The sequence below is a fragment of the Ranitomeya variabilis genome, chromosome 5 (assembly GCF_051348905.1).
Source record: "Ranitomeya variabilis isolate aRanVar5 chromosome 5, aRanVar5.hap1, whole genome shotgun sequence".
NCBI classification, from domain to species: Eukaryota; Metazoa; Chordata; class Amphibia; order Anura; family Dendrobatidae; genus Ranitomeya; species Ranitomeya variabilis.
This window is the reverse complement of record NC_135236.1, coordinates 602019745-602141640: the sequence shown is the minus strand read 5'-3', so window position 1 is coordinate 602141640 and position 121896 is coordinate 602019745. Positions and strand designations below refer to the sequence as shown.

The 121896-nt window shown below is 44.7% G+C and overlaps 1 protein-coding gene across 1 annotated transcript; it reads left to right on the top strand.

Moving 5' to 3' along the window:
* The first annotated feature begins 665 nt into the window (after positions 1–665).
* SEC24A (SEC24 homolog A, COPII component) lies at positions 666–94496 on the top strand. Its single transcript, XM_077266041.1, has 23 exons — positions 666–1035; positions 16366–16899; positions 28211–28357; positions 42760–42834; positions 45077–45240; positions 46980–47164; positions 50422–50524; positions 50897–51023; positions 51112–51221; positions 52701–52813; positions 61257–61375; positions 67281–67336; positions 70241–70447; positions 73356–73479; positions 73595–73753; positions 75030–75203; positions 77922–78032; positions 79010–79185; positions 79807–79944; positions 80357–80461; positions 81063–81155; positions 88500–88603; positions 91897–94496. The coding sequence occupies exons 1-23, from the start codon at positions 978–980 to the stop codon at positions 92009–92011; spliced, it is 3297 nt and encodes a 1098-aa protein (XP_077122156.1). The 5' UTR covers positions 666–977; the 3' UTR covers positions 92012–94496.
* Positions 94497–121896: the final 27400 nt, after the last annotated feature.

Here is a 121896-nt window from a genome sequence, read left to right as displayed (position 1 = left end):
TTCAAATGTGAGGTGGTCCCTAAAAAAAATGGTTTTGTAAATTTTGTTGTAAAAATGAGAAATCACTGGTCAAATTTTAACCCTTATAACTTCCTAGCAAAAAAAAAATTGTTTCCAAAATTGTGCTGATGTAAAGTAGACATGTGGGAAATGTTATTTATTAACTATTTTGTGTCACATAACTCTCTGGTTTAACAGAATAAAAATTCAAAATGTGAAAATTGCAACATTTTCAAAATTTTTGCCAAATTTCCGTTTTTTTCACAAATAAACTCAGAAATTATCGACCTAAAGTTACCACTAACATGAAGCCCAATATGTCACGAAAAAACAATCTGAGAACCGCTAGGATCCGTTGAAGCGTTCCTGAGTTATTACCTCATAAAGGGACACTGGTCAGAATTGCAAAAAACGGCAAGGTCATTAAGGCCAAAATAGGCTGGGTCATGAAGGGGTTAAAGTCAAAGGGTTAAAACTGAAACAATTGTTTCAATACACGGACAGCACATGGACGAGAAACACGGACAGCTCCGGGACCGTTTCTTCCGGTACCGGGACTATCTGGACGTGTGAGACGGGCCTAACACAGGCGCCATACATTTGGCCACACACGCCAGCTCAGCGCTCCGGCAGGCTGCTATAGGGCGCCCATATGTGGACACAGCGCCGCCTACGTCACTACACCGCTGGCACCGAACTGTCCTGTGCAGGCAAGAGCAACACGTACAGGAAGTGCCACGTGTACTAAGCGCGCATGCGCGGGGCCGCCCCGGGGCTGGGACTGTGCACTTCCTGCTACCTAATACCCAGTGCTAAATTCTTATATTATCGCCAATAATCCCGGGCCTGCTGCATCCGGACACCGGCACCGAGGGCCACCATGAGCGGATAAGTTGCTCCCGCTGTCACCTCAGCAGTATCTCGGAGCGGGTGAATCTTTGTAGCCCTCCCTCCCACCTACACAGGACTCCGCCACCATGTCCAACGCCGGGTACAACTCCCAAAATGGGGGATCAGGGCCGCCCTACTCCAATGGTAAGCACGGACGTGTCGTGTGTGTGGTCAGCAACCCTGCGTGTGGCCCCTGGAGGTCACAGGTGCGGGAGCCGCGGTGCCCGTGTAAGAGGTGACCCCTGGGATCCGATAGGGGAGACTGAGCGGAGGCTGCCAGCAGGGAAGGGGTTACTAGAGACGAGATATGTGTACGTATGGCAGGTACTGTGTATGTAATGTAGAGAGCTGGGCTGTCAGTGGTCAGGGAATAGGGAGCTGGGCTGTCAGGGAATAGGGAGCTGGGCTGTCAGTGGTCAGGGAATAGGGAGCTGGGCTGTCAGTGGTCAGGGAATAGGGAGCTGGGCTGTCAGTGGTCAGGGAATAGGGAGCTGGGCTGTCAGTGGCCAGGGAATAGGGAGCTGGGCTGTCAGTGGCCAGGGAATAGGGAGCTGGGCTGTCAGTGGTCAGGGAATAGGGAGCTGGGCTGTCAGTGGCCAGGGAATAGGGAGCTGGGCTGTCAGTGGTCAGGGAATAGGGAGCTGGGCTGTCAGGGAATAGGGAGCTGGGCTGTCAGTGGTCAGGGAATAGGGAGCCGGGCTGTCAGTGGTCAGGGAATAGGGAGCCGGGCTGTCAGTGGCCAGGGAATAGGGAGCCGGGCTGTCAGTGGCCAGGGAATAGGGAGCCGGGCTGTCAGTGGCCAGGGAATAGGGAGCCGGGCTGTCAGTGGCCAGGGAATAGGGAGCCGGGCTGTCAGTGGCCAGGGAATAGGGAGCCGGGCTGTCAGTGGCCAGGGAATAGGGAGCCGGGCTGTCAGTGGCCAGGGAATAGGGAGCCGGGCTGTCAGTGGCCAGGGAATAGGGAGCCGGGCTGTCAGTGGCCAGGGAATAGGGAGCCGGGCTGTCAGTGGCCAGGGAATAGGGAGCCGGGCTGTCAGTGGCCAGGGAATAGGGAGCCGGGCTGTCAGTGGCCAGGGAATAGGGAGCCGGGCTGTCAGTGGCCAGGGAATAGGGAGCCGGGCTGTCAGTGGCCAGGGAATAGGGAGCCGGGCTGTCAGTGGCCAGGGAATAGGGAGCCGGGCTGTCAGTGGCCAGGGAATAGGGAGCCGGGCTGTCAGTGGCCAGGGAATAGGGAGCCGGGCTGTCAGTGGCCAGGGAATAGGGAGCCGGGCTGTCAGTGGCCAGGGAATAGGGAGCCGGGCTGTCAGTGGCCAGGGAATAGGGAGCCGGGCTGTCAGTGGCCAGGGAATAGGGAGCTGGGCTGTCAGTGGCCACGGAATAGGGAGCTGGGCTGTCAGTGGCCACGTAATGTAGAGAGCCGGGCCGCCAGCGGTCAGGTGGTGTAACCAGTGCTGGCTCTTGTACACGGCCTGAGACCACTATACCCAGGTACTTGCACTCGCCATACACTGTGTCTGGGCTCCCGGCTTTAGGTTGCGCAGATCAGAGGTCGGTGGGTCCCGTGGAGCAGCTGTCACCTTTGAGCTCTGACTGCAGCTTCTCGCCCACCAGTGGACATGGAGCTGATGTGACCCCAGGTCTGGTGTGTGCCCGGGTCAGGCCACTTTATAGTACTTGCTAATAGTTGTGGACCCTTTTCTTTCTCAGGTTTATGTAGGTGTGAGGGGCTCTTATCTTTATGACTCGGTGTGTAGATTAGGATTGCTCCTGTCTTATGATGACACTTACACAGTGGGGGGGGTAATCTTGTGTGGAGCGGCTTCGTTTCTAGTTCTGAATCTAAATGCCTAACATCTGCCAGTAATCACACGATGGTGGACGGCCAGGATCTGCTGGAGTTGGCTGAGAGTTCTGGCGTTTACCAGTCGCCACATCAGACGTCGGTGGAGGTTTATTATGAAAGATCCTGTAACTATGGAACCTGCTTATGCCACCGAGGCTGCCAGACAGCGCACACTGTCCGTCACCCTGACACTAGCTCTGCTTAAGGCCCCGTCTCACTAAGCGATTTACCAACGATCACGACCAGCGATACGACCTGGCCGTGATCGTTGGTAAGTCGCTGTGTGGTCGCTGGGGAGCTGTCACACAGACAGCTCTCTCCAGCGACCAACAATCAGGGGAACGACTTCGGCATCGTTGAAACTGTCTTCAACGATGCCGAAGTCCCCCTGCAGCACCCGGGTAACCAGGGTAAACATCGGGTTACTAAGCGCAGGGCCGCGCTTAGTAACCCGATGTTTACCCTGGTTACCAAAAAAAACAAACAGTACATACTCGCCTTTCGGTGTCCAGGTCCCTTGCCGTCTGCTTCCTGCTCTGACTGAGATCCGGCCGTACAGTGAGAGCAGAGCGCAGCGGTGACGTCACTGCTGTGCTCTCACTTCTCACTGTACGGCCGGCAGTCAGTGAGAGCAGGAAGCAGACGGCAAGGGACCTGACGGACATCAGAAGGCGAGTATGTACTGTTTGTTTTTTTTTACATTTACGCTGGTAACCAGGGTAAACATCGGGTTACTAAGCGCGGCCCTGCGCTTAGTAACCCGATGTTTACCCTGGTTACCAGTGAAGACATCGCTGGATCGGTGTCACACACACCGATTCAGCGATGTCAGCGGGGCCTCAACGACCAAAAAAAGGTCCAGGCCATTCCGACACGACCAGCGATCTCACAGCAGGGGCCTGATCGCTGGTACGTGTCACACATAGCGAGATCGCTATGGAGGTCGCTGTTGCGTCACAAAACTTGTGACTCAGCAGCGATCTCGCTATGTGAGACGGGGCCTTTAGTCACTCACATTACTAACATTTTCAAGTGTCAGAGAAGTGATGTCGTTTTTTTTTTTTTTCTTCTTTTTTTTTTCCATGTTGTGAAGCTTGGTTGTGAGGGACTGTCATGTTATATTATTAAATGTGTGTAATATATATATATATTATAATATAATTTTTTATTTTTATGGGTAGCATCTTAACACCATTCTGACAATATCAGGCCCTTCATGTCATGTCTCTGGATTCATACACTATGACAACTCTTCTGTATATGTGCTATAGGTACAGACAGGAACCAGATCTTTGCCTTCTGCCACTTCCAGGCTGTGACTACACTGTGAATAAAAGCTATAGTACTGTAAATGTCTGAGTACAGGCGGACGTCACGGTTTCCATCTGGAAATGCCTCAGCAAAACCTGCAATGATAAATATGGAAAAAGGTGCACGTTTCTCTCTTAGCTTTGTCAGGGCGGAAATCTGTGGTTACATCTGTAGCATAAACTGTTGTCATGCTGTGGATTTCAGATCTGTAGCAGCTGTCAATTTACACGGGTGTTTTTCACAATGTGTTCATAAGGTTTCATAGGAAATCTCACACCCGCTGTAATATTCAACACTTTTTCCGGGATTAAAATCCAGAGGAAAAATCCTGTGTATGCTCACCTCATGCACATGCCCTCCAGGTCCCCTGACACAGAAGAAATATCCCCTGCCTATGCTCCCTTCATGCACATGGTCCCCTGACACAGAAGAAATATCCCCTGCCTATGCTCCCCTCCTGCACATGCCTCCCAGGTCCCCTGACACAGAAGAAATATCCCCTGCCTATGCTCCCCTCATGCACATGGCCCCCAGGTCCCCTGACACAGAAGATATATCCCCTGCCTATGCTCCCCTCCTGCACATGCCTCCCAGGTCCCCTGACACAGAAGAAATATCCCCTGCCTATGCTCCCCTCATGCCCATGGCCCCCAGGTCCCCTGACACAGAAGATATATCCCCTGCCTATGCTCCCCTCCTGCACATGCCTCCCAGGTCCCCTGACACAGAAAAAATATCCCCTGCCTATGCTCCCCTCATGCACATGGCCCCCAGGTCCCCTGACACAGAAGAAATATCCCCTGCCTATGCTCCCCTCATGCACATCCTCTCCTGATCCCCTGCCTATGTGACCCTCCTGCACATGCCCTCGAGGTCTCCTGACACAGAAGAAATATCCCCTGCCAATGTGACCCTCCTGCACATACTCTCCAGGTCCCCTGACACAGAAGAAATATCCCCTGCCTATGCTCCCCTCCTGCACATACTCTTCAGGTCCCCTGTCACAGAAGAAATATCCCCTGCCTATGCTCCCCTCATGCACATCCTCTCCTGGTCCCCTGACACAGAAGAAATATCCTCTGCCTATGTGACCCTCCTACACATGCCCTCCAGGTCTCCTGACACGGAATAAATATCCCCTGCCTATGTGACCCTCCTGCACATGCCCTCCAGGTCTCATGACACAGAAGAAATGACCCCTGCCTATGTGACCCTCCTGCACATGCCCTCGAGGTCTCCTGACACAGAAGAAATATCCCCTGCCTATGCTCCCCTCCTGCACATACTCTTCAGGTCCCGACACAGAAGAAATATCCCCTGCCTATGTGACCCTCCTGCACATGCCCTCCAGGTCTCCTGACACAGAAGAAATATCCCCTGCCTATGCTCCCCTCCTGCACATACTCTTCAGGTCCCCTGACACAGAAGAAATATTCCCTGCCTATGTGACCCTCCTGCACATGCCCTCCAGGTCTCCTGACACAGAAGAAATGTCCCCTGCCTATGTGACCCTCCTGCACATGCATCCCAAGTCCCCTGATAAACATTGTTGATTGGCACTAGTTTTCAGTTCTCATATGGTAGCAATGACTGATTTGTACATACTTGAAAGTGCCTTTTTTGTGTAGTTTGTATTTTTCAGCTGTAGTACCATTTTGGAAGGTTTCTTCTGTTATAACATGTTCATTGGATGACCTCTACAGTACCCCTCCGCCTCACCTGTACATCTCCCTTATTATTATTATTATTATTATTATTATTACCTTGCCCAAGTATATAAAAATGTCTTTTATAAACGAGACAGCGCTTGTGTTGGTAAAGTACCAGCAGGAAAGCGTATGGTTAGTGTTTTCCATATGTTTTGCATAGATCCTTTAACATAAAATCGCAGCGTTCTTCTGTACTTATTTTCTGGCTAAAACTGGCCGTACACATTAGAGAGCTGTCAGCTGAACTGTGGATTGTCCGACAACTCTTCCAACCCCTGCAGACATCGGAAGACTCAGTTGGGCTGGACGTTCCTGTTCTCTCTGAGCGAGCTGCTGCCCGTCCTCTGCAAGCAGCTAATCTTTCTACCAAACAAAAGGGAGGCGTCATTGAATTACCGGTACATTCTCCATATCCATATGTCCTCTGCCATAATACAGTGGATATGGAAACTATTCAGATCTCTTTAAATGTTTCACTCTTTATTTCATTGCAGCCACTTGGTAAATTCAAAAAAAGTTCATATTTTTTTCTCACTAATGTACACTCTGCACCACATGTTGACTGAAAAATAACAAATTTAGTAATTTTTGCAAATTTATTAAAAAAGAAAAACTGAAATATCTCATGGTCATAAGTATTCACACCCTTTGCTCAGTATTGAGTAGAAGCACCCTTTTGAACTAGTACAGCCATGAGTATTCTTGGGAATGATGCAAAAAGTTTCTCACACCTGGATTTGGGGATCCTCTGCCATTCTTCCTTGCAGATCCTCTCTAGTTCCGTAAGGCTGGATGGTGAACAGTGGTGGACGCCATTTTCAGGTCTCTCCAGAGATGCTCAATTGGGTTTAGGTCAGGGCTCTGGCTGGGCCAGTCAAAAATGGTCACAGAGTTGTTCTGAAGCCACTCCTTTGTTATTTTAGCTGTGTGCTTAGGGTCATTGTCTCGTTGGAAGGTGAACCTTCGGCTAAGTCTGAGGTCCAGAGCACTCTGGAAGAGGTTTTCATCCAGGATATCTCTGTACTTGGCCGCATTCATGTTTCCTGCCCCTGCAGCTGAAAAACACCCCCATAGCATGGTGCTGCCACCACCATGTTTCACTGTTGGGATTGTAGTGGGCAGGTGATGTGCAGTGCCAGGCTTTCTCCACACATACCGCTTAGAATTCTCATCAAAAAGGTCTATCTTCAGCTCATCAGATCAGAGAATCTTATTTCTCATAGTCTGGGAGTCCTTCATGTGTTTTTTTTTTTTTTTTTGTTTTTTTTTTGCAAACTCTATGCGGGCTTTCATATGTCTTGCACTGAGGAGACACTTCCGTCGGGTTACTCTGCCATAAAGGCCCGACTGGTGGGCAGCTGCAGTGGTTGTTGACTTTGTGGAACTTTCTCCCATCTTCCTTCATCTCTGGAGCTCAGCCACAGTGATCTTGGGGGTTGTTCTTTACCTCTCACACCAAGGCTCTTCTCCCATGATATCTCAGTTTGGCTGGACCGCCAGGTCTAGGAAGACTTCTGGTGGTCCCAAACTTTAAGGATTATGGAGGCCACTGTGCTCTTGGGTACTGCAGAAATTCTTTTGTAACCTTGGCCAGATGTGTGCCTTGCCACAATTCTGTCTCTGAGCTCCTGGGCCAGTTCATTTGACCTCATGATTCTCATTTGGTCTGACATGCACTTAAATAGACAGGTCTTATATAGACAGGTGTGTGCCTTTCTAAATCAAGTCCTATCAGTTTAATTAAACACAGCTGGACTCCAATGAAGGGGTAGAACCATCTCAAGTAGGATCACAAGGAAATGGACAGCATGTGACTTAAATATGAGTGTCTGAGCAAAGGGTCTGAATACTTATGTCTGTGTGATATTTCAGTTTTTCTTTATTAAATTTGCAAAAAATTTAACTTTTTTTTTTTTTCAGTGAAGATGGGGTGCAGTGTGTGCATTAATGAGAAAAAATGAACCTTATTTAATTTACCAAATGGCTGCAATGAAAGAGTGAAAAATTTAGAGGGGTCTGAATACTTTCCGTACCAACTGTATATTGAGGAACAAAGTCTCGAGATCCCCGTATATATTAGTTTGTGTGCCAATTATGCCCAAATCAGGGAATTAAGCAAGCTTTTATCTAATGTGTAAGGTGGCCTTTAGACCATGATTTCTGTTTATAGAAAACCGACAATTGCTATTGTCAATGGATGGCACCAGCGTCTCCAGGCGTTTGCCATTTTGAGAAAATATCTTTCTTGTAAAATACATCAGAATTTGCAACCAACGCTCTTACTTTAGTGGATACAATTTATTTTTAGCTAGTTGTAAGTCGGTCCATATTTCTCTACTTGCCAACATAAATTAGTTTTTTTTTTTTTTTTTTTGAAGGCTAAGTAGAGTTGGGTGCAAAGTCATGTTCATAGTCTGTGAGGACAACTAAAGGTACCTTCACACGAAACGAAGTTACAACGAGAACGACAACGATCCGTGACGTTGCAGCGTCCTCGCTAGCGATATCGTTTCGTTTGACACGCAGCAGCGATCAGGATCCTGCTGTGATGTCGCTGGTCGCTGAATAAAGTCCAGAACTTTATTTGGTCGTCAGACCGGTGTGTATCGTCAGGTTTGACACCAAAAGCAACGATACCAGCGATGTTTTACGCTGGTAACCAGGGTAAATATCGGGTTACTAAGCGCAGGGCCGCGCTTAGTAACCCGATGTTTACCCTGGTTACCAGCGTAAAAGTAAAAATAACAAACAGTACATGCTCACCTGCGCGTCCCCCGCTGTCCGCTTCCTGCTCTGACTGAGCGCCGGCCCTAAAGTGAAAGTAAAAGCACAGCGGTGACGTCACTGCTCTGCTGTTAGGGCCGGCGCTCACACAGTACAGGAAGGGGACGCGCAGGTGAGCATGTACTGTTTGTTATTTTTACTTTTACGCTGGTAACCAGGGTAAACATCGGGTTACTAAGCGCGGCCCTGCGCTTAGCAAACCGATGTTTACCCTAGTTACCCGGGGACTTCGGCATCGTTGGTCGCTGGAGAGCGGTCTGTGTGACAGCTCTCCAGCGACCAAACAGCGACGCTACAGCGATCGGCATCGTTGTCGCTATCACTGCAGCGTCGCTTCGTGTGAAGGTACCTTAAAGGGAGTCAGCGGTTTTCCCCCTTTCTACTTTCCCAGTCCCATCTTTCAGGCTTTCAGACAGAAGCTATTGACATTTGGCAAAGATGCAATTTGAACCTTGCCTAATGTGACTTTATAACACCTTCCCAACATGTGCCGTATGTGTACAGCGCTGCGGGAGCTGCGTTCCCACAAACCGACATACATATATTTTCATGATCGTGCAGGCTCACAATGAGCCTGCACAATCAGATGCAGGTGTAAGCAGTTTGTGAGAGCTGACAGTCTGTAGTTACTCCAACAGTCGGTGCTATCACTGATCGCAGGCGTTTGACTCCTCTGATACCGCTGCCAATAGTGACAGCAACATCAAGGGGCATCGCAGAGGGAGGAAGCTTCCTCTCTTCTCCAGTCGGCCCAATTCCTTTACAGTTGCTTTATACCGGTGGTCTCTATGGTGACCACAGAAAGATGGCCGCAGGGTTACTCGGGGACGGTGGCCTGTATGCTCCTGCTCAGAGCGCGAGTCTGCACGCCTCCTCCATGCCTGTTAGGCCATGTGCACACGCTGCGGATTCCATTGCAGAATTTTCCGCAGCGGTTTTGATAAATCTGCAGTGCAAAACCGCTGCGGTTTTTACTGCGGATTTATCACGGTTTTTATTGCGGTTTCCGCTGCGGGTTTTCACCTGCAGTTTCCTATTGGAGCAGGTGAAAAACCGCTGCGGATTCCGCACAAAGAATTGACATGCTGCGGAAAAAAAAAATGGTTGAAGATTGAAATAAAAAAAAAAATCACACAAATGAGAAAATATGAATCCAATAAATTTATGTAAAAACAAAAAAAGTACACATTTGTTAATGCCGTCCCCAGAATGACCCGATATATAAATGTCCCACTAGTTAACCCCTCCAGTGAACACCATAAAAAATAAATATAAAACAATGCTTTATCATACCGCCAAACAAAAGGTGGAATAAAAGGCAATAAAAAAGACAAAAGGGTATCTCTGAAAACATCATCTTGTCCTGCAAACAGCAAGCCGCCATACAGCTTGGTCAGTGGAAAAATAAGTTACAGCTCTCAAAATAGTGATGCAAAAATAATTTTTCTATAAAAGTTTTTACTGTATAAAAGTGCCAAAACATAACCGCAATGCCACACTTATATTTTTTTATCGTACTTTGGCAGTGCAAAAACTAGTTTTCGGATAAAAAGCGTTTTTTAATGTCTTACAAGTGTCAAACAGAAAACTGCTGTATCGAGTGTCGGCGTAAGAAATAAAACAAATTATTCACCTACTACTGAGTGTTTTTTTTTTTTTTTCTCCCTTCCGCTTCCCAAAAAGCGCATTAAGGCTCAGCTCACATCTGTCCTGCACTCTGCGCTGAGTGCCTACATCTGGGTTTCCGTGTACATCTCTGAAACGTGATTCACACGGAACCCCCAGCGAAAGATTTCCTATAATGAGTCAGATAGAGGCACTGTGGACATTTTCTGGCCTGTGATCCGGCAGTGTCCATCTTTTTAGGTGAACATAAAGCGTGGTTGGCCACAGTTTAATGCACTTCTGAAATGAAGGACAACAGTGAACAGAGGCCAGATGGAATCCAGAATAACTCTGCTACCTCATTACGTATAGTGAGTGGCAGCTCCCTTGGATTTCATCTGAATCGCGTCGCTTAGAGATTTAGATGAAAACCCTGATATAAGTGCTCAGCATAGAGCGCAGGATAAATATGATCCCAAATGTTTTGTAAAATGTTCACAACAAAAGCTTCATCTAAATCCACAAAAAAAGCCCCCACTGTGGTTCGTCATCTGTTAATGGAAATATAGTGTGCTTCAATGTTACTGGTAGTACAAAGGCTCTGGAAAAGCACTATAGCTCCCCCCCCCTTTCCTCCCAAAAGAAATTCAACAAATCCCGAGCTCCCAAAACCACATGCCTCCCTCCCTTCTGAGCCCCAGTGTGTCTAAGGCTACTTTCACACTAGCGTCGGGAACAACCCGTCGCTGTGCGTCGGGCCGCCGTTCCCGACGCTAGCGTGGTCTCCGCCGCACAACGGGGGCAGCGGATGCATTTTTCCCACGCATCCGCTGCCCCATTGTGAGGTGCGGGGAAGTGCGGGGAGGCGGGGGCGGAGTTCCGGCCGCGCATGCGCGGTCGGAAAAAGCGGACCGTCGGGAGCAAAAAACGTTACATGTAACGTTTTTTTTTCCCGACGGTCCGCTAACACACGCCCAAGCGTCGCAAAACGGACGCGACGTTTTGCAATGCGTCACAAATGCGTCGCTAATGCGTCGCTAATGCGTCGCTAATGTTAGTCTATGACGAAAAAAACGTATCCAGCAAGAACTTTTGCTGGATGCGTATTTTCGGCAAAACGACGCATTTGCGACGTATTGCAGTTAACGCTAGTGTGAAACTAGCCTTAACCATATGTAGCGTCCACATGTTTGACATTTCTGTAGTGATGAGAGCCCGCCGAATTTACTAGTGCGCGTCTCCAGAAGCTGGGCATAATGTACTGGTCACTACAGCGGCAGTTTGCAATTTTCACTCGGCAACATCCATTGTTGCTTGTTTCCGGAAAACGCCCATGGAGTCAAAATCGTCACTGCACCTGTATATAAATTCCCAAAGGGATAGGATTTCCAAAATGGGGTCACTTAAGGGGGATTCTGCTCTTCTAGCACTTAGAGGCTCTGTTTCTGGAGCCCTCGAACTGTCCTAGGAAAGTCTGCGCTCCAGGAGGTAAATGGAGCTTCATATCTACCGAATCTCGCCGTGTGGCAAAGCAGTACTGTCAGTCACATATTTGTTAAAAAAAAAAGTAAAATCTGGGGCTAAGGCTATGACGCATTTTTTGCCTTTTTTCAGCCGTTTTCCGCGGGGAAAAACGCTAAAAAATGCCTACATTAAGCATCCCATCATTTTAATGCATTCTGCAATTTTTGTGCACATGCTGTTTTTTTCCACGTAAAAAGCGCAGCATGTTCATTAATTGTGCGGATTTTTCGCGTTTTTTGCCGCTATATTATTGCATTGGGAAGCTCCAGAAAAAAACGCAAAAAATCCGCGAAAAAAAGCTCGAGTGGATTTCCTGCAGGGAAAAAGTCCCGGTTTTGTTCAGAAAAATTCTCCTAACATTCCTGATTGTGTGCACATAGCCTTAAACTACATTTTTGGTGGTTAAAAATGAAATTATTTTTTCTTCACTGCACAATATTATAAAACTCTGTGACACATCTATGGTGTCAGTATAATCACTGCACCCCTAGATGAATTCATTGAGAGGTGTAGTTTGTAAAATGGGGTCACTTATGGAGGGTTCTGCTGTTCTGGCACCTCAGGGGCTCTGCCAATATGACATGACACCCTCAAACCATTCCGGGAATATCTGAACTCCAATATGGTGCCTCTTCCCTTCTGAGCTTTGCACTGTGCCTCAAAAGTAGTATTCCCCTAACACATGGGGTATCGGTGAACTCCGGAGAAATTGCACAACAAATTTTGGGGTCCATATTCTCTTGTTAGCCTTGTGAAAAAAAATATTGGTTCTAAAGTAACATTTTTGTGTGTGTGTGTGGGGGGGGGTTAAATGTTCATTTAGTTTAGTTTTTTTTCCTTCCACATTGCTTCAGTTCCTGTGAAACACCTGAAGGGTTAATAAAGTTGTGACATAATTTTTATGCCCTTGTATCAGAGAGTTAAGTTTGAAAATTGCAAAATTTTCACCATATTTCTGATTCCCCCACAAATAAACGCAAGTTATATTGAACAAATGTTACCTCTATCATGAAGTATAGTAGGTCAGGAGAAAATGGTCCTAGAATATGTGGAATCCATTGAAGCGTTCCAGAGTTAGGGTATGTGCACACGTTGTGGATTCTCTGCGGATCCGCAGCGTTTTTTGCGGTGCAGATCCGCAAATGATTTACAGTACAATGTAAATCAATGAGAAAAAAAAAAGCTGTGCACACTTAGCGGAAAATCTGGTGCGGAAACACTGTGGATTAAAAGAAGTAGCATGTCGCTACTTTTTTGCGGATCTGCAGCGTTTTTGTACCCATTCCATTATAGAAAACTGCAGGGGTAAAAAACGCAGCAAAAACGCACAAAAAACGCTGCGGATCCACACAAAAGACGTGACAAATCCGCAGCTGCGTTTTCTGCCAGGAGAGGCAGAATCTGCACCAGAAATTCCTAAGGCTAATCTGCAACGTGTGCACATACCCTTATTACCATATAAAGTAACAGTGGTCAGAATTAAAATATCGCTGGGTCATGGGGCTGAAGGGGGTAAAAAAAACTGAAGGGAAATTTAGGATGCACAAGAACATTTGAGAATATTCTGCCACTCCATGAATGTTGGAGGCCGCTCTCGGCAGGGCAGCCTGTGACATTCCTTTACATTGCCTCCAGCATCCTCCTCATGTATCCTGTCCATTACAGGCCAGAAATGCTCAATGAGTGGCATTGTTATTAATGGTGCATGCACTGCAAACTGTGTTTAAACTACATTGCAGTTCTCGGGAGTTGCTAAGGCGTGTATCATAAGAGACTAATGTGCAAAAACTGTTATTAATCAGCATACTATTGTTGATGGGGAAAAGGATTCCCACTGGATTCAGCCATGTTCACACAAGCGTGTGTTTCATGCAGAAAAGTGGGGCACTTCTCATTTGTCATCCGTATACAATCCATTTTGAGGTTTTTTATGGTATATTGTTTTTTTTTTCTTCTTCCAGCAATTAATCTTCTACAAGACCATTTACAGTTTCCTAAATGTTACTTGATTTTCCTCATTTTAAAAGTTTTTTTTTTTTTTTAAATTTCATGTGTTTTATGTAGTTCTCTTTTCTCCATTAGGACTTTTGTGAAAATCCGATATCATTTTAGGTCAAACGTATACAGTAAAATTGAAAATTTTGAAGGGTTCACAAACTTTCAAGTATCACTGTATGTAGTAACATACTCTTGTGTTATAAAAACGCACCATCCATATTGCTTGGCTGAGATATGTGGGTCGTTGCCTTTCACAATTATATAACCTTGTTGGATGGACATCCTGTTCTGAACTCATAAACTTTAAAAGTTTGATAAAAGCTCCTCTTTACATGTTGAACTGGACACATAATGAAAGTGTGTGTAGAGCAAAGTAAAACATGTTTTGGGGTTTTTCCTAATTTTTCCCGTCTGTTTCTGAGATGTTAACACACGCCTAATGAGCTAAGTTTTTTAAAGCCCTAGTTATCAGAGTTTTCTCTGGGGGGACATGTATTTCTTCTGACTGTATAATATTAACCATTCATAAGTAGGCAGCAGCAATCAAGAGAAAAAAAAAATAAATTCCCCACAACAGCTTAGATCAGGTTTCCGGTATGTGAGATTTAATATTACAGCTAAGATCTCCTTTCTGACCGATTGCAAAGTGCTAGGAGTAGAGCATAGATGATGAACACCTTCCAGGTAAGGTTCCTGTGGGGAAGGGGCAGCACAGCGGAGTTAAGCTGTGTCACAGTACAAACCCTTCTGTCAGCTCTTCTCTCACAGCATTGTCACCTCTGTGGTACTGCCTCTCCCCCACACTTGCGGTCTAGAGATGTCAGTAATCACACTTATGTCTGCAGTGTTCAGGGCAACATCTAATATCTCTGCAGCGAGGGCAGGGCAGACTGTCATTTCATCTCACACCGATGTGGACTGCCTGTTCTGGACTACTTTTACTCACACACTGAGCCCCGCACCAAGCTATTGGGGAGGAGGGTGTTTCTTTCTCCAGTGTGTTTCTGGTTATGATTGGTCAGCATCAAACAGGTGAAGAAGTACACTCCCCCAGTGAAAAAACTGATCATTCATACTTGGACTTAAAAGTTAATTCATTAGGTGTCAAATACTTTGGCTAAAATCTCAGCAATGGAGAGGCAAAATAAAAAATAAAAACTTTATTCACCTCCTCCAACATGAAAAATTTGGTGACAGGTTCCTTTTTTAAAGGGAATCTGTCAATATAAGGTACTGTAAGTATTCAAAGCAAAAATTAGTGACTCTTGGTCGGCCAAAGAGTTCAGTGCATTTTTCCACTTGCCCTATTGTCATCTGTTTCTGCCTTTCTCTGACTCCTGTAATGCTGAGAATGTCAATCAAGGAAGAGGAGAGCGGAGGTAGATGGAAAACATGGTGGACACTGCACTAAACTATGTGCTCACTCCAAAGTTGCAGTAGTCATTTTGTGGCAGAAACATCCCTAATTCTTATGAATGATTTCCACAATATTATGGGGTGCAATGAATGGAGCAGAGATGAAGAATAACGCGGCCATTAGCCAGGACTCTGTAGTGCCCCATTGTCAGGATTACTTGGGGTCCTGTATCCTATGAAAACTTGCATTTGTGAGACTATAAATCCCCATGTAACTATGTCAGAGAAGCTGTGCTGACTAGTTACCTGTAACATCACACGATAAACTCATGAGAAATTCATGTGACCTGCCAGCAATGTGGGCACAGTCATCACTTTGGCTGGTGCGGATTCCTGTGACATGAATGTCTTCTATATGGTGATCCTGTGCTCCTCGGATTAAGGATGACCTCGGCTTATAAACCTGTTTATTTGGCCTCCTTGGGATATGTTCTCATGTGCCTATTATGTGCTGTACATTTGTCAGTGAGTTGCATGTTTTTCATGTGATTTTGTCGGAGTAGCCTGTACATTACAATTTGTGCTACAGATTTTTTAACTCATTCACAACTCTGCTTCTGTAATATGCAGCATATTATCCGCATGTAAGTCTGCAGTGGAGCATTACCGTAACTATGTCATTGCGTTGTGGGAGCATACTCCCAGGAGTATCAGTTGGGCATGCATGAAAAGGCAGAATGAAGTACGGCCCGTTCACATTGTGTGTCTCTCCCCATTCCTTACTCCTGAATCTCTGTAAAGCCGGCTGAACTGCTACAGTGCAGTAACGGAATCTACTGGTCCATGCAAAACCCAAAGTTGCATGTTTTGGCCTCTTTAACCTCAATACTTGGAAATAAATTCTATTTTTTATTTATTTATTTTTTTACATCTCGCTCCACGTTACCTCCTCTCTTCCTCTACCCATACTTGGATGTCAGCCGGCAGGGTGCCGCCATACATGTTAATACATTGGAAGATCCCGGTCAGGTTTGACCCCTTCATGTATCGCTAACTGAAATCCTATTGGACTTTTATTTTGGTTCTACTGAAATATATTCTCTTGAAGCCTTGTATGGTTGAGTAACAGCACTTTTCTAGGTGCTCCTAGGCTACGGTATGTGGTTGGTTCTCTTGTATATTGTTCAGCATGAACGTATGGTACAATGTGACTGGAGCTCATTAGAGGCAGCCATAGAGATGGAAAATTGCTGCATAATTCTGTTATTGGAAGTGTTCAGAACTATTACCTGCATCTATACATGTATATATGTCAATAAAATGATGTTTATCTGCTTTTCCTAAGGTCCCCTTCAAAACCCTATGATGTATTCACCACAGCAACCATTTGGACAAGGCTATGGTTCAGCACTTCCAGGCTCATACCCACAACAGATGCCAGCCAAAGCTCCTCCACAATCAGGACCTGGAGTTTATAACTATGGTGGATCTCAGCAAACTTTCCCCCAACCTGGAATTAATCAGGGATCCGGCCAGCCTTTCAATAGACCTCCTACAGGAACATCACCAGCGCCACTCATTACAAATACAAGGTCTTCTTCACCAAGGATGCCCCCTCCTCCTCAGAACTCAGTTGGACCACCAGCACCTGTAGGCAGCAGTCTTCCTCATGGGAGTCAGCCCACTCAGTCAAGCTGGCAGTATTTTCCAACGCCTTTAAGTCATGGACAGGTTCAACCTATGACCAATCATGTGTCGTCCACTGCAGGAGTCATCCCTGTCTCACCACCGACGCTTGGAAATTCACAGCCCCCCACTACTCAGCACTATGGACCTTCTTTTGGAGTTCATGCTCATCAAAACAGTTTTATGAGTCCAGGTAGTGTATGAAATCTAAGGGCTGTGCAGAAGTTAGATTTTCTTGTTCTTTCACATATGCAGATTTTGTGATGACAAACCACGAATGAGAGCCATATATTGTATATAAATGGTCTTATCAATGGGGGGTACTGCTCATCTCTTTGTAGGCTGAGGTCAGGCATGGTGGATATTCTCCATGCAGATAATGCTGTGAATTTCATGGTGTGCGGTGCAAAAGATGAAACTGGCTGATAATCTGCTGCATGTCCAGTGTACTGTGGCTGTCAGATACCTGCTGCGGATCCACATAACACATTTTCCACATACACATTTTCTGATGCTTGGAAAGTGGTTCTGAAAAATCCCTCTCATATGCATAGGAAGAGGTTTTAGGAAAATAGTTGTGTGAACATACCATAAATATTCTAATGTTTCTGTGCCCCCATGATGGGCAACACAACCATTTTCACGAGGCGCCAATGTGCAGATAAAAAGTATGAAGGATTTGATATATGGTACTAAACCAGATAACATGTATGAGGGGGCTGATATACTAAACCAGATAACAAGGCAGAGCATTGAGTTTGTAGGAGACTGTTTACATTCACACTTTGGTCTGCCATTGAGTTGCTCAGGCATTGTTCAATTTCACACCTTAGTTGGCCAATGTTTACTTTTGTACACCTCACTAAAGGTACCGTCACACTAGGCGATATCGCCAGCGATCCGTGACGTTGCAGCGTCCTGCATAGCGATATCGCTATGTTTGGCACGCAGCAGCGATCTGGATCCTGCTGGGATATCGCTGGTTGCAGGGAGAGTGGACGAACTTTCTTTCGTCGCAACTCTCCCGCTGACACCGCTGGATCGCCGTGTGTGACGCCGATCCAGCGATGTCTTCACTGGTATCCATGGTAAACATCGGGTTACTAAGCGCAGGGCCGCGCTTAGTAACCCGATATTTACCATGGATACCATGGTAAAAGTAAAAAAAAAACACTACATACTCACCGTCTGTTGTCCGTCACGTCCCCTGGAGCTTGCCGTACTGACTGTCTCAGCGCCGTCCGGCCGTAAAGCAGAGCCCAGCGGTGAACCTGCAGTAACAGCGGTTCACCGCTGGGCACCGCTGTTACGGCCGGCCGGCGCTGAGACACAGTCAGTACGGCAAGCGCCGAGGGACATGAAGGACGACAGAAGGTGCGTATGTAGTGTTTTTTTTTTTTTTTACATGGGGACTTCGGCATCGCTGAAGACAGTTTCAGCGATGCCGAAGTCGCTTGGTCGCTGGAGAGAGCTGTCTGTGTGACAGCTCCCCAGCGACCACACAGCAACTTACCAGCGATCACGTCGCTGGTCGCGATCGCTGGTAAGTTGCTTAGTGTAACGGTACCTTAAGGCTGGGTTCACATTGCGTTCAGTGACTCCGTTAAGCGGACTACGTTATAACGCAGTGGTTAACGCCGCCATTGAATGCAATGTCGGACGCATCACTAGCGCACGCCCACAATGGGCGTGCGCTAGCGATGTGCCATCATTGAGTGACGGACCCGAGACGCGGGCTGCAGCGTTTCCGGGTCCGTCACTGCTAGCGCAGATGGAGCTAGCAGATGCTCTATCTGTGCTAGCGCGATGGAACATCGGCACTTGCGTTAACAACAGCCCATTAGCGTATCTGCTGAACGGGCTGCTATTAACGCAATGTGAACCTAGCCTTATTTAAAGTGTACTAAGTCTCAACTGCCATCTCAGGTGACCAAGATGGAAAAACCTGGGAAAATCACAAAATAAATGGGTTTCACATACTGCTGTACTTGCTTTTTTTCACTAAAAACCCAGCAAAACCTACCTGCTTTTTTTTTTTTTTTTTTTTTAATTTCACTACCATAACTTTCAATAGGTGAAAAAACGCTGAGTGACATGCTGTATTGTGGGAAAAAAAACAAGCAAAGCACAGAATACTGAGGACAGCAAAAAGCGGTGTACACGAGATTTCTGAAATCTCAGACTTTTTGATTTTGCTGAAAATTAGCATAAATTCCTAGTGTGAACATAGCCTAAAACTGTCCTACTAGTTGACCCCTACAAGTGAACACCACAAAAAAAAGGTAAAAAACAAAGCTTTCTCATCATACCGCCAAACAAAGTGGAATAAAATACGATAAAGACGAATGTAAGTAAAAATAGTATCTCTGAAAACATCATCTTGTCCCACAAAAAACAAGCTGCCATACATCTCCTTCATCGGAAAAATAAGTTATAGCTCTCAGAATAAAGCGATGCAAAAAATTTGTTTTTTCTATAAAATTGTTTTTGTGTTAAAGCACCAAAACATGAAAATATATAAATGAGGAATTTATGTTGTCGTTCTGACAATAAGGGTGTGTCCACGGTCAGGTTTGCTTCAGGCTTTGGTCAGGATTTCATGCAGGTAAAATCCTGACCAAAACTGCACCTGAGGTCACTGGCAGGTCACTTGCTGTGTTCCTGCGTGTTTTGCTCATTGTAGCAACATGCTGCGTTCTTAAAAAACACAACGCATGTGCATTTTTGCGGGAAAAACGCGTGTGTTTTTTAATGCACAGTGGAGACGGGATTTCATTAAATCCCCTCCACTATGCTGTAACATCTGGACGCTGAGTTTTTGACGCTGCGGCTCAGCGCTGTGTCAAAAACGCAGCGTTTCCAGAACGTGGACACATACCCTAAAAATAAAGCTGCCTTATCAATTTTACCACACTGAAACCGCATTTAAAAAAAAAAAAAATTCCTGAATTGCTGTTTTTGTTCATTCTACCTCCCAAAAATAAGGCAATAAAAAAAATGTAATTTGCCCGAAAATAGGACCAACAAACAATGTCAACTCGTCCTGCAAAAAAAAGCCCCCACATGACTGTCAGCTGAAATAAGAAAATTATAGCTATCAAAATATGACTATGCGCAATGAAAAGTATCCTTTAGTGTGTCGCTGTAATCGCACCGACCCGAAGAATAAAGTTGCCTAATCACTTATACCGCACGAGGAACGGCGTAAAAATTAAATAAAAACTAATTTTTCACCTGTTTTTTGTTCATTCTGCGTCCCAAAGATCGCAGTAAGGCTTGGCTCACATTTATCCTGCACTCTGTGCAGAGGACTTAGGCTAAGTTCACACTAGCGTTGTGCGCCGCTGCGTCGGCGACGCAACGCACAACGCACGCAAAAACGCGGCAAAACGCACGCAAAAACGCTGCGTTTTGCGACGCATGCGTCGGTTTTTGCCGAAAATCGGACGCAAGAAAAATGCAACTTGCTGCGTTTTCTTGGTCCGACGCTTGCGGCAAAAAAGACGCAAGTGTCGCACAACGCAACACAAAAAAACGCATGCGTCCCCCATGTTAAGTATAGGGGCGCATGACGCATGCGTCGCCGCTGCGTCGCCGACGCAAACCCGACGCAAATTAGCTTAACGCTAATGTGAACGTAGCCTTACACCGGGGTTTCCATGTAAATCTTTGAAATGAGCGATTCAGACGGAACCTCCGGCGGAAGATTCCCTTTAAGAAGGCAGATGGAGGCACTGTGGACGCCATTAGACGTGTGATCTGGCAGTGTCCGTCTTTTTAGACGTGCATAAATGAGCCATCTGCTACTTTTTTGTGCACCTCTGAAAAGGACAACGCTGAACAGAGGCCAGAGTAACTCTGCTGCACAATAGTGAAGGGATCCCTTGGGGGTTTTATCTGAATCATGTCACTCGGAGATTTAAAATTTAAAGGGAATTCCTGATGTAAGTGCTCAGTGTAGAGCACCGGATAATTGTGATCAAAAATAGTAATGTAAAAAGTTCCCAACAAAAGCCTAAACTCCATCTTTGGGGGGTCCATTTTCCCCTGTTGTGAAAAAAAAAAAAAAGGACTAAACATTTTTGTGGGGAATTTTTTTTTGCTCCATTTTATAAACTTCCATGAATCACCTAGGGGTTCAAGGTGCCCACCACACATCTAGATAATTCCTTGAGGGGAGGGGAGGTCTTGTTTCCACTTTTTGGGCACATCAGGGGCTCTCCAAACAGGACACTGCACCCGCAGAACATTCCATCAGAATCTGCATTCCAAAATGTCACTCCGTCCTTTCTGAACTCTGCTCTGCGCCCAAATAGTAGTTTCCCCCCACATATGGAGTATCTGCGTACTTGGGAGACATTGCACAACAAATTTTGGTGTCCATTTTCTCCTGTTACCCTTGTGAAAATAAATTTGGGGCTAAAAAATATTTTTGTGAGGAAAATGTGATTTTCATCGCTCAACGTTCTAAACTTCTGTGAAGCACCTGATGGTTCAATGTACTCAACACAAATCTAAATAAGTTCCTTGAGGGGTCTAGTTTCTAAAATGGTGTCACTTGTGGGGGGTTTCTACTGTTTAGGCACATCATGGGCTCTCCAAACGCAACATGGCGTCTGCTAATTATTCCAGCAAATTTTACATTCAAAAAGTCAAATGGCGCTCCTTCCCTTCCGAGCCCTGCCGTGCGCCCAATCAGTGGTTTTCCTCCCCATATGGTGAATCGACGTACTCTAGTGAAATTGCACAACAAATTTTGGGGTCCATTTTTTTTTTTCTTTCCTGATATTCTTGCAAAAAAAAATTGGATCTTAAGTAAAATGTTTGTGAATAAGTTACCGTAAGGTTTTTTTTTTTTTTCCTGTTTCTCCTTCCACATTCCATTAATTCCTGTGAAGCGCCTGAAGCGTTTAAACAGCTTGAAGGGTGCAGTTTTTAGAATGGTGCCACTTTTTGGTATTTTCTGCCATATAAGCCCCTCAGTCACTTCCAATGTGATGTGAAGTCCCTAAAAAATCCTAGGTAAAAAAATTGAAATTGTACCTTTTTATTTTTTTTTTTTCTCCAATTTCCGCACACTTTGGAATTTTTTTTCCCTGTTTTGCAGTACACTGTGTGGTAGTATGAATGGTGTCATCCAAAACTATAAGGCTATGTGCACACGATGCAGATTTGCTGCGGATCCGCAGCGGCTTTTTCCAAGCAGAAACGCTGCAGATCCACACTGTGATGTACAGTACAATGTTGTTAAATGGGGAAAAAAAATAGCTGTGCGGAATTGCTGCGGATTTCAAAGAAGTGCATGTCACTTCTTTTGTGCGGATCTGCAGCATTTCTGCACTCCATGTTAAAAATCCGCAGTGGCAAAAACCACATCAATTCCGCATAAGAAACGCAAAAAATCCGCATAAAAACCGCGGCAAATCCACGGCTGCGGATTCTGCCTGGAGATGCGGATTTTGTGCAGAAAATTCTGCACCTCTTTTCTTACGTGTGCACATAGCCTAACTCGACATGCAAAAAAGCTCTCATACAGCTATGTAGATTGGGGGGGGGGGGGGTGGAGAAAAAAATTATGGCTCTTGGGAGAAGGGGAGGAAAAAAAAAACGGAAAATGGCCATGTCGTGAAGGAGCTGAGCTTGTAAATATGGCTGTAATTCCTAAATGAATCCTCCTATGTTTCAAAACACTCTTTTTCGGCGATTACATTGTATCTCCGTTCATACTGCACCCACACACAAATAATACACCATTTGAAAGGTAAACTTGCCCCATCAGCAAGAAAATAGCCAAACTAACCACACATCCACGATGTGATCATAAAATACAGTTTAAACATTAATTTTCTTAAAAGGAAAAATGATCTGCAGGTGGCACCACACTACCCCAAAGCACACTACCACAAAGCTGCATACAGACATCACAAACAAAGCCTAACATCTACCTTGGGGGCTTTCCAGCTTGCCGAACTCCTTGCCCAGCCGATTTCAGGCACATTGGAGGATTGCACACTTCACTGCATGCGAATCACATAAGCAAACACATTTGTAAACATGCACTGCTTTTTCACTGATTACTTCGCCCCCCACACACAAATAATACACCATTTGAAAGGTAAACTTGCCCCCTTCAGCAACAAAAGACACAAACAAACCACACATTCACGATTTGATCAATAAATAGTCACATTCATTTTCAGAAACCTGCAGAAAAAAAGCAATAACCTGCAGGTGGCACCACAACCTCAAGACATTTTTTTTTTTTTTTTTTTTTTTAGCCTCTACTTATCAAACCAATTTATTGTATTACCAATCTACATATATAAATACCTGATAAAAAATAAAAAAACAAACACATGAGTCATGCACACAGTGAACAAGCCTGTAGGCACATTGTTCACACCACCAAGAGACTGAAAACACACACAAAAAAAGCACAGTAAGGCTATGTGCACACGATGCGGAATTGCTGCGGATCCGCAGCGGATTTTTCCACGCAGAAACGCTGCAGATCCACACTGTGATGTACAGTACAATGTTATTCAATGGATTAAAAAAAAAAGCTGTGCAGATGGTGCCAAAAAATCAGTGCAGAATTGCTGCGGATTTCAAAGAAGTGCATGTCCCTTCTTTTATGCAGATCTGCAGCGTTTCTGCACCCCTCCCATGTTAAAAATCCGCAGTTGCAAAATCCGCACAAAATCCGCATAAAAACTGTGGCAAATCTGCGGCTGCGGATTTTGTGCAGAAAATTCTGCACCTCTTTTCCTACGTGTGCACATAGATTAAAACCAAAAGAATACTCTGTTGCAAAAAATATCCATAAACAGCAAGTGCTAATAAAAGGATGGAAATACACAGGGCATTTGGTTAATGCGTTTTTTTTTGCAAAAAAATTTATATTGAGCCACTCTACCAAACGTCAAGGTATACCCATATTAGAGCAGTCCTAACTAATGTATGTAATCCCTATCTGATGTATTTAAAAACCTGGTCATATGTATAGTACCTGTATGAGCAGGATTCAGAAAGGAAATGTCCAATGTGGACACGCTGCATAGAACAGCTCTAAGGCTATGTGCACACGCTGCGGAATGGTATGCGGATTTTTCCGCACTGATTTTGATAAATCCGCAGGGCAAAAACACTACGTTTTTTCCTGTGGATTTACCGCGGTTTTTGTGCGGATTCTACTGCGGTTTTCTATTATGGAGCAGGTGTAAAACCGCTGCGGAATCCGCACAAAGAATTGACATGCTGCAGAAAATAAACCGCTGCGTTTCCGCGCGTTTTTTTCCGCAGCATGTGCAGAGCCGTTTTTATTTTCCATAGGTTTACATGGTACTGTACACCGCATGGAAAACTGCTGCCGATCCGCAGCGTCAAAAACGCTGCGGATCCGCAGTAAAAACCGCAACGTGTGAACACGGCCTTATGTGCATGGCTCACAAGGAGGATGCACACACACCCCACACCCACCCACCAACCAACCAAAAGTTTGAACTTCTCATTTAAAGATTTTTCTGTATTTTCATGACTATGAAAATTGTACGTTCACGCTGAAGGCATCAAAACTATGAATTAACACATGTGGAATTATATACCGTATTTTACGCTTTGTAAGACGCTCCGGATTATAAGACGCACCCCAAATTTTGAGGAGAAAAATAGGGAAAAACTTTTTTTAATAAATTGGTGGGGCGTCTTATAATCCATGCGTCTTATTACTTACCAGGGGTTGTGGCTGTGGTGGATCAGGGTCCCAGGGTCGTTGCTGGAGGCAGGAGTGGAGCATTGCTGCAGGCTGGGATGAGGGGGTCTGCAGGGGGCTTCTGTGCTGCAGGGGGGCTCCTGTGCTGCAGGCTGGGATGAGGGGTCTGCAGGGGGCTCCTGTGTTGCAGGGCTGTGTCCGATGCTGCAGGGCTGTCTCCGGTGCTGCAGGGGGCTCTGGCGACATTTTGTGAAAGGCCACAGCCCCCGGCAGTTCGTCCATGCATTCCTGTATGACTGACTCCGGGAAAATGGCCACCGGAATCTCGAGAGATGAGATCGCAGCGCTGAAATCTCATCTCCCGAGATTCCGGCGGCCATTTTCCCGGAGTCAGTCATACTGGAACTAACTCCGGGAAAATGGCCGCCGGAATCTCGAGAGATGAGATCTCAGCACTGAAATCTCATCTCCCGAGATTCCGGCGGCCATTTTCCCGGAATTAGTCATACTGGAACGCATGGACGAACTGCCGGGGGGCTCTGGTCTTTCACAAAATGTCGCCAGAGCCCACCGCAGCACCGGAGCCTCCAGCATCACCCGGGGAAGCAGCGGACAACACCGGCGGCGGACGACAGCGGTGGCGGGCGGTAGCGGCGGCGGACACCCTCCTGTAATGGTAAGCGGTATATCCGCTTTGTTAGACGCACCCACATTTCCCCCCCCAAATTTGGGGGAAATAAAGTGCGTCTTACAAAGCGTAAAATACGGTACTTAACAAAAAACTGTGAAACAACTGAAATTATGTCTTATATTCTACATTCTTCAAAGTAGCCACCTTTTGCTTTGATGACTGCTGTGCACACTCTTGGCATTCTCTTGATGAGCTTCAAGAGGTAGTCACCGGGAATGGTCTTCCAACAATCTTGAAGGAGTTCCCAGAGATGCTTAGCACTTGTTGGCCCTTTTGCCTTCACTCTGTGGTCCACCTCACCCCAAACCCATCTCAATTGGGTTCAGGTCTGGTGACTGTGGAGGCCAGGTCATCTGGCGTAGCACCCCATCACTCTTCTTGGTCAAATAGCCCTTACACAGCCTGAAGGTGTTGAAAAATAAATGTATGCCTTCAATTTTGAATAAATCCCCAACAGTGTCACCAGGAAAGCACCCCCACACCATCACACCTCCTCCTCCATGCTTCACGGTGGGACCCAGGCATGTAGAGTCCATCCGTTCACCTTTTCTGCGTCGCACAAAGACACGGTGGTTGGAACCAAAGATCTCAAATTTGGACTCATCAGACCAAAGCACAGATTTCCACTGGTCTAATGTTCATTCCTTGTGTTCTTTAGCCCAAACAAGTCTCTTCTGCTTGTTGCCTGTCCTTAGCAGTGGTTTCCTGGCAGCTATATTACCATGAAGGCCTGCTGCACAAAGTCTCCTCTTAACAGTTGTTGTAGAGATGTGTCTGCTGCTAGAACTCTGTGTGGCATTGACCTGGTCTCTAATCTGAGCTGCTGTTAACCTGTGATTTCTGAGGCAGGTGACTCGGATAAACTTATCCTCAGAAGCAGAGGTGACTCTTAAGGCCCCGTCTCACACAGCGACGCTGCAGCGATACAGACAACGATGCTGATCGCTGCAGCGTCGCTGTGTGGTCGCTGGGGAGCTGTCACACAGACAGCTCTCTCCAGCGACCAACGATCAGGGGAACGACTTCGGCATCGTTGAAACTGTCTTCAACGATGCCGAAGTCCCCCTGCAGCACCCGGGTAACCAGGGTAAACATCGGGTTACTAAGCGCAGGGCCGCGCTTAGTAACCCGATGTTTACCCTGGTTACCAGCGTAAATGTAAAAAAAAACAAACAGTACATACTCACCATCTGTTGCCCGTCAGGTCCCTTGGCGTCTGCTTCCCGCTCTGACTGAGCCGCCGTACAGTGAGAGCAGAGCGCAGCGGTGACGTCACTGCTGTGCTCTCACTTTACGGCGGCTCAGTCAGAGCAGGAAGCAGACGCCAAGGGACCTGACGGGCAACAGATGGTGAGTATGTAGTGTTTTTTTTTTTTTTACATTTACGCTGGTAACCAGGGTAAACATCGGGTTACTAAGCGCGGCCCTGCGCTTAGTAACCCGATATTTACCCTGGTTACCAGTGAAGACATCGCTGGATCGGTGTCACACACACCGATTCAGCGATGTCAGCGGGACCTCAACGACCAAAAAAAGGTCCAGGCCATTCCGACACGACCAGCGATCTCGCAGCAGGGGCCTGGTCACTGGTACGTGTCACACATAGCGAGATCGCTACTGAGGTCGCTGTTGCGTCACAAAACTTGTGACTCAGCAGCGATCTCGCTAGCGATCTCGCTATGTGAGACGGGGCCTTTAGTCTTGGACATAATTTCAGTTGTTTCACACTTTTTTGTTAAGTATATAATTCCACATGTGTTAATTCACAGTTTTGATGCATTCAGTGTGAATGTACAATTTTCATAGTCATGAAAATACAGAAAAATCTTTAAATGAGGTGTGTCCAAACTTTTGGTCTGTACTGTGTGTGTGTGTGTGTGTGTGTGTGTGTGTGTGTGTGTGTGTATAATTTTATACCTCTGTGTTTATCATCTCATTAAATACATTTACATTTGACCAGCTTGATTTTCCTGAAATTGCCTGCGCCCCCGACAACCAATGTGCGAAAATTTTGCATGGCCAACTAGTAACATAATATTTCTGAAAAGCCTTTGAACTAATGTTGACATTAACCCATTAATAACCAGTCCTAAAAGGGCCTTATTGACCTGACAGATCTTTGTTTTTGCCTAAATATACAGTAGAGATAAGTGGATTGCTTCACAGCCCCGGTCCATGGTCAAGGTCCGTGCTCTCTGGCTCTTTATAGGAGCTGCGCGAATGTTCTGACATTCCAGGATCCCGGGCTCGTCTTATGATTTGCTATGCTGGTGCACAGTATGACTTTGCACCAGGCCGGTGGATGGAAAAAAAAAAAAAAAAATCACATCATGGAATACAGAAGGTCAGGAAATTCGTACAGCTCCTGCCCACGGCCAGAGAGCACTGACCTGGACCATGGACTGGGGTTCTGCAAAGCCATACTCTCATCTCTACCTAAATGCTTTTCAGCAGCCATTACTTAAAGGTTTTTGGTAGAGGATATTTTATATAGAAAAAATTAGATTTTTTTTTTTTTGCGTGTTATGTAGAAGAAAAAGAATTACGTGTTCCCCAAGAGATCATCGTATGCTTGTGTACTACTTGGTGCTCACTGAAATGGATGACAGGAGTGGTTATAAACGTCTTCTGTCCTCTCCCTGGGGAGAAGAGTCTGACGATTGGCCCTGACCTCCCTCCTACTAGATAGCGGGAGCTTTAACTTGCTCCATAAATTTATAATTAAGTCCAGGACCAAGCATCATCATAAATTCATGGCTCTTGGGCCTTGTGAGGTTTTGTTTAATCTCAAAATGCATTATATTAGTGAACAGAGGTGATATTATGAAAATCCTCACTGTCCAAAAACCATCTGGACCCAACCGTGTATAAACCAAGCCATATTAGACTTCACTCTGTTTTTCTCTCTCCCCGATTTCATCTGTCTTCTTCTTGTTGTACTGCTCTCAAGGTTTCATCCTACTGTTCTATTAATGTTTCCATAAGATCAGTCAGTGATTTCTAGTCATGTCATGATGGAGTCTTTGGTTTGCATTCTCCTAGTTTGCATTGTAAATGCTTCAGTTTGTCCATCTCATGGTTTTTATGCACTGTAATTTTCAGGTCCTGTTCCCCCACCGGTAGGCCAGCCTCAGCCAGTGCGGCCACCTTTGGGGCCGACCTTAACCAGACCCACAGCACCTCCATGTGGTCCACCAGTCAGTGCTGCACCTGTGCCACCTTTAGTCGGTGCTCCTCCTCGTCCGGTTGGTAAGTAAGGCTGGTCTTCATTACCTCCATTTCTAAATTGTAGCTGTAGCCAAATGTCTTCTGTGTTTCATTGAACTAAATGCAGCTTCTTGTAGATTGTTTTCTGTTCTTAAAGACTTTCCTGGAAGCTGAAATAAGAGACGCGTGTCCTTACTGTCTGTGCAGACATTGCAATGTAATTGTGTAGGCAGTTTTCTAAAAAGAGAGATGCTGTTGCTGAGTACTCGTCTTTGGATCTGCTCAGCATCCAGTCTTCCAGGATATTTATTTTCTATGGTGTTCTTTTTTAAGTGCTACCTTTAGTGAATTTAAAATAAGTTTTGAACTTTATCTTCATTAGTCAATTTTTTTATTTTTTTTTTTATAGTTTTTAAAGTCTGAATTTTGGGCTTGTCGCCTTTTTTTTTTTTTCTACATTTACTATATCTTGGCTAGATTTATGGGAGAGGCACCATTTTGTTCAGAATTGTACAGGCTTTAATTTGATATATCACAAGACTGACATTTTTGTTTGAGGAGTGAAATTCTAAATTTTTATGTGCGATTTTGGGAAAACATATTTTAAAAAATAAAATGTTTGTTACTTGTGTTCTTTGTTACATTTATTCAGGGATTTAAGTTGGGATCTTCATAGGATCATATTTCGCCGTTGTGTTTTGTTTTTTTTTTAAATGCAGTTTCATCCTAATCATATGTTTCATACCTAATTTAAAAGAATCAACGACTTTTAACAACTTTTTAAATATGCATGTAGCAAGTTTTGTTTGTTTTTTTTTTTTTTATTGCGTCAAGTTTTTAAAAAGAATAGTACAGCAGTGAAATTCTCAAGTTCTATAATAAAATATGAACATAGTGACACCGCTCGCTCTGCTGCCGGCTTCTTATTTATCACAGAGGACTGGACTCTGTACTCATCGCACATGGGGGCGGGGCGATACATTGCACAATTGTGACATATTGGGTGGAAGCCTGTACCCTTCTGAGTGGAATGGTGTTTTATTTTCCATTTTCTCTATTTTTGTTCTTGCCTGAGTTGTGAGGAGAAACGTAAAGACATGCAACTCAGAAATTCACTTTAAAAAAAAAAAAAATTTGAAAATGAACTACAAAAAAAATGTATGAGATTTTTTTTTTCTTCACTTTTTACGTTCTCTACACTACCAGAGAAAAAAAATCTCAAAAGAACTAAAAGTAGAGGAAAATTGTATTGGTTCACTTGAAATGGAATGACCACCATCTCTTCCTGAAAACAAAACAAGCCATTTTATGACCAAGTCTCCAAAATATTACTAATGAAATGATCCATTTGTCTCATTGTAACATTCTGCATACGCATAGTTTACCGCCCTCGCCCATGGGTTGTCATACATCAATTAAATGCGTTATAGCTTGAAGGCCATTAGATGAGTGGTTGACAGCTCCATGAGGCCTTGACTCATACTATACCTGTTGTTTTGGGTTCCTCTGCATGTGGTCAGAAATTTCACATATCTCCATCATGGCTGTACTGTGGGGACAGAGCTGCTTCATAGGGCCTGACGTGGTCATGTTGGGTCTTGGGGCCTGACGTGGTCATGTTGGGTCTTGGGGCCTGACGTGGTCATGTTGGGTCATGGGGCCTGACGTGGTCATGTTGGGTCATGGGGCCTGACGTGGTCATGTTGGGTCATGGGGCCTGACGTGGTCATGTTGGGTCATGGGGCCTGACGTGGTCATGTTGGGTCATGGGGCATGACGTGGTCATGTTGTGTGTAATGGTAGTGTTATTCCCCCTTAGGCAGGTTTCACATATCCACGTATCACGGTCCGAGAGCAGACTGTGATGTATGGACGAAAAATGAAAGAACAGCATCCAGTCCAGGTGGAAAAAAAAAAATGTCACCTGGACTGGATGCTGTTCTTTCATTTTTGATATGTATTTTCCAATTGGGTTCATTGGACTCTGAACATGCATCCGTATTTTTGAAGTGCTGTCGGTTGCTGCTTTGTATTTACTGTGATGTATGGACGTTATTCACACAGGCCCACTGCTAGTCTGAATTTGGACTGTAATACATGGATGTGTGAAACCAGCTTTAGAATTGACTTGCAATAGAGGGCTATATTTAGCCACGTTTGGCTAGGGTCACTGCATTCAGTTGGTCCTGAAAATGCAGAAGGCGAATACTTTCTTTAGGAATTGTACAAAAGGCGCTTTGGATTACTCTAAGAAATAGAAATAAATTCCTTATAATGGGCAGCCTCCTATGCTATGCTCTTATGTATGCACTATCATTACTTGCCCCATAATGCTTCAGCTTGCCCTTTGTACTTCACACTAATTGTTTACTGTGGCATGACTGCTGAGCCCAGTGATCGGCTGCAGAGGTCACTTGTCAATGACGTCATCGATGCAGACTCACAGAATTCTAGTTTAGAACTGAAAAGCCCCTTTTAATTTGGATCATTATCCTTGAACGGGCTGTGCACTACTGGCAAACACCTTCTTAAAGAGGACCTGTCGGCAGGATATTTGACCCCTGACTAAAGGTGTGGCTGTAAAGCCCATTTAATGCTTATTATGCTCATACCTTCTTGGTGTATTTTGTTGTAGCATTTTTAAGGAATCTATTTTTGAAATGTTATTTTCAAGTCGATTGGGACACACTTTTGGTACAGAAACACTCCATTTGTGTATTTACGTCTGTTTTTCAGGCATCCCATATAATCCTTATTGATCCTTGGGTATGACAGCTGCTCATGTATTGGACCTGATACCTCCATGGTGACGTTCGGTTTAAGCACAGTGAATCCAGTGTATGTGACAGCTGACTTGCTGTGAGGCAGCCATACACTAGCTGACATGTGAAATCCCTTGGTCCCTTCCTTAGAAGTTCAGCCCTAAGTGTTCCCTGAAGACTTGCTAGGCCCCTAGAGTTGCACAGTGTGGTTTTTATAGCTCCAGTTTTAAGCTTTCCCTCCCATAACCTGTAAAGCAGCATGTCTGCGTGCTGTACATAGGTTCTCGCCATTAATTAGAAATTGTGGTTCGCTGAACAGGATCCTCTGGTGGTAGGTAAGAAGTAACCTTGTACGATGATGATCCCGTTTTCTTGTATGGGAAATTTCAGACTGTCATGTACTGAATTGCACATTACCTTTGTCTTAGTTTTTATGGGCTGTGTTCCCTGATGATTGTGCAGATAAAACTTTTCTTGTTACTGGTCCGTTAGCTGCTATTGTGTTTCATTAGCTAGAGGTCCAGGAGCCTTCAATCACTTTAGATTTTCAAGATAAAAGGATTTTAAAAAATACAGAATTTGTAACCCATCTTTTGAAGAGTTTGTGTGGAAGAATGGGGCAAAATCACACCTGAGCAATGCATGCGACTAGTTTCTCCATACAGGAGGTGTTTTTTTTTTTGAAGCTGTCATTACCAATTTAAGTAAGCATGTTCAATACTTTTCCCTGCGTCATTTCTCTTCATTATGCATAACTTCATTTATCGACATCTATGGTTTGGTTTCTTTGCCTGTGTGGATTGGATGGGTTGTTACCGACAACTGGTGAGAATTTTATGTCGATAGCACCTTTACGGATATAGTTACTTAGAAAATAGGTAACATGTTCAATACTTATTTCACCCGCTGTATAGAATAATAGTTTAATACTTTTATGTAGAAAGTCTAAAGTATACTCACTTCTCCCCAGTATATGCAAGCATGCATGCATTTATGGTGCCTTTGGAAAGTATTCACCCCCTTGGCTTTTTAGCTATTTTGTTATATTACAACCTGTGGCCAACCCCTTTTAAACAATACTAGGACAACCCCTTCTTAAACTAAATGTTACGCCCCAATAACATAATCAAGCCTAAACTCGCCTCCCCAGCTGTATTCCCACGGTGTCGGCACTCGCGGTCACGGGGCTGGGAAGCGGTGGAATAACACGTGACAACAGCGTCCAATCCGTGCTGGTGTCTCAGTCTCCGCCTTTGGACAAACTGAACATAAAGAGGAAGTTTCCTCTGAGCTCCTCAGACAACCCAACCTTTTACAGGGTCATGGGGAACATTCCCTTGGGGTATTTTGGCCAGTGCATCTCTTTTTCTCCCTTTCCTGGGGTGTTTTCAAAAGCCCCAATGTTGTCACCATATGTGAACGCAGCCTAATAAATTCCCTCAACCCTCCTCCCCCCCCCCCCCCCCCTTATAGAGTAACTTCACTAAAGTAAGCTGCTAAACGGTTAATGACAGGTTGCATAACTAAAGTTGCATGTAGGTTGTCCATTTTTATTTGTAGTTTTGGTAGCAGTGTCCCCTTACACGTCTCCATACCCAGGTGTAGGGCACGGTTTGCGCCCCTTTATTTCGATATGTTCAGAAAGCTCCCAACACAAGTCCTAGAGCCCCAGACACCCAGTGTGTACTGATGGTGTCCTCCTGGCATGTGCTGGGCTGCCCTGGGTATTTCTCTGTAATATAGGACCTGATGCATTGCATGTGATGTCCGGATATGATTAGTATTGTTCCTGTATTATTGATTCTCTTTCTTAGGCCCAATTGTATGGTAAGTGTATCCTAAATACATTCCTGCAGAGGATAGTCACTCGTCTCCTACTGCTTTGTGTACAGTGCTCTCCCGGGTGCAGCTGATTTTTAGCGCTGAGCCCTTCTCTCCACTTGCCTGGAGGGTTACAGGGCACTGAACAGCGGCCCTATCTGCTGAATATAAGCCATGCAAGATGAAACTGTGATTGAGTAATGCACTTACCCCATAGGCACCTGGGAAATGCAGAAATACACACGGTGAAGAAGGCCGATCTTATGCAATCCTTCTAGAAGCTTCAAATCATATGCCAGTATTAGAGTTTTCAACAGGAATAACCAGTTCTGACGTGCGTTTGCTGTGATATATATATATATATATATTATTTTTTTTTACTGTTTTCCAAGAAATAGTTCCAGCAAATATCCACAGGTTTCTATTACGGGAGAAATATTATATGTGAAAATGAATCTTGAATTTTATGTGAAAATTTTCTCCTTTTTCAAGTTGGTGTAAAGCAGATGCATCTGGTTCTACGTTTGCTCTGGCCTCGAAGTAGGGTGTCATGTGTGGGTCTACATTATAGATCTCAGTATGTGCAATGTTTAAAGGGGTTCCCGATCCAGCACTTCTTGGGACCCCTACTGGCCTCTGTGCTTCCTGCTTGGTGTGTAGACATGAGAACGCTGCAGACAATCACTGACTACACCATTGGCATGTTGGTCCCTGTGATGGCCAATGATTGGCTTCAGTCGTTACAGTATGTCCATGATCATAGACTACAATGGGTCTCGGTATGCATTGTAACAACATCAGCAGGGGATCAGAAAGATGTTTAAGTGTTTCATCTTTCTGAGAGTTTATTAGTGGCTGGTCAGTTCCTCACTGGTGAATTTACACATTTTCATTTACTTAGATATGTAAGCAAATCTTCATCTGGAAAAAGGCCATTGTCATGTTTCCATTTGGGATAACTGGTTTTATTATTTTATTGCGGTGGTGTTCCCTTATAGGATTGTTCTATCACTAGTGAATCTTAGAATGAATGGTGTATGTAGAATATCCTGGTGTACGGCACAAGGGCACACGGGCTGTAAATTTATTTATGTAGAATCTCAGGCACATAATCTCCAATATCCTAGTGCTATGAGGCTGAAGGTAGACCGCGGCAGGACGCCATATGTGCCCTGCTAATAGACTTCTAATTGCTTCACACCGTAACGAAGCCGCACCTCTCCCAGGAGACGTCTTAAGTAAATCTATTTCTATTAATGTATGTTAGAGATGTTTCCTGTATAGTTGGACCAAATAGAAAAAGATTCTCAGGACAGTCAATATCTCAGTTACAAAAACGAAATTGGGATACAACAACGACACACTGTGGATGGAGCTGGGGTCACACCATGTCTGGATGTGCAGGTTTGGATTTAAAGGGTTAACCTACAGCAGTTTACAGCTCTTCTTCCACCCTTGCCTCAAACTTATGCAAAGTAGGAATTCTTTCAGAAATATAAGTGTTAACACCTTATTTTTTAAGGCAATTCAGTATTCTGTATTTGGTAGGACCATCATTTGTCTTCAAAATAGTATTAAAGCAGCAATTCTTCTGGGTGCGCTTCTTCTAGGCTGGGTGCGCTTCTTCTAGGCTGGGTGCGCTTCTTCTAGGCTGGGTGCGCTTCTTCTAGGCTGGGTGCGCTTCTTCTAGGCTGGGTGCGCATCTTCTAGGCTGGGTGCGCTTCTTCTAGGCTGGGTGGGCTTCTAGGCTGGGTGGGCTTCTTCTAGGCTGGGTGGGCTTCTTCTAGGCTGGGTGGGCTGCTTCTAGGCTGGGTGGGCTGCTTCTAGGCTGGGTGGGCTGCTTCTAGGCTGGGTGGGCTGCTTCTAGGCTGGGTGGGCTGCTTCTAGGCTGGGTGGGCTGCTTCTAGGCTGGGTGGGCTTCTTCTAGGCTGGGTGGGCTTCTTCTAGGCTGGGTGGGCTTCTTCTAGGCTGGGTGGGCTTCTTCTAGGCTGGGTGCGCTTCTTCTAGGTTGGGTGCGCTTCTCCTAGGCTGGGTGCGCTTCTCCTAGGCTGGGTGCGCTTCTCCTAGGCTGGGTGCGCTTCTCCTAGGCTGGGTGCGCTTCTCCTAGGCTGGGTGCGCTTCTCCTAGGCTGGGTGCGCTTCTCCTAGGCTGGGTGCGCTTCTCCTAGGCTGGGTGCGCTTCTCCTAGGCTGGGTGCGCTTCTCCTAGGCTGGGTGCGCTTCTCCTAGGCTGGGTGCGCTTCTCCTAGGCTGGGTGCGCTTCTCCTAGGCTGGGTGCGCTTCTCCTAGGCTGGGTGCGCTTCTCCTAGGCTGGGTGCGCTTCTCCTAGGCTGGGTGCGCTTCTCCTAGGCTGGGTGCGCTTCTCCTAGGCTGGGTGCGCTTCTCCTAGGCTGGGTGCGCTTCTCCTAGGCTGGGTGCGCTTCTCCTAGGCTGGGTGCGCTTCTCCTAGGCTGGGTGCGCTTCTCCTAGGCTGGGTGCGCTTCTCCTAGGCTGGGTGCGCTTCTCCTAGGCTGGGTGCGCTTCTCCTAGGCTGGGTGCGCTTCTCCTAGGCTGGGTGCGCTTCTCCTAGGCTGGGTGCGCTTCTCCTAGGCTGGGTGCGCTTCTCCTAGGCTGGGTGCGCTTCTCCTAGGCTGGGTGCGCTTCTCCTAGGCTGGGTGCGCTTCTCCTAGGCTGGGTGCGCTTCTCCTAGGCTGGGTGCGCTTCTCCTAGGCTGGGTGCGCTTCTCCTAGGCTGGGTGCGCTTCTCCTAGGCTGGGTGCGCTTCTCCTAGGCTGGGTGCGCTTCTCCTAGGCTGGGTGCGCTTCTCCTAGGCTGGGTGCGCTTCTCCTAGGCTGGGTGCGCTTCTCCTAGGCTGGGTGCGCTTCTTCTAGGCTGGGTGCGCTTCTTCTAGGCTGGGTGCGCTTCTTCTAGGCTGGGTGGGCTTCTTCTAGGCTGGGTGGGCTTCTTCTAGGCTGGGTGGGCTTCTTCTAGGCTGGGTGGGCTTCTTCTAGGCTGGGTGGGCTTCTTCTAGGCTGGGTGGGCTTCTTCTAGGCTGGGTGGGCTTCTTCTAGGCTGGGTGGGCTTCTTCTAGGCTGGGTGGGCTTCTTCTAGGCTGGGTGGGCTTCTTCTAGGCTGGGTGCGCTTCTTCTAGGCTGGGTGCGCTTCTTCTAGGCTGGGTGCGCTTCTTCTAGGCTGGGTGCGCTTCTTCTAGGCTGGGTGCGCTTCTTCTAGGCTGGGTGCGCTTCTTCTAGGCTGGGTGGGCTTCTTCTAGGCTGGGTGGGCTTCTTCTAGGCTGGGTGGGCTTCTTCTAGGCTGGGTGGGCTGCTTCTAGGCTGGGTGGGCTGCTTCTAGGCTGGGTGGGCTTCTTCTAGGCTGGGTGGGCTTCTTCTAGGCTGGGTGGGCTTCTTCTAGGCTGGGTGCGCTTCTTCTAGGCTGGGTGCGCTTCTTCTAGGCTGGGTGCGCTTCTTCTAGGCTGGGTGCGCTTCTCCTAGGCTGGGTGCGCTTCTCCTAGGCTGGGTGCGCTTCTTCTAGGCTGGGTGCGCTTCTGCAGTATTTACAAGATCTAGTTCTTAATGACATTGGCTCCAAATGTATTTTGTAGCAGGACATCAACCCCAAATATACAGTGACAATCAGAAGCCTCCTTGGTGGCATTTCATGATGGATGACTACCTGCCTGTATTTCTCAGTGTTGAGGACCCTATTAATCCTGAGCAAAGCCCTGACTCCATTTACTGAAATGCCGCCTCAACCTTGCAAAGACCCCCCACTGTGCTTCATGGTTACCGGCTGCAGACACTACTTACTTTACCTATAACAACCCACAGAAAATCTCCACTAATTAGGTATGGTATTATCCTTAGAAAGACAGATGAAAAAAATGACTCGGATAGTAAGGTAGAATCAAGGAGGGGCAGAAACGCGACAGAGTTATAAATGTTAAGGTTTATTACGCACTTTATCAAGAAATAATATACATACCGTATGTGGCAAGAAAGTCCTGCTAAAAACTGTAAACCAATCAGAAATTATGTATAAAATAGATTAATTGGGAGATGCATTCCTGAAATGGAGACCGTAAGTCCCCCCCACAAAGGTATGCCCCCAATGAATATCAATGTATCATATATGGATAGAGATGCTGGAAAGGTGCACAAAAAGAACATAGAGGTGCGTAACCGAGTGATGTCTCCAGTAAAGCTCAAAAATATAAAGGGGTCATAAATTAACATGAATCCATATACCTAGAATTTAAGAAAATCCTCTATAAAGCAGTTACATGTCCAACACAAAATGCCTAAATTAGACTAACGTATAGTATAAAAGGAAATGACTGTATCATATACAATACGCTAGAGAAATGGCATTTTATTATTATTTATATAGCACCATTAATTCCATGGTGGTGTACATGAGATAAAGACAGTATTTAGAATGCCTTAATACATCACACATTGCAAAGTATATAGATATACAGTGAACTGCCAAACGTTATGGATGGCGCACAGGCACCTTGACGAAGCTCTTAGTGGCGAAACATGTTTTTATTGGATCATTTGACCATTGAATTCCATTTGGTAGTAATTTACAGGGCAGAACTATAACTGCTTACAGAAAATAACATGTTTCTAAGGTATTTGTAGGTGTTTTCATTATTGCACATTATTGGACAGTTCTGTGTGTAATATTGTAGTTAAGGGGTGTATTTTCGTCATGATCTTGAGTTGCGGTAGGTTTCAGAAGCTGTATTTTGCTGTGCTGATATTTACTCCAGCTTATCCCCTGGGAAGGTCACTTCTCTGGAGAACAGAAATCTACTCCAGAAACTCTATGCAGGCGCTATAATTAGGCTTGTACCCACCGGGTGCGTGTAATGATGTGCTCCGAGCGCCTGAGACCCTGCTGGTGCGGCTCCAGGCACCTATTGCCACATTGTTTAGGTTACTTGTCGTAAAGTAGAGAGAGATATACTGCATTTTTTTTTTCTTGTTTTTCTGGTGTGTTACACTGTATGTGTACAGACTTTGACCTTTTTATAAGATATGTGTACAGATTGTAAAAACTACGTCATGAAGTTTTTAAAATCCACCCCAAATTCACAAGACCGTACATGTTAGATTTCTGAGCTTTCGTCGCTGTGAAGCTTGGTAGGCGATTTCACTTGTCCCATTGCAATCCAGTCCTGCAGTGCAAGGCCTCTGTGGTCTGGCAATGCGTATGACAATGTGGATTGAAAAATCTTACAGCATGTCTACAATCCTACAAAGACATTAAATATTCTGTAATATTATGGACTGCAGCTGTTACTTAAAGGAGTATTCCCATCACAAGAAGTTATGACTAGAAAATGCTGTTCCTTAAAGGGAATCTGTCAGTAGGATCAACCCTCCTAAGTCGTCTATATGGGCATCTAGGTCATAGGAAGCTGATAAAATGATACCTTGATATCTGATGTCTTATTCCAGATTAATCTATGGTTATTATTATATGTAAATGAGCTGTTCAGACCTATGGGCAGGCCCTGATCTGTATGAAAAGCTGCCTCAAGAGCTAATTTTAAAGTAAAGGGGGCAATTACCAGTGTGTTATATAATGGCTGCTCTCATACACACACAGCTTTGCAGTGAGATCAGAACCATCAAAGTACAGCAGAGCTTACATCATGCATCAGAACTGAGCAAGTACAGCAGAAGATAAGTTTGTCTCATTACAAACATTTGCAGCACTTGTCCTCTCATAGTGCTGTCAACGCTGCTCGTAGCTGTGACTGATTATAAGGCCGGAGTCGCACAGCCGAGTGCTTTGCGATAAAACATCTCATAGCTCTCGGCCCAGTGTTATACTATGGGCCTGCTCAGATCTGTGATTTGTTCTCCTAACGATTCGGCATGAGAGAACAATCGCAGCATGATTTAATTTGCAGCGAGACTCTGCTCACTCACACCTATACAAGTCTATGGGTGCCAGTGAAACCTCACAATGCACTCGGATATCACCCAAGTGCAGGGCAATTCTCGCTGGTAGCAGAGGAGATGGAGAAATTACTGTCTCCACCGCAGCTGTGCTCCGATCATCTCATGCAAGAGGATCGGAGCACAGTAGCATGACTGCTCAATCTCTCAGCAGAGCAGGAGCAGAGGGTCATTAGCATATCACATCAGATGCTATATGCTAGTGACTCCAGCCTAACCAACCCAGTACAGCAGAGTTGAACTTTGTCTCATTACAAATACAACAAGAACTTTTGTAGTTGCCTCTCAGTGCTGTCAGCTCTGCTGTACTACCCTTCTGCCACACTTGGTGCTTCAGCTTCTATCTCATCATGAGAGGACAATCTGCAAATCTTCTTGTAGTGCGACAAAGTTCTGGGCTAGTACTGATCACCCTGCAAAGCTGTGAGTGTATGAGGGCAAAATGTCAGTCATTACATATCACACTGGTAATGCCCCCTTTAACTTAAAAAGCAGGCAGATTGTCACGTAGATCATAGATGTTAACCCCTTTACGACCTTGGACGTATAGGCACGTCCAAGTAGTAGTCTTTTTGCCTTCGATGCGTGCTCCGGCGCTGAGCCCGCATCTTTCCCAGCACATGACAACTGATTTGATCGCCTGGCATGTGGCTCAAACAGTTGTGGGTGGAATTGTAATCCATCCACTGCTGTTAACGTGTTAAATGCCTCTGTAAATCTATGACAGCAGCATTTAAAGGGAACCTTTCACCAGGTTTAGCCGATATGAGATATGGCCACCACCTTTCAGGGTTCATATACAGCATTCTAAAATCCCTCCCACCTTCTTAAAATCGCCGTCCTCCTTCTTGGTTCGTGTGGATGACTTATCCCCGTGCATTGTGCTCCTGCACAGGCTTACTTCTCTGTCCTGTTGGAGGCAGAGCAAAGTACTGCAGTGCGCAGGTGCCAGGGCTCTTTGACCTTTCCTGGTGCCTGTGCACTGCAGTGCTTTGCTCTTCCCTCAACAGGTCAAAGAAGTATGTGCGCAGGAGCGCGGTGTCGGGGAGACACTGTGGCTGACACATCATCCACACGAAGCAAGAAGGAGGACATAGTAAGAAGATATGAGGTGCCGGACCAAGACCAGCGTTGCACCTTGAACCGGCCCACCCAGCAAGTGTGTATAATAAATACTCTCTCTTCTCTTATAGGTTGGGTTGGGGACAGATATACAGCATTATAGAATGCTATATCAGCCAGGGCTGTGGCGTCTGCAAGCCAAACCACCGACTCTGACTCCCCAATTTCCCTGGCTTCCGACTCTAACTCAGATTCCATGGGTCCGACTCCACAGCACTGATCACTACTGAGCATGCATATAAAGTGCAGCACAGATTCATCACCACTACGACTCCACAGCACTGATCACTACTGAGCACGTACATAAAGTGCAGCACAGATTTATCTCAACTACGACTCCACAGCACTGATCACTACTGAGCATGTATATAAAGTGCAGCACAGATTCATCACCACTACGATTCCACAGCACTGATCACTACTGAGCATGTATATAAGGTGCAGCACAGATTCATCACCACTACGGCTCCACAGCACTGATCACTACTGAGCATGTACATAAAGTGCAGCACATATTCATCTCCACTACAACTCCACAGCACTGATCACTACTGAGCATGTACGTAAGGTGCAACACAGATTCATCTCCACTAAAAGCCGAGATCAGGAACAGAACAGACATTTATAGGACATTTCATAACTTTCCCAAATTATTATAAGCACATTTACAGCACATCCTGCATTGTACTGCTGTACTCAATTTATTATATCTTCTAGGAGTCGGAGTCAGTCCATTTTATACCAACTCCAACTCCACAGCCCTGATATCAGCCCTGAGAGGTGGTGGCCGTATCTCACATTGGCCAAAACTGGTGACCGGTTCGCTTTAACTCGCGCAAACCGGATGTGCGTCATAAGACACGTTCATTGGTGCCCCTTTCATGTGATCTCGGGGCGCTGATGAGATGTCCTGACAGTCGAGAGTCTGCAGAAGACCCAAGGGAACCTACTAATGAACGCAAGCTTTCGTAGATCAGCACTGCTATGTGTAGAAAACATGTTGAAGATTGCAGCTTCAAGTAAAAAGTATTAAAACTAGTCAAAAGTAAATTAAAAAAACATTTTTTAAAAAAGCAAGTTCAAATAACCCCTTTTTAAATTCAAAATAAAACAATAAAAAATAAAAAAAAATACACGTTTGGTATCGCTGTGTTCAGAATCGCCTGACTTATCAAAATATAAAGTAAATTAAGCCAAACTGTAAACAACTTAAAAGTGAAAACGCCCAAATTATATTTGTTTTGGTCGCCACAACATTGCAATAAGAGGCGATCAAAACATTGTATCTGACCATACAGGGACATGGTCTGATCATACCACATCTCCTGGCCGTGGGAGGGGAGAAAAAGAGAGGATACAGATATTCCAGCACTGGATCACAGCTCCTGGGCAGGGGAGGAAGCAAAAGAGGATACAGAATTATTTTAATTCTAAGATCTATTGATTGAAATGTTTTTTGTTCATGGAACAATCCCTTTAAAGGAACTGTCAGCACAAAATGACTGTTCAAGCCAAGCACAGGTAGGCTTCCTTGATTGACAGTTCTGACTTGAGAGGAGCCATAGAAGGGTAGAATCAGATGGAAAACAAATAGGTGGGAATGTACACTGAACTGCCCCTCCATGCCGAGGGTACGCTGTGTGGCGGTGCAGTTGGTGCCGGCAGACTCCCTTTAAGTGACTGCATAGGCCTGTAACATGCCATTAGAGATGACCATACCCCTTCTATGTATTCCATATTACTGCATCTATAACATAGTTGAAAATCAGTCTGTAGTGCTGAAAAAAAACTCGCCAATGCAAGGTTATGGGGCCCTCCATAAAATCTGCCATCTGTGTGCTTGTGGGCTGCTTGTTTTTCACAAACTGATGGGAGACGGTTGAGAAACTTCTTTACTTTCCCATTTGAGGAAAAACTGGTGAGTATAAAATCCGAGTTGTCACTGACACCAATCTCTGACTTTCTGATCAAAAATGCTGACGGATCTCAACTGTTTCTGCATGCGTGAAAAATCATTGATGCTTGAATGAGCCCTACTGTGTTTGTATGGGGTCTTTAGTCCCATGGGGCACCGTGTAAGGCTACGTTCACATTTGCGTTGTGCGCCGCAGCGTCGGCGCCGCAACGCACAACGCAAACAAAAACGCGGCAAAACGCATGCACAACGCTGCGTTTTGCGCCGCATGCGTCCTTTTTTCTATTGATTTTGGACGCAGCAAAAATGCAACTTGCTGCGTCCTCTGCGCCCGGACGCGTGCGCCGCAGTGACGCATGCGGCGCAAAACGCAAGTGCACCGCATGTCCATGCGCCCCCATGTTAAATATCAGGGCGCATGACGCATGCGGCGCCCGACGCTGCGGCGCGGACCGCAAATGTGAACGTAGCCTAAGAGGTGTAATGGCCATCGGCTGCTGTGTAGGTGTAGTCGCCATTTCCCATGGATTGTGTATTAGTCTCATGTAGCAGTTGGCAGCCGTTTTGTGTCTGAATATCTGCATGTGGCTTTACGTGGTTTTGCAGTTCGGTAATCGGCTACAGGTTTTTAACATGTGAAAAATGCTATTTTACGTTTTGCCAGTAAAAATAATAAAATATGGCTTGTCACAAAATGGTGATAAATGACAGTGAGGCCGCCGGCATTATTATTTGTATTTTTCACACATGGTTTTGATGCAGTTTTTAGCTGCACTTTAACCCCAGTTGTGAATATAGGCTTTGTATAGAGGAACATTTCTTGCTTGTGAAGTATACCATTCTGTGTATTAAATGTTTGCTCTTGTATTTTGTCAGGCGCTGCCCAACCTCCGAGTGCCGGCACTCCTGTCCAGAACAGCTACGACACTATAGAAGGTGGTGGATTCATGGGTACGTGGCCGCCCGTCCTCTGTATCACCAAGGTTTAACGTCTAAAGTCCTTCTCTCCTCACTGCATGTTTGGATAATAGTTGTTATTGCCACAGTACGATTAACCCTTTATGAATTGTGGTGAGGTTATTCTTTTTAATGTGGTGTTGTTGTTTTTTTTTCTTTTTACAGCTTCTAACACTGACACATGACTTTTTTGTTACAATTTCAGTTGGTTACCTTTTTATATAGTTTTTTTAATTAGTTTTACTAATTTAGTTTCATAATGCCTTTTGTGTGGCTTTGTTTTTTTTTTTTTGTTTTTTTTTTAAAACTGATGTGTGTGATTTTCATGGTACCATCTTTGGGTACATAGTGATGATGGGTCACATTCGCCTTGTAGGATAACCAATATGTTAAAGACATCTGTTCGTCGGTTGTCGGTCCTTCACTCATCTGAACTTCCTTGATGGTCCAGTTACACATGCCGATACGATGAATGTGAAGGCTGCAGCATGTACCATGACATTTTATTTTACTTTTATACACAGGAATCCACTGTGGGTGGAAAGTATTCAATTTTTTATTTATTCTCTTATGCAGTAATTTAAAGACACTCCTAAGGGGTGATCCAGGGGGTGAAAATTGCATGTAAGGTCTGATTCCATCTAAGAAAGACATTTATGGCAAGTTGTCAGGCTATCCAATAAATGTGGGACCCACCTGTAGCCGACATTCATTACCTGTCCTGTTATGCCATAACTGTGCCAAGTAGGAGCATCACATTAGTGGTTGTCTGGCCCTGTGTTACAAGTGTGGAGTCTTACTGTGACGTCAGACTTGTGAATCCTCACATCACGCACGCTGTGAGGATTTTCCATTGCCGAGAGCGGTGCGTGACCTCCAGTATGTGATTTGTATACGTGGTAACGTGCCTACTAGACTTGCACTCAAGTGTATTGAGCGAGGCCAGACAGTCTAGTCGGTATGTGACCAGAAGTACGCAAATCATATACTCCCGACACCGGAGAATCTTCACAGTGCACACTGCTCGTGATGTGAAGATTGACAAGTCTGCAGTCACATGAATTGACTTCGGTCTTGTAGCCCAAGGCCGAGCAGCCCCTTTATCGAGGCTTTGACTCTAACATTGGGTGAGTTGTTCTACTGTCTTTCATTATTTGTCAAAATTGAAAACCGAGTCCTATTAAAAAATGTTTCTTCAGTGTTCCCCAAAGTCCAGGTTAATGCACACTACGTTGTCATGCTGTACTTGAAGCATAGTGTATCTCTTGTGCTACGGGTACCATAGCTTAAAGCAATGTGTCATCATTAAAATAATGTATTTAAATCATGTTCTGTCACTAAAGGATGGGTCATCCGTGTCAGATTGGTGGCGGACCAACACTGACCACATCACCAATCAGCTGAAATGTGCTCCAGCAGCCACTGGATGTAAATGCTTTGAACTGCGCTGCATGTGTAATGGCCGCTGCAGACTATGAAGGGTTCTGCAGTATCCGGCAGCTGCTGCTACACATTCAGTGTGTTTACATCTGGCCGGGGCACCTCAGCAACAGATAACAGCTGATTGGTGGGGGCGCCAGGGGTTGCATTCTCAGCCCCCAACACATGTAATATTGATGATCTATTTTATGGATAGGCCATTTAATATGTTGACCAGCCAACCCCTATAAATGTGTGTTGTATTTTTTTAATCTTTATGAATACAATAAAAATCTTGAATTTTTACACTGGTCACACAGATTTAATACTAAACTCCTACTTCCTGTTCTTTCTTGCACATTGGTTGCAATAGACTAGTTCTGACTCATTGACTTTTCCATGGAAAGCTTTGTTGGCATGATCTAGGCAAAGGTCAGAGAATATCACCTCTTTTAAATGATGCGTCCTGTTGCATCCTTTGTATGCAGATGTGTTCTCTGCCTTTGTAATGATTGAGAATGCTGAATGTGTTATGCACAGAACAGAAATTAGATATCAAATGAGTTATATGAAAATGTTTAAATCAGATATTTATTAAATGTTTTTTTTTTCATTTTTCTGATTACACATTCCCTTTTAAGAAGCTAGGATTACAGTACACTAATAAATATCCCTTCTTACTAGTTTAGCTTTGTGTAGAACTATCCATGTAATGACACAAGTTGGATCCATCTTAGGCACAATGAAATAAAATAATTGATGTAGAAAATGTCTTGATATTTCACGTTTTGTTTTTTATTTTTTTTCTATACTATAGGGATGGTTCAACCTGTTCAGCCTACTCCACCACAGAATCCTAAAATTGCAAGGAATGCATACCCGTCATTACCACCGGGCTACCAGAATGTTTTCCCATCAAGTGGCCAAGGATTAACACCCACCAGCCAGCAGTATCCCAACAGACCACAACCGCTATCACAGGTAGAATATATGGCGGTTATCTACCCGGCTGCAATTATTACATTGCTTTAGAGCAGTGTTCCCCAACGCCGCTCCTCAAGAGCCACCAAGAGGTCATGAGAATTGCATCACATGGGCAATGCCAATCCTGAGAGCATGACCTGTTGGGGGACACTGCTTTAGAGTGTCTCTTGGATAGAAGACCAAAAACATTTATCCTATTTATAAAAACTTCCCTTGCCATGTAAAGTGGAGGGGTCATTAACGCTAATTTTAATGTACTATGGTAGAATAGGGAGATAATCTATTCTCTCTACAGTGTTATGCACACAAAATATATATATATATATATATATATATATATATATATATATATATATATATATATATATATATATATATATATATATATATATATATATATATATATATATATATATATATACATACATACATACATACACACACACACACACACACACACACACACACACACACACACACACACACACGTACACACGTGTACACACGTGTACACACGTGTACACACGTGTACACACACACACACACACACACACACACACGTACACACGTACACACGTACAGCTCTGCTACATACACATATAGACACTCGCAGCTCTGCTACATACACACACATCTGTATTGACACACAGCTCTGCTATGTGTGGGCATATACATACACGTGCCTCTGCTATACATTCATTCATACATATGTACAGACCATATCCTTCAGTTCCTGACCGGGACCTGTACGGAGGCTGCTGGAGTTGAGCATTTCCTCTTGGTAAACTCAGGCACCTTTCAAGTCATGTTATCAGTCACATGACCTGCAAGGCCTGGAATTACTGGTGCAGAAGGTCCTCTAGCTGCTCAGCTCCCGCCGCCTCCTTTCAGTCCCGGAAGGTTCCTCTCCTGGTCTGTACCGATCACATAGATTAGTGTCACAGGAGGATAGATGGCTGCTCTCTGTGATCGAGAGAATGCAGTGTCAGCATTTTTCTCTATCACAGATCTCTCTGGGCTAGAAGACACACACACTTTTTAGAGTTTTTCCTTGTTAAAAAAAAAAAAAAAAAGCATCTTTATAGTGTAAAAAAAAAAAAAAAAAGTATTTGCCACCATGTTATGTTACTGGTATAAATCCACTCCTGACACAGTGGATGTACATTGCCTCGTATAGTATAGCTGTCCGGGCTTAGTGTTGATGAACTAATCTTGCGATAGGTGGGAGCCAACACCCAGTGTAACTTGTCTTCTCCTCTAACTTAATGTATGCTGAGTGGAGCCAGACCAGCCTGGTTCTGTCCCCTTTGTAGTGGCCATTGTTGAGGACTGGTAACACATCAGTGCAGGGTATTCTAGTGCCATTTAACCACACACATTCCTCATTTATATCTGTAAGAGTCATTAGAACAGGAACGTTTGTCAGGCGTACACTTTCCTTGTAGTACCCAGGGTGTCCTCTGTCATGGCGGAGATGAGGTTATGTGATCTGCTCTGCAGCCATGTTTCTTGTACCTGAGGCTCCCTTCTTGCTTCCTAGATCTGGACCACTCGGCTATATTAGTTTCTCTATAATTAGGCTCTTCAGGTTAGAGGAGCTTCCGATACTTAGAAATTCATTGTGCTTCCCTAGTTTCTTACCTATGTAGATGTGTGTAGAAGTGTTTGCCATTGGTGATACGTCTGCAGTTTTCTGCACACCTTACCGGTAGTACCGTGTCTTTTCTCATTTGTAGCCGAACATCGGAGTGAACAATTTGGTGTCATCAGTAGGAGGATTGAGTATTCATCAAGCTCAGCAGCTGGATGAGCTTCGAGCTGTAAATCTTCTCCAAGAGAGGAACATACTACCACCAACTTCCCTCAAGGCCCCCACACCTTGTCTACAGGAAGATATCCAGAGACTAAATTGCAGCCCAGAGTAAGTGTCTTCCATTGTTCTGTTTGGTCATGATCGCGTTACTCCGCCACAGAATCAGCCATCAGTGCTGACATGTCTGTTTCCCTAGAAAGTAAACCATTCTGGACCGCCCTTTCCTAGTACTCCGCTTGTGCTGCTTTGTTACTCTTCCCCAGCACTTGTCAGAGCTGACCATAGGGTGATACAATTGTATATACGCTGTTATGATCTGGTGACCTTGGAGCCGCATGAAACTTTCTCTGGAGTCGGTGGAACCTGTACTGACCGCAAATCCTGAACTAACACCGCAACTAGAAGTAGCCGTGGGGTGTGCCTAACACGAACCTAGACACCTCGACACAGCCGGAGGACTAAATACCCCTATAGATGGAAATGGGAATTCTATCTTGCCTCAGAGCAGAACCCCAAAGGATAGGCAGCCCCCCACGAATAATGACCGTGAGTAGGAGAGGAAAGACACACGCAGGTAGAAAACAGGATTTAGCAAAAGAGGCCACTCTAGCTAAATAGGAAAGGATAGGACAGATTACTAGGTGGTCAGTATTAAAACCCTTCCAAAAATATCCACAGCAGATAATACAAAAAGTTCCACAATCTAACTAAAGACACGGAATGTATATCTGCCACTCCAGAGAATCCAACAAGACTGAGAAAATACTGACACAATCTAAGCTGGACAAGAAAACACAAAGAATAGCACTGAATTGTGAAGCACACAGCATGTGTGCCACAGGAAAAAAAAAACAGACACTTATCTTTGCTGATTTGGCAGAAAGGCAGGAGGAACCAAGCAGAGGTCCAACACCTCCCAACAACAATTGACAACTGGCAAGGACTAATGAATCCTGCACGCCTAAATACCCCAGTCAGAACTGCAATCAGCAGATACACCTGACCAGGACTGCAACTCAGGGGCAACTGCATTACCACCTACTACCACCGGAGGGAGCCCAAAAGCAGAATTCACAACAATACGCTACGGGTATCGGAGAATGGCGCAATTTTTCAAATGATATACTGTACCTTGATAAATCCACTAGGCGAAACGTACGTAGGAGTCACAGGAGCCACAGGGTACGGACTACTGGTGTATATATAATTATTTTTCACTTCCCTTCTCTTTATGCCTGCTTTGTTATGTTTTACATATAATTGGCTATCTGTATGGAAGTGTTTTCCCTATTACTGTGTCATTTAGTCACTACACCCTTTATTAATATTTCTGTGTAAGTGGTCTCCCTATATTTTGTCGTTTGGTTTACCTCCATCCTCATGTGGTTTTAATTGTTTCCTACATTTTAATATTATGGCTTAATAAAATTTATTTTTATATACCTTTTTTGATTTGGTTTATTCACGGTTTTTGAGTTGGGATGAACAATTAAGAAATGTTCACTCCAGTTGCCTACTCCTGGCCTAATGGATATTGATCAGGTGCGCACTAAAGAAATACACCACACAGTCGGATGTAAACTCTCCTTGATCAATCTGTGGCTCAGCTCCAAGCGGCTTTATTTAGTCAGAACACAGGTTTATATAACCCCTGTAAGGGGGGCTCGGTTAGCTCTAAAATGGGAGTGATCGGATGTATTCCATTGGTTAGTGGGTTGGGTAATGAGCTAGTCCATGGGCGGATCCATGAGGTCATCAGGGTGGGCATCACTGTGGGTGGATCCATGAGGTCATCAGGGTGGGCGTCATCTTCAGCTCATGGTGTGCTGAAACAGGAAATGGCAGCCATCTTTAGGGTCTCACTGATCATCTTGGATATCAGCACATGGTGTAGTGAAAAAGGAAATGGCAGCCATCTTTAGGGTCTCACTTTGATCTGAGAAAGCTTAAGTAAGGTTAAACAATACACGTTATGGGTCACTTCTCATGTCTTGAGGTTAATTAAGTATTTGATCTTATGGCTCTCCTCAACAGGTATATAGATTTTGCTTTAGTGAATGTCCATACTAATGTAGTAATTATTGGTGATTTCTTTTTCACCTTTGTTGTTGATTCAAAAATACAAATATTTAGTTAACAAACATGACAGATAATCTGACAGGCCTTCTTAGGGTAGGTCCAGGAAATATATCATTGCTTAAAACCTTAACTGGGTTTTCCACTTTTAGGAAGATGGGCCCCATACAATTCCAATAATGTAAAATGTCAGACTCCTGGTACTCTTCCTCCCCCACTCCAGTGCTGGCTCTCTGACTATGGCCTCAGTAGTGACGTCACCTCACCGCTGCAGCCCGTCACTGAGCTCAGTAGTCTGTGCCGTCTGCATAGACAGAGTTGCAGCCGCACTGTGAGCTGTCGAATACCATACTAGCCAGCACGATCTGACTTTATTTCATCACCGGAATCATTTGGGATCTAATCTTTTAAAAGTAAAAAACTTTTATTTTCTTTAACTTGATTTCTAAATGAAAAGTTAAGCAACCTTACAGTTTTTATTGTTAAATGTTTTACAATTTTGTGCTGCAGAGTGTCCATAAGTTCATTTTCTGCTAATTACTTTTGCATAGAAAAAAATCTTAAAAATCCATCCTGCTTGGTTCTGGTCCGCTCTTACCAGCCTTTGTCTCAGTGTTAGGCCAGGCTCACACAAGCGTTTTTAATGGATTATCTGTACAGCCTTATAGGTGAACATGGCAGCATTCTAGATCCACATTCAGAGCTTGCATCCAGCCTGTATTACAGGAAGAGACACTCACACGTGAGAAAAGTCTATCACTTGGATCAGGCTGCACTGCACATCAGTGGGTCTGAAAGTGAATGAAAAAGTAAAATTGTGGCAACATGTAAAATCGTATGTTCCATGTCAAAGGTATCCATCACTTTGATTTACCGTTCAGGGTATGTGCACCCACGGTGGTTTTCCTGTGCGTAGCCGCTGCAGGAAAACACTGTTCTTTTTCTTGAAGTAGCTTTGCGGTAGTTTTTGCTGACCTTGCAGTTTTTCTTCTGTTTATACTACGGTATAACTGGAGAAGAATTAACCTGCCACTTCCCAGCTCTGAGGCAGCTGAAAGAAGAACCTAAGGACTGGACATGGGCATAACAATGTTCATGTCTTTCTGGCGGTTTCCTGGCGTAGCTGCCTTTTTAAAACACATGTTTTGCATGTAATCTTCCGACTTATTTTCTACTAATTTTATGTGATGTTTCATTTTGATTGACATTTCTTATGGGTGTTAACACTTGCTGTTCTGTCTGCAAACATAACCTGCTGCTTTTTCCTTTTCCCGTCTTCCTTCTCATAGGCTGTTCCGCTGTACGTTAACCAACATCCCTCAGACACAGGCGCTGCTGAATAAAGCCAAGCTGCCCCTCGGCCTCCTGCTGCATCCATTCAAAGATCTGTCGGTAAGGGACATAAAATGTGGCGGAGTCTTCTGCCAAGCAGAGAGCATTGTGCTGATGGTTTTCAATACATTATGTTCTTTAAAGGCTGCGTTTGGCTTTTACTACCAAATGCGATTTTATTGTTGCAGTATGTGTAAAATAATGAATGGGGGGTTCCAAGCCCACCTTTCCTTCTCACTGCATGCACATACATGACCACCATTTCATCCCCACTCCCAGCGATCGCTGATAGGCGTTGGAATGGCGTGGAGGTCACTCTTTGTCCTAGTGATTTTACATTCATCAACTATGCTGTTTCTTTGAGGGATTAACCCTGTAAAGTTGCTCACCTCTAGGACTTTCCATCAATTTGTCTTTACTTTCTCTTCCCAGCAACTGCCGGTTGTGACATCCAGTACTATCGTCAGATGTCGCTCTTGTCGGACGTACATCAATCCCTTTGTCAGTTTTCTGGACCAAAGGCGATGGAAATGCAATTTGTGCTACCGAGTAAATGATGGTAAGAGTGGATTTACACTTTCTAGGATGTATTTGCTGATATCTCCAGGAACCATAATATGTGACTGTTTCTACCTATATCCTCCCAGTGCCTGAAGAGTTCATGTACAACCCAGTAACAAGAGTGTATGGTGAGCCCCACAAAAGGCCCGAAGTGCAGAATGCCACTATTGAGTTTATGGCCCCATCTGAATACATGGTAACGTTGCTCCTTTTGCTAATATCACAGCTCATGTAGTTTACTTATCTCCCGCATGTTCTGTATATATATATATATATATATATATATATATATATATATATATATATATATATATATATATATATATATTTTTTTACTTTTATGAACTGAATTTTGAATGTTCTAGTTAATGCAGTATTCCCTTCTTGCACATTAATGACGTATCTGAAAGATATGCCGTAGACGTGAGGCCTCATCTACCTTTACCTCAGTGTGCTGCTGCCAGTGCAGAGGGGCCTGCATTCACCAAAAATGTGTGCATTCTGACCACCGCTCTATTAACGATGACCGGTCAAGATGGATACAGATCCCATTGGTGTGACTAACATCTACAATACGTTATCACCTGTCCCGTATACGTGCCATGAATATACAGGATGGGAATACATATGAGCGGGCACACTAACCAGCTCTTCAGTGACCGACAATACACTATGTATATAAATCAAGTATGAGTATTTGGAAGCATGAATCTTGCAGAATACTCTATGTAATGGGACAATACAACATTTACAGTATAACCCCTTCCTGGAATCTGCTGTGTATCTGTAGTGCGTGTATGGAGCGGGCTCACAGGCTGAGCCTGCCGCATAGCCAGCAGGTAATGGCTGTGTTACATCCAGGATCTGCCTCTAATAGCTGCGTGTGAAGCAAAGCTCTGCTTGTGTCTGTTGACCTCTTAAAGGCCGCTGTCAATCTGATAGCGACTTTATCAGCGCATCGCCATGAGGGTGCGTCATTTTATGCTCCCATCAGATGTTTGCTATGACAGCTATGATATTTCAGTGAAGTATTTTTGTATGTGTTTTTCCTACTGGGCTAGAAGTGGGAGTGTCTGATGAACACCTATCCATTACTAGCACCAGGGCTTGATGTCTACTGTGTTTTTGCCCAGTTCACAGCTGACATAAGCCCTAAGTCTCATTACCCCGATTGACAAAGCACCAGGGCATCGGGAAGAGTCGGGCAAAGCTGGGGCAGATGTGCAGTTGTATTTTTAGGCCGGGAAGGGGTCAAATCCAGGGACATCCTCAGTCTGCTAATATCAGCTGACAGCTTTCTGGTTTAATTTTGCTGGTTGCAAACAATGGGAAGGGGGGACTCCATGTAGCTTTCTCATTTATTTAATCATAAAAAGCTGTCCAATAAGCTCCACAGGGTGCAGTTTTATAATATGTTGGCAGAGTTGTTAAATTATGTCTGTCGGTCTATATGTCTGTCTACATATTTGTGTATATATTAGTCTATCTCTATAGCATTCATTGCTGTCCAAAAACCGCTTGCAAAAACGTGCATATTTTACTCTGCGTTTTTCCTGCCAAGAGCTGCAGAAATGGTGCAGAAATGTTTTCATCCAAACACTCAGTCTGCTCACACCCTTGCTTGGTTTTACTGTAATTGGCAAAACTCCTTTTACCTTTCCCCTTTATTTTCCAGTTGCGTCCCCCTCAGCCTCCTGTGTACCTGTTTATGTTGGATGTGTCCCACAATGCCATAGAGACGGGCTATCTGAGCACAGTTTGTCAGACTTTACTTGACAATCTGGAATGGTGAGTAGAAGCACTATAAATGTGAATGTTTGTCAGTACTGTCATTTTCTTCTAGACACTTTCTTACGCATCATGAAGATGTGTACGTAGCAGCATACATGTTGTATCTGTGTTTTGTTTGTTTTTTTCCCCATGTATACATTTACCCATTATAATCTACTAGATGGAGGCCCGATGCTATCGCATCGGGAGGGCGGTAATGTCACGATGGGGGCAGGCATGCGGCGCTGTTGTTGCCTAATGGCATCCTGTGATAATCTAATGACTTTTGCATCAGGGGACTCATGTGCTTGATGCCTACGCTTATATGCATTGTTTTTGTCCCAGCAATGCTGTTGCTCTTCAAGAGTCTCATTTGCCCTTTGTTGTCTTCGACGTTGTGCCTTTGCTCTATCCTTTCATTGTCATAGGCGTACTTTTTATGAGGAGCCATGTTGGCATTGATATTTGCTTTTTAAAGGGGTTTTACCACGAACAAAAGTTAATTTTAAAAATTGTCTGTGTCTGACCGTGTACCGAACATACCACAGCTCCTGGGCAGGGGAGGAAGCAAAAGACAATACTGACATTACAGCAGGAGATCGCAGAGGATACATTTTGTGAGGTAAAATATATTTTAAAAACAGTCAGTGAAATATTTTACCTCACAAAATGAATCCTCTGTGATCCCCTGCTGTAATGTCAGTATTGTCTTTTGCTTTCTTCCCTACCCAGGAGATGTGGTATGCTCCGTACATGGCCAGACACAGTCATTTTTTAAAATGAACTTTCATTCTTGGGAAAACTCCTTTAATGTGACCGGCTTCCTCTGCCTGTAGGCACTTCGCACAGCTGCTGCCAGTATCAGCCGAATGATTCACTGCACCTTCACCTCATTCGCGCAGACTTGGTAAATCAGGCCGCCGCCATCTTCGTGCAGACAGATAGCAGCGGTCACATTAAAACTGCGCATGCACACTTCCTATACAAAGATGATGGCAGTCAGTGAATCATTCGGCTGATCCCGGTGGCGGCGTGTTCACGACTGTGTTCTGCTGGGGGTACCACGCAAGAGGCTGTGTGAGTGGTGCTTATACAGGTCCTTCTCAAAAAATTAGCATATAGTGTTAAATTTCATTATTTACCATAATGTAATGATTACAATTAAACTTTCATATATTATAGATTCATTATCCACCAACTGAAATTTGTCAGGTCTTTTATTGTTTTAATACTGATGATTTTGGCATACAACTCCTGATAACCCAAAAAACCTGTCTCAATAAATTAGCATATTTCACCCGACCAATCAAATAAAAGTGTTTTTTAATACCAAACAAAAAAACCATCTAATAATAATGTTCAGTTATGCACTCAATACTTGGTCGGGAATCCTTTGGCAGAAATGACTGCTTCAATGCGGCGTGGCATGGAGGCAATCAGCCTGTGACACTGCTGAGATGTTATGGAGGCCCAGGATGCTTCAATAGCGGCCTTAAGCTCATCCAGAGTGTGGGGTCTTGCGTCTCTCAACTTTCTCTTCACAATATCCCACAGATTCTCTATGGGGTTCAGGTCAGGAGAGTTGGCAGGCCAATTGAGCACAGTAATACCATGGTCAGTAAACCATTTACCAGTGGTTTTGGCACTGTGAGCAGGTGCCAGGTCGTGCTGAAAAATGAAATCTTCATCTCCATAAAGCATTTCAGCCGATGGAAGCATGAAGTGCTCCCAAATCTCCTGATAGCTAGCTGCATTGACCCTGCCCTTGATGAAACACAGTGGACCAACACCAGCAGCTGACATGGCACCCCACACCATCACTGACTGTGGGTACTTGACACTGGACTTCAGGCATTTTGGCATTTCCTTCTCCCCAGTCTTCCTCCAGACTCTGGCACCTTGATTTCCGAATGACATGCAAAATTTGCTTTCATCAGAAAAAAGTACTTGGGACCACTTAGCAACAGTCCAGTGCTGCTTCTCTGTAGCCCAGGTCAGGCGCTTCTGCCGCTGTTTATGGTTCAAAAGTGGCTTTACCTGGGGAATGCGGCACCTGTAGCCCATTTCCTGCACACGCCTGTGCACGGTGGCTCTGGATGTTTCCACACCAGACTCAGTCCACTGCTTCCTCAGGTTCCCCAAGGTCTGGAATCGGTCCTTCTCCACAATCTTCCTCAGGGTCCGGTCACCTCTTCTCGTTGTACAGCGTTTTCTGCCACATTGTTTCCTTCCAACAGACTTACCATTGAGGTGCCTTGATACAGCACTCTGGGAACAGCCTATTTGTTGAGAAATTTCTTTCTGGGTCTTACCCTGTTGCTTGAGGGTGTCAATGATGGCCTTCTTGACATCTGTCAGGTCGCTAGTCTTACCCATAATGGGGGTTTTGAGTAATGAACCAGGCAGGGAGTTTTTAAAAGCCTCAGGTATCTTTTGCATGTGTTTAGAGTTAATTAGTTGATTCAGAAGATTAGGGTAATAGGTCATTTAGAGCAGTGATTTTCAACCAGTGTTCCGCGGCACACTAGTGTGCCGGGACACATGGTCGGGTGTGCCGTGGGGAAAGTTCCCCAAACTATGCTTTAACCCTTTCTACCCTTTCAATTTGCGCTGCCTGGCACAAGCATCTCAGTCAGTGCAGGGCCAGGCACACATAGGGGTTAAGGACACAGCCAGCCAGCGTGACATTGTGGGCGGAGAGTTCTCCTGCTCTACTCTCCTGGCTGCAAGCAGTGCTGAACTTATCAGGCACAGGCAGATTCCCGGAGCTGCTACCGGCACCTGAGTGAGTGCCATGCTATCATTATCGTTGTATGTTCTGACAGTCTACTCTGGGTGACCTGGGGCGGCCATGGGCTGGGCGGCTGCAGCTGACATATATATATATATACTACAGCAGCCGCCCAGCCCAGGCCCCCAGCACAGCCTGTATAGATACAGTGTATATAATATATATACAGGACAGGTGCTGGGGGCCTGGGCTGGGCGGCTGTTGAAGTATATACACTGCACAGTACCTCTCCTCCTGTATATATACACTGCACAGTACCACTCCTCCTGTATATATACACAGCACAGTACCACTCCTCCTGTCCTGTATATATACACTGCACAGTACCACTCTTCCTGTCCTGTATATACACTGCACAGTACCACTTCTGTCCTGTATATATACACGGCACAGTACCACTCCTCCTGTCCTGTATATATACACTGCACAGTACCACTCCTCCTGTCCTGTATATATACACTGCACAGCACCACTCCTCCTGTCCTGTATATATACACTGCACAGTACCACTCCTGTATATATACACTGCACAGTACCACTCCTCCTGTGTATATATACACTGCACAGTACCACTCCTCCTGTCCTGTATATATACACTGCACAGTACCTCTCCTCCTGTCCTGTATATATACACTGCACAGTACCTCTCCCCTGTATATATACACTGCACAGTACCACTCCTCCTGTATATATACACTGCACAGTACCTCTCCTCCTGTATATATACACTGCACAGTACCACTCCTCCTGTCCTGTATATATACACTGCACAGTACCTCTCCTCCTGTCCTGTATATATACACTGCACAGTACCTCTCCTCCTGTATATATACACTGCACAGTACCACTCCTCCTGTATATATACACAGCACAGTACCACTCCTCCTGTCCTGTATATGTACACTGCACAGTAATACTCCTCCTGTCCTGTATATATACACTGCACAGTACCACTCTTCCTGTATATATACACTGCACAGTACCACTCCTCCTGTCCTGTATATATACACTGCACAGTACCTCTCCTCCTGTCCTGTATATATACGCTGCACAGTACCTCTCCCCTGTATATATACACTGCACAGTACCACTCCTCCTGTATATATACACTGCACAGTACCTCTCCTCCTGTATATATACACTGCACAGTACCACTCCTCCTGTCCTGTATATATACACTGCACAGTACCTCTCCTCCTCCTGTCCTGTATATATACACTGCACAGTACCTCTCCTCCTGTATATATACACTGCACAGTACCACTCCTCCTGTATATATACACAGCACAGTACCACTCCTCCTGTCCTGTATATGTACACTGCACAGTAATACTCCTCCTGTCCTGTATATATACACTGCACAGTACCACTCTTCCTGTCCTGTATATACACTGCACAGTACCACTTCTGTCCTGTATATATACACGGCACAGTACCACTCCTCCTGTCCTGTATATATACACTGCACAGTACCACTCCTCCTGTCCTGTATATATACACTGCACAGCACCACTCCTCCTGTCCTGTATATATACACTGCACAGTACCACTCCTGTTTATATACACTGCACAGTACCACTCCTCCTGTATATATACACTGCACAGTACCACTCCTCCTGTCCTGTATATATACACTGCACAGTACCTCTCCTCCTGTCCTGTATATATACACTGCACAGTACCTCTCCCCTGTATATATACACTGCACAGTACCACTCCTCCTGTATATATACACTGCACAGTACCTCTCCTCCTGTATATATACACTTCACAGTACCTCTCCTCCTGTATATATACACTGCACAGTACCACTCCTCCTGTCCTGTATATATACACTGCACAGTACCTCTCCTCCTGTCCTGTATATATACACTGCACAGTACCTCTCCTCCTGTATATATACACTGCACAGTACCACTCCTCCTGTATATATACACAGCACAGTACCACTCCTCCTGTCCTGTATATGTACACTGCACAGTAATACTCCTCCTGTCCTGTATATATACACTGCACAGTACCACTCTTCCTGTCCTGTATATACACTGCACAGTACCACTTCTGTCCTGTATATATACACGGCACAGTACCACTCCTCCTGTCCTGTATATATACACTGCACAGTACCACTCCTCCTGTCCTGTATATATACACTGCACAGCACCACTCCTCCTGTCCTGTATATATACACTGCACAGTACCACTCCTGTATATATACACTGCACAGTACCACTCCTCCTGTGTATATATACACTGCACAGTACCACTCCTCCTGTCCTGTATATATACACTGCACAGTACCTCTCCTCCTGTCCTGTATATATACACTGCACAGTACCTCTCCCCTGTATATATACACTGCACAGTACCACTCCTCCTGTATATATACACTGCACAGTACCTCTCCTCCTGTATATATACACTGCACAGTACCTCTCCTCCTGTATATATACACTGCACAGTACCACTCCTCCTGTCCTGTATAAATACACTGCACAGTACCTCTCCTCCTGTCCTGTATATATACACTGCACAGTACCTCTCCCCTGTATATATACACTGCACAGTACCTCTCCTCCTGTATATATACACCGCACAGTACCTCTCCCCTGTATATATACCACACAGTACCTCTCCTCCTGTATATATACACTGCACAGCACCTCTCCCCTGTATATATACACAGCACAGTACCTCTCCCCTGTATATATACACTGCACAGTACCTCTCCTCCTGTCCTGTATATATACACTGCACAGTACCTCTCCCCTGTATATATACACTGCACAGTACCACTCCTCCTGTATATATACACTGCACAGTACCTCTCCTCCTGTATATATACACCGCACAGTACCTCTCCCCTGTATATATACCACACAGTACCTCTCCTCCTGTATATATACACTGCACAGCACCTCTCCCCTGTATATAGACACAGCACAGTACCTCTCCCCTGTATATATACACCGCACAGTACCTCTCCTCTGTATATATACACTGCACAGTACCACTCCAAGGAGTTCCCCATTCTGGCCAACAAAGCTATTTTGACATTGCTCCCATTTTCGACCACATATCTATGTGAGCTGGGCTTCTCAAGCTTGACTGCGATAAAAACTAAAAACAGGGAGAGACTGAGAACTGTTGAGGAAGAGCTTTGTGTGTGTCTTTCCACCATTCCTGCCAGGATATCCCTTTTGTGTTTATCGAAACAGGCCCAGGTTTCACACTGAGTGAGTATAAATACATTTAGAATCTATATTATTAACTATATGTAGAATATGTACTGTTTTAGTGTCATTTTGTGCCATTTTGGTTGGTGGTGTGCCCCGGGATTTTTTAAGTATAAAAAGTGTGCCGCGGCTCAAAAAAGGTTGAAAATCACTGATTTAGAGGACCTTTTCTTGATATGCTAATTTATTGAGACAGGTTTTTTGGGTTATCAGGAGTTGTATGCCAAAATCATCAGTATTAAAACAATAAAAGACCTGACAAATTTCAGTTGGTGGATAATGAATCTATAATATATGAAAGTTTAATTGTAATCATTACATTATGGTAAATAATGAAATTTAACACTATATGCTAATTTTTGGAGAAGGACCTGTAGTGTGTGTGTGTGTGTGTGTGTGTGTGTGTGGTGCGATGGTGTTCCGCTGGTGGTACCGCGCAATAGGTTGGTACCAGCAGCAGTTTCCAAATTGAGACACCCATCACTTGGGTGTCCCAATATGGCAGTCGGTGAACTTTCTCCACATGGAATTCTGGGATACGGTGACATCTGGACTGAACAGGAAATTTAAAACATTACAAGGCAATTATATAAATAGATGGTGCTATATTCACAGACTATTTCACGGACCGTGTGTCTGTGCAAAACTCCCGAGACATGTCTATTTTCTTCTGTCAGCACGGAAGACCGGGGCCAGTAGAAGTCTATGGGTCAGTTTATAAACACATACAGCAGTCTGGTGGCATCCGTGTACAATCTGTACTGTCCATGATTAACACTGCAAAGTATAGGAGAAGCTCTGTCCTTTTTGTCCATCCGTCATTAATACTGATGGTAACAAAGGACACATGGATGATGGACACACAGATTACACTTATGGTAAAAAATAGACACACTGATACCGGTACCATGTGAATAAGGCCTCAGTGCAGGTCTCCAGCATGCAGCAGAATTTACCGGCTCAGTATTTCTTGGTTTTTGGAATCTGTTGCCATCCTAGTCTAATCCTCCTTCCCTCTCTCTAAAGGAGTGCTGCCCAGCAACTTTTTGGGGCTGACACACCTTGAGAAGATTGTGTACTGATGTCAGTACAGGGGTGGTGAGGAACCCGAAATGTGTCCTCACATCCCCAGTGCAGTCTGTGACAGCAATGTGTAGGTCATTGAGATATAGGGACCTCTTCCCAGAACAAAAAGTCCAGAAACGGACATCAGGTCCCTGCTGTGTTCCATGACCCTACAGAAAACTCTAAACAAAGAACGGTATGATGGGGTAAATCCCATGAGATTGGCGGTACTGATAGAATGAAATCATTCTATGATAAAATGTTTCTAGAAGTTAAAATTAAATATTTACATCAAAAATGAAATCGAGGTTGTACCTTTACTGGCCTGCAACATGTACTGTATGTGGCTAATATAAAAATATGTATATTTTCGTTTGCTTTTATAACACCCAACATATTTTGCAGTACTAAACATGGAATATCATCACTTGCTGGCCCTATTGAAATTCCCTATTGGTGTGGGAAGAGTCTGGGGTACCTTAAGGAGAACATACAAACTCCAAAAATGTTATTGGTCAGATTGAAACCCAGGATCTTGATGCTGCAAGGCAATAGTGCTAACCACTGAGCCACCCTAACATAGTAACATAGTTAGCAAGGCCGAAAAAATACATTTATCCATCCAGTTCAGCCTATATTCTGTCAGAATAAAACCCCAGATATACGTCCTTCTACAGAACCTAATAACTGTAAGATACAATATTGTTCTGCTCCAGGAAGACATCCAGGCCTCTCTTGAACCCCTCAACTGAGTTCACCATCACCACCTCCTCAGGCAAGGAATTCCAGATTCTCACTGCCCTAACACCTTCTCTCCTCCAGAAGCAGAGAATGCCCCCTTGTGACCGTAACCTTGCTTGGTGTAAGCAGATCCTCGGAGAGATATTTGTATTGTCCCCTTATATACTTATACCTGGTTATTAGATCGCCCCTCAGTTGTCTTTTTTTCTAAGCTAAATAATCCTAATTTTGCTGATCTCTCTGGGTATTGTAGTTCCCACATCCCCTTTATTAAGTTTGTTGCCTGCTGCCCAGGAGTATGTTTTTAGGCCAGATTCAGAAGACCATAGGAAAAATCCTCATTTTTTTTGTATCCCTATTGTTATCTGAACATGCCTTTATTGCCTTTATGCTGCTTCCCAAGTTACACATGATTGCAGTTGCCCTGTTGTTGCCAGTAAAGCTTTAGTCGCATCTTGGTAAAGTTCTGCTTGGCATTTTTGTAATGGCACTGGAGTCTTTATGGCCAGTAGAGCCTCATGCACATGACCAAACGCTGACTGTTTTTGCTTTGAATACCACTTGTGCGGAAGTAAATTGTCATGTAACTAACCATCACTGGCTTTTCCAAACTCTTCTTCCCAAACAGGCTTCCTGGCAACACAAGGACGAAGATTGGCTTCATCACATTTGACAGCACAATCCATTTCTACAGTTTACAGGAGGGATTGTCACAGCCCCAAATGTTAGTGGTGTCTGATATCGATGGTAAGTACTTTCCGTGCTCCTTGTGCTTAGCTGGGGAGACATGCTATCGGCATCTGACTCCATTCATTGACACTGCGTCTCTCCTGGCAGAAGTGGTGGGGAGGAAAGTAAGGAGGGTCCGCCACTAGGTAGTGACTGACACCGATTATAGTGGTCACAATGCCCAATAATGTGTGCTCTGGAGCCCTTTAGGCTACTTTCACACTTCGGTCGGTACGGGGCCGTCACAAAGCGTTGGCGCAAAGTACCGATGGACAGTGGTGATTTTCTGCACAACGTGGGCAGCGGACGCAGTGTTTCAACGCGTCCGCTGCCCATACCAAACTCCCAGGGAGGAGGGGGTGGAGTTCCGGCCGGGCATGCGCAGTTTAAAATGCAGGACACGACGTACGAAAATAACATTCCCTTGAACGTTTTTTTTCGCTACGACGGTCCGCCAAGTACCGACGCATCCAGTGCACGACATATGGACGTGTGTCCATAGGTCGCGATGCGTCAGTAATACAAGTCTATGGGGAAAAAAGCGCATCCTGCGGGCAACTTTGCAGGATGCGTTTTTTTCCAACAACGACGCATTGCAACGGATTTCAAAAGACGTAAATGTGAAAGTAGCCTAACTATTCATATTGTGGCCGGCTAACCCCAGCCACTCGCTGCTGATGGACATTATCACACAGTATCTCGCTTTATATAGCGCCTACGTATTCTGCTGCACTTTACAAATCAGCAGGTACATGGTCAAGCAGAACCTGCACTACATTGTGACAAGACAGTGCTTAACCCCTTCACACCACAGCCCTTTTTCGCTTTTGCTTTTGTTTTTTGCTCCCCTTCTTCCCAGAGCCACAACTTTTATTTTTCCGTAAATATGGCCGTGTGAGGGCTTGTTTTTTGCAGGACGAGTTGTACTTTTGAACAACATCATTGGTTTTACCATGTCATCTACTCGAAAACGGGAAAATAATTCCAAGTGTGGCGAAATTGCAAAAAAGTGCATTTCCACAAGAGTTTTCTTTTTTTTTTTTTTTCTTTTTTTTTTTTATTATACTATGTTCACCAAATGCTAAACTGACCTGCCATTATGATTCTCCAGGTCATTACGAGTTCATAGACACCAAACAGGTATGGGTTGTTTTTTATTTAAGTGGTGAAAAGAATCCAAAGTTTGTATGAAAAAAAAATTGCTTCATTTTCTAAGACTTGTAGCCTCTCCATTTTCCGTGATCTAGGGCTGGGTGAGTATTTTTTAAGTGCTGAGCTAACTTTTTTTTTTAAATGATACCATATTGGTGCAGATACGATCTTTTGATTTCCCATTATTGCATTTTATTGCAATATTGCGGCGACCAAGAAAAACCATAATTTTTGCGTTTTTTTTTTTTTTTTTCCTTCCCCCGCTACGCCTGCTTTTTTTTTCCCTGCTTCAATAGAAACTGCCATAACCTAATCGGCTCTGCTAAATGCAGGCGATGATTAGATTGCCTGTATGTAGCAGAAATGCTCACTTGCTATAAGCACCGTTCACCAGGCGGCACTCATGGCAATCTGGCTATGGCAACCATAGAGGTCTGCTGGAGACCTCTGGTTGTCATGCCGACCCATCGGTGACCCGATGGGTCGGGATTAGTGACTGGATCACCGATGGGTGGGATTAGTGATGCGCTTCCGGCACAATCACATTAAATGCGATGGTCAGAGATTAACAGCGGCATTTAACAGGTTAACAGCCCCAGGTGGATCACGATTCCACCCGCGGCTGTTAAGGGCACATGTCAGCTGTTCAAAACAGCTGGCATGTGCCAGGATAGATGTGGGCCCAGCGCCGGAGCCCACATGAAAGGAAATGACACGACATGCTCAAAAAATGAGAAGCAGGATAAAATTGTGTAATGTCTGATTTAAAAGGAATGTGTCATAAGGAAATAACCTACTGTTTAAAGCATAGTTTTTTGTTAAATTTTAAATGTTTCCCCCCCCCCCCCCCCCATTTTAAATCATTTATTAGTAGTGATGTAGTAGATAGGCAAAGGCTCGGATCTATACTAGGGGTTGAAACGTTGCTGCTGTTATTGTCCACTGCTTAAGAAAATAAAGGGAATACTAAAATACCACATCCTAGATATCACTGAATGAAATATTCCAGTTGCAAATATTTATTCATTACATAGTGGAATGCGTTGCAGACAATAAAAATTAGCAATGTAAATCAAAATCTAATATCCCATGGAGATCTTGGATTTGGAATGAAGCTCAAAATCAAAGTGGAAAATCAAATTACAGGCTGATCCAACTTCAGTTGATGTGTGTGTCCTCCCTACATCACATGGGCATGGTCCTGATGAGTTGGCAGATTTTTCCTGAGGGATTTCCTCACAGACCTGTATTAAAGCATCAGTCAACTCCTGGACAGTCTGTGGTGCAACGTGATATTGGTGGATTGAAGGAGACATGGTTTGCTCGATTGGTTTCAGGTCTAGGGAACAGGTAGACCAGTCCATAGCATCAATGCCTTCACATTGCACGAACTGCTGAGTCCCATGAGGCCTAGCATTGTCATGCATCAGAACAAGTCCAGGGCCCACTGCACCTGCACATGGTCTTTCAATGGGTCTGAGGATCTCATCCATTACCTAATGGCAGTCAGCGTACCTCTGGCTAGCTCATGGAGGACTGTGTGACCCTCCAAAGAAATGTCTCCCACACCATTACTGACCCACTGTCCAACCGGTTATGCTGGAGGATGTTGCAGGCAGCAGAACGTTCTCCACGACGTCTCTAGACTCTGCCACGTCTGTTACATGTGCTCAGTGTGAACCCACTCTCATCCATGAAGGGCTCAGAGCGCCAATGTCAAATCTGTCAATCTTGGTGTTCTCTGGCAAATGCCAATCACTCTGCACAGTGTTGGGCTTTAAGTACAACACCCACTTGTGGACATCAAATTACTCTCAAGGAGTCTGTTTATGACAGTTTGAGCAGATACATGGATGTTAGTGGCCTGCTGAAGGTCATTTTGCAGGGCTCTGGTTTATCCTTGCACAAAGGAGGAGGTATCGACCTGCTGATGGGTTGTTGCCCTCCTTCCACCCCCTCCCCTTCTGGTGTACTTGCCTGTCTCCTGGTATCTGCTCCATGCTTTGGAAACTGTGCTGAAAGACATGGCTACCTTTGCCACAGCTTGTATTGATGTGTCATCCTGGATGAGCTGCACTACCAGAGCAACTTCTGTGGGTTGTAGACACTACCTCGTGCTACTGTACAGTACCTCAACCTCCGGGATGAGAGCAATGACAAAATGGATAAGTGACCAAAAAAAACCAGCCAAAAAGGATGAGAACAGAGAAGTGGTCTTTGGTCACCCCCTGCAGAACCATTCCTTTATAGGGGTTGTCTTTCCAATTTCCTATCATTTCTACCTGTTTGTTTGATTTACAGAACAGCAGGAGAAATCCATTCACAATTGGTGTTGCTTCATAACTGAACAGGTTGATTTCACAGTAGTGTGATTGACTTGGAGTTAAATTGTCGTGTTCCCTTTATATCTTGAACAGTGTATTTGTGATCCCATAATAAAGCATGTTCTAGAGCGCTGAAGCCGCTATCTTTTACTTAATGTATATTTTTTTAAAAATTACAATTTTTATACTAGTTTTTTGACCTCATGCTTTGTTCTATAAAGAAGACTTTATTATTATTCTTTATGAGCAGCCTTCTTTTCATGACAAGGTTATAAAGAAAGGCAACCTCTCTATATACAGCAATGTTTCCCAAACTCCAGTCCTCATGGCCCCCACAGGTTATGTTTTCAGGATTTCTTTTGTATTGCACAGGTGAGAGAACCTGATGCCTCGATGATACATCCATCACCTGTGCACTACTAAGGAAATCCTGAAAACCTAATCTGTTGGGCGCCTTGAGCACTGGCATTTGGAAAACACTGATATACAGTATGTAGTACAGAAGCCCAGCATAGCATGCTCAGAAACCCAAACACTTTGCAAAAAAACGTTAATCATTAAAATCTGATATAACTGGCTGGTTTTCTGATGATACATTCCTTTAATAGTTTGCTCAATGCTTGGATATAGTTAAAGCGGACACTTTACCAGTTTGAACATGTTAAACTGGCCACATTATGGAATAGTGCAAAGCTGAGTAAAAAATAATAAAAACTTCCTTTTTAATGTCTCCTCTTCATCGAGGAGATATTACGTTGTAAAGTTTAGATTCTAATTTAATAGGCTCAAAACGGTGTTACCAGAGATTTTTTCCAAGTGGGTGTGCTTTTTTTTCTTTGTATGATGTTGACCAAGCAGAAGCATGCAGCAACATAGTGTGGGGGGCATGCCCCTTTAATGGCTTTGGTCAAGCTTTCCTGTTTGACTCATGTAATGAGTCTGATCTCACCGTGGAGTGATTACAAGTGGGGGGACCAGAGGTCTGTATGATTCCTTACACTTCTTCAGCTTTAATCTCACAGCGGTCAGTGTGGGGGGAGGGTATGCAAGAGAGCGGATTGCACTGTGGAGAAGAGTGAGGTGTTTGTAATGAGAAAAGGTTAGCTCTGCTGTACTGTCCCTCCTCACAGTGGCTGCTGTAGATCAACACACTTTACTCTTTTCTCAGCACATTGAGATATATAACACTGTGTGATCTCCTCAAACAAAATAAAACCTGTTAAAGGGATCCTGTCACCCCCAAAATCGAAGGTGAACTAAGCCCACCGGCATCAGGGGCTTATCTACAGCATTCTGGAATGCTGTAGATAAGCCCCAGATGTATCCTGAAAGATGAGAAAAAGAGGTTACATTATACTCACGCGGGCGGTCCGATCCGATGGGCGTCCCAGACCGGGGCCTCCCATCTTCATAGGGTTGACGTCCTCTTCTTGTCTTCACGCTGCAGCTCCGGCGTACTTTGTCTGCCCTGTTGAGGGCAGAGCAAAGCACTGCAGTGTGCAGGCGCCGGGCCACTCTGACCTTTCCTGGCGCCTGCGCACTGCAGTACTTTGCTCTTCCCTCAACAGGGCAGACAAAGTACGCCGGAGCTGCAAAAAGAGGACGTCATCCTATGAAGATGGGAGGCCCGGTCTGGACCGCAGCGGAGACCGCCCGCCCAGGTGAGTATAATTTAACCTCTTTTTCTCATCTTTCAGGATACATCGGGGCTTATCTACAGCATTCCAGAATGCTGTAGATAAGCCCCTGATGCCAGTAAGCTTAGCTCATCTTCGATTTTGGGGGTGACAGGTTCCCTTTAAAAGCTATAGTGGGGGCTTTTTTTATTTTTTATTCCCTGCATGTTGCTGGTTTTGATTGATCAACCTCTTTCAGAGGAAGAAGTATACAACCCCAGAGACAAGTCTCTAGTAATACACAACATAAATTATAACCTAAACTTTGCAAGCTAAAATCTCCACAACATGGAAGAGAAATTAGAAAAAAAAATAAATAAAAATAAACAAAAACGTATCTCAGCCGCTCAGCCACTATTCCATGTTACCAGTCTGACATGCTCAATCTGGTGAAAGCTCACTATAAGATGGTGTATACTTTAGAATTGGTCTCTGGTGCAGCATTATCATTATTTCTCTGTTCCAATCTTCAGGTCTTCATGCTTTTTAGAAGGTGCATGTACAATGCTTAATCTTGGGGAACTTGTTGGTAAATCCAGGACTTTATATTTTTTCTCTTCTGTATTCCATAAGAAGTTTTGTAGAGAGGAAAACCTGTTTGATGCCCCTTGCCCCTTCATACTACATCGCCTGCATAGCAGCTGAGATTGTTTGCACCATTCCCACCATCAATGGGGTTTTCTCTCTGCTTTTACACAATCAGCATTGATTTGGTTTTCTACATTTGTTGCTCAATAACCTGTAACTCAGATTATCTGTGTCCGTTTGCAGATGTGTTTATCCCAATGCCGGAGAACCTGTTGGTTAATTTAAATGAATGCAAAGAGGTATGGAATATAGTACAAATATTCACACACGTTGTAAAATGACGAGATTGTTTAAGAAAGGGTTCACTTCAGGTTTATGCAGTGGGTTTGATTGGATTAGTGTATCCAACGAGACCAATAAAATATGTAAGGGGCTCACCATAAATCGGCTGGGAAGTGTTACCCCATTCTATTCCATTTTTGTTTTATTTCTTTCTGTTTAAGTTTCCTCTTTATTTTTAGACCCCACAGGGAACATTATCCCATGGTTATTTGCAGAACAGAGGACTCATTAGTCTCGGATGATGCCCAGCTTTTAGTTGCAGTTGCTGCAGCAAATGTCACTTGTGTGCGGAGTGTGCTCCACTTCTGAGCCCACTCCACACACCAAGTTTTTTTTTTTCAGCGTGTTTTTACATTTTAGAAAAACATTTTTTTTTTAAATTATGCAAAGTATGAAGATTAATTAGTTTTGATAATTTCTACTTTAAACACTAGAAAGCACAGCTGATGACACTTGCCATGAAAACCTAGTGTAATACTAGGTATAATATGGCAGCAGGAAATGGGGGGGGAGATCTGCTCCATATTTTTGGTGTCACTCCTCTCCTCCTGGGTGTTTGCATAAGATTAAGGCTGTGGGCACGCGTTGCATTTTTTTTGCGTTTTTTCACTATAAAAACGCATACATTATGCATCCCATCATTTAGAATGCATTCCGCAATTTTTGTGCACATGATGCGTTTTTTTTCCGTGAAAAAAATGCAGCATGTTCATTAATTTTGCGGATTTTTTGCATTTTTCCCGCTATTTAATGCATTGGGAAGCTCCGGAAAAAATGCGTCAAACACAAAAAACGCGAAAAAAACGCTTGCGGATTTCTTGCAGAAAATGTCCAGGATTTCTTGCAGAAATTTCCTGAGCAAAACCGAACGTGTGCGCATATCCTAAGGGAGGATAAAGTTTAGGATCACAGTTTGGCTCCATTTTGTTGGTGACTGCAAAATGATACCGACTTGTAGACAGTGTCACAGAACACTGGCAGTGCCGACTGTGGGTTGGTTCTGCGCTGCTTACTGTATCACACATGATTGGATCAGATACACAGCTCACCAGGCTGTAGTAAGCATGATAGGATTAGATACATCTCCGCAGGATGTAGCGCACATGATGAGCATTAGATACACCACTAAGATTGTACTGCACTTCACTGTGCTGCAGATGTTGCTGTAAAGCCTCATTAAATGTCTGTAATGCAGGAATCTGAATGAGGCTTTACACTGATATAGCAGAGCGGAGTGTGTGTTCAGAGCACAGCAGTGTGGTGATTACTACTGATGAGCGCAAGTGCTAGTTACCCGAGTTTGTGTAGGGTGCTTGGGTATGTAACAAGTATCGCGGGTACTCGAGTGACATGTTTGAGTTCCCACAGCCACAAAATCTGCAGGGATTGCCCATGTTTGTCATACCCCAGGCAGAGTCTAGTAACAAGCAATAGCACTCATCATTAGTGATTACTTTGCTGTGAACACTGTGGTGACAGCCGCGGTGAGCACAGGTTGGCATTGTACTACTAATGCCAAGCTAGCAAAGCGGCAGCACTGCTCTTGGCGCTCACATCATAGCTGCGGTGGTGACTTATTCCAGTGGTGAGAACAGCTCGATTTTCCTGTTGCTCTTCTCCCCACCTCTGTCTGCCCCATACCTCCTGTCACCGCTCATGGCTGAAACTGCACGAGTGGTGACAGGGAGAAATTGTAGCTGTGCGCCCAGCTCAGGAGGAATCTGCGCAACTCACCTGCACTTAGTTGGTCGTACGGCTGCTTGTTAGGCCATGGATCAACAAAAGGAAACCAGCAAAGCCAGCATCAAAAATGTATCCAAATCTGGAATTTTATTTCTTCAAGTTAAAAACATGTATCCAGCGAGATTCCTCAAGCAGCAATGTTTGATATGTTTTTAACTTTAAGAAATAAATTCCAGGTTGTGATTCCTTTTGGTTGCTGGCTTAGGTTGTTTCCCTACTCGCACAGCTCTGGGCTACAAAGAAATGGCACCTGGCTCCCCCCACAGCGGCGGACTGGAGAGCCCATGGGACGTGCCCAATTCTGCGCTGAGATAGCCACAGTGTAGGAGATGCGGTCGGACACTGGGACTGCTGTATCTGCAGTTTGTAAGTGTTGTGCACACCGGCAAATACAAATGGCAGCCCCCAGCGGCTGCAGAAAAAGAAAATATTAAAACACGTTTCATTTAGGTTTAAAAATGATTCTATAAGAAATAATTATTAATACAAAAATAAAAACCGCCGCACATTCCCTTTAAATAGGTTAAATAGGCCAGGTAGAATAGGAAGAAAGTATGGTCTGGATGGACCTAGGCTATACTAAAACATTGGCTATAAGCTTTGTGCCGCAGGAAGACTGAATTATTGTGTGACTATTAGAATTTACACATGATGATATACAGTATGGAAGGGTCCAGATTGACTGCTTCAGTTTTCACTTCTATTATTGGGATTCTGCCACACAGCAGACTTTAAGCCAACAAAAATGGGGAGAATTAATGCATGAAATATTACCCATCTGTTGAATTGTCCCTGCTTTGCTGCTCCCCATGAGTTCTTGTATGACTTGTGCCCTACAACTGACCCTGCTAGACACCATGGAGGCTGATGATTGTGTACACAATCACTGGCCTCACACATTACCAGCAACCGCTGCAACCAATCACTGGCTTCAGTTGTGCGGCACCTTTATAGTATGGTAAGCAAATACTAGAGGGGATCAGCAGAGCACTGGGGAGTTTGATGGGTAGGTAATTCTTGCCACTATTTTATGGAATCTTCCCTATTGCCCCATTTATTTTTTTTAGATCCCTGACAACTGCCAGAAAAGAGTTAATGTTTAATATTTCTGTATCTAGTTGGTCCAGGACTTATTAAAGAACCTTCCAGAAATGTTCACAAAGTCATCAGAGACTCAGAGCGCTCTTGGGCCAGCCCTCCAGGCCGCCTACAAGCTGATCTCCCCCACCGGAGGAAGAATATCTGTGTTCCAAACACAACTGCCAACATTGGGTGCAGGAGCCTTGAAACCCCGAGAGGAGCCAAACCAAAAGTCCTCTGCCAAGGTGAGCCTCTATGGAAAGGAAACGCTTATTTTGGCTAAATTTTTGCCTAATCTTTCCTACAAATAATTGTTTTCTCATTTTTGAATAATTGGATGGTGGATTAAATAGTTCAGTTAAAAAATACAACTCCTACTGCTAAAAACTCATGAAGACATATTGGCAATGAAAGTGAAAAATGATTGCCCTTGGGCAGCTGAAGAAATAACAAAGCTAAAAACAGCACTGTCCTGAACTGGTTAATGTTGTAAATGCTGGGCATTTCAAGAAGCTGTTCTAGAGATCACTGCTGTCATACCTGGTTACTGCAGTCACTTAGGTCCTTCAGCCTACTTAAGTGGTGGTCTCAAGTGCAAATATATTTTTATCCTAAATGCCTATCTGATTAATACCATAATCTATTTTCTGATATACTTTAATTAAAAATTCCCTCTCCTTCCCTAGTTACACTAACTGCCTTTCTTTTTTTGTTTTTTACAACTTCCTCTTTGAAGACCCTTCATTTAGAATTCCCAGTACATGCTGGGATGCTCTGCATCATCAGGGGTCACTATTGTAGCCCCTGCCCGCTCCCTGAACCGAAGACTCGTCGGTGACCTTGGGTTTTAGGGGCTGGGCTAGCACTTGCTCTGTCACTGTGCGATGTGCACGACGACGGTGCACTCGGTCACTGGCTCAGCTCAATAGTAGTCAAGCCGACAACGGACCGCACTATCATTGTGCGTTATACAAATGTGGTCAGAACTGTTGGTACCTCTCTTTTAATGACAGAAAACCCCACAATGGTCGCAGAAATAACTTTATTCTGACAAAAGTAATAATAAATAAAAGATCTATGAAAATGAACAAATGAAAGTCAGACATTGCTTTTCAACCATGTTTCCACAGAATTTAAAAAATAACTCATGAAATAGGCCTGGACACAAATGATGGTACTTTTTTTAACTTAATATTTTGTTGCACAACCTTTGGAGACAATCACTTCAATAAAACGATTCCTGTAACTGTCAATGAGACTTCTGCACCTCTCGACAGGTATTTTGGCCGACTCCTCAAGAGCAAACTGCTCCAGTTGTCTCGTGTTTGAAGGTTGCCTCTTCTAGACGGCATGTTTCAGCGCTTTCCAAAGATGCTCAATAGGATTTAGGTCAGGGCTCATAGAAGGCCACTTCAGAATAGTCCAATGTTTTCCTCTTAGCCATTCTTGGGTGTTTTTAGCTGTGTGTTTTGGGTTATTATTCTTTGCAGGACTCATGACCTGCGACTGAGACCAAGCTTTCTGACACTGGACAGCACATTTCTCTAGAATCCCTTGATAGTCCTGAGATTTCATTGTACCCTGCACAGATTCAAGACACCCTGTGCCAGATCCAGCAAAGCAGCCCCAAAACATCACAGGGCCTGCTCCATGTTTCACAGTAGGGACTGTTCTTTTCTTGATATGCTTCATTTTCCCTTCTGTGAACATAGAGCTGATGTGCCTTGCCAAAAAGCTCCATTTTTGTCTCATCTGTCCATAGAACATTCTCCCAGAAGCTTTGTGACTTGTCAACATGTAGTTTGACAAATTCCAGTCTGGCTTTTTTATTTATTTATTTATTTTTTTTAAACTATGGTGTCCTCCTTGGTTGTCTCCCATGAAGTACACTTTGGCTCATACAACGACTGATGGTGTGATCTGACACTGATGTTCCTTGAGCTTGCAGTTCATCTTTAATCTGTTTAGATACTTTTCTTTTGTTACTATTCGTATTATTCGTCTCTTTGATTTGTCATCAATTTTCCTCCTGTGGCCACGTCCAGGGAGGTTGGCTACAGTCCCATGGATCTTACATTTTTTTATAATATGTGCAACTGTAGTCACAGGAACATCAAGCTGCTTGGAGATGGTCTTATAACTTTTATCTTTAACATGTTTGTCTATAATTTTCTTTCTGATCTCCTGAGACAACTCTTTCCTTCGCTTCCTCAGGACACCATATCACCAAGCAGCACAGTGAGTATCTGTAGCCCTATATACAGGCCACTCACTGATTCCAAGATTGTAGACACCTGTGATGCTAGTTAGTGGACACTCCTTGATTTAACATGTCCCTTTTGTCACATTATTTTCAGGGGTACCATCATTTCTGTCCAGGTCTATTTCATGAGTTTTATTTTTAAAAATTCTGTGGAAGCATGGTTGATATGCAATGTCTGACTTTCATTTGTTCATTTTCATAGATCTTTTATTTAATGTTACTTTTGTCAATCAAGTTATTTCTGTGACCATTGTGGGTTTTTCTGTCATTAAACAAGGGGTACCAACAATTTTGACCACGTGTGTAAGTATGCTTTCTTCTGTAAACTTGCAGAGACCAGGGCCGCTCCTCCAGAAGTGACGCCTCTGCCCCCTGATGACTTTTCCTTTGATTACCCCACTGGGAATTCTGAAGTGAAGTGTCATCAAAAAGGAAATTTTAAGAAAATATAAGTAAAGCCGTTAGTGTAGTTAAGGAAATATAGGGAAGTTGTAATTCTAATAAATAGACATTTAGGATGAAAATTAGTTTGCAGTTGGGATCACCCCTATAATTTCAGGCCACTGAGTATATAATGCTTAGGGTAATAAGTACATAAGATATATATGTATTATTTTGACTCCCATTGTTTCCGGCTCTGCATCCCTGTTTCTCCCCGCCGGTATACTACTAAAGTTTCCTGCAGCCTGTACCCCACTGTCCTCAGGAAAATACAGCAAAAGCCTGAGGCCAGCGATGGGCTGTAATGGCTGCTGTGGTTGGGGGGTAAAGGTAACAACCTTTCCCAGCTGCCCATGGCCAGCTTCTTCACTGAGACTGCCTCTCTAATAAACTGTTATTTTGCTTTTGCTGTGCTAAACGGAATTAATATTCTTTTTATATTTTTCCAGGATATTCACAATTTGACACCAGCAACTGACTTTTACAAGAAGCTTGCATTGGATTGTTCAGGACAGCAAGTAGCAGTCGATCTGTTTCTCCTTAGTGGCAGATACTCTGACTTGGCTTCTTTGGGTACGGTGGTGGCAGAATATATATATATTTTTTTAAACTGTGTACTATTTCACATACAAGACCATTTCATTGTTTTGTGCTAAGAGATCTGCTTCTATTTCACTATTTGTTTCAGGTTGCATTTCCAGATACTCAGCCGGGAGTGTCTACTATTATCGTGCTTACCATCACCAGCATAATCCAGTGCAAGTGGAGAAACTGCAGAAAGAGTTAAAGCGGTACCTTACTCGGAAGATTGGGTTTGAGGCTGTAATGCGGATAAGGTGCACTAAAGGTCTGTATGAAGTCAGACTGATCACTTAACCTGCCAGAATTTTTTTTTATAGTCTGTGGCCATTATAGACCATATTTTTAACCTATATAGGCACTTCCTGGGGATAGACACTAGATATGTGCTGTAACTTTGTTCTATTTAAGTCATTTATATATGTAAGTTGGAATAGATTGTGAAAAAACAACAACTTGATACTTACCACTTACAGCTCTAGCCACCCCGCTGCTTGCCGGCCACCATCCAGTCCTCTTCTTTCTGCCGCCATACCTCCTGCTAGACTAGGATTAAGGCTACATTCAGATCTGCGTTGACTATGGGTCATATGGTTCCAATGACTTACACAACCTTTTAACACACAGTTAACCCATCCATGAGACTTGGTCTATAGTGAAGAGCCCGGAGATATGGCAGTAGAAAGAAGAGGACCAGGCCCGGGGTCGCACCTGCTCTAGGGGGGGTCGCACCTGCTCTAGGGGGGGTCGCACCTGCTCTAGGGGGGGTCGCACCTGCTCTGGGGGGGTGGCACCTCCTATGGGGGGGGGGGGGCACCTCCTCTGGTGGGGGGGTGGCACCTCCTCTGGTGGGGGGGGTGGCACCTGCTCTGGTGGGGGGGGTGGCACCTGCTCTGGTGGGGGGGGGTGGCACCTGCTCTGGGGGGGGGGGGGGTGGCACCTGCTCTGGGGGGGGGGGGGTGGCACCTGCTCGGGGGGGGGGGGGGGGTGGCACCTGCTCGGGGGGGGGGGGGTGTGTCGCACCTGCTCTGGGGGGGGGGTCGCACCTGCTCTGGGGGGGGGGGTCGCACCTGCTCTGGGGGGGGGGGGGTGGCACCTGCCCTGGGGGGGGGGTGGTCGCGCTTAGTGATCATCCTCTGTGCACTTCAGAGCAGCCAATAGAAACAGCAAGCAGGACAGAATACAATAATCTGTAATTAGCGCTCTCCTGCACTTTACACTGATTGCTGGGTGGTGCCATACTGTAGCAGTATATGTTATAACTTTTCTTTGGATTTTTTTTAAACAGCTTATAAATTAAATTGCCTATATTTTATGGTCTAGCTGTTCAGGGAATGTGATCCAGAATGTATTGTACTTTCGTTCTATAGTGTCTTACTCTTCTACTGCTCTCACACAGGACGCAGTGTATTGGCTTCAATGCATTTTAAATTGGTAGTGGTTTACTTCAAACTATTAATCTGTATGTACAACTTTACTTGGCTTTTATTAGTATGTAGGGAAAACCTGCAAGAACTCACCTTATTATTTGCACCCTGCTCTAGGCCTTTCTATCCATACGTTTCATGGAAACTTCTTTGTTCGGTCTACGGATCTACTGTCCCTTCCCAATGTTAATCCCGATGCTGGATATGCCGTGCAGATGTCTGTGGAGGAAAACCTGACCGATACACCTGTGGTCTCCTTCCAGTCTGCTCTCCTGTACACTTCCAGTAAAGGTGAGCTCAGTACATCAAGTAGTAACTGTCTTCTGCCATGGAAGTATATATACATTAGATTGTATGTTCTTGTATAGAAGTCAGCAGGAAAGAAGTATATGTGCATTTTATCTTGAGGAAATCGCCTATTGATTTAATCAATGTTTTTATTTTAAATATATTCCTTACCCCTTCACGACTTTGCAATTTTTTTTTTTTTCATTTTTGCTTCCTCCCCTTCTTCCAAGAGCCTTAACTTTTTATTTCTTCCTCAATATAGCTAGCCATATGAGGGCTTGCTTTTTGCAGGACGAGTTGTATTTTTGAATGACGTCAGTCATTTTATCGTGATACATTGAAAAGCGGAAAAATACTAAGTGCGTTGAAATGGTAGAAAAAAAAGTGCTACTCAACTAATGTTTGTTTTTCTTTATTTATCATGTTCACTATATAAAGCTGATCTGCTAATATGGTTCCCCAAGTCAGTGTGAGTGCATAGATGTAAAAAATGCATAGTGTCAGAACTGTAGAAAACCGACATGGACTGCACATCCAATAATCCTATGTTAATCTAAAGCCGCCAGGCCAAAATTTACAAAAATGAGGTTTTTAGTTTAACATTCAGATCAAACTGTACGAAGCCCACTGCCACGTCATGGTGAACTTTTGTGGTCCCTAGCCTGGAAGGTGCCGTGCACAAACCACCATCACAGCGACAATGCACCAGCAGGATCCATGCTGCAAGGCTGTGTCCTAATGACTCCAGACCACACTGCCCCAGAGGCATGACACCACAGGAACAATGGCCGCTACACAGCACCAACACCAGGTGCATTGTTAATGCGCACGGCGCTGCAACTCTTGAGTTAGTGACCCACTGAGAGGTGCGCTGTGACGTGGCAGTGGGCTTCATACAGACTGATCAGAGCGTTAAATTAAAAACCTCAAGTTCAGTTTTGTAAATTTTTGCCTGGCAGCATTAGGTCAACGTATGATTTTTGGAGGTGCGGGTGATTTGAAATTTATTTTTATTTTTTTAAATTTAACTTTGTTTTCATTTTACACTGTATTTAATACTTCCGTTGGGGGATTTGAAGCTGCGCCTGTGCTACACAGCAGGGCCTCAGTTCTATGAACGCCAGCCACGGGCAGACTTTCACTGGCTGATTGTAATGACAGGTGTGGGGGTCATAAGCGGATCTCCCACCCCCTCCCCGTTGTCATGACAATCCATCGGCACCCATCGATCACGCTACAGGCGTGTTAGTTGAAGCTTGGAATGATGTTCTCCACCCCCTTCTTTGCAGGCACGTGTTAAATGCCACTGTCCGAGACTGTCAGAAGGATCCAACAGGTTAACAGCTGTTAAAGGCACATGATGACTGATTAAATCAGTGATCATGTGTGGGAAAAGATGTGGGCTTGGCGTGCAAGCCTGCTTCAAAGGCAGGGCATGTTTTTTGACGAACAAGTACTTCAAAGATGGTGAAGGGGTTAATACACATTTAGCAGTTTCGCCACATCACAATCTGTATAAAAAATAGTGATCTTGCAATTTTTCACTTTTACCACTGAGGCTACTTTAGACGTCATGTTCTTTACAGAAGACTATTCAGAAGTCTCATTATCATCAGAGTCACAATACTGTCGCAGGTTACCCACCTTTCACAATGGCCTCTGCACATTATCATTAGATGCTTCAATACAAAAGCTGGGGTCATTTGCTTTATTGCTGTTAATGTACATGTGGATTTCCTGAAAGAATCTCCTCAGAGGCCAGTGTAATAACTGCAACCTTTGTATCTTCATTTTAGTTTTTGATAAAAAAAAAAAAAAATAATAATTACTATAAAGATCTGAATTAAAAGGAACCTGTCACCCCCAAAATCGAGGGTGAGCTGAGCCCACCGGCATCAGGGGCTTATCTACAGCATTCTGGAATGCTGTAGAGAAGCCCCCGATGTAACCTGAAAGATGAGAAAAAGAGGTTAGATTATACTCACCCAAGGGCAGTCCCGCTGCGGTCTGGTCCGATGGGCATTGCGGTCCGGTCCGGGGCCTCCCATCTTCTTATGATGATGTCGTCTTCTTGTCTTCACGCTGCGGCTCTGGCGCAGGCGTACATTATCTACCCTGTTGAGGGCAGAGCAAAGTACTGCAGTGCCCAAGCGTGGGGATAGGTCAGAGAGGCCCAGCACCTGCGCACTGCAGTACTTTTCTCTGCCCTCAACAGGGCAGACAATGTACACCTGCACCGGATCGTGAAGACAAGAAGAGGACGTCATCTGATGAAGATGGGAGGCTCCGGACCGGACCGCGATGCCCATCGGACCGGGACCGCCCCTGGGTGAGTATAATCTAACCTCTTTTTCTCATCTTTCAGGATACATCGGGGGCTTATGTACAGCATTCCAGAATGCTATAGATAAGCCCCTGATGCTGGTGGGCTTAGCTCACCCTCGATTTTGGGGTTGACAGGTTCCCTTTAAACATTAGGTCAGTTTCTGACCCGCCTTATTATGCACATGGCTAATTATTGCTAGCACTTGCTTTACAACAGGGCTCTGTATTCATTCTCGTTTGGAGCCTCAGCCACAACATGGTGATACCGGAGCCTCATTACTCGTCATCGTTCTTTCTAGAATATTTACAAATTGCCTCAATTTATTTTTTCACATTTTCAGTATTCTATTTGTTGGCTTTCAATGCAATTCACAATATTTCTTTGCTCCCCAACAGGTGAGCGAAGGATTCGTGTGCACACAATGTGCCTCCCTGTTGTGTCGGCGCTATCCGATGTCTATGCGGGGGCAGATGTGCAGGCGGTGATTGGACTGCTGGCAAACATGGGTAGGTATATGAAGTCCATCAATATAGTATTTTTCCATCAAGCCCTAATGAGTTGTGGTTTTGGATGACCACATTCACTTCTCAATGTATTGTGCGGCAATGCTGAAGAACAAATAACATTGTTGTGCTTCCATTTTCTGACATCCGTGTGATATATACACAGTGGAGCAGTTTTGGTTTTTATTTGTACAGTTTTGGAGTACTTGCTATGTTTTGATCACTTTTTATTTTCATTTTTTGAGGGACATGCAAAATAAAGAAAAACTGCAATTCTGATTTGTTCATCACATGGGTTAATTCATTTTATATTTTCATAGATCAACCACTGAAATACAAATATTTTTATAGGTTTGGTCAGGAAACGGCTTTTTCGTTTTTGTATTTTATTCAGTATTCGGGTATGTGAATACTTTATTTGCTGCATTTTTGGTACATTTTTTCCGCTCCGTTTTGTCACAAATGAAGGATTTTCTAGTACCAGGAAAGTGAATGAGTTTCCCTGAACGCTCGTGCACACGTTGCTTATTTGTTCCTTGCAGATTTGAGCCTGTTTCGGATTCAGCATGTCAATTCTTGCAGGGTTTTTGCAGCACTTTTCACCTATTTTAATGAAGGGGGTAAAAATGGCAGGGAAAGTGAGGCTTAGAATACGCACGTTCTTGATGCAGACACTTCAGTATTTGCAGTAGAAATGTCTGCATGTGCTTTACATGTGCACATACCCTTACATAATGTGACAATCTCCTATGAAGCGGCGTATAAATGGCTTCCAGTCACTATTAGAGGAAGGTGGTGGCTGTGTCATGCCACTGGCGCCCGCTGTGTATGGAGTGGGCTCAGCTCCTGAGCCCGCTCCATCCATCCGCACCAGATTTGGGACATGTAAATCCTACCTCGGGCACAGGATATGAGATTCCTACATAGAATGGAAGTGAAAAAAAATGTAGACATGAAAACTGATTGATCCATTCTTTTAGCTGTTGACCGCTCCATTTCATCAAGTCTGAGTGATGCTCGGGATGCCCTGGTGAATGCCGCAATCGATTCCCTGTCTGCTTACCGCTCTTCGGTGCTGACTGTACAGCAGCCTGGCCTTCTGGCACCAAACTCGTTGCGCCTCTTCCCTATGTTTGTGCTGGCTCTTTTGAAGCAGGTCAGTTCTTTGGTGTGTCTGCATACTTGTCTTGAATGTAACCAGTAACCTATACATTTACTACAACCTGGACATAAATATTGCAAAAAAAGGCATTTTGATGTTGAGTTGACATCATATTTTAGCCACATGTCATTGCCTCCATAGGGACTTCAATATAATGCTCTAAAAAATGGGATTCTGGTTTATCTACCGACCACCAGGCCATTGACTTGCATGAAGAAGTCAGACTCCCTTTGGGCGCTCTGATCTTCTTTCGGCAGTATCCAACTTTTTCACATATACACAAATAACGTGGCTGACTGTGCCCTCCAAAAACAGACGGACACTCCCAAAAAGGAGTTTAGAAAGGGGGGGCACAAAGTGATTCTGCTTCATTAAAGTCCATGACCCCCTTCAGTGGATAAGCCCGAATCTCAGGGCTTCAGACGAATGTTCTGCTGGAGCCACCGGCTTGTGGCTGACACATAATCTGTGATGTTAGTAATGGACATTTTTTTCTATCATGGAGCCATATTTATTACATATAAGAAAATAAATGACCAATTATTGGATTGGAGAAGTAAGTTTCTCCGGGTCACAATGTGAAGTTTACAAGCCTGTTCTTCTTTTTCCTTACAGAAAGCTTTTCAAACAGGGACAAACGCAAGTTTGGATGAGCGAATATACTCAATGTGTCAGATTAAGAACCAGCCGCTGGTGCACCTGATGCTCATGACCCATCCTAATCTGTACCGAGTAGACAATCTGGCAGATGAGGTTGGTCTTAAAGTGTAAACAGAATTTCCTCAGAACGTCTTGATATAAGTAGGGCCAGAGGTTTGGCTTTCATTAGTGATGACGAGGTGTTTTCTGAGCATGCCCGGCTGCTAATAGACCATCTTCGGCGTGCTCTAATACTATGTTCGAGTCGCCGTGGCTGCATGTCTCATCTGTTCAAGAGCCGCTACAAACAGCCAATCCCTGCATGTGTTGCGGCTTTCGAACAACCACGAGACATGCAGCCACGATGACTCGAACATTGTATTAAAGCACGCTGAAGATGGTCTATCAACACCCGAGTGTGCTCAGATAACACCTCAGCCCAGCACTACAGCTCATCACTAGTTTTCATCGCTATTAACGGGTCTATATGTTGGTGTCTTCTTCACTGTGACTTCTTCTCACGCAGGGAGCCCTTAACATCAATGACAAAACAATACCTCAGCCGCCTGTTCTTCAGCTGTCTGTAGAAAAGCTGAGCAGAGATGGAGCCTACCTGATGGATGCTGGCACGGTAGGTTTCATGACGAGAGAACCAAATCACTGCAGGTGTTTCACTGTATGCAGGCCCTTACATGTTTTGCTGCAATCAAACACATTGCGTTGTGGAGACATAAACAGCATAATTTGCTCATTGGTGCAAGTGCTGCTCTGACAGCCAATGGGCTTTTGGCATGTGTTGGATACCCACTACATTCCTTAGGCACCCTGCACTGCCCCTTTAATTGGATTGTTGGAAACTTTAAAGTGTAGCCAAGTCTTCTGTGAACTTGCGGTGGTCTGTCTGCCTCTGTATCTCTAGCTCCAGCTCTACTCGCCATAGACTTTTATGAGCAGCAGCTGTTACCTGATCCCTCAGTGAAACTTTATTGGTGAATGATCAGTCTGGAGCTACAGGAAGAGATTGCATATTTTAAGATGCTTTGCACAATGCATTGTGGTTTAGACTGATAACAGAGAATTTGTCTTGTTAAATCCCTGCAAAATTGAATTGTAGTGGCAGTATGATTGTACCAGAATACAGCGTAATATGCATTAGTGTTTGATTTTCTCCATCATTGTAATTAATCATTATCTTCATATCTAAATGTGATAATGATTCGTTATATATTCAGATTATGCTGCTGTGGGTGGGCCGAAGTTGTGGACAGAACTTCTTGACCCAAGTCCTCGGAGTTGCTAACTACTCAGCATTATCTCAAGACATGGTAAGTTTCCAATGCTGGAAGTCTTCAGTAGTTTACATTCATAACAAGTAATTTATCCCCTTAATGACCCCAGCTTTTTTATGTTTTTCGCTCCCCATACGTCAATATAGCCATGTGAGGGCTTATTTTTTGCGGAACGAGTTGTACTTTTGAATGACATTATTGGTTGTAGCATTTCGTGTACTAGAAAATGAGAAAAAAATTCCAAGTTCTGTGAAATTGCAAAAAAAAGTGCAATCCCACACTTGTTTTTTCTTTTATTTGAATTTTTTGCTAGGTTCACTAAATACTAAAACTGACCTGCCATTATGATTCTCCAGGTCATTAAGAGTTCATAGACACCAAACATGTCTAGGTTATTTTTTATCTAAGGGTAAAGAAAAATTCCAAACTTTGCTAAAAAAAAAAAAAAAAATTGGGCAATTTCCTGATACCCGTAGCGTCTCCATTTTTCGGGATCTCTGGTTGGGTGAGGGCTTATTTTTTGTGCTCCGAGCTGACGTTTTTAATGATACCATTTTGGTGCAGATAGGTTCTTTTGATCGCCCTTTATTGCATTTTAATGCAATGTCGCGGCGACCAAAAAAAACGTAATTCTTGCGCTTTGAATTTTTTATTCTTGCTACGCCGCTTAGCGATCAGGTTAATCCTTTTTTCTCCTACGTATCATTGGGGGACACAGGACGAATGGGTGTTATGCTGCTGCCACCAGGAGGACACTAAGTTAAACACACACAAAAGATTAACTCCTCCCCTGCAGTATACACCCACAGACTGGACAATCCAGAGCCAGTTCTTACTTAGTGTCTCAGGAGGCACTTGGGTCCTCAGGACCCCACCAATTTTTTTGTTTTTGATTTAACGGAAAGAAGGGAGCGACAGGCAAATTTTTTAGCTCTGATCTCTCCCGCACCAACAACGGGCAAGTACACGGAGCGTTCCTCCTGTATCCTTTCCCGCAACGATGGATGCCAGCCCTGGCTCACCTTTCAGTGTGGCGACGGTTCCCTAGCGTCCCGATCTCCTTCCATCCTTCTCAGGCGACCATGGGGACTAATCATCCACCTAAGTCTCCTGGAGCCAGGGCACAGCCGGACAAATTGACAGGGCGTCCGCGCAGCCGCCCACTGCACCACCACTGAATATAGTGGCTGATACATGGCGGCAGTAGCTCTCCACCCTCTCCCTATCATGGTGAAGGTGGATGGAGCATCGGTCCCATCGCACAAGGTAAGTGCGGGGACCGACGAGCTGGCAGCAGGGGGCCCCCCCTTACTCTCTTCTAAATGCGGCCCTGCAGCCGCGGGACAATGTGCGGCTCTGCAGCCGCGGGGCAGCGGGTGGCTCTGCAGCCGCGGGGCAGCGTGCGGCTCTATAGCCGCTGGGCAGCGTTTACTTTCTGAGAGGGCTCGGCGGCTCCCAGGCCTGGGTCGGACTACAGCGCCCGCCTACAAGTATGCCGCCGCCCGCCCACGACACGCCCCCTCCCTGGGCGCTTCTCGCTCCCGAGAAGCGCCCTTCTCACTTCTCGGCGGCCATCTTGGACCAGGAAGTGCGCTGGCGGCTCTGCAGCACCGCAGCGCTCAGGACAGGAGGAAAGCTTCAGGATCTCCCTGCCAAGCCACCGCGGATCCTAGGTGAGACGCACCCAATAGGATTGCCTCCCCCCCCCCCTGCCAGTACGCTCACTCCACAGCAAATATGTCACAGTCTAAGCAAAAACGGACTGGAAAGACCCACTCTGTTATTTTTGCTGTGTGCACCTCCTGCAAGATTTCTCTGCCCCGAGGTCACACCACCCCGCTGTGCTCTGCCTGTGAAATGCCCGCGGCACAGGATAATCCGGCCTCTGACCCGGAATGTAGTGAGCCTAGTACCCCCGCATGGGCGTCCTCCCTTGCTCGATCTGTGGCATCCTTGGAAAGGACGATACAGTCCCTCCGTGAGCCGTCCCTTACTCAGGGTACTTCCAAGGATGATGTAACGCGGTCTAAGAACCCCTCACGGCCCAGAGGTCGTACCGTTTCCAGAAGCCCTCACTCATATAGAAAGAAGTCCAGGGTAATATCTCCGGTCCATGATCAGCCTTCTGGTTCAGAGAGCGAAGTCTCTCGTCACTCATCCCCAGATCATAGCAGGGAATCTTTTCTGGACGACGCTTCCAGCGTGTCCTGTTCCCCAGAGTACCGTCATGACCAAGAGACCCTTGATTCTCTCATAGACTCTGTAAGTCAGACTCTACAGTTAGAGGAGGAAGCCCCGTCTAAGGCGGCTCATCCCGTGTCATTTGGGCGGACTACAAAGGCTCATAGGTTTTTTCCCACGCATCCTCAATTCAAGGACATTGTCGATCTCCATAGAGTCCGTCCGGATAAACGCTTCTCAGGTCAGAAGGCTATGCAATTGAAGTATCCGTTTGCTCAGGACCTTGCTAAGGAGTGGTCTCAGTCACCCTCCGTGGACCCGCCAGTGTCGCGGCTAGCCACAAAGGCGGTTCTATCTTCCTCCGAGGGCGCGTCCATCAAGCATCCCACGGATAGACAAATTGATCAGATGGCTCGCTCGGCTTTTGAAGCTTCCTCGGCTTCTCTCTTTCCTTCTTTTGCCGCCACATGGGTTGCAAAAGCCATGACCCATTGGGCCGAGTCTTTAGCCTCTACTGCACTTCATGCCGACTTACCCCCCGAGGTTTCTCACCTGGCCACTCAGATTGCCAGAGCGGGGGACTTTGTAGTTTCCGCATCCTTAGACGCGGCCAACTGTGCCTCACAGGCAGCGGCCAATGCTGTCACGGTCCGCAGATCCCTTTGGCTCAGGGACTGGAAAGCGGACTCAGGATCCAAAAAATCTCTCACGTCCCTTCCATACCAGGGTGAACGTCTGTTTGGGGACAAACTAGATAAAATGATCGCAGACTCCACAGGGGGAAAGAGTAAATTCCTTCCCCAGCAACGGACCTTTCGTCCCTTTCGCAACCAACAGGGCCGAGGCCGATATTTCCGTTTCGGTTCCAACTGGTCCAATCCTTCCTCCGCGCCACCTGGCGTCGGGAGAGGTCAGCGCAAGGACAGAACCTCCCAGCCATCTTACAAACCTTCTCCCTCTTGGAGAGGCAGACCCAGACAACAGGGGTCCAGGGGGTCCAGATCTAACAGGTCTCCTCCTCAATGACTCTTGGCAGACGCCAAAGGACACCGACAGAGTTGGCGGCCGCCTACTCTTCTTTCGGGACGCGTGGCTCTCGGTAGTTCCCGACCGATGGGTCCGCGATCTGGTATCCGTCGGTTACAAGATAGAGTTTGTCTCTCTTCCCCCATCTCGTTTCTTTCAGTCCCCTCCTCCCAGAGCAAGGGTCCGTCAGTATTTCCAGGCCATAAAATCGCTATGGGACGACGGGGTCATCATCCCGGTACCTCAGGACGAAAGGTACCAAGGTTTTTATTCCAATCTTTTCATTGTACCAAAGAAGGACGGCTCCGTACGTCCGATATTGGACCTCAAACTCCTCAACAGGTACGTCCGTGTACGTCAATTCCGAATGGAGTCCCTCCGCTCGGTAATTGCCTCTCTGGAAGAGGGCGAGTTTCTTGCATCTCTAGATGTTCAAGACGCTTACCTGCACATTCCCATTCTGCCGTCTCATCAGCGCTTTCTCCGCTTCGCGGTCCAGGGCCACCATTTTCAGTTTGTCGCCCTACCGTTCGGGCTGGCCACCGCTCCTCGGGTGTTCACCAAGGTCATGGCGGCTGCCGTGGCCATTCTCCATGCTCGAGGCATAGTGGTGTTGCCCTACCTGGACGACATTCTTATAAAGGGACCCTCTTTCCGGTCCTGTTCAGAGGCGGTAGATGTCACTATAAATACTCTTTCACGCCTGGGCTGGAAACTCAATTTCAAAAAATCTTCCCCAGTCCCGGCCCAAACCATACCCTACCTGGGCATGATCTTAGACTCCTCTCAGGATCTAGTACTCTTGCCTCCGGAAAAGGTATCTACTCTACAGAGAGAAGTCCGGAAGCTTGCTCAACCTCGCTCTCACTCCCTACGCTTCTCCATGAGGGTACTCGGCAGGATGGTGGCGGCAATGGAGGCAGTGCCCTTTGCGGTTTTTCACCTCCGGCCCTTACAACACGCCATTCTGGCAGTATGGGACAGGAATCCCGCCTCGCTCGACCGCCGTCTCCTTCTCTCTCGCCAAATCAGACAATCCCTCAGGTGGTGGACCGAGAGGTCCTCCCTGACTCGGGGGAAGTCTTTCCTTCCGGTGCACTGGCTGGTTGTCACAACGGACGCCAGTCTCTTCGGCTGGGGTGCAGTGTTCCAGCGCCACTCGACCCAGGGTCGCTGGTCGCCGCAGGAGTCCCAGCTACCCATCAATATCTTAGAGATTCGGGCAATCAGACTAGCCCTCCATCATTTTCAGCAGTTCCTCTCCGGACGTGCGGTAAGAGTCCAGTCCGACAACGCTACTGCAGTAGCCTACATCAACCGCCAAGGGGGCACTCGCAGCAAGGCGGCCATGGTCGAGGTGACGCTAATTCTCCGTTGGGCCGAGGCACATCATTCCATACTCTCAGCAGTTTTCATACCAGGCGTGGAAAACTGGGAAGCGGACTTTCTAAGTCGCCACAGCCTCGATCCCGGAGAGTGGTCTCTTCATCCCGCAGTCTTTCACCAGATCTGCTCTCGTTGGGGGACCCCGGACGTGGATCTAATGGCATCCCGCCTCAATTGCCAGGTTCCCGTCTTCATGGCCAGGTCTCACGACCCCTCAGCCTTCGGAGCCGACGCTCTCGTCCTCTCATGGCAGGGCTTCAGTCTCCCATACATCTTTCCCCCAATTCCCCTTCTGGGGAAGGTTATCAGGAAGATCAAGGCAGAACGGATTCCAGTAATCCTCATCGCTCCGGATTGGCCACGCAGGACATGGTATGCCGAGATGGTTCAACTGGTCTCAGACGTACCTTGGAGACTGCCGAGTCGCGCAGACCTCCTGTCTCAAGGGCCCATTTACCACCCGAACTCAGAGGCCCTGTGTTTAACGGCGTGGCCGTTGAGTCCTGGGTTCTGAGGCAGAAGGGGTTGTCTCAGACGGTGATATCTACCATGCTCCGTGCACGCAAGTCTTCTTCTATGCGCATCTACCACCGCGCTTGGAAGGCATACTTCGCCTGGTGCAGGGATCGGAGGCGTTCCCCCCTCCGTTTTTCTATTCCTCACATTTTGGAATTCCTCCAATCAGGCGTTGACTTGGGTCTTGCACTCAGCTCTCTTAAGGGCCAAATTTCTGCTCTCTCGGTCCTTTTTCAGAGAAGGATCGCAAACAGATTGCAGGTCAGGACCTTTATCCAGGGGGTTTCTCATATGGTTCCGCCTTACAAGATGCCTTTGGAACCATGGGACCTGAACCTAGTTCTCTGTGCTCTTCAAGAGCCACCTTTTGAGCCCTTGCACGAGGTGTCTTTGCTGTTCTTGTCTTGGAAGATTGCCTTCCTCGTGGCTGTCACGTCTATTCGACGTGTCTCTGAGCTGGCAGCTCTGTCGTGCCGACCTCCTTTCCTCGTGTTCCACCAGGATAAGGTAGTTCTGCGGACATGTCCGACTTTTCTTCCGAAGGTCGTTTCCTCCTTCCATCTTAATGAGGAAATTGTTCTTCCCTCACTGTGCCCTGCGCCTTCCCACCCCACGGAAAGGGCGCTCCACACTCTGGACTTAGTGAGGGGTCTCAGACGTTATGTCTCCAGGACTGCGTCTTTCCGTAGATCAGATGCCTTGTTTGTTCTTCCGGAGGGGCCACGGAAGGGACTACCCGCTTCCAAGGCCTCCATTGCCAAGTGGATTCGTTCCGCCATCCAAGAGTCCTACCGTGTCAAGGGTCACGCTGCACCTCCGGGGATCAAGGCTCATTCTACCCGGTCAGTCGGCGCGTCCTGGGCCATCCGGCACCAGGCATCGGCAGCACAGGTCTGCAAGGCTGCTACATGGTCCAGCCTCCATACATTCACGAAACACTACCATGTGCGCTTCCGTCGGTAGGCGAATTCTACAAGCGGCTGTGTCTCATATGTAGTTTGAAGGCTCGCACAGCACTCATAACTTCTGGTGACCCGCCCAGGGACTGCTTTAGGACGTCCCATTCGTCCTGTGTCCCCCAATGATACGTAGGAGAAAAGGAGATTTTTGTGTACTCACCGTAAAATCTTTTTCTCCGAGTCATCATTGGGGGACACAGCACCCTCCCTGTTAGCCTAGTTGGCTCAATTGTTTTTTTTCAGTCTGTGTTTGTTGACTTTGACATGTTTTCTGTTTGATAACTGGTTTACTCCTACTGCTTTGTTACCGAACTGGCTCTGGATTGTCCAGTCTGTGGGTGTATACTGCAGGGGAGGAGTTAATCTTTTGTGTATGTTTAACTTAGTGTCCTCCTGGTGGCAGCAGCATAACACCCATTCGTCCTGTGTCCCCCAATGATGACTCGGAGAAAAAGATTTTACGGTGAGTACACAAAAATCTCCTTTTTTTATTGATAGATTGGGCGATTCTGAATGCGGCGATACCAAATGTGTAGGTTTGATTTTTTTTCTTTTTTTGTTTGTTTTATTGTGAATGAGGTGAAAGGGGGGTGATTTGAACTTTTTTGTTTGTTTTTTTTCATATTTTTTAAAAACCTTTTTTTTTTTTTCTTCTTCTTTTTTACTTTTGCCATGCTTCAATAGCCTCTTAGAAGCTAGCATAGCCTGATCAGCTCTGCTACATAGGAGCAATGTTCGGATCGCCCCTATGTAGCTAAATTACTGCATTGCCTTCCGCAGGGTGGCGCTCGTAGCAGTCTGGCATCAACAACCATAGAGGTCTGCAGGAGACCTCTGGTTGTCATGCCGACATATCACTGACCCCCGATCACGTGGCGGGGTTCAGCAATGTGCGCATTTCCGGCCCGATGGCCACAAGCACTAGTTGAATGCCTCTGTCAGAGTTTGACAGTGGCATTTAACTAGTTAATAGGTGCGATCAGATCGCGATTCCTCCCGCGCCTACTGCGGGCACATGTCATCTGTTCAAAACAGCTGACATGTCCCAGCTTTGATGCGGGCTCACCGCCGGAGCCCGCATCAGAGCAGGGGTTCTATCCTCAGATGTACTATTCCTTCTGAGGGCAGAAAGGGGTAAGTAAAGGCTCTGGAACATAAAGTTACTTTTTGTGTCTATTTTGTTTCACACCGCTTTTGTCATGACTTCTAAGAATGAAGGACAGTCAGAACTAAAATACAAAATGAAGGGGTTAGACTTCAGTAAAAATCTAAGCAGGCGTTAAGTAATGCACGGTTTTCTGTTCTGAAACAGACTCAGCTTCCGGAGCTGGACACGGCCGAGTCTAGCAGACTGATGGCTTTCATCGCTTGGCTTCGGGAGCAACGACCTTTCTTCCCGACATTACATGTAATCCGGTAAGCAGAAGCTTCTTTATTGTGGCGTTTTCTTGTGTTGAGCTTGTAACGTTTTCCCTTCTCCATTTATATGATAGAATCCAGTCCTATTTTGGCAATAAAAAAGCAAATGGCTCCCACAGGTCATACAGTTGGCAGGAGAAGGAATAACCTGGATTACTGCATTTTTTTTATGAATAAATGTTATCTGGTTGTTGTCTGAGCCACATTTATTCATCTGCCCAATGAAGTCCTGGTGCAATTTTCACCAAAAAACTGTCTTCCAACTGTCTTTACAAGAGTAAACCAAGTAAACAGCAGTTGGAAACAGGGCTGTGGAGTCAGTAAGCCAAACCTCCGACTCCTCAATATCCATGACACCGACTCCAACTCCACCAAAATGGGCCGACTCCACAAGCCTGGTTGAAACTAAAGCTACCCTCCGTATGCATGAGGCTAATATCGATGGGTTCGGCTGACACTAGTGGTATGGGGGTGTTGGCTGACTGAGATGTAAATCTTGCATGTCTGATTTCAGACAGTTAAGTGGGGGCAAATACTGCCTTACAGGGGACCTATAGGCTATTAACCCCCTTCATGACATGGCAAATTGTCGTTTTCGCCAACTTTTTACTGTATTTAATACAGATACACCTGCTATCAACTGATCGAAAATCAGAAAGAAAAAGAAACCCCTTAAAAAAAATAGCTTTTATTGGTATACGTTAGAAAATACCCCAAAATACCTAATTTACAATAAAATGGGCATAAGAGGGTCTGGACCAGGTTATCCCAGTAACTTGCGCCTAGGATTTGGCACTGGTAAGTCACAGCTAGGAAAGGTCTAGGGAAGATAGGTTGTGTATTACCCTATATGTCCCTTCCTAACGGCGGAGGTGGCGCACTCTTTATACATGAAATGGCTCCCGTTCCACATTGACTAGCCCTCCCTGACCCTCAGAGGACTCCCTAAAAACAAAAAAGCCAACACCTAAACAAACTGCATAGTGTAGATGTACAATGCTGTGTGTCTAGTTAACAGTGAGCCGTGCAGGGATATGGCGTAATGTTCCAAAGAGATTGTCTTTCTGCAGATGTGTTGCAAGCGTCCTTGTATTGAATCGATGTGCACAGAATGGCTTAGAATTATGTCTCAAAATGATTATATGGAGAAACAAACAATCTTATATATTAAATCGAGAAGGGTTTAGAGGCAATCAAGTCATGCAGCAGACACAAATAGCTTGGTGCATGACCCTAGAGACACAGTAAACCTGTATTAGACACATGCAAACAATGCCCATGATAGAGAGGGTACAGGAATACTGGGTACAGGAATACAGCCCACTTTGGGCAATGATACAAATAAAGCGATACACTTATCGCAAGGGGAAAGGTACCCCATCCGACGCTTTCCCCCCCGTCCAAACGGGGTTCATCAGGGGAAATGGTTTTGGTAAGCCACGGGCTGCATTATCACGGGAGGATTGTAGTGACTGGCAAAGAGGTCATCACCTCGGCTGTCATGAGTCTATTAGCACCTCTCGATCACCTTATGGGCACGAGGTGGGAGCGTGGAAAGACATGCTTTCTTGCCGATGCTATAACAGGTTAACAACTGCGGGCGCCGCTCTATTCCACCCATGGCTGTTAGAGGCACATGATGGTTGATAAAATTGGTCGTCATGTGCAGGAAAAAATGCGGGCTGTGCGAGCAAGCCATCAATAAAGGCTGGGACATATGGTGTAAATTTACATCATATGCCGTGAAGAAGTTACATTCACTCCTCCTTTCTCCCTTTCCCACTATAATTGTGGGTTATTAGCAGGGTGGATAAAAATCAATGTTTTTTTAAAAAAATCAAAAAAATCGGATTTTTTTGATTTAAATCGGATTTTTTTGATTTAAATCGGATTTTTTTCAATAAACTGCTTTTTGAGGAAAATATTTTACCATCCAAAGGTTCTTCCATCATGAGATAAAGCGGAGTTGTTTAACTCAGTAGAATAAAGGCTGTATATGTGTAACATTCACAATGCCATGCTCTTCCAGAGGTTTCTGTAGGATGCTGACTATCCAACAAGTTTGGGCATGTCAACTGAATGGAAAAAGAAACTAAACCAAAAGAAAGTGAAACCAAGCTAGAAGTGTGGAATTAAAGGGGCAGTATGAACAAAATGTGGAGGCTATTAATAGTTTATACAATTAAGACATGCTGCTTTTAAACACCTACCTATTGCCATATAGTAAAACAAAAAAGATTTTTACTTACTTTGGGGTCCCCCCCTCACCCTGGCGTTAGATCGTTGCCCCTAGTTTCGTCCGTGTAACTATGGGCGCACATGCGCACTGCTCTCACTTCTCATTTTAATCGTGATTTATATTAAAAAAAACCTTTTGATTTAAATCAGTGATTTAAATCATGATTTAAATCGGCGTGATTTAAATCAATCCACCCTGGTTATTAGTTGTGTATAATTGTGCCATGAACCACTTTTTACTAAAAATCAATGCAATGATCCAGTTAAGACCAAACCGTTCACTTCCATTTTTGCAACTCTATTTTGACACTCCCCAAATTGTAAATACATTAAAATAAGTGATTTTTCCCTGCGCCCATCTTAACCCTATAACTGCCTGCAACAAAAACGTGCATTGTCATTGGCTTTCTAATGCTTGTTGATAAAAATGCGGTGTCTCCTCCGGCAGTGGTCTTGGGAAGCGCAGAATAGTGCACAGATTATAATAATACTCCAGATAATACTGGAGCATGTTTACACTATTTTTTTCTGTCAAAAAGATCTTTTACAAAACATTTTTTTTCTGCTTTTAAATTATTCTGTGAGTAAATTTAGCATATACATATTTTTTGTGCTAAAACAGCCTCAAGAAATGACATGACTTTTTACAGTCTTTTTCAGCAAGGAAAAAAAAAATGTGAAACTCACAAGAGACTTTTTAAAATTGAAATCTATCCAAGTACGTGTGCATGGAGCCTGTACATTCTCCTTGCCGTTCTGCCATTTCCACCCATACTGTAAAACAGGAGTAGTTATTAGTTTGTGTGACTTGGCGCAAGGGTGTGCTGCTGAACGAGACCACCAGATCTGTGGAGACCACTGTAGTCAGCGTCGCTGTACAGCGCTATGGAATGTTGGCACCAGTAAAAGGAATAAATAGAAATGGTGCCATTGCTGTAAATTATGCACTTCAAAAAATGAACATTCTTATACAGCAAACAATGTAAAAAAAACAAAAATTATAATAATGTAAGACTAGTTAATGGTTTGTTTGTTTGTTTTTTCTTCTAAAGGGATGAAAGTCCTCTAAAGTCTACTTTCCTTCAAAACTTGATTGAAGACAGAACAGAATCCGCCTTATCATACTATGAGTTTCTCCTCCACCTCCAGCAACAAGTGAACAAGTAAAACATGAAAAAAAAAACTAATAAAATGTTTGCACAAAGAAAAAGTGTACATGAACTTCAATCTATCCTAACAGTATGACATCCAGAGGTCCGGAGCTACACCTGCATCGCCAAGGCTTAGGCCTTCTGAAATAAGATACACTGTGATTTCAGGAACAACATGAATCTAGTGACTATATATTGGTACAGAGCTGTGCAAGCACACAAGCGATTTCCAGTGGTGTAGGAAAAGAGTTCAGACATGCCTTTGTACCTGGAGTCTCCAAGAACTGCTGAAAATGTGTTCACTGCTTTTCAGATAAGTGATTACTGCCCTTATGCAGGAGCCCACATTGGCACCATACGTTTCTGCAATAGTCAGGAGGTGAAAAGACATTTAAGAAAATAAAGTCCGATCTTACTACAGAAAAGTTTTTATTTTTCCTAATTTTTTTTTTTTTTTTTTTTGCTTTTATTTCATTATTTTGCTGCTAGATTTTGAAATTTAACTAGCTGAAATACAAGTTGCTGCTATGACAGAAACTGCTTTCTACTCACATGTATATGTGTATATGTTTTGATAAATTGGCAGAACTTTACCTGTGTAGAAGATGATGTAATTACAGCAGGCCATAAAGAAGTTTTGTCTGCAGTTTTTTTCCTGTATTTTGTTGCCATTATTTTGGCATGAAAACATACAGGATTAAATTGTAATTGGACAGCAAGCCTTCATGTGATGTATATTAATCGAAAACATCTTAGGTGAGAGCACATTCCACTACACTGAAAACCTAGAATTCGGAGGCAATTCTTCAGGAATTTCAGCCTAAAAATTCAACCCAGCCTCTTGGTGTGGTATGTTTTTTTTCTCTTGGCTCTCATGTTGTCTTGAAGGAAGTGACAAGGTTGGTTGTTTCAGATCCCAACCAACCAAAAATCTGCAGATGGTTAGAAGAAAAGAGTTAGAGGGAAGATGGGGGAGACACCAGAAAACCTACTCAACTCTTGAGTTCCACTTTGACTTCTCGCAAAGTTTGGTAACAGAACATATGCTGTGAATATCAAATGAAGTTATTTGACAGAGAAGCCATTTGTATTTTAGCAATAGTAAGCACCTACGTTTTGCAAGGTAGGCTGTGATCTGTTAAACAATGGCCAAATTTAGTGCTAACAATCACCAATATATATGCAAGCGCATGCCCATTGCTATGATTTTGTTCCTCCTCTAGGACCAAAGTAAGAAAATTGAGCATTCTGTGTAATGACTGGTTGTCATGGTTCATAACATTGTGGAAAAGCTATATTTTTTATGAACTGCTAAAGACCAGAATAGATTTTCTTGTTGAAAATGAACTAAACGTAATCCCTGTATTTAGTGCAAAGGGGTAAACTATGTGATTTAAAGGAGGGAGCGTTTCTACATTCAAGATTCTGCACGCCGTCACTTTGCCTATGTTACAGAAACCGCTGGGACTCTCCATTCCTGGGTCCAGTGGTGTCTCCACAGCTTCTCTAGTTATTGTTTAGCACAGGAGTCCCCAACCTGCCACCTGTGGCTCACGGGCTCGTGATGGGTGGCTCGCGTCTCTCTGCCGCCTTGGTGCATCAGGTGTAGCAAACTGCTATTGAAAGAAGATCTCTAGATGGTGACTTATGGGTGTAGCCCTGCACAGAAGAGCAGATCTGAATGGGGGTAAGGTAGGAAACCCTGGAGCTTGGCATACTGCCTTGTGTGATTACAATGGAAAAACTTTGGCTTTTATTATACCGGTAATGGGAACTCTGGGTGTCACTACTGTGAGTGGGGCAGGAGCTGGATGTGGCTCGCGACCCTCTCAGCGCTGAATGTGGTTCACCACCAATTTTCATAGCTGAATGTGGCACTCCGTCAGAAGAGTTGAGGACCTCGTGCGGCTGCAGTGCTGACGTCACGTCCCCAGCTATGTCCCACTGAGTTCTGTCATTGGCTGCTGCCTGTGCTGCAGTTGGTAATCGCTAGGCTCAGCGGCTTTGTTGTGATGTCACCACTAGAGCAGCGGTGGAGATGCAGCGGTGGAGATACAGCGCTGTATAATCGGGGTGGTGAGCGCCAGCTGTCTCATTGATAAACATGGGCACACCAATGGCACGCAGAATGCTAAATGGGAAAAACTCCTTTAACATATGACATTAAGCAATATATCTGAAATATTGAACCACACATGCATTAATATTTGTAACTTTGAGAATTTACACTAATGGCACTCATAGCTAGATGTTTCCATTATTGCTACTGTTGCATAATAAGTTATGAAGATTGTCAAACTGTTTTTCTATATTAGTTTATTTGGGATTCTATCGACGTGAACATTTTAAGGAATACAAAGCCATTTTGTTTCCCCTACCATCACCCATGTTGTACTTCGGGATTATGGTACTAAATGATGAAAACCCACAATGCTGGGAAATGAACTAAAAATGTAGTTCAAATGCTTATTTTCACTTGATAAAGAGACATTTACACAGAATTGCTACCACTTTGGGAATAGGGGATTTGACTTCTAACTGCAAATTGTCGGAACAAATTAGACAACTTTGTTTAGCAAGGAGTCTCTCCCGTCCTTGTCATTTTTCTTAATGATTTGGCACAACTTTCTATATTACTGGTTAATTTATTGTTATGTGAAAAGGTAGGAAGAGATTTTGATTTTCAGCGTTTTAATAAAATGCACCTTTTATTCTGAATTTCATGTTAATAAAGTTTTTAAAGATCAAATAATTACTCTAAAGTTGTATGCATGTTCGGCCATTATTTATGGAAAACTAAAAACACTCGGCAGGTTGTTCGCCATGGCTCTGTTTTACTAGAACGCCGAAAAGTCATCTGATACATAAGTGATTCTATATCTGGTTAGTGACCAAGAAACAATTAGAATTTAAAGAGTCATCATTAGTTGATCATATTTTGAAAACCTATAGAGTTTGAACACTATTCCGCAATCAGATGTTTCCTCTGTCTCCCAGCTTTAGAAAAGAGCGAGGAGGCAGATGCTAGTGACTTATACATGTGCCCACCGCTCTATACTTTACAGAGGTTTTCTCACAAAGTACATTTTAATCGATAAATCTTGGAATAATAATAATTTCCACAATTGGATGCGTTTAAAAACTTTTTTCTTGTGCTGAGATAATCTTAAATGTGTAATGTCTGTATCTGACCGTGCAGAAACGTGGTCTGATCATATCACAGCTCCTGGGCAGGGGAGGACGCAAAAGAGTCTACGGACGTTACAGCACGGGATCACAGCCAATTTCTTTTTGTGAGCTAAACTCACTGCTTGTTTTTCAGCAATGTTTTACCTCAAAGAAGAAATGAGCTGTGATCTGATGCTGTAATGTCTGTATAATACTAATGATTAGCGAATGTGCTCGGATATTGTCTTATCTGGGCACGCTAGGGTGTTATCCGAGCATCTGGGAATGCTTGTATATTATGTTCTAGTACCTGCAGCTGCATGATTTGCCACTGTTAAGCAATGCCCACATATGTTGAGGCTGTCTAACAAACCAATCCTCACAAATGTTGGAGATGTCCAACAGATGCAAATCATGCAGCCGCAGGGACTCGAACATAATATACGAGCACGCCAAAGATACTCTGATAAGACATTACCTGAGCACGTTGGCTCATCGCTACTTTATGAGCTTTGATATGATCAGACCATGTTCCTGCACGGTCAGACACAGCCATTACACAGCGGGGGCATATGTATAAGATTATCTCAGCACAGGAACATTATTTTTTTAAACACATCCAATTGTGAAACTCATTATTAATCAAAGACCAGTTGATTCAAATTAATTTTGTTACATGGCAAACTGCTTTAAAATGTGCAGACTATTGTACCGTATGAGTATCTTTATTTACTGCTTCTGTGCTACAGTGACAATGAAGCGACTACGTTAATGATTTCACAAGCCACTTAATGATTGCCTATCACTTCTCACATAACCTAAGGGAGTGGTAGTGTAGTAACCAGTTGGCAGTATGTTACTTACATGTACATGACACATGCACATAAGCTATATAAAACTGCTCTATAAGCTGCATAGATGGCTTGGTTTTAGAGCTTACTAATTGCCTTGCTCGGAACTAGTCCAATCGTTTACCCCATAGGTGCCATGCTCAATAGTGACTCATAGTTGCTAAACATTGGGGATCCCAAACAACAAAATTGTGGGGTAAAGATGAGTTGCTGTGACAGCCTCAAATTTATTTTCACAAGCGCAACGGAAGAAAAGACCCCAAAATATGTTGTGCAATTTCTCCTGAGAAAGCTGATACCCCATATGTGGGGGAAAAACTAATATTTGGGTGCAAGACTCGGAAGGGAAGAAGCTTCATTTTGACTTTTGGAGAGTAAAATTGTTTGGAATCATTAACTGATGCCATCTCGTATTTGGAGAGCCACTGGTGTGCTTAAACACTGAAAACGCCCCGCTTAGTGAGCCCATTTTCACAGCTAGACTCTTCAATGAATTTATCCAGATGTGAGGTGAGCACTTTGAACCCACATGTGCTTCACAGAAGTTTATAATTTTGAGCTGTGCAAATAAAAAAAAAATCACATTTTTCCCACAAATGTTTTTAGCCCTAATTTTTTTTTTCACTTTCACAAGGAAAGTAGGAGAAAATGGAGCCAAATATTTATTGTGCAATTTCTCCTGAGTACGCAGATACCCCATATGTGGTCGAAAACTAGTTTTGAGGCACAGTGCAAAGCTCAGAAGGGAAGAGGTGCCATATTGGAGTTCAGAGTTTGCTGGAATGGTTTGAGGGTAGTCACCTCATTTTACAAACTACACACCAATGAATTAATATAGGGGTGCAGTAATCCTACTTACACCACAGGTGTGTCACAGAATTTTATACCATGGGGCAGTGAAGAAAAAAATAATTACATTTTTACCTCCAAAATGTTGTTTTGGTCCCAGATTTTACATTTTCACAAGGGATATGGGTGCAATATACAGTTGTACTCAAATGTTTACATACCCCGGCAGAAGTTTTGCTTTCTTGGCCTTTTTTCAGAGAATATGAATGATAACACCAGAAGTTTTTCTCCACTCATGGATAGTGGTTGGTTGAAGCCATTTATTGTCAAACTACTGTGTTTTCTCTTTTTAAATCAAAATAACAACCCAACACATCCAAATGACCCTGATCAAAAGTTCACATACCCTGGTGATTTTGGCCTGATAACATGCACAGAAGTTGACACACATGGGGTTTGAATGGCTACTAAAGGTAACATCCTCACCTGTGACCTATTTGCTTGTTATCAGTGTGTGTACATAAAAGCGGAGTGAGTCTCTGGGATCCAGACAGACTCTTGCATCTTTCATCCAGCCACTGATGTTTCTGGATTGGGAGTCATGGGGAAAGCAAAAGAATTGTCAGCAGATCTACGGAAAAAGGTAGTTGAACTGTATAAAACACGAAAGGGATACAAAAAGATATCCAAGGAATTGATAATCCCAGTCAGCAGCATTCAAACTGTGATTAACAAATGGAAAATCAGGGGCTCTGTAAAAACAAAATCACGGTCAGGTAGACCAACAAAAATGTCGTCCACAACTGCCAGGAAAATTCGGGATGCAAAGAAAAACCCACAAATAACATCAGCTGAAATACAGGACTCTCTGAAAACTAGCGGTGTGGCTGTATCAAGATGCTCAGTAAGGAGGCATTTGAACAAAAATGGGCTGCATGATTGAGTCGCCAGAAGAAAGCCATTACTGCGCAAATGTCACAAAGTATCTTGCCTACAATATGCAAAACAGCACAGAGACAAGCCTCAAAACTTCTGGAACGAGGTGATTTGGAGTGATGAGCAGTGATGAGCGAGAGTACTCGTTGGTCGGGTGACCTCCAAGTATTTATGACTGCTCAGAGATTTAGTTTTCATTGTGGCAGCTGAATGAATTACAGCTAGTGATGAGACCAAACTTGACCTTTTTGGCCACAACCATAAACGTTACACTTGGAGAGAGGTCAACAAGGCCTATGATGAAAGGAACACCGTTCCTACTGTAAAGCACGGAGGTGGATCGCTGATGTTTTGGGGATGTGTGAGCTACAAAGGCACAGGAAACTTGGTCAAAGTTGAAGGAAAGATTAATTTTCTGGTGCCCCTGAGGGTCCAGTCTCCACAGAGGTACTGCACCTCAGCCAGAGGTATGGTGCCCCAACTCTTTGGTAAGGAGGGGACACTTCAGAACCCTAACACTAGCACCCAACACCAGACCTTCCCAGGCCAGGGAGCTGTGAGGAGCTCGTCCCAGGACGGGAGAGTGAGAGAACAGAAGAAGGGAAGAGAGAAAAGCTCCCAGAAGGAAATGGTCCTAGGGGAACAGGAAGTGTTGTGAACACCTGTGGCATCCACGCTGACCATCATCAAGTGGAGGGACCAGGTCGCAGCAGGGGACCTGCCCCAAGCCAGTGAAGTACAAGTCTCAGCTGGAAAACCGGAGGCTGTCGTATCTGTATGTGCGACAGCTACAGACCCACAAATATATAGCACTAAGAAGAGAGTCACAGATGGTCAAAGGGGTCCGTGAGGACGTCGCCCACCCGGACCCGCGACTACCCAGATTAGGACACTGAGGCGCAGGGCAGGAAAGTGGAAGCCAGTGCAGTGAGACAGCCAGGAAAAGGCACGAGAAGGGGGTTCTGAACAAGTGCCCCAAGCTACTGGAGAGTTGGCTGGATCTTTGACCCAGAGGACACAGCACCCGGTTGGAAACTGTACTAGAACGGTGAATAAAACCTGAAGAATACGCCTTGCTGTGTCCTCTGTCTTTACTGCGCCATCCAACCTGCACCACACCCATCATCACCCTCTTTTACATCTTAAGTGCTCTGGGACTTAGCTCTACCTGTGGAGAGCTGTACCATCTGTGCTGCATCACCAGCAGTCCCTTTAAGCAGCGTCAGCCTTCCCTAGCCGAGTACCACAGGTGGCGTCACAATTCCCAAATCCCCTACAAACATCCCGTCATCCCTTTCATTGCGTGCCCAGGGCCACCGACCGGGTCACCACTGCTGTGACCACCCCTTTAAGAACCGTCCGATACGGTTCAGAGTACCCCACGGCCCTAGCGTGTGTCGCAAATGCAGCACGTTATCAGCAAATACTGAAGGCAAATTCACACATCAGCCCAGAAACTGCGCATGGGACGTACTTGGACTTTCCAACATGACAACGATCCAAAACACAAGGCCAAGTTGACCTGTCATTGGCTACAGCAGAACTAAGTGAAGGTTCTGGAGTGGCCATCTCAGTCTCCTGACCTCAATATCATTGAGCCATTCCGGGGCGATCTCAAGCACGCAGTTCATACTAGACAGCCCAGGAATTTACATAAACTGGAGGCTTTTTGCCAAGAAGAGTGGGAAGCTTTACCATCTGAGAAAATAAAGAACCTCATCCACAACTACCACAAAAGACTTCAAGTTGTCACTGTTGTTAGAGGGGGCAATACACTGTATTCAGAAATGAGATATGTGAACTTTTGATCAGGGTCATTTGGGTGTTTGGGGTTGTCATTGTGATTTAAAAAGAGAAAACACAGTATTTTGACATGGCTTCAACCAACCACTAACCATGTGTGGAGAAAAAGTTGTGGTGTTATCATTGATATTTTGTACAAAAAGAAAAAGAGAGCATGAACCGCACCTCCAAAAATCATACGTTGATCTAAAGCCGCTAGGCAAAAATTTATATACTGAACATGAGGTTTTCAGTTTAACATTCTGATCAGACTGTATGAAGCCCACTGCCACATCACGGCAAACCTCGCTCCGTTAGGGCGGTAGGACCCACTGCGGAGCCGTGTGGCGACCACCACCACAGCGGCAATACACCAGCAGGGCAGACTGTCTGTTGCCCCACAGCAACCCCTCCAGCACAAAGCCACGGCAACAATGGCTGCCACACAGCACCAGCACCAAAATGAAAGGCGCACTGAAACTCCCCTTTCTCCAGCTCTTCAGTGAGAGCCATTTTGGTGTGGGTGCTGTGTGACACATACCTCTCTGTGTTCATCATCTCATTAAATATTTACATTTGACTAGCTTGATTTTCCTGAAATTTCCTGCGCCCCCGACATCCAATGTGCGAAAATTTTGCACGGGCCAACTAGTTTTTCAAATTTTAATTCTTATGCTCTTAAATCGGAAAGTTGTTACACAACATATTTAATAAATAACATTTCCAACATGTCTACTTTACACCTGCATCAATTTTTAAACTTTTTTTTGGTTAGGAAATAATAAGGGTTATAAATAATTAGTGATGAGCAAATATACTCGTTACTCGAGATTTCTCGAGCACGCTCGGGGGTCCTCCCGAGTATTTTTTAGTAGTGCTCGGAAATTTAGTTTTTATTGCCGCAGCTGAATGATTTACATCTGTTAGCCAGCATAAGTACATGTGGGGGTTGCCTGGTTGCTAGGGAATCCCCACATGTAATCAAGCTGGCTACTAGCTGTAAATCATTCAGCTGTGGCGATGAAAACTTAATCTCCGAGCACTAAAAATACTCGGAGGACCCCCGAGCGTGCTCGGGAAATCTCGAGTAACGAGTACATTCGCTCATCACTAGTTATAAGTTAATCGGCAATTTCATTTTTCCAACAAAAATTGCAAAACCATTTTTTTTTTTAAGGACCACCTCACAGTGGTGACATTTTTGGGTATTTTCTGTCATATAGGTCCCAAAGTCACTTCCATTCTAAAAACTGCACCCCTCAAAACCATATTCAAGAAGTTTATTAACCCTTCCGATGCTTCACAGGAATGAATGCAATGTGGAAAGAAAAAAATGAAAATGTAACTTTTTTCTGGCGCAGGGCTCGGAAGGGAAGGAACGCCAACTTTTTGAACGAAAAAAAAGCTGGAATCGAGAGTGGATGCCATGTTGCATTTGGAGAGCCCCTGATGTGCCTAAACAGTAGAAACCCCCCACAACCCCACAAGTGACCCCATTTTGGAAACTAGACCCCTTATCTAGATGTGTCATGAGCAACTTACACCCGCAGATGCTTCACAGAAGTTTATAACTTAGAGCTGTGAAAATAAAAAAATACATTTTACACACAAAAATGTACATTTAGCCCGACATTTTTTTGATTTTCAAAAGGGTAAGGCTACTTTCACACTAGCGTTAACTGCAAACCGTCACAAATCGTCTTTTTGCAGAAAAAACGGATGCGTCAAAAAAAGTGAAAAACGTATGCAACGCATACAGCATTTCGACGGATCCGTCGCAAATCCGCTAAACGGAACCCTCAAAATACTGGATGCGTTGCATACGTTGCATCCGTTTTTGCCATCCGTTGCATCCGTTTTTACCATCCATTGCATCCGTTTTTACCATCCGTTGCATCCGTTTTTACGACGGATCCGTTTTTAAAATGGGAGGCTCCCAAATTTGATTGGCTACTGGAAAATATGGAAAACTATATAGTGACTGTTTTTACAGCCCATCTTTGAGGGTTTTAGTTTAGTGGCAGAGATGGAAGGTGTACTGGGTAGGATTGCGAGTTTGGTTACTGACGTTATATTTGAGACGAATCTCCTGGATATTATAGTGCGGGAGAAGGAGGCGGCAGCAGAAAGACGGAGGATACATCCAATAAATGAACTGCAGATGACCCGGGGTGTCCAGTCCACTCTCTACCTGGAGTTGCGGCACAACCCACACAAATTCTTCAATTACGTACGGATGAGGATGGAACATTTTGACTATTTGCTTGAAAAACTAGGGGATGTCATCCAAAGGCAGGACACACGGATGAGGCTTGCCATCACACCGGCGGAGTGGCTGATGGTGACCCTGCGGTAAGCCTCTTTTTTATATGTCATTGCTCATATTGATTGTCATATAACATACTGCAGAAAATACTGCGCTGAAACATTGCGTTGCATTTTCTGCAGAATGTTTTTTTTTTTTTGTGGACATTCCACAGCTTTTTTTTTATGTCATTGCTCATATTTAATGTTATATTACATGCTGCAGACAATACTGCGCTGACACATTGCGTACCATTTTCTGCAGCATGTAATTTTTGTATTGTTTGTGGCCATTCCACTGCTTTTTTTTTTTTTTCAATTTTTTTGCAATTTTTTCTAACATTTATTTTTTTTTCTACAGCTTCCTAGCTACGGGTGAATCTCTGACTTCGCTCCATTACCAATTCCGGCTGGGCATTTCCACTATTTCCGGAATAGTGAAGGAGACATGTCGGGCTATTTGGGACATTTTACAGCTGGAGTATATCCCCCAACCATCAATGGACATCTGGTTGAGAAGTGCAGAACAGTTTGAACAAATTTGCCATTTCCCAAATTGTTTTGGTGCAGTTGACGGGAAACACATACGGATTGCTAAACCGGCAGGAACAGGCTCTGAGTACTACAATTACAAGAAATACTTCTCCATCGTACTCATGGCTATAGCAGACGCCAACTGCAAGTTCCTTGCTGTGGACATAGGAGCCTATGGTCGGTCCAACGATTCTCAAGTTTTTAAAAACTCTCCAATGGGCCGTTGCCTGTATGGAGAGACATACGATTTCCCGCCAGCCAGACCACTCCCAGGAACAAGTGAACCAGCCATGCAATATGTTTGTGTAGGTGATGAAGCGTTTCAACTCTCGCCGCACCTACTGAAACCATATAGTAGCCGGGACTTAAACCGTACCAAACGGGTATTTAATTACCGCCTTACTAGAGCAAGAAGAGTAGTAGAGTGTTCTTTTGGTATATTGACGGCAAAGTGGCGAGTTCTGCTGACGGCAATCAAACTGCAAACCAAAACTGTAGACGAGGTTGTTAAGGCATGTGTGGTGCTCCATAACTTTGTCCTTTCAAAGGAGCCCGTTTCCTTGGATGACGAAGAATTGGAGACAACCTTGTGGGACTACCGCAGCAGCTCTGTTCGCTCCACAGGTTCTGTTACCAGGATGAGGGACCAGTTTGCGGATTATTTTGTGTCACCTGCTGGGCGGATTCCATGGCAAGACATCATTGTGTGACATGTTTTTCATGGGTTTTGTTTATGTAAAAATTGTGTTTTTCACAAAAAAAAAGTTCCAAAAGCGTGGTTTTCCTGGTAATAAAACCAATATGTTTTACCTTTCAAACGTCTGGTGTTTATTTTTATTTTACCTTTTTTATTAGTTACCATATTACCTTAATAAATCCACACACACAAAGAGTAGAATTTAAATCAGACAGAATTTTATTTTAACTCTTTTTTTAAATTGTTTTTTTTTCCCTTTGCAAAAAACATAAATATTTGTTATTTTCATTTTTTTTTTTTTTTTTTACTTTTCAAATTATTTTTAAAAAATGTACATAATGTTATAAATCTTCAAACTGTGGGGTGGAGATAGGAGGGGCTGGAAGGTTGGACCACGTCGATAGGTGGGGAAACCCTACTTGGTTGGGGTGCAGTGGAAGGGGGGGTAAAAGCAGGAGGCTGACCAGAGGGGGGTGGTGTTGGGGTAGGGGGAAGAAAAGCTGGGCAAGGAAGAAAACATTGGGGAAGAAATTTGGTTTGGGGGCCGGGTTGGGTATTGGGACTGGGTTGGGTATTGGGACTGGGTTGGGTATTGGGGCTGGCGTGGGTATTGGGACTGGGTTTGGTAATGGGGGGCATGGTGTGGAAATGGGGCCTGGGGTGGAAATGGGGCCTGGCGTGGAAATGGGGCCTGGGGTGGAAATGTAGTGGATGTGTGGGGGTAGATTGGGGTTCGTGAAGGGCCTTAAGTAGAGCATTATGGCAGGTATTCATTACCCGCATCTGTTGCTCAAAAGAAAGCTTCTCCATGCTCCTGAGCATGGATTGGAAAAAAAGATTGGCCGGAGATTGACTTACAGCTGAATGCAGCCTATCCAAGCGACTGCTGGTTTCATGGCTGCTTTCACTGATGCGTGATTGCACCATGTTGAAACCAGCAGTCACTTGCTCTCCCAAAATTTTGAAAGAGCTTTGGAAGGATGCATTCAGATGTAAGAACTCAGGAGCATAGCTCCTTTCCTGACCCCTCTGTCGCTGCCGCCACGAACCTAATGGTGGTCTAGAGGTGGCAGGATCAGAGGGGTGGGGTAAAGGGAATGCTATCTGTTGAGCATCAGATTCGAGCAAGGAAGGCTGCAATAATGCTCCAGTGCTTGGGGCGGATGAAGTGGAGGGGACAGAGGTGTGGGGCCTACCGACGTGGCCCTCGGTGGCGGACTCAGGAGGGATCGCTCCAGAGGGCGCAGAGGAAGATGCAGGCGCCCGGTGGCTGGAGAAGGTGCTGTGAAAGAAAAAACAAAAACAATTAATATATTGATATGAAAAAGCCCTGACTGAAACCAAACTTAGACAGGTTAACATGGTTATTAGTGGGCTGTAGAATACTTACACTCTACTCAGCATGGTTCGCCTCAGGAAGGAGAGGGCAGGGCCGTGTTTATATTTGCTCCTCTTCCTTCCTGCTGAGCCACTCGGGGCCTGCATCTCCTCGTTAAATTCCCTCTTAGGCTGCGTGTCCACGATCAGGATGGCCGGCGGTATCGCCGGAGCGGCGAAGCCGCTCGGTGCTAAGCCCCGCCCCCTTTCTGGGACACGATGATGCCGGATGTGTACTGTACACATCCGGGATCATCGCACCCCTCGCCATAGGGTCCTGTGATATTACTTGCGGCGACGCAGCGTCGCCGCAGGTAGCACGGACATGCTGCGATCTGAAAAGACGCGCAGCATGTCCGGAGTCGCAGGGCCGCCGCGTGCGGGTTTCCACTCATAGTGGACACGGGATTTCAAAAAATCCCCTCCACTATGCTGGAACATCTGGACGCTGCGTGTTTGACGCTGCAGCGTCAAACACGCAGCGTCTACTGACCGTGGACATATACCCTTAAAGCGATCCCTCAGTGACCGCCACCGCTTCCTAACCTTTCCACCTGTGAAGACAAGAATGAAAAGAAAAAAAAAATTTGTTAAATGCAATACATTACATTCAGCTCAAAACATCACTGAAAAGTGAATACTTACATAGTTTGCTCTGCTGCTGTGGAAGGTCCTCCCACCTCGGAAAGATGTTATGGCACACTTCGTCCCAGAGCCGACGGGTTACACTGCTATCGGCATGCCTGCGGTCAGCCATGTTCCACAGCGGCTCCTGCTCGCGAACCTCCTCAATGAGACAGTCGATATCTATGTCGTCATCAAAGTCTTCGGCGGGAGTACGCTGTGAAGCCTGTGCAAAAAAAGAAGAAAAACAAAAAAATTAGTACACAAACACAAAAGTACCAATAGAATCCCCCCAAAAAAACAACTCACTGATGGCCGACCGCGGCGACGATTCCGCCGACTCTGGGAGCGGCTGGGAGAACCTTCACGGTTTGCTGAATGTTCAGCAGCAGCAGGAGACTGAAATAAAGGAAACAAATTCTCTTTAATGTAGGCATGTTTTCTGTGTTTAGTTATGTATGAAAATCTGTTTTGTGTATGGTGCAGTGTGATGTGTGAAGCAACTGTTTCACCACTACTTACACTTGGTTCCTCCTCCACTTGCATCTCTCCACCCGTCTCGCCCCCTTCTGACAGCTCATCTGATTCAGCTTCCTGTTTAAACATAATTCATGCATGTAGTGATCAACAAAAATGTAAATTAAAAAAACAAAAAAAAAACAAAAAACAATTTTTGTGTTAACTTACCGATACACGCTGTTGCTGTGGAGGAGGGCTGTCAGAAGAGGACATGGTGGCGGTAGGAAGGCCGGCGGCTGTGGTCCTGGTGTCTCTCTAAGTTAAAAGACACTTGCAATCTGCTCTACACATTGAAGTAGCAGATTTGGGGTCTTCAAAACTTACTTTTAAAGATTTGTGGATGTGGTCCTGGTGGGCTGCTCAGTGAATGTGGTCCCTGGTGTATCTGTAATAAGTATAATGGATTTATAGTTAGACCACCCCCGGAACTAGGTAATGTTTAACGATAAACACCCTGCTAAAATGATGTGAGAAATGTTCATTAACCCCTTCGTGCCATGCGCCATACTAGTACGGCGCTGCCGGCACTGCATTAGTGCCAGCCGCAGTACTAGTATGGCGCCCCGATCACCACGGTCTCGCGCTGAGCGCCGCGGTGATCGGGTGCGGGTGTCAGCTGTATATGACAGCTGACACCCCGCAGCAATGCCCACGATCGTCGCTGTCGCCGATCGCGGGCATTTAACCCCTCTGATGCCGCTGTCAATAGTGACAGCGGCATAGAGGGGGATCGTGCAGGGAAGGGGGCTCCCTGCGCTCTCCCACCGGAGCAGCGCGATGAGATCGCGCTGCTCCGGTGACCTGGAAGGAGTCCCCGGATCCAAGATGGCCGCGGGACTCCTTCCGGGTCATGAGATGACCCTGCTTGCCGGCGTCTGCTGAGAATTCCTCATGGCAGGCGCCGGCAAGCCTCTGCCCGTCTGTCAGATCGGTGATCTGACAGAGTGCTGTGCACACTGTCAGATCACCGATCTGTGATGTCCCCCCTGGGACAAAGTAAAAAAAAAAATTTTCCACATGTGTAAAAAAAAAAAAATTCCTAAATAAAGAAAAAATAAATATATTCCCATAAATACATTTCTTTATCTAAATAAAAAAAAAAACACACAATCAAAGTACACATATTTAGTTTCGCCGCGTCCGTAACGACCCCACCTATAAAACTATATCACTAGTTAACCCCTTCAGTGAACACCGTAAAAAAAAAAAACGAGGCAAAAAACAACGCTTTATTCTCATACCGCCAAACAAAAAGTGGAATAACACGCGATCAAAAAGACGGATATAAATAACCATGGTACCGCTGAAAACGTCATCTTGTCCCGCAAAAAAAAAGCGACCATACAGCATCATCAGCAGAAAAATAAAAAAGTTATAGCTCTCAGAATAAAGCGATGCAAAAACAATTATTTTTTTATATAAAATAGTTTTATTGTGTAAAAGCGCCAAAACATAAAAAAATTACATAAATGAGGTATCGCTGTAATCGTACTGACCCGAAGAATAAAACTGCTTTATCCTTTTTACCAAACGCGGAACGGTATAAACGCCCCCCCTAAAAGAATTTCAGGAATTGCTGGTTTTGTTCATTCCGCCTCCCAAAAATCGGAATAAAAAGCGATCAAAAAATGTCATGTACCCGAAAATGGTACCAGTAAAAACGTCAACTCGTCCTGCAAAAAACAAGATCTCACATGACTCTGTGGACCAAAATATGGAAAAATTATAGCTCTCAAAATGTGGTGATGCAAAAACTATTTTTTGCAATAAAAAGCGTCTTTTAGTGTGTGATGGCTGCCAACCATAAAAATCCGCCCAAAAAACGCTATAAAAGTAAATCAAATCCCCCTTCATCACCCCCTTAGTTAGGGAAAAATAATAAAATTTTTAAAAATATATTTATTTCTATTTTCCCGTTAGGCTACTTTCACACTAGCGTCGGTACGGGGCCGTCGCGCTGCGTCGGCCCGACGCATACTGTGCAAGCGCCGCACAACGGGGGCAGCGGATGCTGTTTTTCCACGCATCCGCTGCCCCATTGTGAGGTGCGGGGAGGTGGAGGCGGAGTTCCAGCCGCGCATGCGCGGTCGGAAATGGTGGACCGTCGGCACAAAAAAAGTTACATGTAACGTTTTTTGCTGCCGGCGGTCCGCCACAACACGACGCAACCGTCGCACGACGCTTGCGACGTGTGTCAATACGTCGCTAATGTTAGTCTATGGGGAAAAAACGCATCCTGCAGATGACTTTGCAGGATGCGTTTTTTCGCCAAAACGACGCATTGCGACGTATGCAAAAAAACGCTGTGAAAGTAGCGCTAGGGTTAGGACTAGGGTTAGGGTTGGGGTTAGGGTTTCAGTTAGAATTGGGGAGTTTTCACTGTTTAGGCACATCAGGGGCTCTCCAAACGCGACATGGCGTCCGATCTCAACACGTTTGTTTGCGTTAAAAGCGCATGCGTTTTTATAGAAAAAAACCAGAACACACACTGAAAAGTCACCCACCACCATCAAGGTGATAAAGGGATCCAAACCCTAACCCTACCCCTAAACTCATCCCTAACCGTTTAATGAACATTTTCTGACAGTCATAGTGCCACGTATTTCAGTGCCACGTATTTCAGTGCCACGTATTTCAGTGCCACGATATTTCAGTGCCACGTATTTAAGTGCCACGATATTTCAGTGAAATACGTGGCACTGAAATATCGTGGCATTTACGTGAAATACGTGGCACTTAAATACGTGGCACTTAAATACGTGGCACTTAAATACGTGGCACTTATATACGTGGCCACTGAAATATCGTGGCATTTACATGAAATACGTGGCACTTATATATGTGGCACTTATATACGTGGCACTTATATACGTGGCACTTATATACGTGGCCACTGAAATATCGTGGCACTTATATACGTATATACGTATATAAACGTATTTCAGTGCCACGTATTTCAGTGCCACGTATTTCAGTGCCACGTATTTCAGGTTAGGGGTAGGGTTAGGGTTAGGGTTTTTTGGTTTTTTCTTGCGTTTTTCTATAAAAACGCATGCGTCTAAAAAACGCATGCGTTTTACCGCGTTTACATGCGTTTTTTCACACATGCGTTATTTAAAAAAACGCATGCAGATAAAAACGCAAGTGTGAAACCAGCCTTACCCTTGGGAAAATAAAAACATGGGGGCTAAAATATAATTTTCGTGGAAAAAAATATATTTTTTATTTTCGCGGCTCTGCGTTATAAACTGTAGTGAAGCACTTGGGGGTTCAAAGTTCTCACAACACATCTAGATAAGTTCCGTGGGGGGGTCTAGTTTCCAATATGGGGTCACTTGTGGAGGGTTTCTACTGTTTAGGTACATCAGGGGCTCTGCAAATGCAACATGACACCTGCAGACCAATCCATCTAAGTCTGCATTTCAAACGGCGCTCCTTCCCTTCCGAGCTCTGCCGTGCGCCCAAACAGTGGTTCCCCCCCATATATGGGGTATCAGCGTACTCAGAACAAATTGGACAACAACTTTTGTTGTCCAATTTCTCCTGTTACCCTTGGGAAAATAAAAATGTGGGGGCTAAAATATAATTTTCGTGGAAAAAAAAATATTTTTTATTTTCACGGCTCTGCGTGATAAACTGTAGTGAAACACTTGTTGGTTCAAAGTTCTCACAACACATCTAGATAAGTTCCGTGGGGGGTCTAGTTTCCAATATGGGGTCACTTGTGGGGGGTTTCTGCTGTTTAGGTACATCAGGGGCTCTGCAAATGCAACATGACACCTGCAGACCAATCCATCTAAGTCTGCATTTCAAACGGCGCTCCTTCCCTTCCGAGCTCTGCCGTGCGCCCAAACATTGGTTCCCCCCAATGTATGGGGTATCAGCGTACTCAGGACAAATTGGACAATAACTTTTGTGGTCCAATTTCTCCTGTTACCCTTGGGGGAAAAAAAATTGCGGGCTAAAACATCATTTTGTGGAAAGAAAAAATGATTTTTTAATTTTCACAGCGCTACATTCTAAACTTTAGTGAAACAACTGGGGGTTAAAAGTGCTCACCACACATCTAAATAAGTTCCTTAGGGGGTCTTCTTTCCAAAATGGTGTCACTTGTGGGGGTTTCCACTGTTTAGGCACGTCAGGGGCTCTCCAAACACGACATGGGTTCCGATCTCAATTCCAGCCAATTTTGCATTGAAAAGTCAAATGGCGCTCCTTCCCTTCCGAGCTCTGCCATGCGCCCAAACAGTGGTTTATCCCCATATATGAAGTATCAGCGTACTCAGGACAAATTGCACAACAACTTTTGGGGTCCAATTTATCCTGCTACCCTTGGGAAAATAAAAAATTTTGGGCAAAAAGATCATTTTTTGTGAAAATTAATATTAATTTTTTTTTACGGCTCTACATTATAAACTTCTGTGAAGCACTTGGAGGTTCAAAGTGCTCACCACACATCTAGATTAGTTCCTTAGAGGGTCTTCTTTCCAAAATGGTGTCACTTGTGGGGGTTTCCACTGTTTAGGCACGTCAGGGGCTCTCCAAACATGACATGGGTTCCGATCTCAATTCCAGCCAATTTTGCATTGAAAAGTCAAATGGCGCTCCTTCCCTTCCGAGCTCTGCCATGCGCCCAAACAGTGGTTTATCCCCATATATGAAGTATCAGCGTACTCAGGACAAATTGCACAACAACTTTTGGGGTCCAATTTATCCTGCTACCCTTGGGAAAATAACAAATTTGGGGCAAAAAGATCATTTTTTGTGAAAATTAATATTAATTTTTTTTACGGCTCTACATTATAAACTTCTGTGAAGCACTTGGAGGTTCAAAGTGCTCACCACACATCTAGATTAGTTCCTTAGAGGGTCTACTTTCCAAAATGGTGTCACTTGTGGGGGTTTCCACTGTTTAGGCACGTCAGGGGCTCTCCAAACACGACATGGGTTCCGATCTCAATTCCAGCCAATTTTGCATTGAAAAGTCAAATGGCGCTCCTTCCCTTCCGAGCTCTGCCATGTGCCCAATCAATGGTTTACCCGAACATGTGGGGTATCGGCGTACTCAGGACAAATTGTACAACAACTTTTTTGGTCCAATTTCTCCTGTTACCCTTGGTAAAATAAAACAAATTGGATCTGAAGTAAAAATTTTGTGAAAAAAAAGTTAAATGTTCAATTTTTTTTAAAATTGAGAGTCCTCAGTGGTTGATACCTTTTAATGGCTAACTGAGGACTCTCAATTCTAAATATTTTTCTATCTACTGGCTAACACGGTACCAAGATATATTTCTTTCCTGTATCAATTTTTTTTAAACATTCCAAAAATTCCTGTGAAGCACCTGAAGGGTTAATAAACTTTTTGAATGTGGTTTGGAGTACCTTGAGGGGTGCAGTTTTTAGACTGGTGTCACTTTTGGACATTTTCTGTCATATAGACCCCTCAAAGTCACTTCAAGTGTGAGGTGGTCCGTAAAAAAAATGGTTTTGCAAATTTTGTTGCAAAAATGAGAAATCGCTGGTCAACTTTTAACCCTTATAACTCCCTAACAAAAAAAAATTATGTTTCCAAAATTGTGCTGATGTAAAGCAGACATGTGGGAAATGTTGTTTATTAACTATATTATGTGATATAACTCTCTAATTTAAGGGCATAAAAACGAAAAATTTGAAAATTGCTAAATTTTCATAATTTTCGACAAATTTCTGTTTTTTTCACAAATAAATGCAAGTCATATCGAAGAAGTTTTACCACTATCATAAAGTACAATATGTCACGAGAAAACAATCTCAGAATCACCAGGATCCGTTGAAGCGTTTCAGAGTTATGACCTCATAAAGTGACAGTGGTCAGAATTGTAAAAATTGGCCGTGTCACTTAGGTGTAAACAGGCTTTGGGGTGAAGGGGTTAAAGGTGAGCACCAAAACCCAAAAACAGGTGCACCTAACCATTCATTTCCATGTCCCAAAAAAAATATTTTGAAATGTGAACCCACCATGTAAAAATATATTTACCACATTTTATTTTCAAAAATCACCTCCCCCAAAAAACCTTTAAAGTATAACCTTTATTAAAAAATGAGCCCTCAACCAACTCTGTATTGCATGTGTAACCATTGGTACATACACCAGTTTTAAATGTACCTTTCTGAAATGATACTACGGACATTTTTTTTAATAAACATTTTATTATTTTCTTTTTCTTTTTTTTTTTTTTTTTACATCACAATTAGGAGCTGAAATGCTCTTGATTTTAAATACAAGTACATCAACTGGGAATGGTTTCAACAGTAATAAGAAAATCAACACTTTTAAATAGAAAAAAAAAAACGCACGCTCACACATTCAAACCACAAGCTGCAGACCACTAGACTTTGCAAAAATACATGCGATTTAAAAAAAAAAAAAAAAAAATTTAAGAGAAAAAAAAACACATTTAAACCACATGCTGCACAGACCACTATACTTAGTAAATACATCAGAAAAAGGCAATTAACCAATTAAGGCATGGACAAATGCACATGCAATCAACAAGACGCACACAAACATGCCTGCAAGCACAAAGGCGCAGTCATAACACAAGCATAACACATGAACAGGCATAAGGTTGGCAAAGGCATAATAAGGTGTAGGCACATGAAGACATACATACAAAAGCACACAGCCGTACAAAAATACACATATACACACACACACACACACACACAAAAGCACATAAGGTTTATGCAAATACACATATGTACAACACAGGCACAAAGGCGGACCCAAACAGAAGACGCATACGCACACACACACACAAACGTAAAAAAGGCTGACAGTCCTCCGGCTGCAGCTGCATGTCTTCACAGTGGCTGGCATCAGGGTGGATCTGGACTCTAGCAGGGCACTGGCTGGTGCAGGACGATGGCAGGCCTCTGGTTCTCTTCAGGTTTTAAGCTCTTGCTGTAGTCAGTACCTCATGATTTTTAATTACATCTTAACACTATTGGTTCTGAGCCTCCCTATATAAGAAGGCTTTATCATGTCATTAGCCACAAGCATGTGTTCACATTGGGCAGTAGCTCAGAGACCATAGGTAAGTGTTCACACCAGGCAGGCAGTGTAGTTACCCATTCAATCTGAGATTACCTTGTCGTTGGTGAATGGGCTCACAATATTTGGCCAAATCTTGTGCTAAAATCTCATGTTTGTTCATAAAGTTCATAAGCCGTTATGCTATTCCTATTCCTTATATTTCAAACTTCCTTATTTTAGCACAGATGTGTGCAGCCATAATCTATTATTACGGTATGTATGTATTTTTTTTGGCTATGCACCAGCATTTATAATTATTATATATATTGTTCAGTCAGTTTACTTATTTTTACAGTACCTCATACAGACACAAATGCACAGGCACACAGATGCACACAAAAATTGCAATACTCACACTGGCTCTATGGTGGCTGGAGTCTTGCTGGCAGCCTGGAGTCTTGCTGGCAGCCTGGAGTCTTGCTGGCAGCCTGGAGTCTTGCTGGCAGCCTGGAGTCTTGCTGGCAGCCTGGAGTCTTGCTGGCAGCCTGGAGTCTTGCTGGCAGGCTTCTCCTCTCTTTGTCTTCTTGCTGGCATATGTGGGGTTGAAGGCCCAGGCCAGGTTTATATAGATTTGGGGGTGTCTGGCCAATTGGCAACAAAATCCTGCTTCTGAGCATGCTCAGTGTAAAAAAACGTATTGCAGCGCTGCATTGCGTCGTACGACATGTCCCGACGCATCCGTCGCTCATAGGCTTCCATTGTAGCCAACGACGCATGCCGCAGGATGCGTCGCAACACTTTTTTAGGCGGAGACAAAAAACGTTACAATCAACGTTTTTTGCCGACTACGTGTCGCCAAATTTCGACGCATACGTCGTACGACGTACACGACGTATGACAATCCGTCGCAATGCGTCGCCAATACAAGTCTATGGGGAAAAAATGCATCCTGCAAACACTTTTGCAGGATGCATTTTTTCTGCTAAACGACGCATTTTATTGCAGTTAACGCTAGTGTGAAAGTAGCCTAAGAGGAAAAAATTGACCCAAAAATCTGTTGTGAAATTTCTCCTCAGTATGCCGATGTCCCATATGTGGAGGAAAACCACTGTTTGGGTGCACGGCAGGGCTCGAAAAGGAAGGCGTGTAGTGATGAGCGAGTATACTCGTTGCTCGGGTTTTCCCGAGCATGTTCGGGTGATCTCCGAGTATTTGTTAGTGCTCTGAGATTTAGTTTTCGTTGCCTCAACTGCATGATGGAGAGCCTGAACACATGTGGGAATTCCCTAACAAATAGGCATTCCTCGCATGTATTTAGCCTGTCTAGCAGCCGTAAAAAAACCTCTCTCACTAAAGACGTGATGTTTTTGAACGCAGACTTTGATGGAATGGTCTGCGGGCGTCATGTCGCATTTGGAGAGACTAAGCAATGAAAGCCCCCACAAGTGACCCCATTTTGGAAACTACAGCCCTCAAGGATTTTATCCAGGGGTACAATGTGCATTTTTAACCCACAGGCCCTACACAGAATTTGATAACATTAGGTCGTCATATTTAAAATTTTCATTTTTTCATGAAAATGTTTTTGCCCCAAAATTCGTAATTTTCACGATGGATAATAGGAGAAAACGACCCCCATAATTTGTTGCCCAATTTGTCCAGAATGCGGCTGTACAGCATATGTGGTCAAAAACTTCTGCTTGGGCAGATGGCAGGGTTAGGAAAGTAAAAGGGCGCTATTTGCCTGGGATAAATTCTGAATGCCATGTTGCAGTTAAAGAGCTCCTGACATGTGAAAACAGCAGAAACCCCCAACAAGTGACCCCATTTTGAAAACTAGACCCCTCAAGGAATTCATCTAGGGGTGTAGTAAGTATTTTGAACCCATAGGTGCTTCACTGAATTTTATAACATTCAGACATGGAAATGATATTTTAGTGGAAAAAATGTAATTTTTGTATTTTCTGCAAATTTGTCATGTACACAAAGGTTAATATGTGAATTACACGTGATGGTGTCTCCGCAGCTATCCTTCATGCATTTGCATATTTCCCATAAGGGATGGGGGCAGTGTTCTGGATCACTGCATTGAGAAACACGTGATGGTGTCTCCGTGGTGTTGGATGTTTTGGTCTCCCCGGGGCCAATCATCTGTTCCTTCACAGCCTTTTACTAGGCACTGCTCCTAATAGCCAAATTCCTACTCCACACTGATGAGGGGCAAACACCCCGAAACAGCTGTCTGTGGATGGATACCATGCTTGGCATAGGTGGTTTTCCTGTATTGGATGTTTTCCTTTATGGGATGCTGCCCTTCCCGTGGTTGTTCCTTCCCGGGGAAAGGTCTGGCTATTCACTGCTGGCGTTGAGAAACACGTGATGGTGTCTCCGCAGCTATCCTTCATGCATTTGCGTATTTCCCATAAGGGATGGGGGCAGTGTTCTGGATCACTGCGTTGAGAAACACGTGATGGTGTCTCCGCGGTGTTGGATGTTTTGGTCTCCCCGAGGCCAATCATCTGTTCCTTCACAGCCTTTTACTAGGCACTGCTCCTAATAGCCAGATTCCTACTCCACACTGATGAGGGGCAAACACCCCGAAACAGCTGTCTGTGGATGGATACCATGCTTGGCATAGGTGGTTTTCCTGTATTGGATGTTTTCCTTTATGGGATGCTGCCCTTCCCGTGGTTGTTCCTTCCCGGGGAAAGGTCTGGCTATTCACTGCTGGCGTTGAGAAACACGTGATGGTGTCTCCGCAGCTATCCTTCATGCATTTGCATATTTCCCATAAGGGATGGGGGCAGTGTTCTGGATCACTGCGTTGAGAAACACGTGATGGTGTCTCCGTGGTGTTGGATGTTTTGGTCTCCCCGAGGCCAATCATCTGTTCCTTCACAATATGTGAATCTAGACCCCACAATTTATTGTGTAATTTCTCCCAAATGTAGTGCTGCCCCAAATGTTGTCAGAAATTACTGTAAGGGTATGTTTCCACGGTAAGGAAACGCTGCTTGTTTGACGCTGCGCAGAGCTGCAGCGTCAAACAAGCAGCGTCCAGATGTTCCAGCATAGTGGAGGGGATTTGATGAAATCCCGTCTCCACTATGCGTGGAAACCCGCACGCGGCGGCCCTGCGACTCCGGACATGCTGCGCGTCTTTTCAGATCGCAGCATGTCCGTACACCTTGCGGGGACGCAGCGTCCCCGCAAGGCATATCACAGGGCCCTATGGGAGAGCGCGATCATCCCGGATGTGAAGAGTTAACACATCCGGCATGATCGCGTCCCATTAAGGGGGCGGGGCGTAGCGCCGAGCGGCTTCGCCGCTGCGGCGATACCGCCGCTGCGGCGATACCGCCGCCCATCCGTAACGTGGAGACATACCCTTAGGCCACACTTCAGAGCTGAGAAGGAAGGAGCGCTATTTGGCTTTTGGAGCACAGATTTTGCTAGAATAGTTTACGGGTGACATTTGCAGTGCCAAAAGAGCAGAAAAACAGCTATGGCTGCAGTGACTAGTTTGTAACATTCACGCAAGTCGTTTTTTCTGTTGAATTGCAAATCCGCCAGTGTAGTGCCCAGCTTGTGCTTCTTGCAATATGCACCTGTAAATTAAGTGAGCTCTTCCCGTTACAATAATGTGAAACATGTGGCCTCTTACAGTGGTTTAGGCACAGTGAGGCCCAGAAGGAGGTAGGCATTTGGATTTGGGGGCATAAAATTCACTGGATTTTATTTGAGGGTCGGGAGCCAGGTCGATTTTCCAGAGTCTTAATTCTAGCAGTAAAGTGGAAAATCTTAGTGCCTGTGACAGATGATGAACCTGAGTGGGGGTTGGTATTGTGCGGGATAAATAGGATTTTTATTGGTAACATTTTGGGATACATAGTATTTTTTGATTGCTTCCAGAATAAGGCTGTATTACTTTCTTGTGTTCTACGGTGAGCACTTACCTTGGGGTTTCCGTGTAAATCCCACAAAAGTGTGATTCCGATGAAATCCACAATGGAATTATCCACCATAATGAGACAGATGGAGACACTTCATCATTTGGCGTCTGCTCTGGTGATATTCATCTTTATAGCCGTGCACAGATCTGTAGTCATCAACATTTGTGAGCTAAAATGATGCCGGAAATGATGGGACACTGCCAGAACAGAGACCAGTTCAAAGCGACTCCATCTGCCTCACAAGTGAGTGGTTCGGTTCGGGGTTTTGTCTGAATTGCAGTTTTGGGGAAATTGCATGGAAACTCCAGCATAAGTGCAGGATAAATGTTAGCCAAGACTTATTCCGATTTTTGGGAGGTAGAATGAACAAATAGACAGCAGTACAAGATTCTACTGGAGAGATATGTTTTTGTTTAACCCATTAACGACCTCCGATACGTCTTTTAACAGCGGTAGTTAAGGGTACTTAAATCACAGCGCCATTAATTAACGGCGCAGTGGAAAAAGTGTATAGCGCCCCCCAGAGTTGGATTTTCTCTGGACTCTCGGCTGTCGGGGGTAACCGATACCCCAGAGAACATGATTCGGGTCGGTTTTTATCGATCCCCGGTTTGCGATCGCTGGTATTAACCTTATACCGGCGACCGCATAAAAAAAAAAATAATAATTTCTCTGCACATCAGTGGACAGAGAAATAGGGTCTCTGATCGCCCCCGATACTTACTAGTGTCTCCCGGTGTCCCTGGATCCTCCTGCTTCTCCATATGGCCATTGGGATCTTCTGGTAAGAAAATGGCGGGAGCATGCGCAGTGCGCCTGCCGAGATCTGCCAGCCAGCACCCGGCAACAATAGGAAGATTTTTCCTATAGGTTCATTTTGATCACTGTAATAGACCCTATCACAGTGATCAAAATAAAAAAAGTAAATAACCCCCCTTTTTATCACCCCCTTATTTAGAGAACAATAATAAAATAAAGAAAATGTATTTATTTCCATTTTCCCATTAGGGTTACAGTTGTACTAAAGTAAGTTGGGCTAAAGTTAGGGTTGGGGCTAAAATTAGGGTTAGTGTATGTTTCCACGTTAAGGATTTGCTGCAGATTGGACGCTGCGTACAGTCGCAGCTTCCAATCCACAGCGTCCAGATGTTACAGCATAGTGGAGGGGATTTTATGAAATCCCATCTCCACTATGCATGCAGGGCGCATCCGGTGGCATCTTTCCAGACAGCAGCATGTCTATTTATGTTGCGGAGACGCTCCGTCTCCACAAGATAAAAAATCCAGTCTTTGAATATGATGCGGCGATTCCGCATGTGTTCAATGAACCCATGTGGAATCACCGCATGTACAACAGGGGGTGGCGCTTTGGGCAGAGAGCGGGGTATCTACTGCGTCCAAAGCACAGAGATTATGCCCTGTGGAAACATATCCTTAGGGTTGGGACTAAAGTTAGGGTTAGAGTTGGGATTAGGGTTAGGGTTGGGATTAGGGTTGAGATTAGGGTTTGGATTAGAGTTGGGGTTGGGATTAGGGTTAGGTTTGTGGTTAGGGTTGTGATTAAGGTTAGGGGTGTGTTGGGATTAGGGTTGAAATTAGGGTTAGGGTAGGGATTAGGGTTGGGGGTGTGTTGGGGTTATGGTTAGGGGTGTTGTTGTGAATTCTGTTTTTGGGCTCCCTCTGGTGGTTACTGGTGGTACTGGTTGACTGGTGTCTTGTTTTTTCCAGTGCACCTGTTTCCATTAGGAAATTGGGAGTCTCCTATTTAGTCTGGCTTCCCAGTCATTGCAGTGCCGGCAATCAATGTTATCAGAGCACCTTGTTGCTTGCTTCCTGCTCCAAGTCTGCAAGTCAGCTAAGTTGAATCTTTGGCTTTTGTGTTTGTTTTGTCCAGCATGCATTTTCATATCTCGTGCGGCTGGAAGCTCTAGTGATCTGGAATTGCTACTCCAGTGTCATGAGTTGACAACGGAGTTAAGGTAATTCCAGGATGGCTGTTCAGGGTTTTGAGGTGACCGCGAAGTCCTCTTTTGTATATTCCGCTATCTAGTCAGAGGGCCTCGCTTTGCTCAATCTATATTCATACTGCGTTTGTGTTTTCCTCTTACCTAACCGTTATTATATGTGGGGGGCTACTATAACCTTTGGGGTTTCCCTGGAGGCAAGTCAGGTCTGTGTATTCCTCTATTAGGGGTAGTTAGTTCTCCGGCTGGCGCGAGGTGTCTAGAGACAACGTAGGCACACCCCCTGGCTATTTTTAGTTGCGTGTTAGGTTCAGTATCGCGGTTACCTAAGATACCATCCTTCCTAGAGCTTGTCCGTTTTTTGCCTAAGTCCCTGCCATTGGGAATCATGACAGTATTGCCGGCCTAATGTATTAAGAGTATTGGCTGAAGAGAGAGAGTAAAAAGAAGTTTCTGACACTTTTTTTTTTTTTTTTTGCTCAGAAGTTCTCCTAGCCATAATTGCAGTCTGCTGTGTTTTGTTTTTTTTTTTTTTCTCTCCTCTTAACCCCTGAATGGCTCAGATCTCTGCTGTTGAAAAATGGATATCCAGTGTTTAGCTTCAAACCTAAATGCTCTCGCTTCTAAGGTTCAAAATATCCAAGACTATGTTATGCATGCTCCTGTGTCTGAACCCAAGATCCCTATACCCGAGTTCTTTTCTGGAGATAGATCTCGTTTTTTGAATTTTAAGCACAATTGTAAATTGTATCTTTCTCTGAGATCTCGCTCCGCTGGAGATTCCGCTCAGCAGGTTAAAATTGTTATTTCCTTGTTGCGGGGTGACCCCCAGAATTGGGCATTTGCATTGGCACCAGGGGATCCTGCGCTGCTCAGTGTGGATGCGTTTTTTCTGGCACTGGGGTTGCTCTATGAGGAACCTAATTTGGAGATTCAGGCTGAAAAGGCCTTAATAGCCCTCTCTCAAGGGCATGATGAAGCTGAAATATATTGTCAAAAATTTCGAAAATGGTCTGTGCTTACTCAGTGGAATGAGTGCGCCCTGGCGGCGAATTTCAGAGAAGGTCTCTCTGACGCCGTTAAAGATGTCATGGTGGGGTTTCCTACGCCCACAGGTCTGAATGAATCCATGACTATGGCTATTCAGATTGATCGGCGTTTACGGGAGCGCAAACCTGTGCACCATTTGGCGGTGTCTTCTGAGCAGGCACCAGAGATTATGCAATGTGATAGAATTCTGTCCAGAGGTGAACGGCAGAATTATAGGCGCAAAAATGGGTTGTGCTTCTACTGTGGTGATTCTGCTCATGTTATATCAGCATGCTCTAAACGCACAAAAAAAGGTTGATAAGTCTTTTGCAATTGGCACCTTACAATCTAAGTTTATTTTGTCTGTAACTTTGATTTGTTCATTGTCATCTATCACTGTGGATGCCTATGTGGATTCTGGCGCTTCCTTGAGTCTTATGGATTGGTCCTTTGCCAGACGTTGTGGGTTTAGCCTAGAGCCTTTGGAAGTTCCTATCCCTCTGAAGGGTATCGACTCCACACCTTTGGCTAGGAATAAACCACAATTCTGGACACAAGTGACTATGTGTATGACTCCTGACCATCGGGAGGTGATTCGCTTCCTTGTGTTGCATAACTTGCATGATGTCTTAGTGCTTGGATTGCCATGGTTGCAAACTCATAATCCAGTCCTCGACTGGAAAACAATGTCTGTGTTAAGCTGGGGATGTTGGGGGGGCTCATGGGGAAGTACCTTTGGTTTCCATTGCTTCATCTACTCCCTCTGAAATTCCAGCATTTTTGTCTGATTATGGTGATGTTTTTGAGGAGCCTAAACTTGGTTCTCTTCCCCCTCACCGGGATTGTGATTGCGCTATAGAATTGATTCCTGGCAGCAAGTTTCCCAAGGGTCGTTTGTTCAATCTGTCTGTGCCTGAGCATGCTGCTATGCGAGAGTATATTAAGGAGTCCTTGGAAAAGGGACATATCCGTCCATCCTCATCCCCTTTAGGAGCAGGTTTTTTTTTCGTGGGTAAAAAAGATGGCTCCCTGAGGCCCTGTATTGATTATCGCTTGTTGAATAAGATTACAGTCAAATATCAGTATCCTTTGCCACTATTGACTGATTTATTTGCTCGTATTAAAGGGGCAAAGTGGTTCTCTAAGGTTGATCTTCGGGGTGCGTATAATTTGGTGCGGATTAAGCAGGGAGATGAGTGGAAAACTGCATTTAATACGCCCGAGGGCCATTTTGAGTATTTGGTAATGCCTTTTGGTCTTTCTAATGCTCCTTCAGTCTTTCAGTCCTTTATGCACGATATTTTCCGTAAATACCTGGATAAATTTATGATTGTGTATTTGGATGATATTTTGATTTTTTCGGATGACTGGGAGTCGCATGTTCAACAGGTTAGGAAGGTTTTTCAGGTTTTGCGGTCCAATTCTTTGTTTGTAAAGGGTTCAAAGTGCATTTTTGGGGTTCAGAAGATCTCCTTTTTGGGGTATATTTTTTTCCCCTTCTTCTGTTGAGATGGATCCTGTCAAGGTTCGGGCTATTTGTGATTGGACGCAGCCTACTTCCCTGAAGAGTCTTCAGAAGTTCTTGGGCTTTGCTAATTTCTATCGTCGATTTATAACTGGGTTTTCAAGTGTGGTTAGACCTCTGACTGATTTGACTAAGAAGGGTGCTGATGTTGCCAATTGGTCCTCTGCGGCTGTGGAGGCCTTTCGGGAGCTTAAGCGCCGCTTTTCTTCTGCCCCTGTGTTGCGTCAGCCTGATGTTTCGCTCCCTTTTCAGGTTGAGGTTGATGCTTCCGAGATTGGAGCAGGGGCGGTTTTGTCGCAGAAAGGTCCCGATTGCTCAGTGATGAGACCATGTGCATTCTTCTCTCGAAAATTTTCGCCCGCCGAGCGAAATTATGATGTCGGTAATCGGGAGCTCTTGGCTATGAAGTGGGCATTTGAGGAGTGGCGTCATTGGCTTGAGGGTGCTAGACATCAGGTGGTGGTCTTGACTGATCACAAGAATCTGATTTACCTTGAGTCTGCCAGGCGTCTGAATCCTAGACAGGCGCGCTGGTCTTTGTTTTTCTCCCGGTTTAATTTTGTGGTTTCATACTTGCCGGGCTCGAAAAATGTGAAGGCAGATGCTCTTTCTAGGAGTTTTGAGCCTGACTCCTCTGGTGATTCTGAGCCTACGGGTATCCTTAAGGATGGAGTGATTTTGTCTGCTGTCTCCCCAGACTTGCGGCGTGCTTTGCAGGAGTTTCAGACTGATAGGCCTGATCGTTGTCCGCCTGGGAGACTGTTTGTTCCAGATGAATGGACCAGTAGAGTCATCTCAGAGGTTCATTCTTCTGTGTTGGCAGGTCACCCTGGA

Excerpts from the sequence above, each read along its gene's own strand:
- SEC24A (XM_077266041.1), top strand. The coding sequence starts at position 978 with ATGTCCAACGCCGGGTACAACTCCCAAAATGGGGGATCAGGGCCGCCC. Across the intron at positions 45,241-46,979 it reads GACCACAACCGCTATCACAG|CCGAACATCGGAGTGAACAA; the intron begins GTAGAATATATG and ends TCTCATTTGTAG. Across the intron at positions 61,376-67,280 it reads AGTGGTGTCTGATATCGATG|ATGTGTTTATCCCAATGCCG; the intron begins GTAAGTACTTTC and ends GTCCGTTTGCAG.